The following is a 138217-nucleotide window of genomic DNA, read 5'->3' on the forward strand; positions in this document are numbered from 1 at the left end:
GAAGCGTTCTAGAATTATGCAACGCCAGCTGGACACGCAGTGTTTTAGTCGCGGCAGAGCAGTTGAGCCTAAATTCTCAGCTCCCAAGGCGGTCGGAAGCGTCCTAGAATTATGCAACGCCAGCCGGACACGAAGTGTTTTAGTCGCGGCAGAGCAGTTGAGCCGAAATTCTCAGCTCCCTAGGCGGTGGGAAGTGTCCTAGAATTATGCAACGCCAGCCGGACACGCAGTGTTTCAGTCGCGGCAGAGTAGTTGAGCCGAAATTCTCAGATCCCAAGGCGGTCGGAAGTGTTCTAGAATTATGCAACGCTAGCCGGACACGCAGTGTTTCAGTCGCGGCAGGGCAGTTGAGCCGAAATTCTGAGCTCCCAAGGCGGTCGGAAGTGTTCTAGAATTATGGAACGCCAGCCAGACACGCAGTGTCTCAGTCTCGGCAGAGCAGTTGAGCCGAAATTCTCAGCTCCCAAGGCGGTCGGAAGCGTTCTAGAATTATGCAACGCCAGCAGGACACGCAGTGTTTCAGTCGCGGCAGAGCAGTTGAGCCTAAATTCTCAGCTCCCAAGGCGGTCGGAAGCGTCCTAGAATTATGCAACGCCAGCCGGACACGCAGTGTTTCAGTCGCGGCAGAGTAGTTGAGCCGAAATTCTCAGATCCCAAGGCGGTCGGAAGTGTTCTAGAATTATGCAACGCTAGCCGGACACGCAGTGTTTCAGTCGCGGCAGAGCAGTTGAGCCGAAATTCTTGCCTCCCAAGGCGGTCGGAAGCGTTCTAGAATTATGCAACGCCAGCCGGACACGCAGTGTTTCAGTCGCGGCAGAGCAGTTGAGCCGAAATTCTCAGCTCCCAAGGCGGTCGGAAGCGTTCTAGAATTATGCAACGCCAGCCGGACACGCAGTGTTTCAGTCGCTGCAGAGCAGTTGAGCCGAAATTCTCAGCTCCCAAGGCGGTTGGAAGTGTTCTAGAATTATGCAACGCCAGCCGGACACGCAGTGTTTCAGTCGCGCCAGAGCAGTTGAGCCGAAATTCTCAGCTCCCAAGGCGGTCGGAAGTGTTCTAGAATTATGCAACGCCAGCCGGACACGCAGTGTTTCTGTCGCGGCAGAGCAGTTTAGCCGAAATTCTCAGCTTCCAAGGCGGTCGGAACCGTTCTAGAATTATGCAACGCCAGCCAGACACGCAGTGTTTCAGTCGCGGCAGAGCAGTTGAGCCGAAATTCTCAGCTCCCAAGGCGTTCGGAAGTGTCCTAGAATTATGCAACGACAGCCGGATACGCAGTGTTTCAGTCGCGGCAGAGCAGTTGAGCCGAAATTCTCAGCTCCCAAGGCGGTCGGAAGTCTCCTATAATTATGCAACGCCAGCCGGACACGCTGTGTTTCAGTCGCGTCAGAGTAGTTGAGCCGAAATTATCAGCTCCCAAGGCGGTCGGAAGTGTTCTAGAATTATGCAACGCCAGCCGGACACGCAGTGTTTCAGTCGCGGCAGAGCAGTTGAGCCGAAATTCTCAGCTCCCAAGGCGGTCGGAAGTGTTCTAGAATTATGCAACGCCAGCCGGACACGCAGTATTTCAGTCGCGGCAGAGCTGTTGAGCAAAAATTCTCAGCTCCCAAGGCGGTCGGAAGCGTTCTAGAATTATGCAACGCCAGCCGGACACGCAGTGTTTCAGTCGCGGCAGAGCAGTTGAGCCGAAATTCTCAGCTCCCAAGGCGGTCGGAAGCGTTCTAGAATTATGCAACGCCAGCCGGACACGAAGTATTTCAGTCGCGGCAGAGCAGTTGAGCCGAAATTCTCAGCTCCCAAGGCGGTCGGAAGCGTTCTAGAATTATGCAACGCCAGCCGGACACGTAGTGTTTCAGTCGCGGCAGAGCAGTTTAGCCCAAATTCTCAGCTCACAAGGCGGTCGGAAGTGTTCTAGAATTATGCAACGCCAGCCGGACACGCAGTGTTTCAGTCGCGGCAGAGCAGTTGAGCCGAAATTCTCAGCTCCGAAGGCGGTCGGAAGTGTTCTAGAATTATGCAACGCCAGCCGGACACGCAGTATTTGAGTCGCGGCAGAGCAGTTGAGCCGAAATTCTCAGCTCTAAGGCGGTCGGAAGCGTTCTAGAATTGTGCAACACCAGCCGGGCACGCAGTGTTTCAGTCGCGGCAGAGCAGTTGAGCCGAAATTCTCAGCTCCCAAAGCGGTCGGAAGTGTTCTAGAATTATGCAACGCCAGCCGGACACGCAGTGTCTCAGTCTCGGCAGAGCAGTTGAGCCGAAATTCTCAGCTCCCAAGGCGGTCGGAAGCGTTCTAGAATTATGCAACGCCAGCTGGACACGCAGTGTTTTAGTCGCGGCAGAGCAGTTGAGCCTAAATTCTCAGCTCCCAAGGCGGTCGGAAGCGTCCTAGAATTATGCAACGCCAGCCGGACACGAAGTGTTTTAGTCGCGGCAGAGCAGTTGAGCCGAAATTCTCAGCTCCCTAGGCGGTGGGAAGTGTCCTAGAATTATGCAACGCCAGCCGGACACGCAGTGTTTCAGTCGCGGCAGAGTAGTTGAGCCGAAATTCTCAGATCCCAAGGCGGTCGGAAGTGTTCTAGAATTATGCAACGCCAGCCAGACACGCAGTGTTTCAGTCGCGGCAGAGCAGTTGAGCCGAAATTCTCAGCTCCCAAGGCGGTCGGAAGTGTCCTAGACTTATGCAACGCCAGCCGGACACGCAGTGTTTCAGTCGCGGCAGAGTAGTTGAGCCGAAATTATCAGCTCCCAAGGCGGTCGGAAGTGTACTAGAATTATGCAACGCCAGCCGGACACGCAGTGTTTTAGTCGCGGCAGAGCAGTTGAGCCGAAATTCTCAGCTCCCAAGGCGGTCGGAAGTGTTCTAGAAATATGCAACGCCAGCCGGACACGCAGTATTTCAGTCGCGGCAGAGCAGTTGAGCCGAAATTCTCAGCTCTAAGGCGGTCGGAAGCGTTCTAGAATTGTGCAACACCAGCCGGGCACGCAGTGTTTCAGTCGCGGCAGAGCAGTTGAGCCGAAATTCTCAGCTCCCAAGGCGGTCGGAAGTGTTCTAGAATTATGCAACGCCAGCCGGACACGCAGTGTCTCAGTCTCGGCAGAGCAGTTGAGCCGAAATTCTCAGCTCCCAAGGCGGTCGGAAGCGTTCTAGAATTATGCAACGCCAGCTGGACACGCAGTGTTTTAGTCGCGGCAGAGCAGTTGAGCCTAAATTCTCAGCTCCCAAGGCGGTCGGAAGCGTCCTAGAATTATGCAACGCCAGCCGGACACGAAGTGTTTTAGTCGCGGCAGAGCAGTTGAGCCGAAATTCTCAGCTCCCTAGGCGGTGGGAAGTGTCCTAGAATTATGCAACGCCAGCCGGACACGCAGTGTTTCAGTCGCGGCAGAGTAGTTGAGCCGAAATTCTCAGATCCCAAGGCGGTCGGAAGTGTTCTAGAATTATGCAACGCTAGCCGGACACGCAGTGTTTCAGTCGCGGCAGGGCAGTTGAGCCGAAATTCTGAGCTCCCAAGGCGGTCGGAAGTGTTCTAGAATTATGAAACGCCAGCCAGACACGCAGTGTCTCAGTCTCGGCAGAGCAGTTGAGCCGAAATTCTCAGCTCCCAAGGCGGTCGGAAGTGTTCTAGAATTATGCAACGCCAGCAGGACACGCAGTGTTTCAGTCGCGGCAGAGCAGTTGAGCCTAAATTCTCAGCTCCCAAGGCGGTCGGAAGCGTCCTAGAATTATGCAACGCCAGCCGGACACGCAGTGTTTCAGTCGCGGCAGAGTAGTTGAGCCGAAATTCTCAGATCCCAAGGCGGTCGGAAGTTTTCTAGAATTATGCAACGCTAGCCGGACACGCAGTGTTTCAGTCGCGGCAGAGCAGTTGAGCCGAAATTCTTGCCTCCCAAGGCGGTCGGAAGCGTTCTAGAATTATGCAACGCCAGCCGGACACGCAGTGTTTCAGTCGCGGCAGAGCAGTTGAGCCGAAATTCTCAGCTCCCAAGGCGGTCGGAAGCGTTCTAGAATTATGCAACGCCAGCCGGACACGCAGTGTTTCAGTCGCTGGAGAGCAGTTGAGCCGAAATTCTCAGCTCCCAAGGCGGTTGGAAGTGTTCTAGAATTATGCAACGCCAGCCGGACACGCAGTGTTTCAGTCGCGCCAGAGCAGTTGAGCCGAAATTCTCAGCTCCCAAGGCGGTCGGAAGTGTTCTAGAATTATGCAACGCCAGCCGGACACGCAGTGTTTCTGTCGCGGCAGAGCAGTTTAGCCGAAATTCTCAGCTTCCAAGGCGGTCGGAAGCGTTCTAGAATTATGCAACGCCAGCCAGACACGCAGTGTTTCAGTCGCGGCAGAGCAGTTGAGCAGAAATTCTCAGCTCCCAAGGCGTTCGGAAGTGTCCTAGAATTATGCAACGACAGCCGGATACGCAGTGTTTCAGTCGCGGCAGAGCAGTTGAGCCGAAATTCTCAGCTCCCAAGGCGGTCGGAAGTCTCCTATAATTATGCAACGCCAGCCGGACACGCTTTGTTTCAGTCGCGGCAGAGTAGTTGAGCCGAAATTATCAGCTCCCAAGGCGGTCGGAAGTGTTCTAGAATTATGCAACGCCAGCCGGACACGCAGTGTTTCAGTCGCGGCAGAGCAGTTGAGCCGAAATTCTCAGCTCCCAAGGCGGTCGGAAGTGTTCTAGAATTATGCAACGCCAGCCGGACACGCAGTATTTCAGTCGCGGCAGAGCTGTTGAGCCAAAATTCTCAGCTCCCAAGGCGGTCGGAAGCGTTCTAGAATTATGCAACGCCAGCCGGACACGCAGTGTTTCAGTCGCGGCAGAGCAGTTGAGCCGAAATTCTCAGCTCCCAAGGCGGTCGGAAGCGTTCTAGAATTATGCAACGCCAGCCGGACACGAAGTATTTCAGTCGCGGCAGAGCAGTTGAGCCGAAATTCTCAGCTCCCAAGGCGGTCGGAAGCGTTCTAGAATTATGCAACGCCAGCCGGACACGTAGTGTTTCAGTCGCGGCAGAGCAGTTTAGCCCAAATTCTCAGCTCACAAGGCGGTCGGAAGTGTTCTAGAATTATGCAACGCCAGCCGGACACGCAGTGTTTCAGTCGCGGCAGAGCAGTTGAGCCGAAATTCTCAGCTCCGAAGGCGGTCGGAAGTGTTCTAGAATTATGCAACGCCAGCCGGACACGCAGTATTTCAGTCGCGGCAGAGCAGTTGAGCCGAAATTCTCAGCTCTAAGGCGGTCGGAAGCGTTCTAGAATTGTGCAACACCAGCCGGGCACGCAGTGTTTCAGTCGCGGCAGAGCAGTTGAGCCGAAATTCTCAGCTCCCAAGGCGGTCGGAAGTGTTCTAGAATTATGCAACGCCAGCCGGACACGCAGTGTCTCAGTCTCGGCAGAGCAGTTGAGCCGAAATTCTCAGCTCCCAAGGCGGTCGGAAGCGTTCTAGAATTATGCAACGCCAGCTGGACACGCAGTGTTTTAGTCGCGGCAGAGCAGTTGAGCCTAAATTCTCAGCTCCCAAGGCGGTCGGAAGCGTCCTAGAATTATGCAACGCCAGCCGGACACGAAGTGTTTTAGTCGCGGCAGAGCAGTTGAGCCGAAATTCTCAGCTCCCTAGGCGGTGGGAAGTGTCCTAGAATTATGCAACGCCAGCCGGACACGCAGTGTTTCAGTCGCGGCAGAGTAGTTGAGCCGAAATTCTCAGATCCCAAGGCGGTCGGAAGTGTTCTAGAATTATGCAACGCTAGCCGGACACGAAGTGTTTTAGTCGCGGCAGAGCAGTTGAGCCGAAATTCTCAGCTCCCTAGGCGGTGGGAAGTGTCCTAGAATTATGCAACGCCAGCCGGACACGCAGTGTTTCAGTCGCGGCAGAGTAGTTGAGCCGAAATTCTCAGATCCCAAGGCGGTCGGAAGTGTTCTAGAATTATGCAACGCCAGCCGGACACGCAGTGTTTCTGTCGCGGCAGAGCAGTTTAGCCGGTATTCTCAGCTCCCAAGGCGGTCGAAGCGTTATAGAATTATGCAACGCCAGCCAGACACGCAGTGTTTCAGTCGCGGCAGAGCAGTTGAGCCGAAATTCTCAGCTCCCAAGGCGGTCGGAAGTGTCCTAGACTTATGCAACGCCAGCCGGACACGCAGTGTTTCAGTCGCGGCAGAGTAGTTGAGCCGAAATTATCAGCTCCCAAGGCGGTCGGAAGTGTACTAGAATTATGCAATGCCAGCCGGACACGCAGTGTTTCAGTCGCGGCAGAGTAGTTGAGCCGAAATTCTGAGCTCCCAAGGCGGTCGGAAGTGTTCTAGAATTATGGAACGCCAGCCAGACACGCAGTGTCTCAGTCTCGGCAGAGCAGTTGAGCCGAAATTCTCAGTTCCCAAGGCGGTCGGAAGCGCTCTAGAATTATGCAACGCCAGCTGGACACGCAGTGTTTCAGTCGCGGCAGAGCAGTTGAGCCTCAATTCTCAGCTCCCAAGGCGGTCGGAAGCGTCCTAGAATTATGCAACGCCAGCCGGACACGCAGTGTTTTAGTCGCGGCAGAGCAGTTGAGCCAAAATTCTCAGCTCCCAACGCGGTCGGAAGTGTTCTAGAATTATGGAACGCCAGCCGGACATGCAGTGTTTCAGTCGCGACAGAGCAGTTGAGCCGAAATTCTCAGCTCCCAAGGCGGTCGGAAGCGTTCTAGAATTATGCAACGCCAGCCGGACTCGCTGTGTTTTAGTCGCGGCAGAGCAGTTGAGCCGAAATTCTCAGCAACCAAGGCGGTCGGAAGCGTTCTAGAATTATGCAACGCCAGCCGGACACGCAGTGTTTCAGTCGCGGCAGAGCAGTTGAGCCGAAATTCTCAGCTCACAAGGCGGTCGGAAGCGTTCTAGAATTATGCAACGCCAGCCGGTCACGTTGTTTTTCAGTCGCTCAGAGCAGTTGAGCCGAAATTCTCAGCTCCCAAGGCGGTCGGAAGTGTTCTAGAATTATGCAACGCCAGCCGGACACGCAGTGTCTCAGTCTCGGCAGAGCAGTTGAGCCGAAATTCTCAGCTCCCAAGGCGGTCGGAAGCGTTCTAGAATTATGCAACGCCAGCTGGACACGCAGTGTTTCAGTCGCGGCAGAGCAGTTGAGCCTAAATTCTCAGCTCCCGAGGTGGTCGGAAGCGTCGTAGAATTATGCAACGCCAGCCGGACACGAAGTGTTTTAGTCGCGGAAGAGCAGTTGAGCCGAAATTCTCAGCTCCCTAGGCGGTGGGAAGTGTCCTAGAATTATGCAACGCCAGCCGGACACGCAGTGTTTCAGTCGCGGCAGAGTAGTTGAGCCGAAATTCTCAGATCCCAAGGCGGCCGGAAGTGTTCTAGAATTATGCAACGCTAGCCGGACACGCAGTGTTTCAGTCGCGGCAGAGCAGTTGAGCCGAAATTCTTGCCTCCCAAGGCGGTCGGAAGCGTTCTAGAATTATGCAACGCCAGCCGGACACGCAGTGTTTCAGTCGCGGCAGAGCAGTTGAGCCGAAATTCTCAGCTCCCAAGGCGGTCGGAAGCGTTCTAGAATTATGCAACGCCAGCCGGACACGCAGTGTTTCAGTCGCTGCAGAGCAGTTGAGCCGAAATTCTCAGCTCCCAAGGCGGTTGGAAGTGTTCTAGAATTATGCAACGTCAGCCGGACACGCAGTGTTTCAGTCGCGCCAGAGCAGTTGAGCCGAAATTCTCAGCTCCCAAGGCGGTCGGAAGGGTTCTAGAATTATGCAACGCCAGCCGGACACGCAGTGTTTCTGTCGCGGCAGAGCAGTTTAGCCGAAATTCTCAGCTTCCAAGGCGGTCGGAAGCGTTCTAGAATTATGCAACGCCAGCCAGACACGCAGTGTTTCAGTCGCGGCAGAGCAGTTGGGCCGAAATTCTCAGCTCCCAAGGCGTTCGGAAGTGTCCTAGAATTATGCAACGACAGCCGGATACGCAGTGTTTCAGTCGCGGCAGAGCAGTTGAGCCTAAATTCTCAGCTCCCAAGGCGGTCGGAAGCGTCCTAGAATTATGCAACGCCAGCCGGACACGAAGTGTTTTAGTCGCGGCAGAGCAGTTGAGCCGAAATTCTCAGCTCCCTAGGCGGTGGGAAGTGTCCTAGAATTATGCAACGCCAGCCGGACACGCAGTGTTTCAGTCGCGGCAGAGTAGTTGAGCCGAAATTCTCAGATCCCAAGGCGGTCGGAAGTGTTCTAGAATTATGCAACGCTAGCCGGACACGCAGTGTTTCAGTCGCGGCAGGGCAGTTGAGCCGAAATTCTGAGCTCCCAAGGCGGTCGGAAGTGTTCTAGAATTATGAAACGCCAGCCAGACACGCAGTGTCTCAGTCTCGGCAGAGCAGTTGAGCCGAAATTCTCAGCTCCCAAGGCGGTCGGAAGTGTTCTAGAATTATGCAACGCCAGCAGGACACGCAGTGTTTCAGTCGCGGCAGAGCAGTTGAGCCTAAATTCTCAGCTCCCAAGGCGGTCGGAAGCGTCCTAGAATTATGCAACGCCAGCCGGACACGCAGTGTTTCAGTCGCGGCAGAGTAGTTGAGCCGAAATTCTCAGATCCCAAGGCGGTCGGAAGTGTTCTAGAATTATGCAACGCTAGCCGGACACGCAGTGTTTCAGTCGCGGCAGAGCAGTTGAGCCGAAATTCTTGCCTCCCAAGGCGGTCGGAAGCGTTCTAGAATTATGCAACGCCAGCCGGACACGCAGTGTTTCAGTCGCGGCAGAGCAGTTGAGCCGAAATTCTCAGCTCCCAAGGCGGTCGGAAGCGTTCTAGAATTATGCAACGCCAGCCGGACACGCAGTGTTTCAGTCGCTGGAGAGCAGTTGAGCCGAAATTCTCAGCTCCCAAGGCGGTTGGAAGTGTTCTAGAATTATGCAACGCCAGCCGGACACGCAGTGTTTCAGTCGCGCCAGAGCAGTTGAGCCGAAATTCTCAGCTCCCAAGGCGGTCGGAAGTGTTCTAGAATTATGCAACGCCAGCCGGACACGCAGTGTTTCTGTCGCGGCAGAGCAGTTTAGCCGAAATTCTCAGCTTCCAAGGCGGTCGGAAGCGTTCTAGAATTATGCAACGCCAGCCAGACACGCAGTGTTTCAGTCGCGGCAGAGCAGTTGAGCCGAAATTCTCAGCTCCCAAGGCGTTCGGAAGTGTCCTAGAATTATGCAACGACAGCCGGATACGCAGTGTTTCAGTCGCGGCAGAGCAGTTGAGCCGAAATTCTCAGCTCCCAAGGCGGTCGGAAGTCTCCTATAATTATGCAACGCCAGCCGGACACGCTGTGTTTCAGTCGCGGCAGAGTAGTTGAGCCGAAATTATCAGCTCCCAAGGCGGTCGGAAGTGTTCTAGAATTATGCAACGCCAGCCGGACACGCAGTGTTTCAGTCGCGGCAGAGCAGTTGAGCCGAAATTCTCAGCTCCCAAGGCGGTCGGAAGTGTTCTAGAATTATGCAACGCCAGCCGGACACGCAGTATTTCAGTCGCGGCAGAGCTGTTGAGCCAAAATTCTCAGCTCCCAAGGCGGTCGGAAGCGTTCTAGAATTATGCAACGCCAGCCGGACACGCAGTGTTTCAGTCGCGGCAGAGCAGTTGAGCCGAAATTCTCAGCTCCCAAGGCGGTCGGAAGCGTTCTAGAATTATGCAACGCCAGCCGGACACGAAGTATTTCAGTCGCGGCAGAGCAGTTGAGCCGAAATTCTCAGCTCCCAAGGCGGTCGGAAGCGTTCTAGAATTATGCAACGCCAGCCGGACACGTAGTGTTTCAGTCGCGGCAGAGCAGTTTAGCCCAAATTCTCAGCTCACAAGGCGGTCGGAAGTGTTCTAGAATTATGCAACGCCAGCCGGACACGCAGTGTTTCAGTCGCGGCAGAGCAGTTGAGCCGAAATTCTCAGCTCCGAAGGCGGTCGGAAGTGTTCTAGAATTATGCAACGCCAGCCGGACACGCAGTATTTCAGTCGCGGCAGAGCAGTTGAGCCGAAATTCTCAGCTCTAAGGCGGTCGGAAGCGTTCTAGAATTGTGCAACACCAGCCGGGCACGCAGTGTTTCAGTCGCGGCAGAGCAGTTGAGCCGAAATTCTCAGCTCCCAAGGCGGTCGGAAGTGTTCTAGAATTATGCAACGCCAGCCGGACACGCAGTGTCTCAGTCTCGGCAGAGCAGTTGAGCCGAAATTCTCAGCTCCCAAGGCGGTCGGAAGCGTTCTAGAATTATGCAACGCCAGCTGGACACGCAGTGTTTTAGTCGCGGCAGAGCAGTTGAGCCTAAATTCTCAGCTCCCAAGGCGGTCGGAAGCGTCCTAGAATTATGCAACGCCAGCCGGACACGAAGTGTTTTAGTCGCGGCAGAGCAGTTGAGCCGAAATTCTCAGCTCCCTAGGCGGTGGGAAGTGTCCTAGAATTATGCAACGCCAGCCGGACACGCAGTGTTTCAGTCGCGGCAGAGTAGTTGAGCCGAAATTCTCAGATCCCAAGGCGGTCGGAAGTGTTCTAGAATTATGCAACGCTAGCCGGACACGAAGTGTTTTAGTCGCGGCAGAGCAGTTGAGCCGAAATTCTCAGCTCCCTAGGCGGTGGGAAGTGTCCTAGAATTATGCAACGCCAGCCGGACACGCAGTGTTTCAGTCGCGGCAGAGTAGTTGAGCCGAAATTCTCAGATCCCAAGGCGGTCGGAAGTGTTCTAGAATTATGCAACGCCAGCCGGACACGCAGTGTTTCTGTCGCGGCAGAGCAGTTTAGCCGGTATTCTCAGCTCCCAAGGCGGTCGAAGCGTTATAGAATTATGCAACGCCAGCCAGACACGCAGTGTTTCAGTCGCGGCAGAGCAGTTGAGCCGAAATTCTCAGCTCCCAAGGCGGTCGGAAGTGTCCTAGACTTATGCAACGCCAGCCGGACACGCAGTGTTTCAGTCGCGGCAGAGTAGTTGAGCCGAAATTATCAGCTCCCAAGGCGGTCGGAAGTGTACTAGAATTATGCAATGCCAGCCGGACACGCAGTGTTTCAGTCGCGGCAGAGTAGTTGAGCCGAAATTCTGAGCTCCCAAGGCGGTCGGAAGTGTTCTAGAATTATGGAACGCCAGCCAGACACGCAGTGTCTCAGTCTCGGCAGAGCAGTTGAGCCGAAATTCTCAGTTCCCAAGGCGGTCGGAAGCGCTCTAGAATTATGCAACGCCAGCTGGACACGCAGTGTTTCAGTCGCGGCAGAGCAGTTGAGCCTCAATTCTCAGCTCCCAAGGCGGTCGGAAGCGTCCTAGAATTATGCAACGCCAGCCGGACACGCAGTGTTTTAGTCGCGGCAGAGCAGTTGAGCCAAAATTCTCAGCTCCCAACGCGGTCGGAAGTGTTCTAGAATTATGGAACGCCAGCCGGACATGCAGTGTTTCAGTCGCGACAGAGCAGTTGAGCCGAAATTCTCAGCTCCCAAGGCGGTCGGAAGCGTTCTAGAATTATGCAACGCCAGCCGGACTCGCTGTGTTTTAGTCGCGGCAGAGCAGTTGAGCCGAAATTCTCAGCAACCAAGGCGGTCGGAAGCGTTCTAGAATTATGCAACGCCAGCCGGACACGCAGTGTTTCAGTCGCGGCAGAGCAGTTGAGCCGAAATTCTCAGCTCACAAGGCGGTCGGAAGCGTTCTAGAATTATGCAACGCCAGCCGGTCACGTTGTTTTTCAGTCGCTCAGAGCAGTTGAGCCGAAATTCTCAGCTCCCAAGGCGGTCGGAAGTGTTCTAGAATTATGCAACGCCAGCCGGACACGCAGTGTCTCAGTCTCGGCAGAGCAGTTGAGCCGAAATTCTCAGCTCCCAAGGCGGTCGGAAGCGTTCTAGAATTATGCAACGCCAGCTGGACACGCAGTGTTTCAGTCGCGGCAGAGCAGTTGAGCCTAAATTCTCAGCTCCCGAGGTGGTCGGAAGCGTCGTAGAATTATGCAACGCCAGCCGGACACGAAGTGTTTTAGTCGCGGAAGAGCAGTTGAGCCGAAATTCTCAGCTCCCTAGGCGGTGGGAAGTGTCCTAGAATTATGCAACGCCAGCCGGACACGCAGTGTTTCAGTCGCGGCAGAGTAGTTGAGCCGAAATTCTCAGATCCCAAGGCGGCCGGAAGTGTTCTAGAATTATGCAACGCTAGCCGGACACGCAGTGTTTCAGTCGCGGCAGAGCAGTTGAGCCGAAATTCTTGCCTCCCAAGGCGGTCGGAAGCGTTCTAGAATTATGCAACGCCAGCCGGACACGCAGTGTTTCAGTCGCGGCAGAGCAGTTGAGCCGAAATTCTCAGCTCCCAAGGCGGTCGGAAGCGTTCTAGAATTATGCAACGCCAGCCGGACACGCAGTGTTTCAGTCGCTGCAGAGCAGTTGAGCCGAAATTCTCAGCTCCCAAGGCGGTTGGAAGTGTTCTAGAATTATGCAACGTCAGCCGGACACGCAGTGTTTCAGTCGCGCCAGAGCAGTTGAGCCGAAACTCTCAGCTCCCAAGGCGGTCGGAAGGGTTCTAGAATTATGCAACGCCAGCCGGACACGCAGTGTTTCTGTCGCGGCAGAGCAGTTTAGCCGAAATTCTCAGCTTCCAAGGCGGTCGGAAGCGTTCTAGAATTATGCAACGCCAGCCAGACACGCAGTGTTTCAGTCGCGGCAGAGCAGTTGGGCCGAAATTCTCAGCTCCCAAGGCGTTCGGAAGTGTCCTAGAATTATGCAACGACAGCCGGATACGCAGTGTTTCAGTCGCGGCAGAGCAGTTGAGCCGAAATTCTCAGCTCCCAAGGCGGTCGGAAGTCTCCTATAATTATGCAACGCCAGCCGGACACGCAGTATTTCAGTCGCGGCAGAGTAGTTGAGCCGAAATTATCAGCTCCCAAGGCGGTCGGAAGTGTTCTAGAATTATGCAACGCCAGCCCGACACGCAGTATTTCAGTCGCGGCAGAGCAGTTGAGCCAAAATTCTCAGCTCCCAAGGCGGTCGGAAGCGTTCTAGAATTATGCAACGCCAGCCGGACACGCAGTGTTTCAGTCGCGGCAGAGCAGTTGAGCCGAAATTCTCAGCTCCCAAAGCGGTCGGAAGCGTTCTAGAATTATGCAACGCCAGCCGGACACGCAGTATTTCAGTCGCGGCAGAGCAGTTGAGCCGAAATTCTCAGCTCCCAAGGCGGTCGGAAGCGTTCTAGAATTATGCAACGCCAGCCGGACACGTAGTGTTTCAGTCGCGGCAGAGCAGTTTAGCCCAAATTCTCAGCTCACAAGGCGGTCGGAAGTGTTCTAGAATTATGCAACGCCAGCCGGACACGCAGTGTTTCAGTAGCGGCAGAGCAGTTGAGCCGAAATTCTCAGCTCCCAAGGCGGTCGGAAGTGTTCTAGAATTATGCAACGCCAGCCGGACACGCAGTGTTTCTGTCGCGGCAGAGCAGTTTAGCCGGTATTCTCAGCTCCCAAGGCGGTCGAAGCGTTCTAGAATTATGCAACGCCAGCCAGACACGCAGTGTTTCAGTCGCGGCAGAGCAGTTGAGCCGAAATTCTCAGCTCCCAAGGCGGTCGGAAGTGTCCTAGACTTATGCAACGCCAGCCGGACACGCAGTGTTTCAGTCGCGGCAGAGTAGTTGAGCCGAAATTATCAGCTCCCAAGGCGGTCGGAAGTGTACTAGAATTATGCAACGCCAGCCGGACACGCAGTGTTTTAGTCGCGGCAGAGCAGTTTAGCCGGTATTCTCAGCTCCCAAGGCGGTCGAAGCGTTATAGAATTATGCAACGCCAGCCAGACACGCAGTGTTTCAGTCGCGGCAGAGCAGTTGAGCCGAAATTCTCAGCTCCCAAGGCGGTCGGAAGTGTCCTAGACTTATGCAACGCCAGCCGGACACGCAGTGTTTCAGTCGCGGCAGAGTAGTTGAGCCGAAATTATCAGCTCCCAAGGCGGTCGGAAGTGTACTAGAATTATGCAACGCCAGCCGGACACGCAGTGTTTTAGTCGCGGCAGAGCAGTTGAGCCGAAATTCTCAGCTCCCAAGGCGGTCGGAAGTGTTCTAGAAATATGCAACGCCAGCCGGACACGCAGTATTTCAGTCGCGGCAGAGCAGTTGAGCCGAAATTCTCAGCTCTAAGGCGGTCGGAAGCGTTCTAGAATTGTGCAACACCAGCCGGGCACGCAGTGTTTCAGTCGCGGCAGAGCAGTTGAGCCGAAATTCTCAGCTCCCAAGGCGGTCGGAAGTGTTCTAGAATTATGCAACGCCAGCCGGACACGCAGTGTCTCAGTCTCGGCAGAGCAGTTGAGCCGAAATTCTCAGCTCCCAAGGCGGTCGGAAGCGTTCTAGAATTATGCAACGCCAGCTGGACACGCAGTGTTTTAGTCGCGGCAGAGCAGTTGAGCCTAAATTCTCAGCTCCCAAGGCGGTCGGAAGCGTCCTAGAATTATGCAACGCCAGCCGGACACGAAGTGTTTTAGTCGCGGCAGAGCAGTTGAGCCGAAATTCTCAGCTCCCTAGGCGGTGGGAAGTGTCCTAGAATTATGCAACGCCAGCCGGACACGCAGTGTTTCAGTCGGGGCAGAGTAGTTGAGCCGAAATTCTCAGATCCCAAGGCGGTCGGAAGTGTTCTAGAATTATGCAACGCTAGCCGGACACGCAGTGTTTCAGTCGCGGCAGGGCAGTTGAGCCGAAATTCTGAGCTCCCAAGGCGGTCGGAAGTGTTCTAGAATTATGGAACGCCAGCCAGACACGCAGTGTCTCAGTCTCGGCAGAGCAGTTGAGCCGAAATTCTCAGCTCCCAAGGCGGTCGGAAGCGTTCTAGAATTATGCAACGCCAGCAGGACACGCAGTGTTTCAGTCGCGGCAGAGCAGTTGAGCCTAAATTCTCAGCTCCCAAGGCGGTCGGAAGCGTCCTAGAATTATGCAACGCCAGCCGGACACGCAGTGTTTCAGTCGCGGCAGAGTAGTTGAGCCGAAATTCTCAGATCCCAAGGCGGTCGGAAGTGTTCTAGAATTATGCAACGCTAGCCGGACACGCAGTGTTTCAGTCGCGGCAGAGCAGTTGAGCCGAAATTCTTGCCTCCCAAGGCGGTCGGAAGCGTTCTAGAATTATGCAACGCCAGCCGGACACGCAGTGTTTCAGTCGCGGCAGAGCAGTTGAGAAGGCGGTCGGAAGCGTTCTAGAATTATGCAACGCCAGCCGGACACGCAGTGTTTCAGTCGCTGCAGAGCAGTTGAGCCGAAATTCTCAGCTCCCAAGGCGGTTGGAAGTGTTCTAGAATTATGCAACGCCAGCCGGACACGCAGTGTTTCAGTCGCGCCAGAGCAGTTGAGCCGAAATTCTCAGCTCCCAAGGCGGTCGGGAGTGTTCTAGAATTATGCAACGCCAGCCGGACACGCAGTGTTTCTGTCGCGGCAGAGCAGTTTAGCCGAAATTCTCAGCTTCCAAGGCGGTCGGAAGCGTTCTAGAATTATGCAACGCCAGCCAGACACGCAGTGTTTCAGTCGCGGCAGAGCAGTTGAGCCGAAATTCTCAGCTCCCAAGGGGTTCGGAAGTGTCCTAGAATTATGCAACGACAGCCGGATACGCAGTGTTTCAGTCGCGGCAGAGCAGTTGAGCCGAAATTCTCAGCTCCCAAGGCGGTCGGAAGTCTCCTATAATTATGCAACGCCAGCCGGACACGCTGTGTTTCAGTCGCGGCAGAGTAGTTGAGCCGAAATTATCAGCTCCCAAGGCGGTCGGAAGTGTTCTAGAATTATGCAACGCCAGCCGGACACGCAGTGTTTCAGTCGCGGCAGAGCAGTTGAGCCGAAATTCTCAGCTCCCAAGGCGGTCGGAAGTGTTCTAGAATTATGCAACGCCAGCCGGACACGCAGTATTTCAGTCGCGGCAGAGCTGTTGAGCCAAAATTCTCAGCTCCCAAGGCGGTCGGAAGCGTTCTAGAATTATGCAACGCCAGCCGGACACGCAGTGTTTCAGTCGCGCAGAGCAGTTGAGCCGAAATTCTCAGCTCCCAAGGCGGTCGGAAGCGTTCTAGAATTATGCAACGCCAGCCGGACACGAAGTATTTCAGTCGCGGCAGAGCAGTTGAGCCGAAATTCTCAGCTCCCAAGGCGGTCGGAAGCGTTCTAGAATTATGCAACGCCAGCCGGACACGTAGTGTTTCAGTCGCGGCAGAGCAGTTTAGCCCAAATTCTCAGCTCACAAGGCGGTCGGAAGTGTTCTAGAATTATGCAACGCCAGCCGGACACGCAGTGTTTCAGTCGCGGCAGAGCAGTTGAGCCGAAATTCTCAGCTCCGAAGGCGGTCGGAAGTGTTCTAGAATTATGCAACGCCAGCCGGACACGCAGTATTTCAGTCGCGGCAGAGCAGTTGAGCCGAAATTCTCAGCTCTAAGGCGGTCGGAAGCGTTCTAGAATTGTGCAACACCAGCCGGGCACGCAGTGTTTCAGTCGCGGCAGAGCAGTTGAGCCGAAATTCTCAGCTCCCAAGGCGGTCGGAAGTGTTCTAGAATTATGCAACGCCAGCCGGACACGCAGTGTCTCAGTCTCGGCAGAGCAGTTGAGCCGAAATTCTCAGCTCCCAAGGCGGTCGGAAGCGTTCTAGAATTATGCAACGCCAGCTGGACACGCAGTGTTTTAGTCGCGGCAGAGCAGTTGAGCCTAAATTCTCAGCTCCCAAGGCGGACGGAAGCGTCCTAGAATTATGCAACGCCAGCCGGACACGAAGTGTTTTAGTCGCGGCAGAGCAGTTGAGCCGAAATTCTCAGCTCCCTAGGCGGTGGGAAGTGTCCTAGAATTATGCAACGCCAGCCGGACACGCAGTGTTTCAGTCGCGGCAGAGTAGTTGAGCCGAAATTCTCAGATCCCAAGGCGGTCGGAAGTGTTCTAGAATTATGCAACGCTAGCCGGACACGAAGTGTTTTAGTCGCGGCAGAGCAGTTGAGCCGAAATTCTCAGCTCCCTAGGCGATGGGAAGTGTCCTAGAATTATGCAACGCCAGCCGGACACGCAGTGTTTCAGTCGCGGCAGAGTAGTTGAGCCGAAATTCTCAGATCCCAAGGCGGTCGGAAGTGTTCTAGAATTATGCAACGCCAGCCGGACACGCAGTGTTTCTGTCGCGGCAGAGCAGTTTAGCCGGTATTCTCAGCTCCCAAGGCGGTCGAAGCGTTATAGAATTATGCAACGCCAGCCAGACACGCAGTGTTTCAGTCGCGGCAGAGCAGTTGAGCCGAAATTCTCAGCTCCCAAGGCGGTCGGAAGTGTCCTAGACTTATGCAACGCCAGCCGGACACGCAGTGTTTCAGTCGCGGCAGAGTAGTTGAGCCGAAATTATCAGCTCCCAAGGCGGTCGGAAGTGTACTAGAATTATGCAATGCCAGCCGGACACGCAGTGTTTTAGTCGCGGCAGAGCAGTTGAGCCGAAATTCTCAGCTCCCAAGGCGGTCGGAAGTGTTCTAGAAATATGCAACGCCAGCCGGACACGCAGTATTTCAGTCGCGGCAGAGCAGTTGAGCCGAAATTCTCAGCTCTAAGGCGGTCGGAAGCGTTCTAGAATTGTGCAACACCAGCCGGGCACGCAGTGTTTCAGTCGCGGCAGAGCAGTTGAGCCGAAATTCTCAGCTCCCAAGGCGGTCGGAAGTGTTCTAGAATTATGCAACGCCAGCCGGACACGCAGTGTCTCAGTCTCGGCAGAGCAGTTGAGCCGAAATTCTCAGCTCCCAAGGCGGTCGGAAGCGTTCTAGAATTATGCAACGCCAGCTGGACACGCAGTGTTTTAGTCGCGGCAGAGCAGTTGAGCCTAAATTCTCAGCTCCCAAGGCGGTCGGAAGCGTCCTAGAATTATGCAACGCCAGCCGGACACGAAGTGTTTTAGTCGCGGCAGAGCAGTTGAGCCGAAATTCTCAGCTCCCTAGGCGGTGGGAAGTGTCCTAGAATTATGCAACGCCAGCCGGACACGCAGTGTTTCAGTCGCGGCAGAGTAGTTGAGCCGAAATTCTCAGATCCCAAGGCGGTCGGAAGTGTTCTAGAATTATGCAACGCTAGCCGGACACGCAGTGTTTCAGTCGCGGCAGGGCAGTTGAGCCGAAATTCTGAGCTCCCAAGGCGGTCGGAAGTGTTCTAGAATTATGGAACGCCAGCCAGACACGCAGTGTCTCAGTCTCGGCAGAGCAGTTGAGCCGAAATTCTCAGCTCCCAAGGCGGTCGGAAGCGTTCTAGAATTATGCAACGCCAGCAGGACACGCAGTGTTTCAGTCGCGGCAGAGCAGTTGAGCCTAAATTCTCAGCTCCCAAGGCGGTCGGAAGTGTACTAGAATTATGCAATGCCAGCCGGACACGCAGTGTTTTAGTCGCGGCAGAGCAGTTGAGCCGAAATTCTCACCTCCCAAGGCGGTCGGAAGTGTTCTAGAAATATGCAACGCCAGCCGGACACGCAGTATTTCAGTCGCGGCAGAGCAGTTGAGCCGAAATTCTCAGCTCTAAGGCGGTCGGAAGCGTTCTAGAATTGTGCAACACCAGCCGGGCACGCAGTGTTTCAGTCGCGGCAGAGCAGTTGAGCCGAAATTCTCAGCTCCCAAGGCGGTCGGAAGTGTTCTAGAATTATGCAACGCCAGCCGGACACGCAGTGTCTCAGTCTCGGCAGAGCAGTTGAGCCGAAATTCTCAGCTCCCAAGGCGGTCGGAAGCGTTCTAGAATTATGCAACGCCAGCTGGACACGCAGTGTTTTAGTCGCGGCAGAGCAGTTGAGCCTAAATTCTCAGCTCCCAAGGCGGTCGGAAGCGTCCTAGAATTATGCAACGCCAGCCGGACACGAAGTGTTTTAGTCGCGGCAGAGCAGTTGAGCCGAAATTCTCAGCTCCCTAGGCGGTGGGAAGTGTCCTAGAATTATGCAACGCCAGCCGGACACGCAGTGTTTCAGTCGCGGCAGAGTAGTTGAGCCGAAATTCTCAGATCCCAAGGCGGTCGGAAGTGTTCTAGAATTATGCAACGCTAGCCGGACACGCAGTGTTTCAGTCGCGGCAGGGCAGTTGAGCCGAAATTCTGAGCTCCCAAGGCGGTCGGAAGTGTTCTAGAATTATGGAACGCCAGCCAGACACGCAGTGTCTCAGTCTCGGCAGAGCAGTTGAGCCGAAATTCTCAGCTCCCAAGGCGGTCGGAAGCGTTCTAGAATTATGCAACGCCAGCAGGACACGCAGTGTTTCAGTCGCGGCAGAGCAGTTGAGCCTAAATTCTCAGCTCCCAAGGCGGTCGGAAGCGTCCTAGAATTATGCAACGCCAGCCGGACACGCAGTGTTTCAGTCGCGGCAGAGTAGTTGAGCCGAAATTCTCAGATCCCAAGGCGGTCGGAAGTGTTCTAGAATTATGCAACGCTAGCCGGACACGCAGTGTTTCAGTCGCGGCAGAGCAGTTGAGCCGAAATTCTTGCCTCCCAAGGCGGTCGGAAGCGTTCTAGAATTATGCAACGCCAGCCGGACACGCAGTGTTTCAGTCGCGGCAGAGCAGTTGAGCCGAAATTCTCAGCTCCCAAGGCGGTCGGAAGCGTTGTAGAATTATGCAACGCCAGCCGGACACGCAGTGTTTCAGTCGCTGCAGAGCAGTTGAGCCGAAATTCTCAGCTCCCAAGGCGGTTGGAAGTGTTCTAGAATTATGCAACGCCAGCCGGACACGCAGTGTTTCAGTCGCGCCAGAGCAGTTGAGCCGAAATTCTCAGCTCCCAAGGCGGTCGGAAGTGTTCTAGAATTATGCAACGCCAGCCGGACACGCAGTGTTTCTGTCGCGGCAGAGCAGTTTAGCCGAAATTCTCAGCTTCCAAGGCGGTCGGAAGCGTTCTAGAATTATGCAACGCCAGCCAGACACGCAGTGTTTCAGTCGCGGCAGAGCAGTTGAGCCGAAATTCTCAGCTCCCAAGGCGTTCGGAAGTGTCCTAGAATTATGCAACGACAGCCGGATACGCAGTGTTTCAGTCGCGGCAGAGCAGTTGAGCCGAAATTCTCAGCTCCCAAGGCGGTCGGAAGTCTCCTATAATTATGCAACGCCAGCCGGACACGCTGTGTTTCAGTCGCGGCAGAGTAGTTGAGCCGAAATTATCAGCTCCCAAGGCGGTCGGAAGTGTTCTAGAATTATGCAACGCCAGCCGGACACGCAGTGTTTCAGTCGCGGCAGAGCAGTTGAGCCGAAATTCTCAGCTCCCAAGGCGCTCGGAAGTGTTCTAGAATTATGCAACGCCAGCCGGACACGCAGTATTTCAGTCGCGGCAGAGCTGTTGAGCCAAAATTCTCAGCTCCCAAGGCGGTCGGAAGCGTTCTAGAATTATGCAACGCCAGCCGGACACGCAGTGTTTCAGTCGCGGCAGAGCAGTTGAGCCGAAATTCTCAGCTCCCAAGGCGGTCGGAAGCGTTCTAGAATTATGCAACGCCAGCCGGACACGAAGTATTTCAGTCGCGGCAGAGCAGTTGAGCCGAAATTCTCAGCTCCCAAGGCGGTCGGAAGCGTTCTAGAATTATGCAACGCCAGCCGGACACGTAGTGTTTCAGTCGCGGCAGAGCAGTTTAGCCCAAATTCTCAGCTCACAAGGCGGTCGGAAGTGTTCTAGAATTATGCAACGCCAGCCGGACACGCAGTGTTTCAGTCGCGGCAGAGCAGTTGAGCCGAAATTCTCAGCTCCGAAGGCGGTCGGAAGTGTTCTAGAATTATGCAACGCCAGCCGGACACGCAGTGTTTCAGTCGCGGCAGAGCAGCTGAGCCGAAATTCTCAGCTCCCAAGGCGGTCGGAAGTCTCCTATAATTATGCAACGCCAGCCGGACACGAAGTGTTTTAGTCGCGGAAGAGCAGTTGAGCCGAAATTCTCAGCTCCCTAGGCGGTGGGAAGTGTCCTAGAATTATGCAACGCCAGCCGGACACGCAGTGTTAGAGTCGCGGCAGAGTAGTTGAGCCGAAATTCTCAGATCCCAAGGCGGTCGGAAGTGTTCTAGAATTATGCAACGCTAGCCGGACACGCAGTGTTTCAGTCGCGGCAGAGCAGTTGAGCCGAAATTCTGAGCTCCCAAGGCGGTCGGAAGTGTTCTAGAATTATGGAACGCTAGCCAGACACGCAGTGTCTCAGTCTCGGCAGAGCAGTTGAGCCGAAATTCTCAGTACCCAAGGCGGTCGGAAGCGCTCTAGAATTATGCAACGCCAGCTGGACACGCAGTGTTTCAGTCGCGGCAGACCAGTTGAGCCTAAATTCTCAGCTCCCAAGGCGGTCGGAAGCGTCCTAGAATTATGCAACGCCAGCCGGACACGCAGTGTTTTAGTCGCGGCAGAGCAGTTGAGCCGAAATTCTCAGCTCCCAACGCGGTCGGAAGTGTTCTAGAATTATGGAACGCCAGCCGGACATGCAGTGTTTCAGTCGCGACAGAGCAGTTGAGCCGAAATTCTCAGCTCCCAAGGCGGTCGGAAGCGTTCTAGAATTATGCAACGCCAGCCGGACTCGCTGTGTTTTAGTCGCGGCAGAGCAGTTGAGCCGAAATTCTCAGCTCCCAAGGCGGTCGGAAGCGTTCTAGAATTATGCAACGCCAGCCGGACACGCAGTGTTTCAGTCGCGGCAGAGCAGTTGAGCCGAAATTCTCAGCTCCCAAGGCGGTCGGAAGCGTTCTAGAATTATGCAACGCCAGCCGGTCACGTTGTTTTTCAGTCGCTCAGAGCAGTTGAGCCGAAATTCTCAGCTCCCAAGGCGGTCGGAAGTGCTCTAGAATTATGCAACGCCAGCCGGACACGCAGTGTCTCAGTCTCGGCAGAGCAGTTGAGCCGAAATTCTCAGCTCCCAAGGCGGTCGGAAGCGTTCTAGAATTATGCAACGCCAGCAGGACACGCAGTGTTTCAGTCGCGGCAGAGCAGTTGAGACTAAATTCTCAGCTCCCAAGGCGGTCGGAAGCGTCCTAGAATTATGCAACGCCAGCCGGACACGAAGTGTTTTAGTCGCGGCAGAGCAGTTGAGCCGAAATTCTCAGCACCCTAGGCGGTGGGAAGTGTCCTAGAATTATGCAACGCCAGCCGGACACGCAGTGTTTCAGTCGCGGCAGAGTAGTTGAGCCGAAATTCTCAGATCCCAAGGCGGTCGGAAGTGTTCTAGAATTATGCAACGCTAGCCGGACACGCAGTGTTTCAGTCGCGGCAGAGCAGTTGAGCCGAAATTCTTGCCTCCCAAGGCGGTCGGAAGCGTTCTAGAATTATGCAACGCCAGCCGAACACGCAGTGTTTCAGTCGCGGCAGAGCAGTTGAGCCGAAATTCTCAGCTCCCAAGGCGGTCGGAAGCGTTCTAGAATTATGCAACGCCAGCCGGACACGCAGTGTTTCAGTCGCTGCAGAGCAGTTGAGCCGAAATTCTCAGCTCCCAAGGCGGTTGGAAGTGTTCTAGAATTATGCAACGCCAGCCGGACACGCAGTGTTTCAGTCGCGCCAGAGCAGTTGAGCCGAGATTCCCAGCTCCCAAGGCGGTCGGAAGTGTTCTAGAATTATGCAACGCCAGCCGGACACGCAGTGTTTCTGTCGCGGCAGAGCAGTTTAGCCGAAATTCTCAGCTTCCAAGGCGGTCGGAAGCGTTCTAGAATTATGCAACGCCAGCCAGACACGCAGTGTTTCAGTCGCGGCAGAGCAGTTGAGCCGAAATTCTCAGCTCCCAAGGCGTTCGGAAGTGTCCTAGAATTATGCAACGCCAGACGGACACGCAGTGTTTCAGTCGCGGCAGAGCAGTTGAGCCGAAATTCTCAGCTCCCAAGGCGGTCGGAAGTGTCCTAGACTTATGCAACGCCAGCCGGACACGCAGTGTTTCAGTCGCGCCAGAGCAGTTGAGCCGAAATTCTCAGCTCCCAAGGCGGTCGGAAGTGTTCTAGAATTATGCAACGCTAGCCGGACACGCAGTGTTTCAGTCGCGGCAGAGCAGTTGAGCCGAAATTCTTGCCTCCCAAGGCGGTCGGAAGCGTTCTAGAATTATGCAACGCCAGCCGGACACGCAGTGTTTCAGTCGCGGCAGAGCAGTTGAGCCGAAATTCTCAGCTCCCAAGGCGGTCGGAAGCGTTCTAGAATTATGCAACGCCAGCCGGACACGCAGTGTTTCAGTCGCTGCAGAGCAGTTGAGCCGAAATTCTCAGCTCCCAAGGCGGTTGGAAGTGTTCTAGAATTATGCAACGCCAGCCGGACACGCAGTGTTTCAGTCGCGCCAGAGCAGTTGAGCCGAAATTCTCAGCTCCCAAGGCGGTCGGAAGTGTTCTAGAATTATGCAACGCCAGCCGGACACGCAGTGTTTCTGTCGCGGCAGAGCAGTTTAGCCGAAATTCTCAGCTTCCAAGGCGGTCGGAAGCGTTCTAGAATTATGCAACGCCAGCCGGACACGCAGTGTTTCAGTCGCGGCAGAGCAGTTGAGCCGAAATTCTCAGCTCCCAAGGCGGTCGGAAGCGTTCTAGAATTATGCAACGCCAGCCGGACACGAAGTATTTCAGTCGCGGCAGAGCAGTTGAGCCGAAATTCTCAGCTCCCAAGGCGGTCGGAAGCGTTCTAGAATTATGCAACGCCAGCCGGACACGTAGTGTTTCAGTCGCGGCAGAGCAGTTTAGCCCAAATTCTCAGCTCACAAGGCGGTCGGAAGTGTTCTAGAATTATGCAACGCCAGCCGGACACGCAGTGTTTCAGTCGCGGCAGAGCAGTTGAGCCGAAATTCTCAGCTCCGAAGGCGGTCGGAAGTGTTCTAGAATTATGCAACGCCAGCCGGACACGCAGTATTTCAGTCGCGGCAGAGCAGTTGAGCCGAAATTCTCAGCTCTAAGGCGGTCGGAAGCGTTCTAGAATTGTGCAACACCAGCCGGGCACGCAGTGTTTCAGTCGCGGCAGAGCAGTTGAGCCGAAATTCTCAGCTCCCAAGGCGGTCGGAAGTGTTCTAGAATTATGCAACGCCAGCCGGACACGCAGTGTCTCAGTCTCGGCAGAGCAGTTGAGCCGAAATTCTCAGCTCCCAAGGCGGTCGGAAGCGTTCTAGAATTATGCAACGCCAGCTGGACACGCAGTGTTTTAGTCGCGGCAGAGCAGTTGAGCCTAAATTCTCAGCTCCCAAGGCGGTCGGAAGCGTCCTAGAATTATGCAACGCCAGCCGGACACGAAGTGTTTTAGTCGCGGCAGAGCAGTTGAGCCGAAATTCTCAGCTCCCTAGGCGGTGGGAAGTGTCCTAGAATTATGCAACGCCAGCCGGACACGCAGTGTTTCAGTCGCGGCAGAGTAGTTGAGCCGAAATTCTCAGATCCCAAGGCGGTCGGAAGTGTTCTAGAATTATGCAACGCTAGCCGGACACGAAGTGTTTTAGTCGCGGCAGAGCAGTTGAGCCGAAATTCTCAGCTCCCTAGGCGGTGGGAAGTGTCCTAGAATTATGCAACGCCAGCCGGACACGCAGTGTTTCAGTCGCGGCAGAGTAGTTGAGCCGAAATTCTCAGATCCCAAGGCGGTCGGAAGTGTTCTAGAATTATGCAACGCCAGCCGGACACGCAGTGTTTCTGTCGCGGCAGAGCAGTTTAGCCGGTATTCTCAGCTCCCAAGGCGGTCGAAGCGTTATAGAATTATGCAACGCCAGCCAGACACGCAGTGTTTCAGTCGCGGCAGAGCAGTTGAGCCGAAATTCTCAGCTCCCAAGGCGGTCGGAAGTGTCCTAGACTTATGCAACGCCAGCCGGACACGCAGTGTTTCAGTCGCGGCAGAGTAGTTGAGCCGAAATTATCAGCTCCCAAGGCGGTCGGAAGTGTACTAGAATTATGCAATGCCAGCCGGACACGCAGTGTTTTAGTCGCGGCAGAGCAGTTGAGCCGAAATTCTCAGCTCCCAAGGCGGTCGGAAGTGTTCTAGAAATATGCAACGCCAGCCGGACACGCAGTATTTCAGTCGCGGCAGAGCAGTTGAGCCGAAATTCTCAGCTCTAAGGCGGTCGGAAGCGTTCTAGAATTGTGCAACACCAGCCGGGCACGCAGTGTTTCATTCGCGGCAGAGCAGTTGAGCCGAAATTCTCAGCTCCCAAGGCGGTCGGAAGTGTTCTAGAATTATGCAACGCCAGCCGGACACGCAGTGTCTCAGTCTCGGCAGAGCAGTTGAGCCGAAATTCTCAGCTCCCAAGGCGGTCGGAAGCGTTCTAGAATTATGCAACGCCAGCTGGACACGCAGTGTTTTAGTCGCGGCAGAGCAGTTGAGCCTAAATTCTCAGCTCCCAAGGCGGTCGGAAGCGTCCTAGAATTATGCAACGCCAGCCGGACACGAAGTGTTTTAGTCGCGGCAGAGCAGTTGAGCCGAAATTCTCAGCTCCCTAGGCGGTGGGAAGTGTCCTAGAATTATGCAACGCCAGCCGGACACGCAGTGTTTCAGTCGCGGCAGAGTAGTTGAGCCGAAATTCTCAGATCCCAAGGCGGTCGGAAGTGTTCTAGAATTATGCAACGCTAGCCGGACACGCAGTGTTTCAGTCGCGGCAGGGCAGTTGAGCCGAAATTCTGAGCTCCCAAGGCGGTCGGAAGTGTTCTAGAATTATGGAACGCCAGCCAGACACGCAGTGTCTCAGTCTCGGCAGAGCAGTTGAGCCGAAATTCTCAGCTCCCAAGGCGGTCGGAAGCGTTCTAGAATTATGCAACGCCAGCAGGACACGCAGTGTTTCAGTCGCGGCAGAGCAGTTGAGCCGAAATTCTCAGATCCCAAGGCGGTCGGAAGTGTTCTAGAATTATGCAACGCTAGCCGGACACGCAGTGTTTCAGTCGCGGCAGAGCAGTTGAGCCGAAATTCTTGCCTCCCAAGGCGGTCGGAAGCGTTCTAGAATTATGCAACGCCAGCCGGACACGCAGTGTTTCAGTCGCGGCAGAGCAGTTGAGCCGAAATTCTCAGCTCCCAAGGCGGTCGGAAGCGTTCTAGAATTATGCAACGCCAGCCGGACACGCAGTGTTTCAGTCGCTGCAGAGCAGTTGAGCCGAAATTCTCAGCTCCCAAGGCGGTTGGAAGTGTTCTAGAATTATGCAACGCCAGCCGGACACGCAGTGTTTCAGTCGCGCCAGAGCAGTTGAGCCGAAATTCTCAGCTCCCAAGGCGGTCGGAAGTGTTCTAGAATTATGCAACGCCAGCCGGACACGCAGTGTTTCTGTCGCGGCAGAGCAGTTTAGCCGAAATTCTCAGCTTCCAAGGCGGTCGGAAGCGTTCTAGATTTATGCAACGCCAGCCAGACACGCAGTGTTTCAGTCGCGGCAGAGCAGTTGAGCCGAAATTCTCAGCTCCCAAGGCGTTCGGAAGTGTCCTAGAATTATGCGACGACAGCCGGATACGCAGTGTTTCAGTCGCGGCAGAGCAGTTGAGCCGAAATTCTCAGCTCCCAAGGCGGTCGGAAGTCTCCTATAATTATGCAACGCCAGCCGGACACGCTGTGTTTCAGTCGCGGCAGAGTAGTTGAGCCGAAATTATCAGCTCCCAAGGCGGTCGGAAGTGTTCTAGAATTATGCAACGCCAGCCGGACACGCAGTGTTTCAGTCGCGGCAGAGCAGTTGAGCCGAAATTCTCAGCTCCCAAGGCGCTCGGAAGTGTTCTAGAATTATGCAACGCCAGCCGGACACGCAGTATTTCAGTCGCGGCAGAGCTGTTGAGCCAAAATTCTCAGCTCCCAAGGCGGTCGGAAGCGTTCTAGAATTATGCAACGCCAGCCGGACACGCAGTGTTTCAGTCGCGGCAGAGCAGTTGAGCCGAAATTCTCAGCTCCCAAGGCGGTCGGAAGCGTTCTAGAATTATGCAACGCCAGCCGGACACGAAGTATTTCAGTCGCGGCAGAGCAGTTGAGCCGAAATTCTCAGCTCCCAAGGCGGTCGGAAGCGTTCTAGAATTATGCAACGCCAGCCGGACACGTAGTGTTTCAGTCGCGGCAGAGCAGTTTAGCCCAAATTCTCAGCTCACAAGGCGGTCGGAAGTGTTCTAGAATTATGCAACGCCAGCCGGACACGCAGTGTTTCAGTCGCGGCAGAGCAGTTGAGCCGAAATTCTCAGCTCCGAAGGCGGTCGGAAGTGTTCTAGAATTATGCAACGCCAGCCGGACACGCAGTGTTTCAGTCGCGGCAGAGCAGTTGAGCCGAAATTCTCAGCTCCCAAGGCGGTCGGAAGTCTCCTATAATTATGCAACGCCAGCCGGACACGAAGTGTTTTAGTCGCGGAAGAGCAGTTGAGCCGAAATTCTCAGCTCCCTAGGCGGTGGGAAGTGTCCTAGAATTATGCAACGCCAGCCGGACACGCAGTGTTAGAGTCGCGGCAGAGTAGTTGAGCCGAAATTCTCAGATCCCAAGGCGGTCGGAAGTGTTCTAGAATTATGCAACGCTAGCCGGACACACAGTGTTTCAGTCGCGGCAGAGCAGTTGAGCCGAAATTCTGAGCTCCCAAGGCGGTCGGAAGTGTTCTGGAATTATGGAACGCCAGCCAGACACGCAGTGTCTCAGTCTCGGCAGAGCAGTTGAGCCGAAATTCTCAGCTCCCAAGGCGGTCGGAAGCGTTCTAGAATTATGCAACGCCAGCCGGACACGCAGTGTTTCAGTCGCTGCAGAGCAGTTGAGCCGAAATTCTCAGCTCCCAAGGCGGTTGGAAGTGTTCTAGAATTATGCAACGCCAGCCGGACACGCAGTGTTTCAGTCGCGCCAGAGCAGTTGAGCCGAGATTCCCAGCTCCCAAGGCGGTCGGAAGTGTTCTAGAATTATGCAACGCCAGCCGGACACGCAGTGTTTCTGTCGCGGCAGAGCAGTTTAGCCGAAATTCTCAGCTTCCAAGGCGGTCGGAAGCGCTCTAGAATTATGCAACGCCAGCCAGACACGCAGTGTTTCAGTCGCGGCAGAGCAGTTGAGCCGAAATTCTCAGCTCCCAAGGCGTTCGGAAGTGTCCTAGAATTATGCAACGCCAGACGGACACGCAGTGTTTCAGTCGCGGCAGAGCAGTTGAGCCGAAATTCTCAGCTCCCAAGGCGGTCGGAAGTGTCCTAGACTTATGCAACGCCAGCCGGACACGCAGTGTTTCAGTCGCGCCAGAGCAGTTGAGCCGAAATTCTCAGCTCCCAAGGCTTTCGGAAGTGTTCTAGAATTATGCAACGCTAGCCGGACACGCAGTGTTTCAGTCGCGGCAGAGCAGTTGAGCCGAAATTCTTGCCTCCCAAGGCGGTCGGAAGCGTTCTAGAATTATGCAACGCCAGCCGGACACGCAGTGTTTCAGTCGCGGCAGAGCAGTTGAGCCGAAATTCTCAGCTCCCAAGGCGGTCGGAAGCGTTCTAGAATTATGCAACGCCAGCCGGACACGCAGTGTTTCAGTCGCTGCAGAGCAGTTGAGCCGAAATTCTCAGCTCCCAAGGCGGTTGGAAGTGTTCTAGAATTATGCAACGCCAGCCGGACACGCAGTGTTTCAGTCGCGCCAGAGCAGTTGAGCCGAAATTCTCAGCTCCCAAGGCGGTCGGAAGTGTTCTAGAATTATCCAACGCCAGCCGGACACGCAGTGTTTCTGTCGCGGCAGAGCAGTTTAGCCGAAATTCTCAGCTTCCAAGGCGGTCGGAAGCGTTCTAGAATTATGCAACGCCAGCCGGACACGCAGTGTTTCAGTCGCGGCAGAGCAGTTGAGCCGAAATTCTCAGCTCCCAAGGCGGTCGGAAGCGTTCTAGAATTATGCAACGCCAGCCGGACACGAAGTATTTCAGTCGCGGCAGAGCAGTTGAGCCGAAATTCTCAGCTCCCAAGGCGGTCGGAAGCGTTCTAGAATTATGCAACGCCAGCCGGACACGTAGTGTTTCAGTCGCGGCAGAGCAGTTTAGCCCAAATTCTCAGCTCACAAGGCGGTCGGAAGTGTTCTAGAATTATGCAACGCCAGCCGGACACGCAGTGTTTCAGTCGCGGCAGAGCAGTTGAGCCGAAATTCTCAGCTCCGAAGGCGGTCGGAAGTGTTCTAGAATTATGCAACGCCAGCCGGACACGCAGTATTTCAGTCGCGGCAGAGCAGTTGAGCCGAAATTCTCAGCTCTAAGGCGGTCGGAAGCGTTCTAGAATTGTGCAACACCAGCCGGGCACGCAGTGTTTCAGTCGCGGCAGAGCAGTTGAGCCGAAATTCTCAGCTCCCAAGGCGGTCGGAAGTGTTCTAGAATTATGCAACGCCAGCCGGACACGCAGTGTCTCAGTCTCGGCAGAGCAGTTGAGCCGAAATTCTCAGCTCCCAAGGCGGTCGGAAGCGTTCTAGAATTATGCAACGCCAGCTGGACACGCAGTGTTTTAGTCGCGGCAGAGCAGTTGAGCCTAAATTCTCAGCTCCCAAGGCGGTCGGAAGCGTCCTAGAATTATGCAACGCCAGCCGGACACGAAGTGTTTTAGTCGCGGCAGAGCAGTTGAGCCGAAATTCTCAGCTCCCTAGGCGGTGGGAAGTGTCCTAGAATTATGCAACGCCAGCCGGACACGCAGTGTTTCAGTCGCGGCAGAGTAGTTGAGCCGAAATTCTCAGATCCCAAGGCGGTCGGAAGTGTTCTAGAATTATGCAACGCTAGCCGGACACGAAGTGTTTTAGTCGCGGCAGAGCAGTTGAGCCGAAATTCTCAGCTCCCTAGGCGGTGGGAAGTGTCCTAGAATTATGCAACGCCAGCCGGACACGCAGTGTTTCAGTCGCGGCAGAGTAGTTGAGCCGAAATTCTCAGATCCCAAGGCGGTCGGAAGTGTTCTAGAATTATGCAACGCCAGCCGGACACGCAGTGTTTCTGTCGCGGCAGAGCAGTTTAGCCGGTATTCTCAGCTCCCAAGGCGGTCGAAGCGTTATAGAATTATGCAACGCCAGCCAGACACGCAGTGTTTCAGTCGCGGCAGAGCAGTTGAGCCGAAATTCTCAGCTCCCAAGGCGGTCGGAAGTGTCCTAGACTTATGCAACGCCAGCCGGACACGCAGTGTTTCAGTCGCGGCAGAGTAGTTGAGCCGAAATTATCAGCTCCCAAGGCGGTCGGAAGTGTAGTAGAATTATGCAATGCCAGCCGGACACGCAGTGTTTTAGTCGCGGCAGAGCAGTTGAGCCGAAATTCTCAGCTCCCAAGGCGGTCGGAAGTGTTCTAGAAATATGCAACGCCAGCCGGACACGCAGTATTTCAGTCGCGGCAGAGCAGTTGAGCCGAAATTCTCAGCTCTAAGGCGGTCGGAAGCGTTCTAGAATTGTGCAACACCAGCCGGGCACGCAGTGTTTCAGTCGCGGCAGAGCAGTTGAGCCGAAATTCTCAGCTCCCAAGGCGGTCGGAAGTGTTCTAGAATTATGCAACGCCAGCCGGACACGCAGTGTCTCAGTCTCGGCAGAGCAGTTGAGCCGAAATTCTCAGCTCCCAAGGCGGTCGGAAGCGTTCTAGAATTATGCAACGCCAGCTGGACACGCAGTGTTTTAGTCGCGGCAGAGCAGTTGAGCCTAAATTCTCAGCTCCCAAGGCGGTCGGAAGCGTCCTAGAATTATGCAACGCCAGCCGGACACGAAGTGTTTTAGTCGCGGCAGAGCAGTTGAGCCGAAATTCTCAGCTCCCTAGGCGGTGGGAAGTGTCCTAGAATTATGCAACGCCAGCCGGACACGCAGTGTTTCAGTCGCGGCAGAGTAGTTGAGCCGAAATTCTCAGATCCCAAGGCGGTCGGAAGTGTTCTAGAATTATGCAACGCTAGCCGGACACGCAGTGTTTCAGTCGCGGCAGGGCAGTTGAGCCGAAATTCTGAGCTCCCAAGGCGGTCGGAAGTGTTCTAGAATTATGGAACGCCAGCCAGACACGCAGTGTCTCAGTCTCGGCAGAGCAGTTGAGCCGAAATTCTCAGCTCCCAAGGCGGTCGGAAGCGTTCTAGAATTATGCAACGCCAGCAGGACACGCAGTGTTTCAGTCGCGGCAGAGCATTTGAGCCTAAATTCTCAGCTCCCAAGGCGGTCGGAAGCGTCCTAGAATTATGCAACGCCAGCCGGACACGCAGTGTTTCAGTCGCGGCAGAGTAGTTGAGCCGAAATTCTCAGATCCCAAGGCGGTCGGAAGTGTTCTAGAATTATGCAACGCTAGCCGGACACGCAGTGTTTCAGTCGCGGCAGAGCAGTTGAGCCGAAATTCTTGCCTCCCAAGGCGGTCGGAAGCGTTCTAGAATTATGCAACGCCAGCCGGACACGCAGTGTTTCAGTCGCGGCAGAGCAGTTGAGCCGAAATTCTCAGCTCCCAAGGCGGTCGGAAGCGTTCTAGAATTATGCAACGCCAGCCGGACACGCAGTGTTTCAGTCGCTGCAGAGCAGTTGAGCCGAAATTCTCAGCTCCCAAGGCGGTTGGAAGTGTTCTAGAATTATGCAACGCCAGCCGGACACGCAGTGTTTCAGTGGCGCCAGAGCAGTTGAGCCGAAATTCTCAGCTCCCAAGGCGGTCGGAAGTGTTCTAGAATTATGCAACGCCAGCCGGACACGCAGTGTTTCTGTCGCGGCAGAGCAGTTTAGCCGAAATTCTCAGCTTCCAAGGCGGTCGGAAGCGTTCTAGAATTATGCAACGCCAGCCAGACACGCAGTGTTTCAGTCGCGGCAGAGCAGTTGAGCCGAAATTCTCAGCTCCCAAGGCGTTCGGAAGTGTCCTAGAATTATGCAACGACAGCCGGATACGCAGTGTTTCAGTCGCGGCAGAGCAGTTGAGCCGAAATTCTCAGCTCCCAAGGCGGTCGGAAGTCTCCTATAATTATGCAACGCCAGCCGGACACGCTGTGTTTCAGTCGCGGCAGAGTAGTTGAGCCGAAATTATCAGCTCCCAAGGCGGTCGGAAGCGTTCTAGAATTATGCAACGCCAGCCGGACACGCAGTGTTTCAGTCGCGGCAGAGCAGTTGAGCCGAAATTCTCAGCTCCCAAGGCGGTCGGAAGCGTTCTAGAATTATGCAACGCCAGCCGGACACGAAGTATTTCAGTCGCGGCAGAGCAGTTGAGCCGAAATTCTCAGCTCCCAAGGCGGTCGGAAGCGTTCTAGAATTATGCAACGCCAGCCGGACACGTAGTGTTTCAGTCGCGGCAGAGCAGTTTAGCCCAAATTCTCAGCTCACAAGGCGGTCGGAAGTGTTCTAGAATTATGCAACGCCAGCCGGACACGCAGTGTTTCAGTCGCGGCAGAGCAGTTGAGCCGAAATTCTCAGCTCCGAAGGCGGTCGGAAGTGTTCTAGAATTATGCAACGCCAGCCGGACACGCAGTGTTTCAGTCGCGGCAGAGCAGTTGAGCCGAAATTCTCAGCTCCCAAGGCGGTCGGAAGTCTCCTATAATTATGCAACGCCAGCCGGACACGAAGTGTTTTAGTCGCGGAAGAGCAGTTGAGCCGAAATTCTCAGCTCCCTAGGCGGTGGGAAGTGTCCTAGAATTATGCAACGCCAGCCGGACACGCAGTGTTAGAGTCGCGGCAGTGTAGTTGAGCCGAAATTCTCAGATCCCAAGGCGGTCGGAAGTGTTCTAGAATTATGCAACGCTAGCCGGACACGCAGTGTTTCAGTCGCGGCAGAGCAGTTGAGCCGAAATTCTGAGCTCCCAAGGCGGTCGGAAGTGTTCTAGAATTATGGAACGCCAGCCAGACACGCAGTGTCTCAGTCTCGGCAGAGCAGTTGAGCCGAAATTCTCAGTACCCAAGGCGGTCGGAAGCGCTCTAGAATTATGCAACGCCAGCTGGACACGCAGTGTTTCAGTCGCGGCAGACCAGTTGAGCCTAAATTCTCAGCTCCCAAGGCGGTCGGAAGCGTCCTAGAATTATGCAACGCCAGCCGGACACGCAGTGTTTTAGTCGCGGCAGAGCAGTTGAGCCGAAATTCTCAGCTCCCAACGCGGTCGGAAGTGTTCTAGAATTATGGAACGCCAGCCGGACATCCAGTGTTTCAGTCGCGACAGAGCAGTTGAGCCGAAATTCTCAGCTCCCAAGGCGGTCGGAAGCGTTCTAGAATTATGCAACGCCAGCCGGACTCGCTGTGTTTTAGTCGCGGCAGAGCAGTTGAGCCGAAATTCTCAGCTCCCAAGGCGGTCGGAAGCGTTCTAGAATTATGCAACGCCAGCCGGACACGCAGTGTTTCAGTCGCGGCAGAGCAGTTGAGCCGAAATTCTCAGCTCCCAAGGCGGTCGGAAGCGTTCTAGAATTATGCAACGCCAGCCGGTCACGTTGTTTTTCAGTCGCTCAGAGCAGTTGAGCCGAAATTCTCAGCTCCCAAGGCGGTCGGAAGTGCTCTAGAATTATGCAACGCCAGCCGGACACGCAGTGTCTCAGTCTCGGCAGAGCAGTTGAGCCGAAATTCTCAGCTCCCAAGGCGGTCGGAAGCGTTCTAGAATTATGCAACGCCAGCAGGACACGCAGTGTTTCAGTCGCGGCAGAGCAGTTGAGACTAAATTCTCAGCTCCCAAGGCGGTCGGAAGCGTCCTAGAATTATGCAACGCCAGCCGGACACGAAGTGTTTTAGTCGCGGCAGAGCAGTTGAGCCGAAATTCTCAGCACCCTAGGCGGTGGGAAGTGTCCTAGAATTATGCAACGCCAGCCGGACACGCAGTGTTTCAGTCGCGGCAGAGTAGTTGAGCCGAAATTCTCAGATCCCAAGGCGGTCGGAAGTGTTCTAGAATTATGCAACGCTAGCCGGACACGCAGTGTTTCAGTCGCGGCAGAGCAGTTGAGCCGAAATTCTTGCCTCCCAAGGCGGTCGGAAGCGTTCTAGAATTATGCAACGCCAGCCGAACACGCAGTGTTTCAGTCGCGGCAGAGCAGTTGAGCCGAAATTCTCAGCTCCCAAGGCGGTCGGAAGCGTTCTAGAATTATGCAACGCCAGCCGGACACGCAGTGTTTCAGTCGCTGCAGAGCAGTTGAGCCGAAATTCTCAGCTCCCAAGGCGGTTGGAAGTGTTCTAGAATTATGCAACGCCAGCCGGACACGCAGTGTTTCAGTCGCGCCAGAGCAGTTGAGCCGAGATTCCCAGCTCCCAAGGCGGTCGGAAGTGTTCTAGAATTATGCAACGCCAGCCGGACACGCAGTGTTTCTGTCGCGGCAGAGCAGTTTAGCCGAAATTCTCAGCTTCCAAGGCGGTCGGAAGCGTTCTAGAATTATGCAACGCCAGCCAGACACGCAGTGTTTCAGTCGCGGCAGAGCAGTTGAGCCGAAATTCTCAGCTCCCAAGGCGTTCGGAAGTGTCCTAGAATTATGCAACGCCAGACGGACACGCAGTGTTTCAGTCGCGGCAGAGCAGTTGAGCCGAAATTCTCAGCTCCCAAGGCTGTCGGAAGTGTCCTAGACTTATGCAACGCCAGCCGGACACGCAGTGTTTCAGTCGCGCCAGAGCAGTTGAGCCGAAATTCTCAGCTCCCAAGGCGGTCGGAAGTGTTCTAGAATTATGCAACGCTAGCCGGACACGCAGTGTTTCAGTCGCGGCAGAGCAGTTGAGCCGAAATTCTTGCCTCCCAAGGCGGTCGGAAGCGTTCTAGAATTATGCAACGCCAGCCGGACACGCAGTGTTTCAGTCGCGGCAGAGCAGTTGAGCCGAAATTCTCAGCTCCCAAGGCGGTCGGAAGCGTTCTAGAATTATGCAACGCCAGCCGGACACGCAGTGTTTCAGTCGCTGCAGAGCAGTTGAGCCGAAATTCTCAGCTCCCAAGGCGGTTGGAAGTGTTCTAGAATTATGCAACGCCAGCCGGACACGCAGTGTTTCAGTCGCGCCAGAGCAGTTGAGCCGAAATTCTCAGCTCCCAAGGCGGTCGGAAGTGTTCTAGAATTATGCAACGCCAGCCGGACACGCAGTGTTTCTGTCGCGGCAGAGCAGTTTAGCCGAAATTCTCAGCTTCCAAGGCGGTCGGAAGCTTTCTAGAATTATGCAACGCCAGCCAGACACGCAGTGTTTCAGTCGCGGCAGAGCAGTTGAGCCGAAATTCTCAGCTCCCAAGGCGTTCGGAAGTGTCCTAGAATTATGCAACGCCAGACGGACACGCAGTGTTTCAGTCGCGGCAGAGCAGTTGAGCCGAAATTCTCAGCTCCCAAGGCGGTCGGAAGTGTCCTAGACTTATGCAACGCCAGCCGGACACGCAGTGTTTCAGTCGCGGCAGAGTAGTTGAGCCGAAATTATCAGCTCCCAAGGCGGTCGGAAGTGTACTAGAATTACGCAACGCCAGCAGGACACGCAGTGTTTTAGTCGCGGCAGAGCAGTTGAACCGAAATTCTCAGCTCCCAAGGCGGTCGGAAGTGTTCTAGAATTATGCAACGCCAGCCGGACACGCAGTATTTCAGTCGCGGCAGAGCAGTTGAGCCGAAATTCTCAGCTCTAAGGCGGTCGGAAGCGTTCTAGAACTGTGCAACACCAGCCGGACACGCAGTGTTTCAGTCGCGGCAGAGCAGTTGAGCCGAAATTCTCAGCTCCCAAGGCGGTCGGAAGCGTTCTAGAATTATGCAACGCCAGCCAGACACGCAGTGTTTCAGTCGCGGCAGAGCAGTTGAGCCGAAATTCTCAGCTCCCAAGGCGTTCGGAAGTGTCCTAGAATTATGCAACGCCAGACGGACACGCAGTGTTTCAGTCGCGGCAGAGCAGTTGAGCCGAAATTCTCAGCTCCCAAGGCGGTCGGAAGTGTCCTAGACTTATGCAACGCCAGCCGGACACGCAGTGTTTCAGTCGCGCCAGAGCAGTTGAGCCGAAATTCTCAGCTCCCAAGGCGGTCGGAAGTGTTCTAGAATTATGCAACGCTAGCCGGACACGCAGTGTTTCAGTCGCGGCAGAGCAGTTGAGCCGAAATTCTTGCCTCCCAAGGCGGTCGGAAGCGTTCTAGAATTATGCAACGCCAGCCGGACACGCAGTGTTTCAGTCGCGGCAGAGCAGTTGAGCCGAAATTCTCAGCTCCCAAGGCGGTCGGAAGCGTTCTAGAATTATGCAACGCCAGCCGGACACGCAGTGTTTCAGTCGCTGCAGAGCAGTTGAGCCGAAATTCTCAGCTCCCAAGGCGGTTGGAAGTGTTCTAGAATTATGCAACGCCAGCCGGACACGCAGTGTTTCAGTCGCGCCAGAGCAGTTGAGCCGAAATTCTCAGCTCCCAAGGCGGTCGGAAGTGTTCTAGAATTATGCAACGCCAGCCGGACACGCAGTGTTTCTGTCGCGGCAGAGCAGTTTAGCCGAAATTCTCAGCTTCCAAGGCGGTCGGAAGCGTTCTAGAATTATGCAACGCCAGCCAGACACGCAGTGTTTCAGTCGCGGCAGAGCAGTTGAGCCGTAATTCTCAGCTCCCAAGGCGTTCGGAAGTGTCCTAGAATTATGCAACGCCAGACGGACACGCAGTGTTTCAGTCGCGGCAGAGCAGTTGAGCCGAAATTCTCAGCTCCCAAGGCGGTCGGAAGTGTCCTAGACTTATGCAACGCCAGCCGGACACGCAGTGTTTCAGTCGCGGCAGAGTAGTTGAGCCGAAATTATCAGCTCCCAAGGCGGTCGGAAGTGTACTAGAATTATGCAACGCCAGCCGGACACGCAGTGTTTTAGTCGCGGCAGAGCAGTTGAGCCGAAATTCTCAGCTCCCAAGGCGGTCGGAAGTGTTCTAGAATTATGCAACGCCAGCCGGACACGCAGTATTTCAGTCGCGGCAGAGCAGTTGAGCCGAAATTCTCAGCTCTAAGGCGGTCGGAAGCGTTCTAGAATTGTGCAACACCAGCCGGACACGCAGTGTTTCAGTCGCGGCAGAGCAGTTGAGCCGAAATTCTCAGCTCCCAAGGCGGTCAGAAGTGTTCTAGAATTATGCAACGCCAGCCGGACACGCAGTGTCTCAGTCTCGGCAGAGCAGTTGAGCCGAAATTCTCAGCTCCCAAGGCGGTCGGAAGCGTTCTAGAATTATGCAACGCCAGCTGGACACGCAGTCTTTCAGTCGCGGCAGAGCAGTTGAGCCTAAATTCTCAGCTCCCAAGGCGGTCGGAAGCGTCCTAGAATTATGCAACGCCAGCCGGACACGAAGTGTTTTAGTCGCGGCAGAGCAGTTGAGCCGAAATTCTCAGCTCCCTAGGCGGTGGGAAGTGTCCTAGAATTATGCAACGCCAGCCGGACACGCAGTGTTTCAGTCGCGGCAGAGTAGTTGAGCCGAAATTCTCAGATCCCAAGGCGGTCGGAAGTGTTCTAGAATTATGCAACGCTAGCCGGACACGCAGTGTTTCAGTCGCGGCAGAGCAGTTGAGCCGAAATTCTGAGCTCCCAAGGCGGTCGGAAGTGTACTAGAATTATGCAACGCCAGCCGGACACGCAGTATTTTAGTCGCGGCAGAGCAGTTGAGGCGAAATTCTCAGCTCCCAAGGCGGTCGGAAGTGTTCTAGAATTATGCAACGACAGCCGGACACGCAGTATTTCAGTCGCGGCAGAGCAGTTGAGCCGAAATTCTCAGCTCCCAAGGCGGTCGGAAGTGTCCTAGAATTATGCAACGCCAGCCGGACACGCAGTGTTTCAGTCGCGGCAGAGTAGTTGAGCCGAAATTATCAGCTCCCAAGGCGGTCGGAAGTGTACTAGATTTATGCAACGCCAGCCGGACACGCAGTGTTTTAGTCGTGGCAGAACAGTTGAGCCGAAATTCTCAGCTCCCAAGGCGGTCGGAAGTGTTCTAGAATTATGCAACGCCAGCCGGAAACGCAGTATTTCAGTCGCGGCAGAGCAGTTGAGCCGAAATTCTCAGCTCCCAAGGCGGTTGGAAGCGTTCTAGAATTATGCAACGCCAGCCGGACACGCAGTGTTTCAGTCGCGGAAGAGCAGTTGAGCCGAAATTCTCAGCTCCCAAGGCGGTCGGAAGCGTTCTAGAATTGTGCAACGCCAGCCGGACACGCAGTATTTCAGTCGCGGCAGAGCAGTTGAGCCGAAATTCTCAGCTCTAAGGCGGTCGGAAGCGTTCTAGAATTGTGCAACACCAGCCGGACACGCAGTGTTTCAGTCGCGGCAGAGCAGTTGAGCCGAAATTCTCAGCTCCCAAGGCGGTCGGAAGCGTTCTAGAATTATGCAACGCCAGCCGGACACGCAGTGTTTCAGTCGCGGCAGAGCAGTTGAGCCGAAATTCTCAGCTCCCAAGGCGGTCGGAAGCGTTCTAGAATTATGCAACGCCAGCCGGACACGCAGTGTTTCAGTCGCGGCAGAGCAGTTCAGCCGAAATTCTCAGCACCCAAGGCGGTCGGAAGCGTTCTAGAATTATGCAACGCCAGCCGGACACGCAGTGTTTCAGTCGCGGCAGTGCAGTTGAGCCGAAATTCTCGCCTCCCAAGGCGGTCGGAAGTGTTCTAGAATTATGCAACGCCAGCCGGACACGCAGTGTTTCAGTCGCGGCAGAGCAGTTGAGCCGAAATTCTCAGCTCCCAAGGCGGTCGGAAGCGTTCTAGAATTATGCAACTCCAGCCGGACACGCAGTGTTTCAGTCGCGGCAGAGCAGTTGAGCCGAAATTCTCAGCTCCCAAGGCGGTCGGAAGCGTCCTAGAATTATGCAACGCCAGCCGGACACGCAGTGTTTTAGTCGCGGCAGAGCAGTTGAGCCGAAATTCTCAGCTCCCAACGCGGTCGGAAGTGTTCTAGAATTATGGAACGCCAGCCGGACATGCAGTGTTTCAGTCGCGACAGAGCAGTTGAGCCGAAATTCTCAGCTCCCAAGGCGGTCGGAAGCGTTCTAGAATTATGCAACGCCAGCCGGACTCGCTGTGTTTTAGTCGCGGCAGAGCAGTTGAGCCGAAATTCTCAGCAACCAAGGCGGTCGGAAGCGTTCTAGAATTATGCAACGCCAGCCGGACACGCAGTGTTTCAGTCGCGGCAGAGCAGTTGAGCCGAAATTCTCAGCTCACAAGGCGGTCGGAAGCGTTCTAGAATTATGCAACGCCAGCCGGTCACGTTGTTTTTCAGTCGCTCAGAGCAGTTGAGCCGAAATTCTCAGCTCCCAAGGCGGTCGGAAGTGCTCTAGAATTATGCAACGCCAGCCGGACACGCAGTGTCTCAGTCTCGGCAGAGCAGTTGAGCCGAAATTCTCAGCTCCCAAGGCGGTCGGAAGCGTTCTAGAATTATGCAACGCCAGCTGGACACGCAGTGTTTCAGTCGCGGCAGAGCAGTTGAGCCTAAATTCTCAGCTCCCGAGGCGGTCGGAAGCGTCGTAGAATTATGCAACGCCAGCCGGACACGAAGTGTTTTAGTCGCGGCAGAGCAGATGAGCCGAAATTCTCAGCTCCCTAGGCGGTGGGAAGTGTCCTAGAATTATGCAACGCCAGCCGGACACGCAGTGTTTCAGTCGCGGCAGAGCAGTTGAGCCGAAATTCTCAGCTCCCAAGGCGGTCGGAAGTGTCCTAGAATTATGCAACGCCAGCCGGACACGCAGTGTTTCAGTCGCGGCAGAGTAGTTGAGCCGAAATTATCAGCTCCCAAGGCGGTCGGAAGCGTTCTAGAATTATGCAACGCCAGCCGGACACGCAATGTTTCAGTCGCGGCAGAGCAGTTGAGCCGAAATTCTCAGCTCCCAAGGCGGTCGGAAGCGTTCTAGAATTATGCAACGCCAGCCGGACACGCAGTGTTTCAGTCGCTGCAGAGCAGTTGAGCCGAAATTCTCAGCTCCCAAGGCGGTTGGAAGTGTTCTAGAATTATGCAACGTCAGCCGGACACGCAGTGTTTCAGTCGCGCCAGAGCAGTTGAGCCGAAATTCTCAGCTCCCAAGGCGGTCGGAAGGGTTCTAGAATTATGCAACGCCAGCCGGACACGCAGTGTTTCTGTCGCGGCAGAGCAGTTTAGCCGAAATTCTCAGCTTCCAAGGCGGTCGGAAGCGTTCTAGAATTATGCAACGCCATCCAGACACGCAGTGTTTCAGTCGCGGCAGAGCAGTTGGGCCGAAATTCTCAGCTCCCAAGGCGTTCGGAAGTGTCCTAGAATTATGCAACGACAGCCGGATACGCAGTGTTTCAGTCGCGGCAGAGCAGTTGAGCCGAAATTCTCAGCTCCCAAGGCGGTCGGAAGTCTCCTATAATTATGCAACGCCAGCCGGACACGCAGTATTTCAGTCGCGGCAGAGTAGTTGAGCCGAAATTATCAGCTCCCAAGGCGGTCGGAAGTGTTCTAGAATTATGCAACGCCAGCCGGACACGCAGTGTTTCAGTCGCGGCAGAGCAGTTGAGCCGAAATTCTCAGCTCCCAAGGCGGTCGTAAGTGTTCTAGAATTATGCAACGCCAGCCGGACACGCAGTATTTCAGTCGCGGCAGAGCAGTTGAGCCAAAATTCTCAGCTCCCAAGGCGGTCGGAAGCGTTCTAGAATTATGCAACGCCAGCCGGACACGCAGTGTTTCAGTCGCGGCAGAGCAGTTGAGCCGAAATTCTCAGCTCCCAAGGCGGTCGGAAGCGTTCTAGAATTATGCAACGCCAGCCGGACACGTAGTGTTTCAGTCGCGGCAGAGCAGTTTAGCCCAAATTCTCAGCTCACAAGGCGGTCGGAAGTGTTCTAGAATTATGCAACGCCAGCCGGACACGCAGTGTTTCAGTAGCGGCAGAGCAGTTGAGCCGAAATTCTCAGCTCCCAAGGCGGTCGGAAGTGTTCTAGAATTATGCAACGCCAGCCGGACACGCAGTGTTTCTGTCGCGGCAGAGCAGTTTAGCCGGTATTCTCAGCTCCCAAGGCGGTCGAAGCGTTCTAGAATTATGCAACGCCAGTGTTGTGTATCAGACGGACGCCAGGCTGGAACTGAACAAACGTTTATTGATACAGTGCCTTTTTATAGGCCGATGAACATGTGATCTGCCGACGACTGCTTGTGTGGCTGATAAGCGATACATGAAAATGCAGTGTTTAAAACATGCGCATGCGCTATCAGTACACCACAATCCTTTCTCCTAAGATTATTTGCACAATCCAAAACTGACTAGCTAGACATCAATGCCATAACGCAGGACAGGTCGTCGAACACGCGTTGATCTTCGCGGCTCGACCGGTAATTGGGTGGCTTGGCCTGGACTCGCCCCAGGGGTTGCTTCTGGGCTAGCAGACAGCGGCTGTGGCTGCCTAGCTGTAGGAGGAAGCCTGACGTGGTAGTCCTCACTTGTGACTGGGTCAACTTCGAGCCGCGTCCAGGCGCTCCTCAACTGGTTGCGGTGCCTGTGATGACGCTCACCGTTGTTTAGCTGTACCACGTACGACACCGGACCTGTGACTGCCACAACCCTGGCAGCCTTCCACCTTGGACCTGGACAAAAGCTTTTAGCGTAGACCGCGTCACCGACACGAAACCTCTTAGTCTCCGGTCGTTGTAGCTCAGGCGCGTGTTGCCGGTCCGGATGGAGTCTGTCTAACGCTGACCTCAGTCTTCGTCCGAACATTAACTCTGCTGGCGATTTTCCCGTGACCGAATGTGGCGTCGTGTGCTGCTTAAACAGAAACCGGGAAATCTTGCACTGCGTCGAACCTTCCTGCTGCTTCTTTAATGCTTCTTTAACTTCTCTTACCATCCTCTCCGCCCTACCATTGCTGGCTGGATGATAAGGTGCAGTGAAAATAGCACGCACGCTATTACACTTCAAAAACATTTGCAACTCTGTGCTAGTGAAAGCTGTGCCGTTATCTGAAACGATAACGTCTGGTACACCATGTGTCGCAAACATCTTCCTTAAGCTGTTGACGACAGCCGTAGCTTTCATGGATTGCATGATTTCGACTTCAGCCCAATTGCTGTACGCGTCTACCACGACTAAGAAAACTTCTCCTTTCACTGGGCCAGCGAAATCAATGTGCAGTCGACTCCAAGGCTGATCTGGCTTGATCCAAAAATGAACTGGAGCCTTGGGATCGCTTTGCCGGTTACTCTGGCATGGATGACAGTGCCGAACGAACTCCTCAATTTCGTGGTCCATCTTCGGCCACCACATCAGCCCTCTAGCTGATGCTTTCATGGCACTCATCCCTGGATGATTTGCATGCAGGAGTTGCAGCACATTCTCTCTTGCTGCGGTTGGAATTATGACGCGATTCCCCCACAGTATGCAATCACGATGCAATGACAACTCCGACCGTCTCACCTCATAAGGCGCAAACTTGCTGTCCACTTGTGTTGACGGCCAGCCACTGAGTAGCCATTCCTTTACCCGGGATAGAACCGAGTCCTTTTTTATCAGCGCAGCAATGTCCGCCGCTTGCAGCGGTGCGCAGTCGACCGCTTCCAACAAGAGCACGTCCCCAGGCGGTCTTGGCTCGTCCTCGTCTCCCGGGGCTGGTAGACGACTGAGTGCATCGGCGTTGGAGTTGTCTTGGCCTCGTCTGTACTCAAGGTGGTAGTTATACGCAGACAACAGTAAAATCCAACGAAGCATTCTGGGCGACACAACTTCGGGCACTCGCTTGTTCGTGTTAAACAGGCCGAGTAACGGCTTGTGGTCTGTTATCACTGTAAATTCTCGCCCAGCTAGGTACTGGTGGAACTTTTTTACGCCAAAGACCACAGCCAAACCCTCTCTATCAATCTGAGCATAGTTGCGTTCACTGACGCCAAGAGTGCGAGAAGCATAAGCTATGGGCTGCTCCTTCCCGTCATCCGCACGATGGGCTAGCACTGCTCCCACCCCCACAGGCGATGCGTCGCAGCACAAAATTAAAGGACGCTTGCAATCGTAGGGCACAAGTACGGAGTCTGAGCTGAGTAAATTTTTCAGTCTCTCAAACGCCCGCTGATGCTCACCTGTCCACTTCCATTCGTGGTCACGGTCGAGCAGTCGATAAAGCGGTTCGGCCGCTTCAGTCCTGCCCTTGAGGAAACTGCTGTAGAAATTCAGCAATCCCAAAAAGGCTTGCAGCTCCTTTTTGCTTGCGGGCGCAGGCGCTTGCCGGATGGCGTCCGTCTTGCTTCGGCTGGGATGTACTCCTGAGTCATCAATCCTGTGTCCCAAGAATTCGATGCTCGTTTGGTTAAATTCGCACTTGTCCTTGTTTACTCGTAGCTGTGCGTTCTGCAGACGCGATAGCACAGTCTCTAATCTCTCGGCGTGCTCTTCGGCGTTATATCCGGAAATTAATATGCCATCCAGATAAGCTTTCACTCCGGGAATGCCCGCTAACAGCGTGTCGATGACTCGTTGAAACACCCAAGGTGCGACCGAAATTCCAAACGGCAGCCGCTTAACCTTGTACAGTCCCTTTATCGTGTTGACTGTGAGCACCTCAGCTGTCTCGTCGTCTAGCGTAAGCTGCTGATAAGCTTGGGCTAGATCCAACTTGGTAAAAAACTTGCTTGAACTTAGAGCTGTCAGCATTTCAGCTGTAGTGGGCAAGGGGTATCCACTGCTCTTAATAGCTTTGTTTACGGTACTGCGATAGTCGCCGCAAAGACGTAAAGTTCCATCTTTTTTTCTTACCACTACCAGTGGTGTTGCCCAGTTGGAGTAGCTGACGGGCTCCCATACACCTTGTTGCACCAAGCGGTCTATTCCGTTGGCCACGTCATCCTTGAGGGCCAGTGGAACTGGTCGACTTTTCAGGAACACCGGTTGGGCGTCATCTTTCAGTTCGATGTGAACTGGCGGTCCGTTGAAGCCAGGAAGGTCCCTGCGAAACACTTCGGGAAATCGCGAAGGCACGTCCTCCACGTTTACTTGCTGTATTCCCCGCAAGCCAATACCTAACGGGTTAAACCAGTTTCGCCCAATCAGGCTGTTACCTTGCTTCTGTACTACGAGCAAAGGTAGCTTCGCCTTCCTGCCTTTGAATTCCACCAAGACACTTGCTTGACCCAGCACGGGTAACGCCTCCTTTGACCAGGTTACGATAGTTGTTCCAGAATCTTGCAGTGGTATTTTACCGTGATTCCTTTCAATAACCCTGAACGTATCTTCACTCACAATTGAGCACGATGCGCCAGAATCAACCTCCATCGGAACTTTTTGCCCTTCAATCATTACTTGAACCATGAACTTCTGTTCTTGCTCATTCACTTCGCACAGGGAAAACAACGCACTCATTTCGTACACGCCCTTGCGCTTATCTCCTTTCTTCTTTTGCTCATACGCTGTCTTCCGAGAAGTTCTACTATCGTCTTTAGACCGACAAGCCTTAGCTATGTGTCCAACCTTTTTGCAGTTGAAGCATGTCGCCTTTCTAAAACGGCACAAATGTGGAGCGTGCTTACCGTTGCACCGGTAACAGCTGGACCCCTCCGCTGGGGTGTCTTGCTTGGCACGGGTTGCTTGTACCATTTCCTGGCCGTCCATCTCGTATCGACCGTGCTTGCGTATGTCTCGCTGTTGCTTAGCGGTTGCTTCTGCAGTTGTGGCCAAGTCATACGCAACCTTAAACGTAAGGCTGTGTTCTGCGAGAAGTCGCTGCTGAACCCCTTCGTTCCGGAGTCCGCATACGAAACGATCCCGCATCATGACGTCCAACGGGAGTTGGGCGCTGCCAAAACCGCAGTCTTCGGCTAGCTTCCGTAGCGCCGTGACGTAGTCCGCAACCGATTCCTCGGCAGCCTGGTTTCGCCTGTAGAACAAAAACCTTGCATACAGCTCCGAAGGCTTTGGATGCAGGTGCTTGCGAACGGCAGTCTTGATTTCTTCGTAGGTTGCTGCTGTCGGTCTTTCTGGCTTCACCAAAGTTACGATGAGCCCGTACACTTCTTCGCCGCAGCTGCTCAACAGGACTGCTCTTTTCTGCTCTTCTTTCGTTATCTGGTTCGCTTCGCAGAACATTTCCAGGCGCTCGACGTATTCGTCCCATGACGCGTTCGTGCCGAGACGATACTCGCCGATCCTTCCGACGGCCATCGCCGTCGCTGCCTCGTCGCCAACTGTTGTGTATCAGACGGACGCCAGGCTGGAACTGAACAAACGTTTATTGATACAGTGCCTTTTTATAGGCCGATGAACATGTGATCTGCCGACGACTGCTTGTGTGGCTGATAAGCGATACATGAAAATGCAGTGTTTAAAACATGCGCATGCGCTATCAGTACACCACAGACAGCCAGACACGCAGTGTTTCAGGCTCGGCAGAGCAGTTGAGCCGAAATTCTCAGCTCCCAAGGCGGTCGGAAATGTCCTAGAATTATGCAACGCCAGACGGACACGCAGTGTTTCAGTCGCGGCAGAGCAGTTGAGCCGAAATTCTCAGCTCCCAAGGCGGTCGGAAGTGTCCTAGACTTATGCAACGCCAGCCGGACACGCAGTGTTTCAGTCGCGGCAGAGTAGTTGAGCCGAAATTATCAGCTCCCAAGGCGGTCGGAAGTGTACTAGAATTATGCAACGCCAGCCGGACACGCAGTGTTTTAGTCGCGGCAGAGCAGTTGAGCCGAAATTCTCAGCTCCCAAGGCGGTCGGAAGTGTTCTAGAAATACGCAACGCCAGCCGGACACGCAGTATTTCAGTCGCGGCAGAGCAGTTGAGCCGAAATTCTCAGCTCTAAGGCGGTCGGAAGCGTTCTAGAATTGTGCAACACCAGCCGGGCACGCAGTGTTTCAGTCGCGGCAGAGCAGTTGAGCCGAAATTCTCAGCTCCCAAGGCGGTCGGAAGTGTTCTAGAATTATGCAACGCCAGCCGGACACGCAGTGTTTCAGTCGCGGCAGAGTAGTTGAGCCGAAATTCTCAGATCCCAAGGCGGTCGGAAGTGTTCTAGAATTATGCAACGCCAGCCGGACACGCAGTGTTTCTGTCGCGGCAGAGCAGTTTAGCCGGTATTCTCAGCTCCCAAGGCGGTCGAAGCGTTATAGAATTATGCAACGCCAGCCAGACACGCAGTGTTTCAGTCGCGGCAGAGCAGTTGAGCCGAAATTCTCAGCTCCCTAGGCGGTGGGAAGTGTCCTAGAATTATGCAACGCCAGCCGGACACGCAGTGTTTCAGTCGCGGCAGAGTAGTTGAGCCGAAATTCTCAGATCCCAAGGCGGTCGGAAGTGTTCTAGAATTATGCAACGCTAGCCGGACACGAAGTGTTTCAGTCGCGGCAGAGCAGTTGAGCCGAAATTCTCAGCTCTAAGGCGGTCGGAAGCGTTCTAGAATTGTGCAACACCAGCCGGACACGCAGTGTTTCAGTCGCGGCAGAGCAGTTGAGCCGAAATTCTCAGCTCCCAAGGCGGTCGGAAGCGTTCTAGAATTATGCAACGCCAGCCGGACACGCAGTGTTTCAGTCGCGGCAGAGCAGTTGAGCCGAAATTCTCAGCTCCCAAGGCGGTCGGAAGCGTTCTAGAATTATGCAACGCCAGCCGGACACGCAGTGTTTCAGTCGCGGCAGAGCAGTTCAGCCGAAATTCTCAGCACCCAAGGCGGTCGGAAGCGTTCTAGAATTATGCAACGCCAGCCGGACACGCAGTGTTTCAGTCGCGGCAGTGCAGTTGAGCCGAAATTCTCGCCTCCCAAGGCGGTCGGAAGTGTTCTAGAATTATGCAACGCCAGCCGGACACGCAGTGTTTCAGTCGCGGCAGAGCAGTTGAGCCGAAATTCTCAGCTCCCAAGGCGGTCGGAAGCGTTCTAGAATTATGCAACTCCAGCCGGACACGCAGTGTTTCAGTCGCGGCAGAGCAGTTGAGCCGAAATTCTCAGCTCCCAAGGCGGTCGGAAGCGTCCTAGAATTATGCAACGCCAGCCGGACACGCAGTGTTTTAGTCGCGGCAGAGCAGTTGAGCCGAAATTCTCAGCTCCCAACGCGGTCGGAAGTGTTCTAGAATTATGGAACGCCAGCCGGACATGCAGTGTTTCAGTCGCGACAGAGCAGTTGAGCCGAAATTCTCAGCTCCCAAGGCGGTCGGAAGCGTTCTAGAATTATGCAACGCCAGCCGGACTCGCTGTGTTTTAGTCGCGGCAGAGCAGTTGAGCCGAAATTCTCAGCAACCAAGGCGGTCGGAAGCGTTCTAGAATTATGCAACGCCAGCCGGACACGCAGTGTTTCAGTCGCGGCAGAGCAGTTGAGCCGAAATTCTCAGCTCACAAGGCGGTCGGAAGCGTTCTAGAATTATGCAACGCCAGCCGGTCACGTTGTTTTTCAGTCGCTCAGAGCAGTTGAGCCGAAATTCTCAGCTCCCAAGGCGGTCGGAAGTGCTCTAGAATTATGCAACGCCAGCCGGACACGCAGTGTCTCAGTCTCGGCAGAGCAGTTGAGCCGAAATTCTCAGCTCCCAAGGCGGTCGGAAGCGTTCTAGAATTATGCAACGCCAGCTGGACACGCAGTGTTTCAGTCGCGGCAGAGCAGTTGAGCCTAAATTCTCAGCTCCCGAGGCGGTCGGAAGCGTCGTAGAATTATGCAACGCCAGCCGGACACGAAGTGTTTTAGTCGCGGCAGAGCAGATGAGCCGAAATTCTCAGCTCCCTAGGCGGTGGGAAGTGTCCTAGAATTATGCAACGCCAGCCGGACACGCAGTGTTTCAGTCGCGGCAGAGCAGTTGAGCCGAAATTCTCAGCTCCCAAGGCGGTCGGAAGTGTCCTAGAATTATGCAACGCCAGCCGGACACGCAGTGTTTCAGTCGCGGCAGAGTAGTTGAGCCGAAATTATCAGCTCCCAAGGCGGTCGGAAGCGTTCTAGAATTATGCAACGCCAGCCGGACACGCAATGTTTCAGTCGCGGCAGAGCAGTTGAGCCGAAATTCTCAGCTCCCAAGGCGGTCGGAAGCGTTCTAGAATTATGCAACGCCAGCCGGACACGCAGTGTTTCAGTCGCTGCAGAGCAGTTGAGCCGAAATTCTCAGCTCCCAAGGCGGTTGGAAGTGTTCTAGAATTATGCAACGTCAGCCGGACACGCAGTGTTTCAGTCGCGCCAGAGCAGTTGAGCCGAAATTCTCAGCTCCCAAGGCGGTCGGAAGGGTTCTAGAATTATGCAACGCCAGCCGGACACGCAGTGTTTCTGTCGCGGCAGAGCAGTTTAGCCGAAATTCTCAGCTTCCAAGGCGGTCGGAAGCGTTCTAGAATTATGCAACGCCATCCAGACACGCAGTGTTTCAGTCGCGGCAGAGCAGTTGGGCCGAAATTCTCAGCTCCCAAGGCGTTCGGAAGTGTCCTAGAATTATGCAACGACAGCCGGATACGCAGTGTTTCAGTCGCGGCAGAGCAGTTGAGCCGAAATTCTCAGCTCCCAAGGCGGTCGGAAGTCTCCTATAATTATGCAACGCCAGCCGGACACGCAGTATTTCAGTCGCGGCAGAGTAGTTGAACCGAAATTATCAGCTCCCAAGGCGGTCGGAAGTGTTCTAGAATTATGCAACGCCAGCCGGACACGCAGTGTTTCAGTCGCGGCAGAGCAGTTGAGCCGAAATTCTCAGCTCCCAAGGCGGTCGTAAGTGTTCTAGAATTATGCAACGCCAGCCGGACACGCAGTATTTCAGTCGCGGCAGAGCAGTTGAGCCAAAATTCTCAGCTCCCAAGGCGGTCGGAAGCGTTCTAGAATTATGCAACGCCAGCCGGACACGCAGTGTTTCAGTCGCGGCAGAGCAGTTGAGCCGAAATTCTCAGCTCCCAAGGCGGTCGGAAGCGTTCTAGAATTATGCAACGCCAGCCGGACACGTAGTGTTTCAGTCGCGGCAGAGCAGTTTAGCCCAAATTCTCAGATCCCAAGGCGGTCGGAAGTGTTCTAGAATTATGCAACGCTAGCCGGACACGAAGTGTTTCAGTCGCGGCAGAGCAGTTGAGCCGAAATTCTCAGCTCTAAGGCGGTCGGAAGCGTTCTAGAATTGTGCAACACCAGCCGGACACGCAGTGTTTCAGTCGCGGCAGAGCAGTTGAGCCGAAATTCTCAGCTCCCAAGGCGGTCGGAAGCGTTCTAGAATTATGCAACGCCAGCCGGACACGCAGTGTTTCAGTCGCGGCAGAGCAGTTGAGCCGAAATTCTCAGCTCCCAAGGCGGTCGGAAGCGTTCTAGAATTATGCAACGCCAGCCGGACACGCAGTGTTTCAGTCGCGGCAGAGCAGTTCAGCCGAAATTCTCAGCACCCAAGGCGGTCGGAAGCGTTCTAGAATTATGCAACGCCAGCCGGACACGCAGTGTTTCAGTCGCGGCAGTGCAGTTGAGCCGAAATTCTCGCCTCCCAAGGCGGTCGGAAGTGTTCTAGAATTATGCAACGCCAGCCGGACACGCAGTGTTTCAGTCGCGGCAGAGCAGTTGAGCCGAAATTCTCAGCTCCCAAGGCGGTCGGAAGCGTTCTAGAATTATGCAACTCCAGCCGGACACGCAGTGTTTCAGTCGCGGCAGAGCAGTTGAGCCGAAATTCTCAGCTCCCAAGGCGGTCGGAAGCGTCCTAGAATTATGCAACGCCAGCCGGACACGCAGTGTTTTAGTCGCGGCAGAGCAGTTGAGCCGAAATTCTCAGCTCCCAACGCGGTCGGAAGTGTTCTAGAATTATGGAACGCCAGCCGGACATGCAGTGTTTCAGTCGCGACAGAGCAGTTGAGCCGAAATTCTCAGCTCCCAAGGCGGTCGGAAGCGTTCTAGAATTATGCAACGCCAGCCGGACTCGCTGTGTTTTAGTCGCGGCAGAGCAGTTGAGCCGAAATTCTCAGCAACCAAGGCGGTCGGAAGCGTTCTAGAATTATGCAACGCCAGCCGGACACGCAGTGTTTCAGTCGCGGCAGAGCAGTTGAGCCGAAATTCTCAGCTCACAAGGCGGTCGGAAGCGTTCTAGAATTATGCAACGCCAGCCGGTCACGTTGTTTTTCAGTCGCTCAGAGCAGTTGAGCCGAAATTCTCAGCTCCCAAGGCGGTCGGAAGTGCTCTAGAATTATGCAACGCCAGCCGGACACGCAGTGTCTCAGTCTCGGCAGAGCAGTTGAGCCGAAATTCTCAGCTCCCAAGGCGGTCGGAAGCGTTCTAGAATTATGCAACGCCAGCTGGACACGCAGTGTTTCAGTCGCGGCAGAGCAGTTGAGCCTAAATTCTCAGCTCCCGAGGCGGTCGGAAGCGTCGTAGAATTATGCAACGCCAGCCGGACACGAAGTGTTTTAGTCGCGGCAGAGCAGATGAGCCGAAATTCTCAGCTCCCTAGGCGGTGGGAAGTGTCCTAGAATTATGCAACGCCAGCCGGACACGCAGTGTTTCAGTCGCGGCAGAGCAGTTGAGCCGAAATTCTCAGCTCCCAAGGCGGTCGGAAGTGTCCTAGAATTATGCAACGCCAGCCGGACACGCAGTGTTTCAGTCGCGGCAGAGTAGTTGAGCCGAAATTATCAGCTCCCAAGGCGGTCGGAAGCGTTCTAGAATTATGCAACGCCAGCCGGACACGCAATGTTTCAGTCGCGGCAGAGCAGTTGAGCCGAAATTCTCAGCTCCCAAGGCGGTCGGAAGCGTTCTAGAATTATGCAACGCCAGCCGGACACGCAGTGTTTCAGTCGCTGCAGAGCAGTTGAGCCGAAATTCTCAGCTCCCAAGGCGGTTGGAAGTGTTCTAGAATTATGCAACGTCAGCCGGACACGCAGTGTTTCAGTCGCGCCAGAGCAGTTGAGCCGAAATTCTCAGCTCCCAAGGCGGTCGGAAGGGTTCTAGAATTATGCAACGCCAGCCGGACACGCAGTGTTTCTGTCGCGGCAGAGCAGTTTAGCCGAAATTCTCAGCTTCCAAGGCGGTCGGAAGCGTTCTAGAATTATGCAACGCCATCCAGACACGCAGTGTTTCAGTCGCGGCAGAGCAGTTGGGCCGAAATTCTCAGCTCCCAAGGCGTTCGGAAGTGTCCTAGAATTATGCAACGACAGCCGGATACGCAGTGTTTCAGTCGCGGCAGAGCAGTTGAGCCGAAATTCTCAGCTCCCAAGGCGGTCGGAAGTCTCCTATAATTATGCAACGCCAGCCGGACACGCAGTATTTCAGTCGCGGCAGAGTAGTTGAGCCGAAATTATCAGCTCCCAAGGCGGTCGGAAGTGTTCTAGAATTATGCAACGCCAGCCGGACACGCAGTGTTTCAGTCGCGGCAGAGCAGTTGAGCCGAAATTCTCAGCTCCCAAGGCGGTCGTAAGTGTTCTAGAATTATGCAACGCCAGCCGGACACGCAGTATTTCAGTCGCGGCAGAGCAGTTGAGCCAAAATTCTCAGCTCCCAAGGCGGTCGGAAGCGTTCTAGAATTATGCAACGCCAGCCGGACACGCAGTGTTTCAGTCGCGGCAGAGCAGTTGAGCCGAAATTCTCAGCTCCCAAGGCGGTCGGAAGCGTTCTAGAATTATGCAACGCCAGCCGGACACGTAGTGTTTCAGTCGCGGCAGAGCAGTTTAGCCCAAATTCTCAGCTCACAAGGCGGTCGGAAGTGTTCTAGAATTATGCAACGCCAGCCGGACACGCAGTGTTTCAGTAGCGGCAGAGCAGTTGAGCCGAAATTCTCAGCTCCCAAGGCGGTCGGAAGTGTTCTAGAATTATGCAACGCCAGCCGGACACGCAGTGTTTCTGTCGCGGCAGAGCAGTTTAGCCGGTATTCTCAGCTCCCAAGGCGGTCGAAGCGTTCTAGAATTATGCAACGCCAGTGTTGTGTATCAGACGGACGCCAGGCTGGAACTGAACAAACGTTTATTGATACAGTGCCTTTTTATAGGCCGATGAACATGTGATCTGCCGACGACTGCTTGTGTGGCTGATAAGCGATACATGAAAATGCAGTGTTTAAAACATGCGCATGCGCTATCAGTACACCACAATCCTTTCTCCTAAGATTATTTGCACAATCCAAAACTGACCAGCTAGACATCAATGCCATAACGCAGGACAGGTCGTCGAACACGCGTTGATCTTCGCGGCTCGACCGGTAATTGGGTGGCTTGGCCTGGACTCGCCCCAGGGGTTGCTTCTGGGCTAGCAGACAGCGGCTGTGGCTGCCTAGCTGTAGGAGGAAGCCTGACGTGGTAGTCCTCACTTGTGACTGGGTCAACTTCGAGCCGCGTCCAGGCGCTCCTCAACTGGTTGCGGTGCCTGTGATGACGCTCACCGTTGTTTAGCTGTACCACGTACGACACCGGACCTGTGACTGCCACAACCCTGGCAGCCTTCCACCTTGGACCTGGACAAAAGCTTTTAGCGTAGACCGCGTCACCGACACGAAACCTCTTAGTCTCCGGTCGTTGTAGCTCAGGCGCGTGTTGCCGGTCCGGATGGAGTCTGTCTAACGCTGACCTCAGTCTTCGTCCGAACATTAACTCTGCTGGCGATTTTCCCGTGACCGAATGTGGCGTCGTGTGCTGCTTAAACAGAAACCGGGAAATCTTGCACTGCGTCGAACCTTCCTGCTGCTTCTTTAATGCTTCTTTAACTTCTCTTACCATCCTCTCCGCCCTACCATTGCTGGCTGGATGATAAGGTGCAGTGAAAATAGCACGCACGCTATTACACTTCAAAAACATTTGCAACTCTGTGCTAGTGAAAGCTGTGCCGTTATCTGAAACGATAACGTCTGGTACACCATGTGTCGCAAACATCTTCCTTAAGCTGTTGACGACAGCCGTAGCTTTCATGGATTGCATGATTTCGACTTCAGCCCAATTGCTGTACGCGTCTACCACGACTAAGAAAACTTCTCCTTTCACTGGGCCAGCGAAATCAATGTGCAGTCGACTCCAAGGCTGATCTGGCTTGATCCAAAAATGAACTGGAGCCTTGGGATCGCTTTGCCGGTTACTCTGGCATGGATGACAGTGCCGAACGAACTCCTCAATTTCGTGGTCCATCTTCGGCCACCACATCAGCCCTCTAGCTGATGCTTTCATGGCACTCATCCCTGGATGATTTGCATGCAGGAGTTGCAGCACATTCTCTCTTGCTGCGGTTGGAATTATGACGCGATTCCCCCACAGTATGCAATCACGATGCAATGACAACTCCGACCGTCTCACCTCATAAGGCGCAAACTTGCTGTCCACTTGTGTTGACGGCCAGCCACTGAGTAGCCATTCCTTTACCCGGGATAGAACCGAGTCCTTTTTTATCAGCGCAGCAATGTCCGCCGCTTGCAGCGGTGCGCAGTCGACCGCTTCCAACAAGAGCACGTCCCCAGGCGGTCTTGGCTCGTCCTCGTCTCCCGGGGCTGGTAGACGACTGAGTGCATCGGCGTTGGAGTTGTCTTGGCCTCGTCTGTACTCAAGGTGGTAGTTATACGCAGACAACAGTAAAATCCAACGAAGCATTCTGGGCGACACAACTTCGGGCACTCGCTTGTTCGTGTTAAACAGGCCGAGTAACGGCTTGTGGTCTGTTATCACTGTAAATTCTCGCCCAGCTAGGTACTGGTGGAACTTTTTTACGCCAAAGACCACAGCCAAACCCTCTCTATCAATCTGAGCATAGTTGCGTTCACTGACGCCAAGAGTGCGAGAAGCATAAGCTATGGGCTGCTCCTTCCCGTCATCCGCACGATGGGCTAGCACTGCTCCCACCCCCACAGGCGATGCGTCGCAGCACAAAATTAAAGGACGCTTGCAATCGTAGGGCACAAGTACGGAGTCTGAGCTGAGTAAATTTTTCAGTCTCTCAAACGCCCGCTGATGCTCACCTGTCCACTTCCATTCGTGGTCACGGTCGAGCAGTCGATAAAGCGGTTCGGCCGCTTCAGTCCTGCCCTTGAGGAAACTGCTGTAGAAATTCAGCAATCCCAAAAAGGCTTGCAGCTCCTTTTTGCTTGCGGGCGCAGGCGCTTGCCGGATGGCGTCCGTCTTGCTTCGGCTGGGATGTACTCCTGAGTCATCAATCCTGTGTCCCAAGAATTCGATGCTCGTTTGGTTAAATTCGCACTTGTCCTTGTTTACTCGTAGCTGTGCGTTCTGCAGACGCGATAGCACAGTCTCTAATCTCTCGGCGTGCTCTTCGGCGTTACATCCGGAAATTAATATGCCATCCAGATAAGCTTTCACTCCGGGAATGCCCGCTAACAGCGTGTCGATGACTCGTTGAAACACCCAAGGTGCGACCGAAATTCCAAACGGCAGCCGCTTAACCTTGTACAGTCCCTTTATCGTGTTGACTGTGAGCACCTCAGCTGTCTCGTCGTCTAGCGTAAGCTGCTGATAAGCTTGGGCTAGATCCAACTTGGTAAAAAACTTGCTTGAACTTAGAGCTGTCAGCATTTCAGCTGTAGTGGGCAAGGGGTATCCACTGCTCTTAATAGCTTTGTTTACGGTACTGCGATAGTCGCCGCAAAGACGTAAAGTTCCATCTTTTTTTCTTACCACTACCAGTGGTGTTGCCCAGTTGGAGTAGCTGACGGGCTCCCATACACCTTGTTGCACCAAGCGGTCTATTCCGTTGGCCACGTCATCCTTGAGGGCCAGTGGAACTGGTCGACTTTTGAGGAACACCGGTTGGGCGTCATCTTTCAGTTCGATGTGAACTGGCGGTCCGTTGAAGCCAGGAAGGTCCCTGCGAAACACTTCGGGAAATCGCGAAGGCACGTCCTCCACGTTTACTTGCTGTATTCCCCGCAAGCCAATACCTAACGGGTTAAACCAGTTTCGCCCAATCAGGCTGTTACCTTGCTTCTGTACTACGAGCAAAGGTAGCTTCGCCTTCCTGCCTTTGAATTCCACCAAGACACTTGCTTGACCCAGCACGGGTAACGCCTCCTTTGACCAGGTTACGATAGTTGTTCCAGAATCTTGCAGTGGTATTTTACCGTGATTCCTTTCAATAACCCTGAACGTATCTTCACTCACAATTGAGCACGATGCGCCAGAATCAACCTCCATCGGAACTTTTTGCCCTTCAATCATTACTTGAACCATGAACTTCTGTTCTTGCTCATTCACTTCGCACAGGGAAAACAACGCACTCATTTCGTACACGCCCTTGCGCTTATCTCCTTTCTTCTTTTGCTCATACGCTGTCTTCCGAGAAGTTCTACTATCGTCTTTAGACCGACAAGCCTTAGCTATGTGTCCAACCTTTTTGCAGTTGAAGCATGTCGCCTTTCTAAAACGGCACAAATGTGGAGCGTGCTTACCGTTGCACCGGTAACAGCTGGACCCCTCCGCTGGGGTGTCTTGCTTGGCACGGGTTGCTTGTACCATTTCCTGGCCGTCCATCTCGTATCGACCGTGCTTGCGTATGTCTCGCTGTTGCTTAGCGGTTGCTTCTGCAGTTGTGGCCAAGTCATACGCAACCTTAAACGTAAGGCTGTGTTCTGCGAGAAGTCGCTGCTGAACCCCTTCGTTCCGGAGTCCGCATACGAAACGATCCCGCATCATGACGTCCAACGGGAGTTGGGCGCTGCCAAAACCGCAGTCTTCGGCTAGCTTCCGTAGCGCCGTGACGTAGTCCGCAACCGATTCCTCGGCAGCCTGGTTTCGCCTGTAGAACAAAAACCTTGCATACAGCTCCGAAGGCTTTGGATGCAGGTGCTTGCGAACGGCAGTCTTGATTTCTTCGTAGGTTGCTGCTGTCGGTCTTTCTGGCTTCACCAAAGTTACGATGAGCCCGTACACTTCTTCGCCGCAGCTGCTCAACAGGACTGCTCTTTTCTGCTCTTCTTTCGTTATCTGGTTCGCTTCGCAGAACATTTCCAGGCGCTCGACGTATTCGTCCCATGACGCGTTCGTGCCGAGACGATACTCGCCGATCCTTCCGACGGCCATCGCCGTCGCTGCCTCGTCGCCAACTGTTGTGTATCAGACGGACGCCAGGCTGGAACTGAACAAACGTTTATTGATACAGTGCCTTTTTATAGGCCGATGAACATGTGATCTGCCGACGACTGCTTGTGTGGCTGATAAGCGATACATGAAAATGCAGTGTTTAAAACATGCGCATGCGCTATCAGTACACCACAGACAGCCAGACACGCAGTGTTTCAGGCTCGGCAGAGCAGTTGAGCCGAAATTCTCAGCTCCCAAGGCGGTCGGAAATGTCCTAGAATTATGCAACGCCAGACGGACACGCAGTGTTTCAGTCGCGGCAGAGCAGTTGAGCCGAAATTCTCAGCTCCCAAGGCGGTCGGAAGTGTCCTAGACTTATGCAACGCCAGCCGGACACGCAGTGTTTCAGTCGCGGCAGAGTAGTTGAGCCGAAATTATCAGCTCCCAAGGCGGTCGGAAGTGTACTAGAATTATGCAACGCCAGCCGGACACGCAGTGTTTTAGTCGCGGCAGAGCAGTTGAGCCGAAATTCTCAGCTCCCAAGGCGGTCGGAAGTGTTCTAGAAATACGCAACGCCAGCCGGACACGCAGTATTTCAGTCGCGGCAGAGCAGTTGAGCCGAAATTCTCAGCTCTAAGGCGGTCGGAAGCGTTCTAGAATTGTGCAACACCAGCCGGGCACGCAGTGTTTCAGTCGCGGCAGAGCAGTTGAGCCGAAATTCTCAGCTCCCAAGGCGGTCGGAAGTGTTCTAGAATTATGCAACGCCAGCCGGACACGCAGTGTCTCAGTCTCGGCAGAGCAGTTGAGCCGAAATTCTCAGCTCCCAAGGCGGTCGGAAGCGTTCTAGAATTATGCAACGCCAGCTGGACACGCAGTGTTTTAGTCGCGGCAGAGCAGTTGAGCCTAAATTCTCAGCTCCCAAGGCGGTCGGAAGCGTCCTAGAATTATGCAACGCCAGCCGGACACGAAGTGTTTTAGTCGCGGCAGAGCAGTTGAGCCGAAATTCTCAGCTCCCTAGGCGGTGGGAAGTGTCCTAGAATTATGCAACGCCAGCCGGACACGCAGTGTTTCAGTCGCGGCAGAGTAGTTGAGCCGAAATTCTCAGATCCCAAGGCGGTCGGAAGTGTTCTAGAATTATGCAACGCTAGCCGGACACGAAGTGTTTTAGTCGCGGCAGAGCAGTTGAGCCGAAATTCTCAGCTCCCTAGGCGGTGGGAAGTGTCCTAGAATTATGCAACGCCAGCCGGACACGCAGTGTTTCAGTCGCGGCAGAGTAGTTGAGCCGAAATTCTCAGATCCCAAGGCGGTCGGAAGTGTTCTAGAATTATGCAACGCCAGCCGGACACGCAGTGTTTCTGTCGCGGCAGAGCAGTTTAGCCGGTATTCTCAGCTCCCAAGGCGGTCGAAGCGTTATAGAATTATGCAACGCCAGCCAGACACGCAGTGTTTCAGTCGCGGCAGAGCAGTTGAGCCGAAATTCTCAGCTCCCAAGGCGGTCGGAAGTGTCCTAGACTTATGCAACGCCAGCCGGACACGCAGTGTTTCAGTCGCGGCAGAGTAGTTGAGCCGAAATTATCAGCTCCCAAGGCGGTCGGAAGTGTACTAGAATTATGCAACGCCAGCCGGACACGCAGTGTTTTAGTCGCGGCAGAGCAGTTGAGCCGAAATTCTCAGCTCCCAAGGCGGTCGGAAGTGTTCTAGAAATATGCAACGCCAGCCGGACACGCAGTATTTCAGTCGCGGCAGAGCAGTTGAGCCGAAATTCTCAGCTCTAAGGCGGTCGGAAGCGTTCTAGAATTGTGCAACACCAGCCGGGCACGCAGTGTTTCAGTCGCGGCAGAGCAGTTGAGCCGAAATTCTCAGCTCCCAAGGCGGTCGGAAGTGTTCTAGAATTATGCAACGCCAGCCGGACACGCAGTGTCTCAGTCTCGGCAGAGCAGTTGAGCCGAAATTCTCAGCTCCCAAGGCGGTCGGAAGCGTTCTAGAATTATGCAACGCCAGCTGGACACGCAGTGTTTTAGTCGCGGCAGAGCAGTTGAGCCTAAATTCTCAGCTCCCAAGGCGGTCGGAAGCGTCCTAGAATTATGCAACGCCAGCCGGACACGAAGTGTTTTAGTCGCGGCAGAGCAGTTGAGCCGAAATTCTCAGCTCCCTAGGCGGTGGGAAGTGTCCTAGAATTATGCAACGCCAGCCGGACACGCAGTGTTTCAGTCGCGGCAGAGTAGTTGAGCCGAAATTCTCAGATCCCAAGGCGGTCGCAAGTGTTCTAGAATTATGCAACGCTAGCCGGACACGCAGTGTTTCAGTCGCGGCAGGGCAGTTGAGCCGAAATTCTGAGCTCCCAAGGCGGTCGGAAGTGTTCTAGAATTATGGAACGCCAGCCAGACACGCAGTGTCTCAGTCTCGGCAGAGCAGTTGAGCCGAAATTCTCAGCTCCCAAGGCGGTCGGAAGCGTTCTAGAATTATGCAACGCCAGCAGGACACGCAGTGTTTCAGTCGCGGCAGAGCAGTTGAGCCTAAATTCTCAGCTCCCAAGGCGGTCGGAAGCGTCCTAGAATTATGCAACGCCAGCCGGACACGCAGTGTTTCAGTCGCGGCAGAGTAGTTGAGCCGAAATTCTCAGATCCCAAGGCGGTCGGAAGTGTTCTAGAATTATGCAACGCTAGCCGGACACGCAGTGTTTCAGTCGAGGCAGAGCAGTTGAGCCGAAATTCTTGCCTCCCAAGGCGGTCGGAAGCGTTCTAGAATTATGCAACGCCAGCCGGACACGCAGTGTTTCAGTCGCGGCAGAGCAGTTCAGCCGAAATTCTCAGCTCCCAAGGCGGTCGGAAGCGTTCTAGAATTATGCAACGCCAGCCGGACACGCAGTGTTTCAGTCGCTGCAGAGCAGTTGAGCCGAAATTCTCAGCTCCCAAGGCGGTTGGAAGTGTTCTAGAATTATGCAACGCCAGCCGGACACGCAGTGTTTCAGTCGCGCCAGAGCAGTTGAGCCGAAATTCTCAGCTCCCAAGGCGGTCGGAAGTGTTCTAGAATTATGCAACGCCAGCCGGACACGCAGTGTTTCTGTCGCGGCAGAGCAGTTTAGCCGAAATTCTCAGCTTCCAAGGCGGTCGGAAGCGTTCTAGAATTATGCAACGCCAGCCAGACACGCAGTGTTTCAGTCGCGGCAGAGCAGTTGAGTTGAAATTCTCAGCTCCCAAGGCGTTCGGAAGTGTCCTAGAATTATGCAACGACAGCCGGATACGCAGTGTTTCAGTCGCGGCAGAGCAGTTGAGCCGAAATTCTCAGCTCCCAAGGCGGTCGGAAGTCTCCTATAATTATGCAACGCCAGCCGGACACGCTGTGTTTCAGTCGCGGCAGAGTAGTTGAGCCGAAATTCTCAGCTCTAAGGCGGTCGGAAGCGTTCTAGAATTGTGCAACACCAGCCGGGCACGCAGTGTTTCAGTCGCGGCAGAGCAGTTGAGCCGAAATTCTCAGCTCCCAAGGCGGTCGGAAGTGTTCTAGAATTATGCAACGCAAGCCGGACACGCAGTGTCTCAGTCTCGGCAGAGCAGTTGAGCCGAAATTCTCAGCTCCCAAGGCGGTCGGAAGCGTTCTAGAATTATGCAACGCCAGCTGGACACGCAGTGTTTTAGTCGCGGCAGAGCAGTTGAGCCTAAATTCTCAGCTCCCAAGGCGGTCGGAAGCGTCCTAGAATTATGCAACGCCAGCCGGACACGAAGTGTTTTAGTCGCGGCAGAGCAGTTGAGCCGAAATTCTCAGCTCCCTAGGCGGTGGGAAGTGTCCTAGAATTATGCAACGCCAGCCGGACACGCAGTGTTTCAGTCGCGGCAGAGTAGTTGAGCCGAAATTCTCAGATCCCAAGGCGGTCGGAAGTGTTTTAGAATTATGCAACGCTAGCCGGACACGAAGTGTTTTAGTCGCGGCAGAGCAGTTGAGCCGAAATTCTCAGCTCCCTAGGCGGTGGGAAGTGTCCTAGAATTATGCAACGCCAGCCGGACACGCAGTGTTTCAGTCGCGGCAGAGTAGTTGAGCCGAAATTCTCAGATCCCAAGGCGGTCGGAAGTGTTCTAGAATTATGCAACGCCAGCCGGACACGCAGTGTTTCTGTCGCGGCAGAGCAGTTTAGCCGGTATTCTCAGCTCCCAAGGCGGTCGAAGCGTTATAGAATTATGCAACGCCAGCCAGACACGCAGTGTTTCAGTCGCGGCAGAGCAGTTGAGCCGAAATTCTCAGCTCCCAAGGCGGTCGGAAGTGTCCTAGACTTATGCAACGCCAGCCGGACACGCAGTGTTTCAGTCGCGGCAGAGTAGTTGAGCCGAAATTATCAGCTCCCAAGGCGGTCGGAAGTGTACTAGAATTATGGAACGCCAGCCAGACACGCAGTGTCTCAGTCTCGGCAGAGCAGTTGAGCCGAAATTCTCAGCTCCCAAGGCGGTCGGAAGCGTTCTAGAATTATGCAACGCCAGCAGGACACGCAGTGTTTCAGTCGCGGCAGAGCAGTTGAGCCTAAATTCTCAGCTCCCAAGGCGGTCGGAAGCGTCCTAGAATTATGCAACGCCAGCCGGACACGCAGTGTTTCAGTCGCGGCAGAGTAGTTGAGCCGAAATTCTCAGATCCCAAGGCGGTCGGAAGTGTTCTAGAATTATGCAACGCTAGCCGGACACGCAGTGTTTCAGTCGCGGCAGAGCAGTTGAGCCGAAATTCTTGCCTCCCAAGGCGGCCGGAAGCGTTCTAGAATTATGCAACGCCAGCCGGACACGCAGTGTTTCAGTCGCGGCAGAGCAGTTGAGCCGAAATTCTCAGCTCCCAAGGCGGTCGGAAGCGTTCTAGAATTATGCAACGCCAGCCGGACACGCAGTGTTTCAGTCGCTGCAGAGCAGTTGAGCCGAAATTCTCAGCTCCCAAGGCGGTTGGAAGTGTTCTAGAATTATGCAACGCCAGCCGGACACGCAGTGTTTCAGTCGCGCCAGAGCAGTTGAGCCGAAATTCTCAGCTCCCAAGGCGGTCGGAAGTGTTCTAGAATTATGCAACGCCAGCCGGACACGCAGTGTTTCTGTCGCGGCAGAGCAGTTTAGCCGAAATTCTCAGCTTCCAAGGCGGTCGGAAGCGTTCTAGAATTATGCAACGCCAGCCAGACACGCAGTGTTTCAGTCGCGGCAGAGCAGTTGAGCCGAAATTCTCAGCTCCCAAGGCGTTCGGAAGTGTCCTAGAATTATGCAACGACAGCCGGATACGCAGTGTTTCAGTCGCGGCAGAGCAGTTGAGCCGAAATTCTCAGCTCCCAAGGCGGTCGGAAGTCTCCTATAATTATGCAACGCCAGCCGGACACGCTGTGTTTCAGTCGCGGCAGAGTAGTTGAGCCGAAATTATCAGCTCCCAAGGCGGTCGGAAGTGTTCTAGAATTATGCAACGCCAGCCGGACACGCAGTGTTTCAGTCGCGGCAGAGCAGTTGAGCCGAAATTCTCAGCTCCCAAGGCGGTCGGAAGTGTTCTAGAATTATGCAACGCCAGCCGGACACGCAGTATTTCAGTCGCGGCAGAGCTGTTGAGCCAAAATTCTCAGCTCCCAAGGCGGTCGGAAGCGTTCTAGAATTATGCAACGCCAGCCGGACACGCAGTGTTTCAGTCGCGGCAGAGCAGTTGAGCCGAAATTCTCAGCTCCCAAGGCGGTCGGAAGCGTTCTAGAATTATGCAACGCCAGCCGGACACGAAGTATTTCAGTCGCGGCAGAGCAGTTGAGCCGAAATTCTCAGCTCCCAAGGCGGTCGGAAGCGTTCTAGAATTATGCAACGCCAGCCGGACACGTAGTGTTTCAGTCGCGGCAGAGCAGTTTAGCCCAAATTCTCAGCTCACAAGGCGGTCGGAAGTGTTCTAGAATTATGCAACGCCAGCCGGACACGCAGTGTTTCAGTCGCGGCAGAGCAGTTGAGCCGAAATTCTCAGCTCCGAAGGCGGTCGGAAGTGTTCTAGAATTATGCAACGCCAGCCGGACACGCAGTATTTCAGTCGCGGCAGAGCAGTTGAGCCGAAATTCTCAGCTCTAAGGCGGTCGGAAGCGTTCTAGAATTGTGCAACACCAGCCGGGCACGCAGTGTTTCAGTCGCGGCAGAGCAGTTGAGCCGAAATTCTCAGCTCCCAAGGCGGTCGGAAGTGTTCTAGAATTATGCAACGCCAGCCGGACACGCAGTGTCTCAGTCTCGGCAGAGCAGTTGAGCCGAAATTCTCAGCTCCCAAGGCGGTCGGAAGCGTTCTAGAATTATGCAACGCCAGCTGGACACGCAGTGTTTTAGTCGCGGCAGAGCAGTTGAGCCTAAATTCTCAGCTCCCAAGGCGGTCGGAAGCGTCCTAGAATTATGCAACGCCAGCCGGACACGAAGTGTTTTAGTCGCGGCAGAGCAGTTGAGCCGAAATTCTCAGCTCCCTAGGCGGTGGGAAGTGTCCTAGAATTATGCAACGCCAGCCGGACACGCAGTGTTTCAGTCGCGGCAGAGTAGTTGAGCCGAAATTCTCAGATCCCAAGGCGGTCGGAAGTGTTTTAGAATTATGCAACGCTAGCCGGACACGAAGTGTTTTAGTCGCGGCAGAGCAGTTGAGCCGAAATTCTCAGCTCCCTAGGCGGTGGGAAGTGTCCTAGAATTATGCAACGCCAGCCGGACACGCAGTGTTTCAGTCGCGGCAGAGTAGTTGAGCCGAAATTCTCAGATCCCAAGGCGGTCGGAAGTGTTCTAGAATTATGCAACGCCAGCCGGACACGCAGTGTTTCTGTCGCGGCAGAGCAGTTTAGCCGGTATTCTCAGCTCCCAAGGCGGTCGAAGCGTTATAGAATTATGCAACGCCAGCCAGACACGCAGTGTTTCAGTCGCGGCAGAGCAGTTGAGCCGAAATTCTCAGCTCCCAAGGCGGTCGGAAGTGTCCTAGACTTATGCAACGCCAGCCGGACACGCAGTGTTTCAGTCGCGGCAGAGTAGTTGAGCCGAAATTATCAGCTCCCAAGGCGGTCGGAAGTGTACTAGAATTATGGAACGCCAGCCAGACACGCAGTGTCTCAGTCTCGGCAGAGCAGTTGAGCCGAAATTCTCAGCTCCCAAGGCGGTCGGAAGCGTTCTAGAATTATGCAACGCCAGCAGGACACGCAGTGTTTCAGTCGCGGCAGAGCAGTTGAGCCTAAATTCTCAGCTCCCAAGGCGGTCGGAAGCGTCCTAGAATTATGCAACGCCAGCCGGACACGCAGTGTTTCAGTCGCGGCAGAGTAGTTGAGCCGAAATTCTCAGATCCCAAGGCGGTCGGAAGTGTTCTAGAATTATGCAACGCTAGCCGGACACGCAGTGTTTCAGTCGCGGCAGAGCAGTTGAGCCGAAATTCTTGCCTCCCAAGGCGGCCGGAAGCGTTCTAGAATTATGCAACGCCAGCCGGACACGCAGTGTTTCAGTCGTGGCAGAGCAGTTGAGCCGAAATTCTCAGCTCCCAAGGCGGTCGGAAGCGTTCTAGAATTATGCAACGCCAGCCGGACACGCAGTGTTTCAGTCGCTGCAGAGCAGTTGAGCCGAAATTCTCAGCTCCCAAGGCGGTTGGAAGTGTTCTAGAATTATGCAACGCCAGCCGGACACGCAGTGTTTCAGTCGCGCCAGAGCAGTTGAGCCGAAATTCTCAGCTCCCAAGGCGGTCGGAAGTGTTCTAGAATTATGCAACGCCAGCCGGACACGCAGTGTTTCTGTCGCGGCAGAGCAGTTTAGCCGAAATTCTCAGCTTCCAAGGCGGTCGGAAGCGTTCTAGAATTATGCAACGCCAGCCAGACACGCAGTGTTTCAGTCGCGGCAGAGCAGTTGAGCCGAAATTCTCAGCTCCCAAGGCGTTCGGAAGTGTCCTAGAATTATGCAACGACAGCCGGATACGCAGTGTTTCAGTCGCGGCAGAGCAGTTGAGCCGAAATTCTCAGCTCCCAAGGCGGTCGGAAGTCTCCTATAATTATGCAACGCCAGCCGGACACGCTGTGTTTCAGTCGCGGCAGAGTAGTTGAGCCGAAATTATCAGCTCCCAAGGCGGTCGGAAGTGTTCTAGAATTATGCAACGCCAGCCGGACACGCAGTGTTTCAGTCGCGGCAGAGCAGTTGAGCCGAAATTCTCAGCTCCCAAGGCGGTCGGAAGTGTTCTAGAATTATGCAACGCCAGCCGGACACGCAGTATTTCAGTCGCGGCAGAGCTGTTGAGCCAAAATTCTCAGCTCCCAAGGCGGTCGGAAGCGTTCTAGAATTATGCAACGCCAGCCGGACACGCAGTGTTTCAGTCGCGGCAGAGCAGTTGAGCCGAAATTCTCAGCTCCCAAGGCGGTCGGAAGCGTTCTAGAATTATGCAACGCCAGCCGGACACGAAGTATTTCAGTCGCGGCAGAGCAGTTGAGCCGAAATTCTCAGCTCCCAAGGCGGTCGGAAGCGTTCTAGAATTATGCAACGCCAGCCGGACACGTAGTGTTTCAGTCGCGGCAGAGCAGTTTAGCCCAAATTCTCAGCTCACAAGGCGGTCGGAAGTGTTCTAGAATTATGCAACGCCAGCCGGACACGCAGTGTTTCAGTCGCGGCAGAGCAGTTGAGCCGAAATTCTCAGCTCCGAAGGCGGTCGGAAGTGTTCTAGAATTATGCAACGCCAGCCGGACACGCAGTATTTCAGTCGCGGCAGAGCAGTTGAGCCGAAATTCTCAGCTCTAAGGCGGTCGGAAGCGTTCTAGAATTGTGCAACACCAGCCGGGCACGCAGTGTTTCAGTCGCGGCAGAGCAGTTGAGCCGAAATTCTCAGCTCCCAAGGCGGTCGGAAGTGTTCTAGAATTATGCAACGCCAGCCGGACACGCAGTGTCTCAGTCTCGGCAGAGCAGTTGAGCCGAAATTCACAGCTCCCAAGGCGGTCGGAAGCGTTCTAGAATTATGCAACGCCAGCTGGACACGCAGTGTTTTAGTCGCGGCAGAGCAGTTGAGCCTAAATTCTCAGCTCCCAAGGCGGTCGGAAGCGTCCTAGAATTATGCAACGCCAGCCGGACACGAAGTGTTTTAGTCGCGGCAGAGCAGTTGAGCCGAAATTCTCAGCTCCCTAGGCGGTGGGAAGTGTCCTAGAATTATGCAACGCCAGCCGGACACGCAGTGTTTCAGTCGCGGCAGAGTAGTTGAGCCGAAATTCTCAGATCCCAAGGCGGTCGGAAGTGTTCTAGAATTATGCAACGCTAGCCGGACACGAAGTGTTTTAGTCGCGGCAGAGCAGTTGAGCCGAAATTCTCAGCTCCCTAGGCGGTGGGAAGTGTCCTAGAATTATGCAACGCCAGCCGGACACGCAGTGTTTCAGTCGCGGCAGAGTAGTTGAGCCGAAATTCTCAGCTCCCAAGGCGGTCGGAAGTGTTCTAGAATTATGCAACGCCAGCCGGACACGCAGTGTTTCAGTCGCGGCAGAGCAGTTGAGCCGAAATTCTCAGATCCCAAGGCGGTCGGAAGTGTTCTAGAATTATGCAACGCCAGCCGGACACGCAGTGTTTCTGTCGCGGCAGAGCAGTTTAGCCGGTATTCTCAGCTCCCAAGGCGGTCGAAGCGTTATAGAATTATGCAACGCCAGCCAGACACGCAGTGTTTCAGTCGCGGCAGAGCAGTTGAGCCGAAATTCTCAGCTCCCAAGGCGGTCGGAAGTGTCCTAGACTTATGCAACGCCAGCCGGACACGCAGTGTTTCAGTCGCGGCAGAGTAGTTGAGCCGAAATTATCAGCTCCCAAGGCGGTCGGAAGTGTACTAGAATTATGCAATGCCAGCCGGACACGCAGTGTTTTAGTCGCGGCAGAGCAGTTGAGCCGAAATTCTCAGCTCCCAAGGCGGTCGGAAGTGTTCTAGAAATATGCAACGCCAGCCGGACACGCAGTATTTCAGTCGCGGCAGAGCAGTTGAGCCGAAATTCTCAGCTCTAAGGCGGTCGGAAGCGTTCTAGAATTGTGCAACACCAGCCGGGCACGCAGTGTTTCAGTCGCGGCAGAGCAGTTGAGCCGAAATTCTCAGCTCCCAAGGCGGTCGGAAGTGTTCTAGAATTATGCAACGCCAGCCGGACACGCAGTGTCTCAGTCTCGGCAGAGCAGTTGAGCCGAAATTCTCAGCTCCCAAGGCGGTCGGAAGCGTTCTAGAATTATGCAACGCCAGCTGGACACGCAGTGTTTTAGTCGCGGCAGAGCAGTTGAGCCTAAATTCTCAGCTCCCAAGGCGGTCGGAAGCGTCCTAGAATTATGCAACGCCAGCCGGACACGAAGTGTTTTAGTCGCGGCAGAGCAGTTGAGCCGAAATTCTCAGCTCCCTAGGCGGTGGGAAGTGTCCTAGAATTATGCAACGCCAGCCGGACACGCAGTGTTTCAGTCGCGGCAGAGTAGTTGGGCCGAAATTCTCAGATCCCAAGGCGGTCGGAAGTGTTCTAGAATTATGCAACGCTAGCCGGACACGCAGTGTTTCAGTCGCGGCAGGGCAGTTGAGCCGAAATTCTGAGCTCCCAAGGCGGTCGGAAGTGTTCTAGAATTATGGAACGCCAGCCAGACACGCAGTGTCTCAGTCTCGGCAGAGCAGTTGAGCCGAAATTCTCAGCTCCCAAGGCGGTCGGAAGCGTTCTAGAATTATGCAACGCCAGCAGGACACGCAGTGTTTCAGTCGCGGCAGAGCAGTTGAGCCTAAATTCTCAGCTCCCAAGGCGGTCGGAAGCGTCCTAGAATTATGCAACGCCAGCCGGACACGCAGTGTTTCAGTCGCGGCAGAGTAGTTGAGCCGAAATTCTCAGATCCCAAGGCGGTCGGAAGTGTTCTAGAATTATGCAACGCTAGCCGGACACGCAGTGTTTCAGTCGCGGCAGAGCAGTTGAGCCGAAATTCTTGCCTCCCAAGGCGGTCGGAAGCGTTCTAGAATTATGCAACGCCAGCCGGACACGCAGTGTTTCAGTCGCGGCAGAGCAGTTGAGCCGAAATTCTCAGCTCCCAAGGCGGTCGGAAGCGTTCTAGAATTATGCAACGCCAGCCGGACACGCAGTGTTTCAGTCGCTGCAGAGCAGTTGAGCCGAAATTCTCAGCTCCCAAGGCGGTTGGAAGTGTTCTAGAATTATGCAACGCCAGCCGGACACGCAGTGTTTCAGTCGCGCCAGAGCAGTTGAGCCGAAATTCTCAGCTCCCAAGGCGGTCGGAAGTGTTCTAGAATTATGCAACGCCAGCCGGACACGCAGTGTTTCTGTCGCGGCAGAGCAGTTTAGCCGAAATTCTCAGCTTCCAAGGCGGTCGGAAGCGTTCTAGAATTATGCAACGCCAGCCAGACACGCAGTGTTTCAGTCGCGGCAGAGCAGTTGAGCCGAAATTCTCAGCTCCCAAGGCGTTCGGAAGTGTCCTAGAATTATGCAACGACAGCCGGATACGCAGTGTTTCAGTCGCGGCAGAGCAGTTGAGCCGAAATTCTCAGCTCCCAAGGCGGTCGGAAGTCTCCTATAATTATGCAACGCCAGCCGGACACGCTGTGTTTCAGTCGCGGCAGAGTAGTTGAGCCGAAATTATCAGCTCCCAAGGCGGTCGGAAGTGTTCTAGAATTATGCAACGCCAGCCGGACACGCAGTGTTTCAGTCGCGGCAGAGCAGTTGAGCCGAAATTCTCAGCTCCCAAGGCGCTCGGAAGTGTTCTTGAATTATGCAACGCCAGCCGGACACGCAGTATTTCAGTCGCGGCAGAGCTGTTGAGCCAAAATTCTCAGCTCCCAAGGCGGTCGGAAGCGTTCTAGAATTATGCAACGCCAGCCGGACACGCAGTGTTTCAGTCGCGGCAGAGCAGTTGAGCCGAAATTCTCAGCTCCCAAGGCGGTCGGAAGCGTTCTAGAATTATGCAACGCCAGCCGGACACGAAGTATTTCAGTCGCGGCAGAGCAGTTGAGCCGAAATTCTCAGCTCCCAAGGCGGTCGGAAGCGTTCTAGAATTATGCAACGCCAGCCGGACACGTAGTGTTTCAGTCGCGGCAGAGCAGTTTAGCCCAAATTCTCAGCTCACAAGGCGGTCGGAAGTGTTCTAGAATTATGCAACGCCAGCCGGACACGCAGTGTTTCAGTCGCGGCAGAGCAGTTGAGCCGAAATTCTCAGCTCCGAAGGCGGTCGGAAGTGTTCTAGAATTATGCAACGCCAGCCGGACACGCAGTGTTTCAGTCGCGGCAGAGCAGTTGAGCCGAAATTCTCAGCTCCCAAGGCGGTCGGAAGTCTCCTATAATTATTCAACGCCAGCCGGACACGAAGTGTTTTAGTCGCGGAAGAGCAGTTGAGCCGAAATTCTCAGCTCCCTAGGCGGTGGGAAGTGTCCTAGAATTATGCAACGCCAGCCGGACACGCAGTGTTAGAGTCGCGGCAGAGTAGTTGAGCCGAAATTCTCAGATCCCAAGGCGGTCGGAAGTGTTCTAGAATTATGCAACGCTAGCCGGACACGCAGTGTTTCAGTCGCGGCAGAGCAGTTGAGCCGAAATTCTGAGCTCCCAAGGCGGTCGGAAGTGTTCTAGAATTATGGAACGCCAGCCAGACACGCAGTGTCTCAGTCTCGGCAGAGCAGTTGAGCCGAAATTCTCAGTACCCAAGGCGGTCGGAAGCGCTCTAGAATTATGCAACGCCAGCTGGACACGCAGTGTTTCAGTCGCGGCAGACCAGTTGAGCCTAAATTCTCAGCTCCCAAGGCGGTCGGAAGCGTCCTAGAATTATGCAACGCCAGCCGGACACGCAGTGTTTTAGTCGCGGCAGAGCAGTTGAGCCGAAATTCTCAGCTCCCAACGCGGTCGGAAGTGTTCTAGAATTATGGAACGCCAGCCGGACATGCAGTGTTTCAGTCGCGACAGAGCAGTTGAGCCGAAATTCTCAGCTCCCAAGGCGGTCGGAAGCGTTCTAGAATTATGCAACGCCAGCCGGACTCGCTGTGTTTTAGTCGCGGCAGAGCAGTTGAGCCGAAATTCTCAGCTCCCAAGGCGGTCGGAAGCGTTCTAGAATTATGCAACGCCAGCCGGACACGCAGTGTTTCAGTCGCGGCAGAGCAGTTGAGCCGAAATTCTCAGCTCCCAAGGCGGTCGGAAGCGTTCTAGAATTATGCAACGCCAGCCGGTCACGTTGTTTTTCAGTCGCTCAGAGCAGTTGAGCCGAAATTCTCAGCTCCCAAGGCGGTCGGAAGTGCTCTAGAATTATGCAACGCCAGCCGGACACGCAGTGTCTCAGTCTCGGCAGAGCAGTTGAGCCGAAATTCTCAGCTCCCAAGGCGGTCGGAAGCGTTCTAGAATATGCAACGCCAGCAGGACACGCAGTGTTTCAGTCGCGGCAGAGCAGTTGAGACTAAATTCTCAGCTCCCAAGGCGGTCGGAAGCGTCCTAGAATTATGCAACGCCAGCCGGACACGAAGTGTTTTAGTCGCGGCAGAGCAGTTGAGCCGAAATTCTCAGCACCCTAGGCGGTGGGAAGTGTCCTAGAATTATGCAACGCCAGCCGGACACGCAGTGTTTCAGTCGCGGCAGAGTAGTTGAGCCGAAATTCTCAGATCCCAAGGCGGTCGGAAGTGTTCTAGAATTATGCAACGCTAGCCGGACACGCAGTGTTTCAGTCGCGGCAGAGCAGTTGAGCCGAAATTCTTGCCTCCCAAGGCGGTCGGAAGCGTTCTAGAATTATGCAACGCCAGCCGAACACGCAGTGTTTCAGTCGCGGCAGAGCAGTTGAGCCGAAATTCTCAGCTCCCAAGGCGGTCGGAAGCGTTCTAGAATTATGCAACGCCAGCCGGACACGCAGTGTTTCAGTCGCTGCAGAGCAGTTGAGCCGAAATTCTCAGCTCCCAAGGCGGTCGGAAGTGTTCTAGAATTATGCAACGCCAGCCGGACACGCAGTGTCTCAGTCTCGGCAGAGCAGTTGAGCCGAAATTCTCAGCTCCCAAGGCGGTCGGAAGCGTTCTAGAATTATGCAACGCCAGCTGGACACGCAGTGTTTTAGTCGCGGCAGAGCAGTTGAGCCTAAATTCTCAGCTCCCAAGGCGGTCGGAAGCGTCCTAGAATTATGCAACGCCAGCCGGACACGAAGTGTTTTAGTCGCGGCAGAGCAGTTGAGCCGAAATTCTCAGCTCCCTAGGCGGTGGGAAGTGTCCTAGAATTATGCAACGCCAGCCGGACACGCAGTGTTTCAGTCGCGGCAGAGTAGTTGAGCCGAAATTCTCAGATCCCAAGGCGGTCGGAAGTGTTTTAGAATTATGCAACGCTAGCCGGACACGAAGTGTTTTAGTCGCGGCAGAGCAGTTGAGCCGAAATTCTCAGCTCCCTAGGCGGTGGGAAGTGTCCTAGAATTATGCAACGCCAGCCGGACACGCAGTGTTTCAGTCGCGGCAGAGTAGTTGAGCCGAAATTCTCAGATCCCAAGGCGGTCGGAAGTGTTCTAGAATTATGCAACGCCAGCCGGACACGCAGTGTTTCTGTCGCGGCAGAGCAGTTTAGCCGGTATTCTCAGCTCCCAAGGCGGTCGAAGCGTTATAGAATTATGCAACGCCAGCCAGACACGCAGTGTTTCAGTCGCGGCAGAGCAGTTGAGCCGAAATTCTCAGCTCCCAAGGCGGTCGGAAGTGTCCTAGACTTATGCAACGCCAGCCGGACACGCAGTGTTTCAGTCGCGGCAGAGTAGTTGAGCCGAAATTATCAGCTCCCAAGGCGGTCGGAAGTGTACTAGAATTATGGAACGCCAGCCAGACACGCAGTGTCTCAGTCTCGGCAGAGCAGTTGAGCCGAAATTCTCAGCTCCCAAGGCGGTCGGAAGCGTTCTAGAATTATGCAACGCCAGCAGGACACGCAGTGTTTCAGTCGCGGCAGAGCAGTTGAGCCTAAATTCTCAGCTCCCAAGGCGGTCGGAAGCGTCCTAGAATTATGCAACGCCAGCCGGACACGCAGTGTTTCAGTCGCGGCAGAGTAGTTGAGCCGAAATTCTCAGATCCCAAGGCGGTCGGAAGTGTTCTAGAATTATGCAACGCTAGCCGGACACGCAGTGTTTCAGTCGCGGCAGAGCAGTTGAGCCGAAATTCTTGCCTCCCAAGGCGGCCGGAAGCGTTCTAGAATTATGCAACGCCAGCCGGACACGCAGTGTTTCAGTCGCGGCAGAGCAGTTGAGCCGAAATTCTCAGCTCCCAAGGCGGTCGGAAGCGTTCTAGAATTATGCAACGCCAGCCGGACACGCAGTGTTTCAGTCGCTGCAGAGCAGTTGAGCCGAAATTCTCAGCTCCCAAGGCGGTTGGAAGTGTTCTAGAATTATGCAACGCCAGCCGGACACGCAGTGTTTCAGTCGCGCCAGAGCAGTTGAGCCGAAATTCTCAGCTCCCAAGGCGGTCGGAAGTGTTCTAGAATTATGCAACGCCAGCCGGACACGCAGTGTTTCTGTCGCGGCAGAGCAGTTTAGCCGAAATTCTCAGCTTCCAAGGCGGTCGGAAGCGTTCTAGAATTATGCAACGCCAGCCAGACACGCAGTGTTTCAGTCGCGGCAGAGCAGTTGAGCCGAAATTCTCAGCTCCCAAGGCGTTCGGAAGTGTCCTAGAATTATGCAACGACAGCCGGATACGCAGTGTTTCAGTCGCGGCAGAGCAGTTGAGCCGAAATTCTCAGCTCCCAAGGCGGTCGGAAGTCTCCTATAATTATGCAACGCCAGCCGGACACGCTGTGTTTCAGTCGCGGCAGAGTAGTTGAGCCGAAATTATCAGCTCCCAAGGCGGTCGGAAGTGTTCTAGAATTATGCAACGCCAGCCGGACACGCAGTGTTTCAGTCGCGGCAGAGCAGTTGAGCCGAAATTCTCAGCTCCCAAGGCGGTCGGAAGTGTTCTAGAATTATGCAACGCCAGCCGGACACGCAGTATTTCAGTCGCGGCAGAGCTGTTGAGCCAAAATTCTCAGCTCCCAAGGCGGTCGGAAGCGTTCTAGAATTATGCAACGCCAGCCGGACACGCAGTGTTTCAGTCGCGGCAGAGCAGTTGAGCCGAAATTCTCAGCTCCCAAGGCGGTCGGAAGCGTTCTAGAATTATGCAACGCCAGCCGGACACGAAGTATTTCAGTCGCGGCAGAGCAGTTGAGCCGAAATTCTCAGCTCCCAAGGCGGTCGGAAGCGTTCTAGAATTATGCAACGCCAGCCGGACACGTAGTGTTTCAGTCGCGGCAGAGCAGTTTAGCCCAAATTCTCAGCTCACAAGGCGGTCGGAAGTGTTCTAGAATTATGCAACGCCAGCCGGACACGCAGTGTTTCAGTCGCGGCAGAGCAGTTGAGCCGAAATTCTCAGCTCCGAAGGCGGTCGGAAGTGTTCTAGAATTATGCAACGCCAGCCGGACACGCAGTATTTCAGTCGCGGCAGAGCAGTTGAGCCGAAATTCTCAGCTCTAAGGCGGTCGGAAGCGTTCTAGAATTGTGCAACACCAGCCGGGCACGCAGTGTTTCAGTCGCGGCAGAGCAGTTGAGCCGAAATTCTCAGCTCCCAAGGCGGTCGGAAGTGTTCTAGAATTATGCAACGCCAGCCGGACACGCAGTGTCTCAGTCTCGGCAGAGCAGTTGAGCCGAAATTCTCAGCTCCCAAGGCGGTCGGAAGCGTTCTAGAATTATGCAACGCCAGCTGGACACGCAGTGTTTTAGTCGCGGCAGAGCAGTTGAGCCTAAATTCTCAGCTCCCAAGGCGGTCGGAAGCGTCCTAGAATTATGCAACGCCAGCCGGACACGAAGTGTTTTAGTCGCGGCAGAGCAGTTGAGCCGAAATTCTCAGCTCCCTAGGCGGTGGGAAGTGTCCTAGAATTATGCAACGCCAGCCGGACACGCAGTGTTTCAGTCGCGGCAGAGTAGTTGAGCCGAAATTCTCAGATCCCAAGGCGGTCGGAAGTGTTTTAGAATTATGCAACGCTAGCCGGACACGAAGTGTTTTAGTCGCGGCAGAGCAGTTGAGCCGAAATTCTCAGCTCCCTAGGCGGTGGGAAGTGTCCTAGAATTATGCAACGCCAGCCGGACACGCAGTGTTTCAGTCGCGGCAGAGTAGTTGAGCCGAAATTCTCAGATCCCAAGGCGGTCGGAAGTGTTCTAGAATTATGCAACGCCAGCCGGACACGCAGTGTTTCTGTCGCGGCAGAGCAGTTTAGCCGGTATTCTCAGCTCCCAAGGCGGTCGAAGCGTTATAGAATTATGCAACGCCAGCCAGACACGCAGTGTTTCAGTCGCGGCAGAGCAGTTGAGCCGAAATTCTCAGCTCCCAAGGCGGTCGGAAGTGTCCTAGACTTATGCAACGCCAGCCGGACACGCAGTGTTTCAGTCGCGGCAGAGTAGTTGAGCCGAAATTATCAGCTCCCAAGGCGGTCGGAAGTGTACTAGAATTATGGAACGCCAGCCAGACACGCAGTGTCTCAGTCTCGGCAGAGCAGTTGAGCCGAAATTCTCAGCTCCCAAGGCGGTCGGAAGCGTTCTAGAATTATGCAACGCCAGCAGGACACGCAGTGTTTCAGTCGCGGCAGAGCAGTTGAGCCTAAATTCTCAGCTCCCAAGGCGGTCGGAAGCGTCCTAGAATTATGCAACGCCAGCCGGACACGCAGTGTTTCAGTCGCGGCAGAGTAGTTGAGCCGAAATTCTCAGATCCCAAGGCGGTCGGAAGTGTTCTAGAATTATGCAACGCTAGCCGGACACGCAGTGTTTCAGTCGCGGCAGAGCAGTTGAGCCGAAATTCTTGCCTCCCAAGGCGGCCGGAAGCGTTCTAGAATTATGCAACGCCAGCCGGACACGCAGTGTTTCAGTCGCGGCAGAGCAGTTGAGCCGAAATTCTCAGCTCCCAAGGCGGTCGGAAGCGTTCTAGAATTATGCAACGCCAGCCGGACACGCAGTGTTTCAGTCGCTGCAGAGCAGTTGAGCCGAAATTCTCAGCTCCCAAGGCGGTTGGAAGTGTTCTAGAATTATGCAACGCCAGCCGGACACGCAGTGTTTCAGTCGCGCCAGAGCAGTTGAGCCGAAATTCTCAGCTCCCAAGGCGGTCGGAAGTGTTCTAGAATTATGCAACGCCAGCCGGACACGCAGTGTTTCTGTCGCGGCAGAGCAGTTTAGCCGAAATTCTCAGCTTCCAAGGCGGTCGGAAGCGTTCTAGAATTATGCAACGCCAGCCAGACACGCAGTGTTTCAGTCGCGGCAGAGCAGTTGAGCCGAAATTCTCAGCTCCCAAGGCGTTCGGAAGTGTCCTAGAATTATGCAACGACAGCCGGATACGCAGTGTTTCAGTCGCGGCAGAGCAGTTGAGCCGAAATTCTCAGCTCCCAAGGCGGTCGGAAGTCTCCTATAATTATGCAACGCCAGCCGGACACGCTGTGTTTCAGTCGCGGCAGAGTAGTTGAGCCGAAATTATCAGCTCCCAAGGCGGTCGGAAGTGTTCTAGAATTATGCAACGCCAGCCGGACACGCAGTGTTTCAGTCGCGGCAGAGCAGTTGAGCCGAAATTCTCAGCTCCCAAGGCGGTCGGAAGTGTTCTAGAATTATGCAACGCCAGCCGGACACGCAGTATTTCAGTCGCGGCAGAGCTGTTGAGCCAAAATTCTCAGCTCCCAAGGCGGTCGGAAGCGTTCTAGAATTATGCAACGCCAGCCGGACACGCAGTGTTTCAGTCGCGGCAGAGCAGTTGAGCCGAAATTCTCAGCTCCCAAGGCGGTCGGAAGCGTTCTAGAATTATGCAACGCCAGCCGGACACGAAGTATTTCAGTCGCGGCAGAGCAGTTGAGCCGAAATTCTCAGCTCCCAAGGCGGTCGGAAGCGTTCTAGAATTATGCAACGCCAGCCGGACACGTAGTGTTTCAGTCGCGGCAGAGCAGTTTAGCCCAAATTCTCAGCTCACAAGGCGGTCGGAAGTGTTCTAGAATTATGCAACGCCAGCCGGACACGCAGTGTTTCAGTCGCGGCAGAGCAGTTGAGCCGAAATTCTCAGCTCCGAAGGCGGTCGGAAGTGTTCTAGAATTATGCAACGCCAGCCGGACACGCAGTATTTCAGTCGCGGCAGAGCAGTTGAGCCGAAATTCTCAGCTCTAAGGCGGTCGGAAGCGTTCTAGAATTGTGCAACACCAGCCGGGCACGCAGTGTTTCAGTCGCGGCAGAGCAGTTGAGCCGAAATTCTCAGCTCCCAAGGCGGTCGGAAGTGTTCTAGAATTATGCAACGCCAGCCGGACACGCAGTGTCTCAGTCTCGGCAGAGCAGTTGAGCCGAAATTCTCAGCTCCCAAGGCGGTCGGAAGCGTTCTAGAATTATGCAACGCCAGCTGGACACGCAGTGTTTTAGTCGCGGCAGAGCAGTTGAGCCTAAATTCTCAGCTCCCAAGGCGGTCGGAAGCGTCCTAGAATTATGCAACGCCAGCCGGACACGAAGTGTTTTAGTCGCGGCAGAGCAGTTGAGCCGAAATTCTCAGCTCCCTAGGCGGTGGGAAGTGTCCTAGAATTATGCAACGCCAGCCGGACACGCAGTGTTTCAGTCGCGGCAGAGTAGTTGAGCCGAAATTCTCAGATCCCAAGGCGGTCGGAAGTGTTCTAGAATTATGCAACGCTAGCCGGACACGAAGTGTTTTAGTCGCGGCAGAGCAGTTGAGCCGAAATTCTCAGCTCCCTAGGCGGTGGGAAGTGTCCTAGAATTATGCAACGCCAGCCGGACACGCAGTGTTTCAGTCGCGGCAGAGTAGTTGAGCCGAAATTCTCAGATCCCAAGGCGGTCGGAAGTGTTCTAGAATTATGCAACGCCAGCCGGACACGCAGTGTTTCTGTCGCGGCAGAGCAGTTTAGCCGGTATTCTCAGCTCCCAAGGCGGTCGAAGCGTTATAGAATTATGCAACGCCAGCCAGACACGCAGTGTTTCAGTCGCGGCAGAGCAGTTGAGCCGAAATTCTCAGCTCCCAAGGCGGTCGGAAGTGTCCTAGACTTATGCAACGCCAGCCGGACACGCAGTGTTTCAGTCGCGGCAGAGTAGTTGAGCCGAAATTATCAGCTCCCAAGGCGGTCGGAAGTGTACTAGAATTATGCAATGCCAGCCGGACACGCAGTGTTTTAGTCGCGGCAGAGCAGTTGAGCCGAAATTCTCAGCTCCCAAGGCGGTCGGAAGTGTTCTAGAAATATGCAACGCCAGCCGGACACGCAGTATTTCAGTCGCGGCAGAGCAGTTGAGCCGAAATTCTCAGCTCTAAGGCGGTCGGAAGCGTTCTAGAATTGTGCAACACCAGCCGGGCACGCAGTGTTTCAGTCGCGGCAGAGCAGTTGAGCCGAAATTCTCAGCTCCCAAGGCGGTCGGAAGTGTTCTAGAATTATGCAACGCCAGCCGGACACGCAGTGTCTCAGTCTCGGCAGAGCAGTTGAGCCGAAATTCTCAGCTCCCAAGGCGGTCGGAAGCGTTCTAGAATTATGCAACGCCAGCTGGACACGCAGTGTTTTAGTCGCGGCAGAGCAGTTGAGCCTAAATTCTCAGCTCCCAAGGCGGTCGGAAGCGTCCTAGAATTATGCAACGCCAGCCGGACACGAAGTGTTTTAGTCGCGGCAGAGCAGTTGAGCCGAAATTCTCAGCTCCCTAGGCGGTGGGAAGTGTCCTAGAATTATGCAACGCCAGCCGGACACGCAGTGTTTCAGTCGCGGCAGAGTAGTTGGGCCGAAATTCTCAGATCCCAAGGCGGTCGGAAGTGTTCTAGAATTATGCAACGCTAGCCGGACACGCAGTGTTTCAGTCGCGGCAGGGCAGTTGAGCCGAAATTCTGAGCTCCCAAGGCGGTCGGAAGTGTTCTAGAATTATGGAACGCCAGCCAGACACGCAGTGTCTCAGTCTCGGCAGAGCAGTTGAGCCGAAATTCTCAGCTCCCAAGGCGGTCGGAAGCGTTCTAGAATTATGCAACGCCAGCAGGACACGCAGTGTTTCAGTCGCGGCAGAGCAGTTGAGCCTAAATTCTCAGCTCCCAAGGCGGTCGGAAGCGTCCTAGAATTATGCAACGCCAGCCGGACACGCAGTGTTTCAGTCGCGGCAGAGTAGTTGAGCCGAAATTCTCAGATCCCAAGGCGGTCGGAAGTGTTCTAGAATTATGCAACGCTAGCCGGACACGCAGTGTTTCAGTCGCGGCAGAGCAGTTGAGCCGAAATTCTTGCCTCCCAAGGCGGTCGGAAGCGTTCTAGAATTATGCAACGCCAGCCGGACACGCAGTGTTTCAGTCGCGGCAGAGCAGTTGAGCCGAAATTCTCAGCTCCCAAGGCGGTCGGAAGCGTTCTAGAATTATGCAACGCCAGCCGGACACGCAGTGTTTCAGTCGCTGCAGAGCAGTTGAGCCGAAATTCTCAGCTCCCAAGGCGGTTGGAAGTGTTCTAGAATTATGCAACGCCAGCCGGACACGCAGTGTTTCAGTCGCGCCAGAGCAGTTGAGCCGAAATTCTCAGCTCCCAAGGCGGTCGGAAGTGTTCTAGAATTATGCAACGCCAGCCGGACACGCAGTGTTTCTGTCGCGGCAGAGCAGTTTAGCCGAAATTCTCAGCTTCCAAGGCGGTCGGAAGCGTTCTAGAATTATGCAACGCCAGCCAGACACGCAGTGTTTCAGTCGCGGCAGAGCAGTTGAGCCGAAATTCTCAGCTCCCAAGGCGTTCGGAAGTGTCCTAGAATTATGCAACGACAGCCGGATACGCAGTGTTTCAGTCGCGGCAGAGCAGTTGAGCCGAAATTCTCAGCTCCCAAGGCGGTCGGAAGTCTCCTATAATTATGCAACGCCAGCCGGACACGCTGTGTTTCAGTCGCGGCAGAGTAGTTGAGCCGAAATTATCAGCTCCCAAGGCGGTCGGAAGTGTTCTAGAATTATGCAACGCCAGCCGGACACGCAGTGTTTCAGTCGCGGCAGAGCAGTTGAGCCGAAATTCTCAGCTCCCAAGGCGCTCGGAAGTGTTCTTGAATTATGCAACGCCAGCCGGACACGCAGTATTTCAGTCGCGGCAGAGCTGTTGAGCCAAAATTCTCAGCTCCCAAGGCGGTCGGAAGCGTTCTAGAATTATGCAACGCCAGCCGGACACGCAGTGTTTCAGTCGCGGCAGAGCAGTTGAGCCGAAATTCTCAGCTCCCAAGGCGGTCGGAAGCGTTCTAGAATTATGCAACGCCAGCCGGACACGAAGTATTTCAGTCGCGGCAGAGCAGTTGAGCCGAAATTCTCAGCTCCCAAGGCGGTCGGAAGCGTTCTAGAATTATGCAACGCCAGCCGGACACGTAGTGTTTCAGTCGCGGCAGAGCAGTTTAGCCCAAATTCTCAGCTCACAAGGCGGTCGGAAGTGTTCTAGAATTATGCAACGCCAGCCGGACACGCAGTGTTTCAGTCGCGGCAGAGCAGTTGAGCCGAAATTCTCAGCTCCGAAGGCGGTCGGAAGTGTTCTAGAATTATGCAACGCCAGCCGGACACGCAGTGTTTCAGTCGCGGCAGAGCAGTTGAGCCGAAATTCTCAGCTCCCAAGGCGGTCGGAAGTCTCCTATAATTATGCAACGCCAGCCGGACACGAAGTGTTTTAGTCGCGGAAGAGCAGTTGAGCCGAAATTCTCAGCTCCCTAGGCGGTGGGAAGTGTCCTAGAATTATGCAACGCCAGCCGGACACGCAGTGTTAGAGTCGCGGCAGAGTAGTTGAGCCGAAATTCTCAGATCCCAAGGCGGTCGGAAGTGTTCTAGAATTATGCAACGCTAGCCGGACACGCAGTGTTTCAGTCGCGGCAGAGCAGTTGAGCCGAAATTCTGAGCTCCCAAGGCGGTCGGAAGTGTTCTAGAATTATGGAACGCCAGCCAGACACGCAGTGTCTCAGTCTCGGCAGAGCAGTTGAGCCGAAATTCTCAGTACCCAAGGCGGTCGGAAGCGCTCTAGAATTATGCAACGCCAGCTGGACACGCAGTGTTTCAGTCGCGGCAGACCAGTTGAGCCTAAATTCTCAGCTCCCAAGGCGGTCGGAAGCGTCCTAGAATTATGCAACGCCAGCCGGACACGCAGTGTTTTAGTCGCGGCAGAGCAGTTGAGCCGAAATTCTCAGCTCCCAACGCGGTCGGAAGTGTTCTAGAATTATGGAACGCCAGCCGGACATGCAGTGTTTCAGTCGCGACAGAGCAGTTGAGCCGAAATTCTCAGCTCCCAAGGCGGTCGGAAGCGTTCTAGAATTATGCAACGCCAGCCGGACTCGCTGTGTTTTAGTCGCGGCAGAGCAGTTGAGCCGAAATTCTCAGCTCCCAAGGCGGTCGGAAGCGTTCTAGAATTATGCAACGCCAGCCGGACACGCAGTGTTTCAGTCGCGGCAGAGCAGTTGAGCCGAAATTCTCAGCTCCCAAGGCGGTCGGAAGCGTTCTAGAATTATGCAACGCCAGCCGGTCACGTTGTTTTTCAGTCGCTCAGAGCAGTTGAGCCGAAATTCTCAGCTCCCAAGGCGGTCGGAAGTGCTCTAGAATTATGCAACGCCAGCCGGACACGCAGTGTCTCAGTCTCGGCAGAGCAGTTGAGCCGAAATTCTCAGCTCCCAAGGCGGTCGGAAGCGTTCTAGAATATGCAACGCCAGCAGGACACGCAGTGTTTCAGTCGCGGCAGAGCAGTTGAGACTAAATTCTCAGCTCCCAAGGCGGTCGGAAGCGTCCTAGAATTATGCAACGCCAGCCGGACACGAAGTGTTTTAGTCGCGGCAGAGCAGTTGAGCCGAAATTCTCAGCACCCTAGGCGGTGGGAAGTGTCCTAGAATTATGCAACGCCAGCCGGACACGCAGTGTTTCAGTCGCGGCAGAGTAGTTGAGCCGAAATTCTCAGATCCCAAGGCGGTCGGAAGTGTTCTAGAATTATGCAACGCTAGCCGGACACGCAGTGTTTCAGTCGCGGCAGAGCAGTTGAGCCGAAATTCTTGCCTCCCAAGGCGGTCGGAAGCGTTCTAGAATTATGCAACGCCAGCCGAACACGCAGTGTTTCAGTCGCGGCAGAGCAGTTGAGCCGAAATTCTCAGCTCCCAAGGCGGTCGGAAGCGTTCTAGAATTATGCAACGCCAGCCGGACACGCAGTGTTTCAGTCGCTGCAGAGCAGTTGAGCCGAAATTCTCAGCTCCCAAGGCGGTTGGAAGTGTTCTAGAATTATGCAACGCCAGCCGGACACGCAGTGTTTCAGTCGCGCCAGAGCAGTTGAGCCGAGATTCCCAGCTCCTAAGGCGGTCGGAAGTGTTCTAGAATTATGCAACGCCAGCCGGACACGCAGTGTTTCTGTCGCGGCAGAGCAGTTTAGCCGAAATTCTCAGCTTCCAAGGCGGTCGGAAGCGTTCTAGAATTATGCAACGCCAGCCAGACACGCAGTGTTTCAGTCGCGGCAGAGCAGTTGAGCCGAAATTCTCAGCTCCCAAGGCGTTCGGAAGTGTCCTAGAATTATGCAACGCCAGACGGACACGCAGTGTTTCAGTCGCGGCAGAGCAGTTGAGCCGAAATTCTCAGCTCCCAAGGCGGTCGGAAGTGTCCTAGACTTATGCAACGCCAGCCGGACACGCAGTGTTTCAGTCGCGCCAGAGCAGTTGAGCCGAAATTCTCAGCTCCCAAGGCGGTCGGAAGTGTTCTAGAATTATGCAACGCTAGCCGGACACGCAGTGTTTCAGTCGCGGCAGAGCAGTTGAGCCGAAATTCTTGCCTCCCAAGGCGGTCGGAAGCGTTCTAGAATTATGCAACGCCAGCCGGACACGCAGTGTTTCAGTCGCGGCAGAGCAGTTGAGCCGAAATTCTCAGCTCCCAAGGCGGTCGGAAGCGTTCTAGAATTATGCAACGCCAGCCGGACACGCAGTGTTTCAGTCGCTGCAGAGCAGTTGAGCCGAAATTCTCAGCTCCCAAGGCGGTTGGAAGTGTTCTAGAATTATGCAACGCCAGCCGGACACGCAGTGTTTCAGTCGCGCCAGAGCAGTTGAGCCGAAATTCTCAGCTCCCAAGGCGGTCGGAAGTGTTCTAGAATTATGCAACGCCAGCCGGACACGCAGTGTTTCTGTCGCGGCAGAGCAGTTTAGCCGAAATTCTCAGCTTCCAAGGCGGTCGGAAGCGTTCTAGAATTATGCAACGCCAGCCAGACACGCAGTGTTTCAGTCGCGGCAGAGCAGTTGAGCCGAAATTCTCAGCTCCCAAGGCGTTCGGAAGTGTCCTAGAATTATGCAACGCCAGACGGACACGCAGTGTTTCAGTCGCGGCAGAGCAGTTGAGCCGAAATTCTCAGCTCCCAAGGCGGTCGGAAGTGTCCTAGACTTATGCAACGCCAGCCGGACACGCAGTGTTTCAGTCGCGGCAGAGTAGTTGAGCCGAAATTATCAGCTCCCAAGGCGGTCGGAAGTGTACTAGAATTACGCAACGCCAGCCGGACACGCAGTGTTTTAGTCGCGGCAGAGCAGTTGAGCCGAAATTCTCAGCTCCCAAGGCGGTCGGAAGTGTTCTAGAATTATGCAACGCCAGCCGGACACGCAGTATTTCAGTCGCGGCAGAGCAGTTGAGCCGAAATTCTCAGCTCTAAGGCGGTCGGAAGCGTTCTAGAATTGTGCAACACCAGCCGGACACGCAGTGTTTCAGTCGCGCCAGAGCAGTTGAGCCGAAATTCTCAGCTCCCAAGGCGGTCGGAAGTGTCCTAGACTTATGCAACGCCAGCCGGACACGCAGTGTTTCAGTCGCGCCAGAGCAGTTGAGCCGAAATTCTCAGCTCCCAAGGCGGTCGGAAGTGTTCTAGAATTACGCAACGCTAGCCGGACACGCAGTGTTTCAGTCGCGGCAGAGCAGTTGAGCCGAAATTCTTGCCTCCCAAGGCGGTCGGAAGCGTTCTAGAATTATGCAACGCCAGCCGGACACGCAGTGTTTCAGTCGCGGCAGAGCAGTTGAGCCGAAATTCTCAGCTCCCAAGGCGGTCGGAAGCGTTCTAGAATTATGCAACGCCAGCCGGACACGCAGTGCTTCAGTCGCTGCAGAGCAGTTGAGCCGAAATTCTCAGCTCCCAAGGCGGTCGGAAGTGTTCTAGAATTATGCAACGCCAGCCGGACACGCAGTGTTTCTGTCGCGGCAGAGCAGTTTAGCCGAAATTCTCAGCTCCCAAGGCGGTCGGAAGTGTTCTAGAATTATGCAACGCCAGCCGGACACGCAGTGTTTCTGTCGCGGCAGAGCAGTTTAGCCGAAATTCTCAGCTTCCAAGGCGGTCGGAAGCGTTCTAGAATTATGCAACGCCAGCCAGACACGCAGTGTTTCAGTCGCGGCAGAGCAGTTGAGCCGTAATTCTCAGCTCCCAAGGCGTTCGGAAGTGTCCTAGAATTATGCAACGCCAGACGGACACGCAGTGTTTCAGTCGCGGCAGAGCAGTTGAGCCGAAATTCTCAGCTCCCAAGGCGGTTGGAAGTGTTCTAGAATTATGCAACGCCAGCCGGACACGCAGTGTTTCAGTCGCGCCAGAGCAGTTGAGCCGAGATTCCCAGCTCCCAAGGCGGTCGGAAGTGTTCTAGAATTATGCAACGCCAGCCGGACACGCAGTGTTTCTGTCGCGGCAGAGCAGTTTAGCCGAAATTCTCAGCTTCCAAGGCGGTCGGAAGCGTTCTAGAATTATGCAACGCCAGCCAGACACGCAGTGTTTCAGTCGCGGCAGAGCAGTTGAGCCGAAATTCTCAGCTCCCAAGGCGTTCGGAAGTGTCCTAGAATTATGCAACGCCAGACGGACACGCAGTGTTTCAGTCGCGGCAGAGCAGTTGAGCCGAAATTCTCAGCTCCCAAGGCGGTCGGAAGTGTCCTAGACTTATGCAACGCCAGCCGGACACGCAGTGTTTCAGTCGCGCCAGAGCAGTTGAGCCGAAATTCTCAGCTCCCAAGGCGGTCGGAAGTGTTCTAGAATTATGCAACGCTAGCCGGACACGCAGTGTTTCAGTCGCGGCAGAGCAGTTGAGCCGAAATTCTTGCCTCCCAAGGCGGTCGGAAGCGTTCTAGAATTATGCAACGCCAGCCAGACACGCAGTGTTTCTGTCGCGGCAGAGCAGTTTAGCCGAAATTCTCAGCTTCCAAGGCGGTCGGAAGCGTTCTAGAATTATGCAACGCCAGCCAGACACGCAGTGTTTCAGTCGCGGCAGAGCAGTTGAGCCGAAATTCTCAGCTCCCAAGGCGTTCGGAAGTGTCCTAGAATTATGCAACGCCAGACGGACACGCAGTGTTTCAGTCGCGGCAGAGCAGTTGAGCCGAAATTCTCAGCTCCCAAGGCGGTCGGAAGTGTCCTAGACTTATGCAACGCCAGCCGGACACGCAGTGTTTCGGTCGCGGCAGAGTAGTTGAGCCGAAATTATCAGCTCCCAAGGCGGTCGGAAGTGTACTAGAATTACGCAACGCCAGCCGGACACGCAGTGTTTTAGTCGCGGCAGAGCAGTTGAGCCGAAATTCTCAGCTCCCAAGGCGGTCGGAAGTGTTCTAGAATTATGCAACGCCAGCCGGACACGCAGTATTTCAGTCGCGGCAGAGCAGTTGAGCCGAAATTCTCAGCTCTAAGGCGGTCGGAAGCGTTCTAGAATTGTGCAACACCAGCCGGACACGCAGTGTTTCAGTCGCGCCAGAGCAGTTGAGCCGAAATTCTCAGCTCCCAAGGCGGTCGGAAGTGTCCTAGACTTATGCAACGCCAGCCGGACACGCAGTGTTTCAGTCGCGCCAGAGCAGTTGAGCCGAAATTCTCAGCTCCCAAGGCGGTCGGAAGTGTTCTAGAATTATGCAACGCTAGCCGGACACGCAGTGTTTCAGTCGCGGCAGAGCAGTTGAGCCGAAATTCTTGCCTCCCAAGGCGGTCGGAAGCGTTCTAGAATTATGCAACGCCAGCCGGACACGCAGTGTTTCAGTCGCGGCAGAGCAGTTGAGCCGAAATTCTCAGCTCCCAAGGCGGTCGGAAGCGTTCTAGAATTATGCAACGCCAGCCGGACACGCAGTGTTTCAGTCGCTGCAGAGCAGTTGAGCCGAAATTCTCAGCTCCCAAGGCGGTTGGAAGTGTTCTAGAATTATGCAACGCCAGCCGGACACGCAGTGTTTCAGTCGCGCCAGAGCAGTTGAGCCGAAATTCTCAGCTCCCAAGGCGGTCGGAAGTGTTCTAGAATTATGCAACGCCAGCCGGACACGCAGTGTTTCTGTCGCGGCAGAGCAGTTTAGCCGAAATTCTCAGCTTCCAAGGCGGTCGGAAGCGTTCTAGAATTATGCAACGCCAGCCAGACACGCAGTGTTTCAGTCGCGGCAGAGCAGTTGAGCCGTAATTCTCAGCTCCCAAGGCGTTCGGAAGTGTCCTAGAATTATGCAACGCCAGACGGACACGCAGTGTTTCAGTCGCGGCAGAGCAGTTGAGCCGAAATTCTCAGCTCCCAAGGCGGTCGGAAGTGTCCTAGACTTATGCAACGCCAGCCGGACACGCAGTGTTTCAGTCGCGCCAGAGCAGTTGAGCCGAAATTCTCAGCTCCCAAGGCGGTCGGAAGTGTTCTAGAATTATGCAACGCTAGCCGGACACGCAGTGTTTCAGTCGCGGCAGAGCAGTTGAGCCGAAATTCTCAGCTCCCAAGGCGGTTGGAAGTGTTCTAGAATTATGCAACGCCAGCCGGACACGCAGTGTTTCAGTCGCGCCAGAGCAGTTGAGCCGAAATTCTCAGCTCCCAAGGCGGTCGGAAGCGTTCTAGAATTATGCAACGCCAGCCGGACACGCAGTGTTTCAGTCGCTGCAGAGCAGTTGAGCCGAAATTCTCAGCTCCCAAGGCGGTTGGAAGTGTTCTAGAATTATGCAACGCCAGCCGGACACGCAGTGTTTCAGTCGCGCCAGAGCAGTTGAGCCGAAATTCTCAGCTCCCAAGGCGGTCGGAAGTGTTCTAGAATTATGCAACGCCAGCCGGACACGCAGTGTTTCTGTCGCGGCAGAGCAGTTTAGCCGAAATTCTCAGCTTCCAAGGCGGTCGGAAGCGTTCTAGAATTATGCAACGCCAGCCAGACACGCAGTGTTTCAGTCGCGGCAGAGCAGTTGAGCCGTAATTCTCAGCTCCCAAGGCGTTCGGAAGTGTCCTAGAATTATGCAACGCCAGACGGACACGCAGTGTTTCAGTCGCGGCAGAGCAGTTGAGCCGAAATTCTCAGCTCCCAAGGCGGTCGGAAGTGTCCTAGACTTATGCAACGCCAGCCGGACACGCAGTGTTTCAGTCGCGGCAGAGTAGTTGAGCCGAAATTATCAGCTCCCAAGGCGGTCGGAAGTGTACTAGAATTATGCAACGCCAGCCGGACACGCAGTGTTTTAGTCGCGGCAGAGCAGTTGAGCCGAAATTCTCAGCTCCCAAGGCGGTCGGAAGTGTTCTAGAATTATGCAACGCCAGCCGGACACGCAGTATTTCAGTCGCGGCAGAGCAGTTGAGCCGAAATTCTCAGCTCTAAGGCGGTCGGAAGCGTTCTAGAATTGTGCAACACCAGCCGGACACGCAGTGTTTCAGTCGCGGCAGAGCAGTTGAGCCGAAATTCTCAGCTCCCAAGGCGGTCGGAAGTGTTCTAGAATTATGCAACGCCAGCCGGACACGCAGTGTCTCAGTCTCGGCAGAGCAGTTGAGCCGAAATTCTCAGCTCCCAAGGCGGTCGGAAGCGTTCTAGAATTATGCAACACCAGCAGGACACGCAGTGTTTCAGTCGCGGCAGAGCAGTTGAGCCTAAATTCTCAGCTCCCAAGGCGGTCGGAAGCGTCCTAGAATTATGCAACGCCAGCCGGACACGAAGTGTTTTAGTCGCGGCAGAGCAGTTGAGCCGAAATTCTCAGCTCCCTAGGCGGTGGGAAGTGTCCTAGAATTATGCAACGCCAGCCGGACACGCAGTGTTTCAGTCGCGGCAGAGTAGTTGAGCCGAAATTCTCAGATCCCAAGGCGGTCGGAAGTGTTCTAGAATTATGCAACGCCAGCCGGACACGCAGTGTTTCTGTCGCGGCAGAGCAGTTAAGCCGAAATTCTCAGCTCCCAAGGCGGTCGGAAGTGTCCTAGAATTATGCAACGCCAGCCGGACACGCAGTGTTTCAGTCGCGGCAGAGCAGTTGAGCCGAAATTCTCAGCTCCCAAGGCGGTCGGAATCTTTCTAGAATTATGCAACGCCAGCCGGACACGCAGTGTTTCAGTCGCGGCAGAGCAGTTGAGCCGAAATTCTCGCCTCCCAAGGCGGTCGGAAGTGTTCTAGGATTAGGCAACGCCAGCCGGACACGCAGTGTTTAAGTCGCGGCAGAGCAATTGAGCCGAAATTCTCAGCTCCCAAGGCGGTCGGAAGCGTTCTAGAATTATGCAACTGCAGCCGGACACGCAGTGTTTCAGTCGCGGTAGAGCAGTTGAGCCGAAATTCTCAGCTCCCAAGGCGGTCGGAAGCGTTCTAGAATTATGCAACGCCAGCCGGACAAGCAGTGTTTCAGTCGCGGTAGAGCAGTTGAGCCGAAATTCTCAGCTCCCAAGGCGGTCGGAAGCGTTCTAGAATTATGCAACGCCAGCCGGACACGCACTGTTTCAGTCGCGGCAGGGCAGTTGAGCCGAAATTCTCAGCTCCCAAGGCGATCGGAAGCGTTCTAGAATTATGCAACGCCAGCCGGACACGGCCGTGAGTCGGTCGCGGCAGAGCAGTTGAGCCGAAATTCTCAGCTCCCAAGGCGGTCGGAAGCGTTCTAGAATTATGCAACGCCAGCCGGACACGCAGTGTTTCAGTCGCGGCAGAGCAGTTGAGCCGAAATTCTCGCCTCCCAAGGCGGTCGGAAGTGTTCAGGATTAGGCAACGCCAGCCGGACACGCAGTGTTTCAGTCGCGGCAGAGCAGTTCAGCCGAAATTCTCAGCTCCCAAGGCGGTCGGAAGCGTTCTAGAATTATGCAACTGCAGCCGGACACGCAGTGTTTCAGTCGCGGTAGAGCAGTTGAGCCGAAATTCTCAGCTCCCAAGGCGGTCGGAAGCGTTCTAGAATTATGCAACGCCAGCCGGACACGGCCGTGAGTCGGTCGCGGCAGAGCAGTTGAGCCGAAATTCTCAGCTCCCAAGGCGGTCGGAAGCGTTTTAGAATTACGCAACGCCAGCCGGACACGCAGTGTTTCAGTCGCGGCAGAGCAGTTGAGCCGAAATTCTCAGCTCCCAAGGCGGTCGGAAGTGTTCTAGAATTATGCAACGCTAGCCGGACACGCAGTGTTTCAGTCGCGGCAGAGCAGTTGAGCCGAAATTCTTGCCTCCCAAGGCGGTCGGAAGCGTTCTAGAATTATGCAACGCCAGCCGGACACACAGTGTTTCAGTCGCGGCAGAGCAGTTGAGCCGAAATTCTCAGCTCCCAAGGCGGTCGGAAGCGTTCTAGAATTATGCAACGCCAGCCGGACACGCAGTGTTTCAGTCGCTGCAGAGCAGTTGAGCCGAAATTCTCAGCTCCCAAGGCGGTTGGAAGTGTTCTAGAATTATGCAACGCCAGCCGGACACGCAGTGTTTCAGTCGCGCCAGAGCAGTTGAGCCGAAATTCTCAGCTCCCAAGGCGGTCGGAAGTGTTCTAGAATTATGCAACGCCAGCCGGACACGCAGTGTTTCTGTCGCGGCAGAGCAGTTTAGCCGAAATTCTCAGCTTCCAAGGCGGTCGGAAGCGTTCTAGAATTATGCAACGCCAGCCAGACACGCAGTGTTTCAGTCGCGGCAGAGCAGTTGAGCCGTAATTCTCAGCTCCCAAGGCGTTCGGAAGTGTCCTAGAATTATGCAACGCCAGACGGACACGCAGTGTTTCAGTCGCGGCAGAGCAGTTGAGCCGAAATTCTCAGCTCCCAAGGCGGTCGGAAGTGTCCTAGACTTATGCAACGCCAGCCGGACACGCAGTGTTTCAGTCGCGCCAGAGCAGTTGAGCCGAAATTCTCAGCTCCCAAGGCGGTCGGAAGTGTTCTAGAATTATGCAACGCTAGCCGGACACGCAGTGTTTCAGTCGCGGCAGAGCAGTTGAGCCGAAATTCTCAGCTCCCAAGGCGGTTGGAAGTGTTCTAGAATTATGCAACGCCAGCCGGACACGCAGTGTTTCAGTCGCGCCAGAGCAGTTGAGCCGAAATTCTCAGCTCCCAAGGCGGTCGGAAGCGTTCTAGAATTATGCAACGCCAGCCGGACACGCAGTGTTTCTGTCGCGGCAGAGCAGTTTAGCCGAAATTCTCAGCTTCCAAGGCGGTCGGAAGCGTTCTAGAATTATGCAACGCCAGCCAGACACGCAGTGTTTCAGTCGCGGCAGAGCAGTTGAGCCGTAATTCTCAGCTCCCAAGGCGTTCGGAAGTGTCCTAGAATTATGCAACGCCAGACGGACACGCAGTGTTTCAGTCGCGGCAGAGCAGTTGAGCCGAAATTCTCAGCTCCCAAGGCGGTCGGAAGTGTCCTAGACTTATGCAACGCCAGCCGGACACGCAGTGTTTCAGTCGCGGCAGAGTAGTTGAGCCGAAATTATCAGCTCCCAAGGCGGTCGGAAGTGTACTAGAATTATGCAACGCCAGCCGGACACGCAGTGTTTTAGTCGCGGCAGAGCAGTTGAGCCGAAATTCTCAGCTCCCAAGGCGGTCGGAAGTGTTCTAGAATTATGCAACGCCAGCCGGACACGCAGTATTTCAGTCGCGGCAGAGCAGTTGAGCCGAAATTCTCAGCTCTAAGGCGGTCGGAAGCGTTCTAGAATTGTGCAACACCAGCCGGACACGCAGTGTTTCAGTCGCGGCAGAGCAGTTGAGCCGAAATTCTCAGCTCCCAAGGCGGTCGGAAGTGTTCTAGAATTATGCAACGCCAGCCGGACACGCAGTGTCTCAGTCTCGGCAGAGCAGTTGAGCCGAAATTCTCAGCTCCCAAGGCGGTCGGAAGCGTTCTAGAATTATGCAACGCCAGCTGGACACGCAGTCTTTCAGTCGCGGCAGAGCAGTTGAGCCTAAATTCTCAGCTCCCAAGGCGGTCGGAAGCGTCCTAGAATTATGCAACGCCAGCCGGACACGAAGTGTTTTAGTCGCGGCAGAGCAGTTGAGCCGAAATTCTCAGCTCCCTAGGCGGTGGGAAGTGTCCTAGAATTATGCAACGCCAGCCGGACACGCAGTGTTTCAGTCGCGGCAGAGTAGTTGAGCCGAATTTCTCAGATCCCAAGGCGGTCGGAAGTGTTCTAGAATTATGCAACGCTAGCCGGACACGCAGTGTTTCAGTCGCGGCAGAGCAGTTGAGCCGAAATTCTGAGCTCCCAAGGCGGTCGGAAGTGTTCTAGAATTATGGAACGCCAGCCAGACACGCAGTGTCTCAGTCTCGGCAGAGCAGTTGAGCCGAAATTCTCAGTTCCCAAGGCGGTCGGAAGCGCTCTAGAATTATGCAACGCCAGCTGGACACGCAGTGTTTCAGTCGCGGCAGAGCAGTTGAGCCTAAATTCTCAGCTCCCAAGGCGGTCGGAAGCGTCCTAGAATTATGCAACGCCAGCCGGACACGCAGTGTTTTAGTCGCGGCAGAGCAGTTGAGCCGAAATTCTCAGCTCCCAACGCGGTCGGAAGTGTTCTAGAATTATGGAACGCCAGCCGGACATGCAGTGTTTCAGTCGCGACAGAGCAGTTGAGCCGAAATTCTCAGCTCCCAAGGCGGTCGGAAGCGTTCTAGAATTATGCAACGCCAGCCGGACTCGCTGTGTTTTAGTCGCGGCAGAGCAGTTGAGCCGAAATTCTCAGCTCCCAAGGCGGTCGGAAGCGTTCTAGAATTATGCAACGCCAGCCGGACACGCAGTGTTTCAGTCGCGGCAGAGCAGTTGAGCCGAAATTCTCAGCTCCCAAGGTGGTCGGAAGCGTTCTAGAATTATGCAACGCCAGCCGGTCACGTTGTTTTTCAGTCGCTCAGAGCAGTTGAGCCGAAATTCTCAGCTCCCAAGGCGGTCGGAAGTGTTCTAGAATTATGCAACGCCAGCCGGACACGCAGTGTCTCAGTCTCGGCAGAGCAGTTGAGCCGAAATTCTCAGCTCCCAAGGCGGTCGGAAGCGTTCTAGAATTATGCAACACCAGCAGGACACGCAGTGTTTCAGTCGCGGCAGAGCAGTTGAGCCTAAATTCTCAGCTCCCAAGGCGGTCGGAAGCGTCCTAGAATTATGCAACGCCAGCCGGACACGAAGTGTTTTAGTCGCGGCAGAGCAGTTGAGCCGAAATTCTCAGCTCCCTAGGCGGTGGGAAGTGTCCTAGAATTATGCAACGCCAGCCGGACACGCAGTGTTTCAGTCGCGGCAGAGTAGTTGAGCCGAAATTCTCAGATCCCAAGGCGGTCGGAAGTGTTCTAGAATTATGCAACGCCAGCCGGACACGCAGTGTTTCTGTCGCGGCAGAGCAGTTAAGCCGAAATTCTCAGCTCCCAAGGCGGTCGGAAGTGTCCTAGAATTATGCAACGCCAGCCGGACACGCAGTGTTTCAGTCGCGGCAGAGCAGTTGAGCCGAAATTCTCAGCTCCCAAGGCGGTCGGAATCTTTCTAGAATTATGCAACGCCAGCCGGACACGCAGTGTTTCAGTCGCGGCAGAGCAGTTGAGCCGAAATTCTCGCCTCCCAAGGCGGTCGGAAGTGTTCTAGGATTAGGCAACGCCAGCCGGACACGCAGTGTTTAAGTCGCGGCAGAGCAATTGAGCCGAAATTCTCAGCTCCCAAGGCGGTCGGAAGCGTTCTAGAATTATGCAACTGCAGCCGGACACGCAGTGTTTCAGTCGCGGTAGAGCAGTTGAGCCGAAATTCTCAGCTCCCAAGGCGGTCGGAAGCGTTCTAGAATTATGCAACGCCAGCCGGACAAGCAGTGTTTCAGTCGCGGTAGAGCAGTTGAGCCGAAATTCTCAGCTCCCAAGGCGGTCGGAAGCGTTCTAGAATTATGCAACGCCAGCCGGACACGCACTGTTTCAGTCGCGGCAGGGCAGTTGAGCCGAAATTCTCAGCTCCCAAGGCGATCGGAAGCGTTCTAGAATTATGCAACGCCAGCCGGACACGGCCGTGAGTCGGTCGCGGCAGAGCAGTTGAGCCGAAATTCTCAGCTCCCAAGGCGGTCGGAAGCGTTCTAGAATTATGCAACGCCAGCCGGACACGCAGTGTTTCAGTCGCGGCAGAGCAGTTGAGCCGAAATTCTCGCCTCCCAAGGCGGTCGGAAGTGTTCAGGATTAGGCAACGCCAGCCGGACACGCAGTGTTTCAGTCGCGGCAGCGCAGTTCAGCCGAAATTCTCAGCTCCCAAGGCGGTCGGAAGCGTTCTAGAATTATGCAACTGCAGCCGGACACGCAGTGTTTCAGTCGCGGTAGAGCAGTTGAGCCGAAATTCTCAGCTCCCAAGGCGGTCGGAAGCGTTCTAGAATTATGCAACGCCAGCCGGACACGGCCGTGAGTCGGTCGCGGCAGAGCAGTTGAGCCGAAATTCTCAGCTCCCAAGGCGGTCGGAAGCGTTTTAGAATTACGCAACGCCAGCCGGACACGCAGTGTTTCAGTCGCGGCAGAGCAGTTGAGCCGAAATTCTCAGCTCCCAAGGCGGTCGGAAGCGTTCTAGAATTATGCAACGCCAGCCAGACACGCAGTGTTTCAGTCGCGGCAGAGCAGTTTAGCCCAAATTCTCAGCTCCCAAGGCGGTCGGAAGTGTTCTAGAATTATGCAACGCCAGCCGGACACGCAGTGTTTCAGTCGCGGCAGAGCAGTTGAGCCGGAATTCTCAGCTCCCAAGGCGGTCGGAAGTGTTCTAGAATTATGCAACGCCAGCCGGACACGCAGTGTTTCTGTCGCGGCAGAGCAGTTTAGCCGAAATTCTCAGCTCCCAAGGGGGTCGGAAGCGTTCTAAAATTATGCAACACCAGCCAGACACGCAGTGTTTCAGTCGCGGCAGAGCAGTTGAGCCGAAATTCTCAGCTCCCAAGGCGGTCGGAAGTGTCCTAGAATTATGCAACGCCAGCCGGACACGCAGTGTTTCAGTCGCGGCAGAGCAGTTGAGCCGAAATTCTCAGCTCCCAAGGCGGTCGGAATCTTTCTAGAATTATGCAACGCCAGCCGGACACGCAGTGTTTCAGTCGCGGCAGAGCAGTTGAGCCGAAATTCTCGCCTCCCAAGGCGGTCGGAAGTGTTCTAGGATTAGGCAACGCCAGCCAGACACGCAGTGTTTCAGTCGCGGCAGAGCAGTTCAGCCGAAATTCTCAGCTCCCAAGGCGGTCGGAAGCGTTCTAGAATTATGCAACTGCCGCCAGACACGCAGTGTTTCAGTCGCGGTAGAGCAGTTGAGCCGAAATTCTCAGCTCCCAAGGCGGTCGGAAGCGTTCTAGAATTATGCAACGCCAGCCGGACAAGCAGTGTTTCAGTCGCGGTAGAGCAGTTGAGCCGAAATTCTCAGCTCCCAAGGCGGTCGGAAGCGTTCTAGAATTATGGAACGCCAGCCAGACACGCAGTGTCTCAGTCTCGGCAGAGCAGTTGAGCGGAAATTCTCAGTTCCCAAGGCGGTCGGAAGCGCTCTAGAATTATGCAACGCCAGCTGGACACGCAGTGTTTCAGTCGCGGCAGAGCAGTTGAGCCTAAATTCTCAGCTCCCAAGGCGGTCGGAAGCGTCCTAGAATTATGCAACGCCAGCCGGACACGCAGTGTTTTAGTCGCGGCAGAGCAGTTGAGCCGAAATTCTCAGCTCCCAACGCGGTCGGAAGTGTTCTAGAATTATGGAACGCCAGCCGGACATGCAGTGTTTCAGTCGCGACAGAGCAGTTGAGCCGAAATTCTCAGCTCCCAAGGCGGTCGGAAGCGTTCTAGAATTATGCAACGCCAGCCGGACTCGCTGTGTTTTAGTCGCGGCAGAGCAGTTGAGCCGAAATTCTCAGCTCCCAAGGCGGTCGGAAGCGTTCTAGAATTATGCAACGCCAGCCGGACACGCAGTGTTTCAGTCGCGGCAGAGCAGTTGAGCCGAAATTCTCAGCTCCCAAGGTGGTCGGAAGCGTTCTAGAATTATGCAACGCCAGCCGGTCACGTTGTTTTTCAGTCGCTCAGAGCAGTTGAGCCGAAATTCTCAGCTCCCAAGGCGGTCGGAAGTGTTCTAGAATTATGCAACGCCAGCCGGACACGCAGTGTCTCAGTCTCGGCAGAGCAGTTGAGCCGAAATTCTCAGCTCCCAAGGCGGTCGGAAGCGTTCTAGAATTATGCAACACCAGCAGGACACGCAGTGTTTCAGTCGCGGCAGAGCAGTTGAGCCTAAATTCTCAGCTCCCAAGGCGGTCGGAAGCGTCCTAGAATTATGCAACGCCAGCCGGACACGAAGTGTTTTAGTCGCGGCAGAGCAGTTGAGCCGAAATTCTCAGCTCCCTAGGCGGTGGGAAGTGTCCTAGAATTATGCAACGCCAGCCGGACACGCAGTGTTTCAGTCGCGGCAGAGTAGTTGAGCCGAAATTCTCAGATCCCAAGGCGGTCGGAAGTGTTCTAGAATTATGCAACGCCAGCCGGACACGCAGTGTTTCTGTCGCGGCAGAGCACATGAGCCGAAATTCTCAGCTCCCAAGGCGGTCGGAAGTGTCCTAGAATTATGCAACGCCAGCCGGACACGCAGTGTTTCAGTCGCGGCAGAGCAGTTGAGCCGAAATTCTCAGCTCCCAAGGCGGTCGGAATCTTTCTAGAATTATGCAACGCCAGCCGGACACGCAGTGTTTCAGTCGCGGCAGAGCAGTTGAGCCGAAATTCTCGCCTCCCAAGGCGGTCGGAAGTGTTCTAGGATTAGGCAACGCCAGCCGGACACGCAGTGTTTCAGTCGCGGCAGAGCAATTGAGCCGAAATTCTCAGCTCCCAAGGCGGTCGGAAGCGTTCTAGAATTATGCAACTGCAGCCGGACACGCAGTGTTTCAGTCGCGGTAGAGCAGTTGAGCCGAAATTCTCAGCTCCCAAGGCGGTCGGAAGCGTTCTAGAATTATGCAACGCCAGCCGGACAAGCAGTGTTTCAGTCGCGGTAGAGCAGTTGAGCCGAAATTCTCAGCTCCCAAGGCGGTCGGAAGCGTTCTAGAATTATGCAACGCCAGCCGGACACGCACTGTTTCAGTCGCGGCAGGAGAGTTGAGCCGAAATTCTCAGCTCCCAAGGCGATCGGAAGCGTTCTAGAATTATGCAACGCCAGCCGGACACGGCCGTGAGTCGGTCGCGGCAGAGCAGTTGAGCCGAAATTCTCAGCTCCCAAGGCGGTCGGAAGCGTTCTAGAAGTATGCAACGCCAGCCGGACACGCAGTGTTTCAGTCGCGGCAGAGCAGTTGAGCCGAAATTCTCGCCTCCCAAGGCGGTCGGAAGTGTTCAGGATTAGGCAACGCCAGCCGGACACGCAGTGTTTCAGTCGCGGCAGAGCAGTTCAGCCGAAATTCTCAGCTCCCAAGGCGGTCGGAAGCGTTCTAGAATTATGCAACTGCAGCCGGACACGCAGTGTTTCAGTCGCGGTAGAGCAGTTGAGCCGAAATTCTCAGCTCCCAAGGCGGTCGGAAGCGTTCTAGAATTATGCAACGCCAGCCGGACACGGCCGTGAGTCGGTCGCGGCAGAGCAGTTGAGCCGAAATTCTCAGCTCCCAAGGCGGTCGGAAGCGTTTTAGAATTACGCAACGCCAGCCGGACACGCAGTGTTTCAGTCGCGGCAGAGCAGTTGAGCCGAAATTCTCAGCTCCCAAGGCGGTCGGAAGCGTTCTAGAATTATGCAACGCCAGCCAGACACGCAGTGTTTCAGTCGCGGCAGAGCAGTTTAGCCCAAATTCTCAGCTCCCAAGGCGGTCGGAAGTGTTCTAGAATTATGTAACGCCAGCCGGACACGCAGTGTTTCAGTCGCGGCAGAGCAGTTGAGCCGGAATTCTCAGCTCCCAAGGCGGTCGGAAGTGTTCTAGAATTATGCAACGCCAGCCGGACACGCAGTGTTTCTGTCGCGGCAGAGCAGTTTAGCCGAAATTCTCAGCTCCCAAGGGGGTCGGAAGCGTTCTAGAATTATGCAACACCAGCCAGACACGCAGTGTTTCAGTCGCGGCAGAGCAGTTGAGCCGAAATTCTCAGCTCCCAAGGCGGTCGGAAGTGTCCTAGAATTATGCAACGCCAGCCGGACACGCAGTGTTTCAGTCGCGGCAGAGCAGTTGAGCCGAAATTCTCAGCTCCCAAGGCGGTCGGAATCTTTCTAGAATTATGCAACGCCAGCCGGACACGCAGTGTTTCAGTCGCGGCAGAGCAGTTGAGCCGAAATTCTCGCCTCCCAAGGAGGTCGGAAGTGTTCTAGGATTAGGCAACGCCAGCCAGACACGCAGTGTTTCAGTCGCGGCAGAGCAGTTCAGCCGAAATTCTCAGCTCCCAAGGCGGTCGGAAGCGTTCTAGAGTTATGCAACTGCAGCCAGACACGCAGTGTTTCAGTCGCGGTAGAGCAGTTGAGCCGAAATTCTCAGCTCCCAAGGCGGTCGGAAGCGTTCTAGAATTATGCAACGCCAGCCGGACAAGCAGTGTTTCAGTCGCGGTAGAGCAGTTGAGCCGAAATTCTCAGCTCCCAAGGCGGTCGGAAGCGTTCTAGAATTATGCAACGCCAGCCGGACACGCACTGTTTCAGTCGCGGCAGGGCAGTTGAGCCGAAATTCTCAGCTCCCAAGGCGATCGGAAGCGTTCTAGAATTATGCAACGCCAGCCGGACACGCAGTGTTTCAGTCGCGGCAGAGCAGTTCAGCCGAAATTCTCAGCTCCCAAGGCGGTCGGAAGCGTTCTAGAATTATGCAACGCCAGCCGGACACGCAGTGTTTCAGTCGCGGCAGAGCAGTTGAGCCGAAATTCTCGCCTCCCAAGGCGGTCGGAAGTGTTCTAGAATTATGCAACGCCAGCCGGACACGCAGTGTTTCAGTCGCGGCAGAGCAGTTGAGCCGAAATTCTAAGCTCCCAAGGCGGTCGGAAGCGTTCTAGAATTATGCAACTCCAGCCGGACACGCAGTGTTTCAGTCGCGGCAGAGCAGTTGAGCCGAAATTCTCAGCTCCCAAGGCGGTCGGAAGCGTTCTAGAATTATGCAACGCCAGCCGGACACGTTGTTTTTCAGTCGCTCAGAGCAGTTGAGCCTAAATTCTCACCTCCCAAGGCGGTCGGAAGCGTCCTAGAATTATGCAACGCCAGCCGGACACGAGGTGTTTTAGTCGCGGCAGAGCAGTTGAGCCGAAATTCTCAGCTCCCTAGGCGGTGGGAAGTGTCCTAGAATTATGCAACGCCTGCCGGACACGCAGTGTTTCAGTCGCGGCAGAGTAGTTGAGCCGAAATTCTGAGCTCCCAAGGCGGTCGTAAGTGTTCTAGAATTAAGGATCGCCAGCCAGACACGCAGTGTCTCAGTCGCGGCAGAGCAGTTGAGCCGAAATTCTCAGCTCCCAAGGCGGTCGGAAGCGTTCTAGAATTATGGAACGCCAGCCGGACATGCAGTGTCAGTCGCGACAGAGCAGTTGAGCCGAAATTCTCAGCTCCCAAGGCGGTCGGAAGCGTTCTAGAATTATGCAACGCCAGCCGGACACGCAGTGTTTCAGTCGCGGCAAAGCAGTTGAGCCGAAATTCTCGCCTCCCAAGGCGGTCGGAAGTGTTCTAGGATTAGGCAACGCCAGCCGGACACGCAGTGTTTCAGTCACGGCAGAGCAGTTGAGCCCAAATTCTCAGCTCCCAAGGCGGTCGGAAGCGTTCTAGAATTATGCAACGCCAGCCGGACACGCACTGTTTCAGTCGCGGCAGGGCAGTTGAGCCGAAATTCTCAGCTCCCAAGGCGATCGGAAGCGTTCTAGAATTATGCAACGCCAGCCGGACACGCAGTATTTCAGTCGCGGCAGAGCAGTTGAGCCGAAATTCTCAGCTCCCAAGGCGGTCGGAAGCGTTCTATAATTATGCAACGCCAGCCGGACACGCAGTGTTTCAGTCGCGGCAGAGCAGTTGAGCCGAAATTCTCAGCTCCCAAGGCGGTCGGAAGCGTTCTAGAATTGTGCAACGCCAGCCGGACACGCAGTATTTCAATCGCGGCAGAGAAGTTGAGCCGAAATTCTCAGCTCCCAAGGCGGTCGGAAGCCTTCTAGAATTGTGCAACGCCAGCCGGACACGCAGTGTTTCAGTCGCGGCAGAGCAGTTCAGCCGAAATTCTCAGCTCCCAAGGCGGTCGGAGGCGTTCTAGAATTATGCAACGCCAGCCGGACACGCAGTGTTTCAGTCGCGGCAGAGCAGTTGAGCCGAAATTCTCGCCTCCCAAGGCGGTCGGAAGTGTTCTAGAATTATGCAACGCCAGCCGGACACGCAGTGTTTCAGTCGCGGCAGAGGAGTTGAGCCGAAATTCTCAGCTCCCAAGGCGGTCGGAAGCGTTCTAGAATTATGCAACTCCAGCCGGACACGCAGTGTTTCAGTCGCGGCAGAGCAGTTGAGCCGAAATTCTCAGCTCCCAAGGCGGTCGGAAGTGTTCTAGAATTATGCAACGCCAGCCGGACACGCAGTGTCTCAGTCTCGGCAGAGCAGTTGAGCCTAAATTCTCACCTCCCAAGGCGGTCGGAAGCGTCCTAGAATTATGCAACGCCAGCCGGACACGCAGTGTTTCAGTCGCGGCAGAGCAGTTGAGCCGAAATTCTCAGCTCCCAAGGCGGTCGGAAGCGTTCTAGAATTATGCAACGCCAGCCGGACACGCAGTGTTTCAGTCGCGGCAGAGTAGTTGAGCCGAAATTCTGAGCTCCCAAGGCGGTCGTAAGTGTTCTAGAATTATGGATCGCCAGCCAGACACGCAGTGTTTCAGTCGCGGTAGAGCAGTTGAGCCGAAATTCTCAGCTCCCAAGGCGGTCGGAAGCGTTCTAGAATTATGCAACGCCAGCCGGACACGCACTGTTTCAGTCGCGGCAGGGCAGTTGAGCCGAAATTCTCAGCTCCCAAGGCGATCGGAAGCGTTCTAGAATTATGCAACGCCAGCCGGACACGGCCGTGAGTCGGTCGCGGCAGAGCAGTTGAGCCGAAATTCTCAGCTCCCAAGGCGGTCGGAAGCGTTCTAGAATTATGCAACGCCAGCCGGACACGTTGTTTTTCAGTCGCTCAGAGCAGTTGAGCCGAAATTCTCAGCTCCCAAGGCGGTCGGAAGTGTACTAGAATTATGCAACGCCAGCCGGACACGCAGTGTTTTTAGTCGCGGCAGAGCAGTTGAGCCGAAATTCTCAGCTCCCAAGGCGGTCGGAAGTGTTCTAGAATTATGCAACGCCAGCCGGACACGCAGTATATCAGTCGCGGCAGAGCAGTTGAGCCGAAATTCTCAGCTTCCATGGCGGTCGGAAGCGTTCTAGAATTATGCAACGCCAGCCGGACACGCAGTGTTTCAGTCGCGGCAGACAAGTTGAGCCGAAATTCTCAGCTCCCAAGGCGGTCGGAAGCGTTCTAGAATTGTGCAACGCCAGCCGGACACGCAGTATTTCAATCGCGGCAGAGAAGTTGAGCCGAAATTCTCAGCTCCCCAGGCGGTCGGAAGCGTTCTAGAATTATGCAACGCCAGCCGGACACGCAGTGTTTCAGTCGCGGCAGAGCAGTTGAGCCGAAATTCTCGCCTCCCAAGGCGGTCGGAAGTGTTCTAGAATTATGCAACGCCAGCCGGACACGCAGTGTCTCAGTCTCGGCAGAGCAGTTGAGCCTAAATTCTCACCTCCCAAGGCGGTCGGAAGCGTCCTAGAATTATGCAACGCCAGCCGGACACGAGGTGTTTTAGTCGCGGCAGAGCAGTTGAGCCGAAACTCTCAGCTCCCTAGGCGGTGGGAAGTGTCCTAGAATTATGCAACGCCTGCCGGACACGCAGTGTTTCAGTCGCGGCAGAGTAGTTGAGCCGAAATTCTGAGCTCCCAAGGCGGTCGTAAGTGTTCTAGAATTATGGATCGCCAGCCAGACACGCAGCGTTTCAGTCGCGGTAGAGCAGTTGAGCCGAAATTCTCAGCTCCCAAGGCGGTCGGAAGCGTTCTAGAATTATGCAACGCCAGCCGGACACGCACTGTTTCAGTCGCGGCAGGGCAGTTGAGCCGAAATTCTCAGCTCCCAAGGCGATCGGAAGCGTTCTAGAATTATGCAACGCCAGCCGGACACGGCCGTGAGTCGGTCGCGGCAGAGCAGTTGAGCCGAAATTCTCAGCTCCCAAGGCGGTCGGAAGCGTTCTAGAATTATGCAACGCCAGCCGGACACGTTGTTTTTCAGTCGCTCAGAGCAGTTGAGCCGAAATTCTCAGCTCCCAAGGCGGTCGGAAGTGTACTAGAATTATGCAAGGCCAGCCGGACACGCAGTGTTTTTAGTCGCGGCAGAGCAGTTGAGCCGAAATTCTCAGCTCCCAAGGCGGTCGAAAGTGTTCTAGAATTATGCAACGCCAGCCGGACACGCAGTATATCAGTCGCGGCAGAGCAGTTGAGCCGAAATTCTCAGCTTCCATGGCGGTCGGAAGCGTTCTAGAATTATGCAACGCCAGCCGGACACGCAGTGTTTCAGTCGCGGCAGACAAGTTGAGCCGAAATTCTCAGCTCCCAAGGCGGTCGGAAGCGTTCTAGAATTGTGCAACGCCAGCCGGACACGCAGTATTTCAATCGCGGCAGAGAAGTTGAGCCGAAATTCTCAGCTCCCCAGGCGGTCGGAAGCGTTCTAGAATTATGCAACGCCAGCCGGACACGCAGTGTTTCAGTCGCGGCAGAGCAGTTGAGCCGAAATTCTCGCCTCCCAAGGCGGTCGGAAGTGTTCAGGATTAGGCAACGCCAGCCGGACACGCAGTGTTTCAGTCGCGGCTGAGCAGTTCAGCCGAAATTCTCAGCTCCCAAGGCGGTCGGAAGCGTTCTAGAATTATGCAACTGCAGCCGGACACGCAGTGTTTCAGTCGCGGTAGAGCAGTTGAGCCGAAATTCTCAGCTCCCAAGGCGGTCGGAACCGTTCTAGAATTATGCAACGCCAGCCGGACACGCAGTGTTTCAGTCGCGGTAGAGCAGTTGAGCCGAAATTCTCAGCTCCCAAGGCGGTCGGAAGCGTTCTAGAATTATGCAACGCCAGCCGGACACGCACTGTTTCAGTCGCGGCAGGGCAGTTGAGCCGAAATTCTCAGCTCCCAAGGCGGTCGGAAGCGTTCTAGAATTATGCAACGCCAGCCGGACACGCACTGTTTCAGTCGCGGCAGGGCAGTTGAGCCGAAATTCTCAGCTCCCAAGGCGGTCGGAAGCGTTCTAGAATTATGCAACGCCAGCCGGACACGTTGTTTTTCAGTCGCTCAGAGCAGTTGAGCCGAAATTCTCAGCTCCCAAGGCGGTCGGAAGTGTACTAGAATTATGCAACGCCAGCCGGACACGCAGTGTTTTAGTCGCGGCAGAGCAGTTGAGCCGAAATTCTCAGCTCCCAAGGCGGTCGGAAGTGTTCTAGAATTATGCAACGCCAGCCGGACACGCAGTATATCAGTCGCGGCAGAGCAGTTGAGCCGAAATTCTCAGCTCCCATGGCGGTCGGAAGCGTTCTAGAATTATGCAACGCCAGCCGGACACGCAGTGTTTCAGTCGCGGCAGAGCAGTTGAGCCGAAATTCTCAGCTCCCAAGGCGGTCGGAAGCGTTCTAGAATTGTGCAACGCCAGCCGGACACGCAGTATTTCAATCGCGGCAGAGAAGTTGAGCCGAAATTCTCAGCTCCCAAGGCGGTCGGAAGCCTTCTAGAATTGTGCAACGCCAGCCGGACACGCAGTATTTCAATCGCGGCAGAGAAGTTGAGCCGAAATTCTCAGCTCCCCAGGCGGTCGGAAGCGTTCTAGAATTATGCAACGCCAGCCGGACACGCAGTGTTTCAGTCGCGGCAGAGCAGTTGAGCCGAAATTCTCGCCTCCCAAGGCGGTCGGAAGTGTTCAGGATTAGGCAACGCCAGCCGGACACGCAGTGTTTCAGTCGCGGCAGAGCAGTTCAGCCGAAATTCTCAGCTCCCAAGGCGGTCGGAAGCGTTCTAGAATTATGCAACTGCAGCCGGACACGCAGTGTTTCAGTCGCGGTAGAGCAGTTGAGCCGAAATTCTCAGCTCCCAAGGCGGTCGGGACCGTTCTAGAATTATGCAACGCCAGCCGGACACGCAGTGTTTCAGTCGCGGTAGAGCAGTTGAGCCGAAATTCTCAGCTCCCAAGGCGGTCGGAAGCGTTCTAGAATTATGCAACGCCAGCCGGACACGCACTGTTTCAGTCGCGGCAGGGCAGTTGAGCCGAAATTCTCAGCTCCCAAGGCGGTCGGAAGCGTTCTAGAATTATGCAACGCCAGCCGGACACGCACTGTTTCAGTCGCGGCAGGGCAGTTGAGCCGAAATTCTCAGCTGCCAAGGCGGTCGGAAGCGTTCTAGAATTATGCAACGCCAGCCGGACACGTTGTTTTTCAGTCGCTCAGAGCAGTTGAGCCGAAATTCTCAGCTCCCAAGGCGGTCGGAAGTGTACTGGAATTATGCAACGCCAGCCGGACACGCAGTGTTTTAGTCGCGGCAGAGCAGTTGAGCCGAAATTCTCAGCTCCCAAGGCGGTCGGAAGTGTTCTAGAATTATGCAACGCCAGCCGGACACGCAGTATATCAGTCGCGGCAGAGCAGTTGAGCCGAAATTCTCAGCTCCCATGGCGGTCGGAAGCGTTCTAGAATTATGCAACGCCAGCCGGACACGCAGTGTTTCAGTCGCGGCAGAGCAGTTGAGCCGAAATTCTCAGCTCCCAAGGCGGTCGGAAGCGTTCTAGAATTGTGCAACGCCAGCCGGACACGCAGTATTTCAATCGCGGCAGAGAAGTTGAGCCGAAATTCTCAGCTCCCAAGGCGGTCGGAAGCCTTCTAGAATTTTGCAACGCCAGCCGGACACGCAGTGTTTCAGTCGCGGCAGAGCAGTTGAGCCCAAATTCTCAGCTCCCAAGGCGGTCGGAAGCGTTCTAGAATTATGCAACGCCAGCCGGACACGCAGTGTTTCAGTCGCGGCAGAGCAGTTCAGCCGAAATTCTCAGCTCCCAAGGCGGTCGGAAGCGTTCTAGAATTATGCAACGCCAGCCGGACAAGCAGTGTTTCAGTCGCGCCAGAGCAGTTGAGCGGAAATTCTCGCCTCCCAAGGCGGTCGGAAGTGTTCTAGAATTATTCAACGCCAGCCGGACACGCAGTGTTTCAGTCGCGGCAGAGCAGTTGAGCCGAAATTCTCAGCTCCCAAGGCGGTCGGAAGCGTTCTAGAATTATGCAACTCCAGCCGGACACGCAGTGTTTCAGTCGCCGCAGAGCAGTTGAGCCGAAATTCTCAGCTCATAAGGCGGTCGGAAGCGTTCTAGAATTATGCAACGCCAGCCGGACACGCAGTGTTTCAGTCGCGGCAGAGCAGTTGAGCCGAAATTCTCAGCTCCCATGGCGGTCGGAAGCGTTCTAGAATTATGCAACGCCAGCCGGACACGCAGTGTTTCAGTCGCGGCAGAGCAGTTGAGCCGAAATTCTCAGCTCCCAAGGCGGTCGGAAGCGTTCTAGAATTGTGCAACGCCAGCCGGACACGCAGTATTTCAATCGCGGCAGAGAAGTTGAGCCGAAATTCTCAGCTCCCAAGGCGGTCGGAAGCCTTCTAGAATTGTGCAACGCCAGCCGGACACGCAGTGTTTCAGTCGCGGCAGAGCAGTTGAGCCCAAATTCTCAGCTCCCAAGGCGGTCGGAAGCGTTCTAGAATTATGCAACGCCAGCCGGACACGCAGTGTTTCAGTCGCGGCAGAGCAGTTCAGCCGAAATTCTCAGCTCCCAAGGCGGTCGGAAGCGTTCTAGAATTATGCAACGCCAGCCGGACACGCAGTGTTTCAGTCGCGGCAGAGCAGTTGAGCGGAAATTCTCGCCTCCCAAGGCGGTCGGAAGTGTTCTAGAATTATGCAACGCCAGCCGGACACGCAGTGTTTCAGTCGCGGCAGAGCAGTTGAGCCGAAATTCTCAGCTCCCAAGGCGGTCGGAAGCGTTCTAGAATTATGCAACTCCAGCCGGACACGCAGTGTTTCAGTCGCGGCAGAGCAGTTGAGCCGAAATTCTCAGCTCATAAGGCGGTCGGAAGCGTTCTAGAATTATGCAACGCCAGCCGGACACGTTGTTTTTCAGTCGCTCAGAGCAGTTGAGCCGAAATTCTCAGCTCCCAAGGCGGTCGGAAGTGTTCTAGAATTATGCAACGCCAGCCGGACACGCAGTGTCTCAGTCTCGGCAGAGCAATTGAGCCTAAATTCTCAGCTCCCAAGGCGGTCGGAAGCGTTCTAGAATTATGCAACGCCAGCCGGACACGCAGTGTTTCAGTCGCGGCAGAGCAGTTGAGCCGAAATTCTCAGCTCCCAAGGCGGTCGGAAGCGTTCTAGAATTATGCAACGCCAGCCGGACACGTTGTTTTTCAGTCGCTCAGAGCAGTTGAGCCGAAATTCTCAGCTCCCAAGGCGGGCGGAAGTGTTCTAGAATTATGCAACGCCAGCCGGACACGAGGTGTTTTAGTCGCGGCAGAGCAGTTGAGCCGAAATTCTCAGCTCCCTAGGCGGTGGGAAGTGTCCTAGAATTATGCAACGCCTGCCGGACACGCAGTGTTTCAGTCGCGGCAGAGTAGTTGAGCCGAAATTCTGAGCTCCCAAGGCGGTCCTAAGTGTTCTAGAATTAAGGATCGCCAGCCAGACACGCAGTGTCTCAGTCTCGGCAGAGCAGTTTAGCCGAAATTCTCAGCTCCCAAGGCGGTCGGAAGTGTTCTAGAATTATGGAACGCCAGCCGGACATGCAGTGTGTCAGTCGCGACAGAGCAGTTGAGCCGAAATTCTCAGCTCCCAAGGCGGTCGGAAGCGTTCTAGAATTATGCAACGCCAGCCGGACTCGCTGTGTTTTAGTCGCGGCAGAGCAGTTGAGCCGAAATTCTCAGCTCCCAAGGCGGTCGTAAGCGTTCTAGAATTATGCAACGCCAGCCGAACACGCAGTGTTTCAGTCGCGGCAGAGCAGTTGAGCCGAAATTCTCAGCTCCCAAGGCGGTCGGAAGTGTTCTAGAGTTATGCAACGCCAGCCGGACACGCAGTGTTTCAGTCGCGGCAGAACAGTTGAGCCGAAATTCTCAGCTCCCAAGGCGGTCGGAAGCCTTCAAGAATTGTGCAACGCCAGCCGGACACGCAGTGTTTCAGTCGCGGCAGAGCAGTTGAGCCCAAATTCTCAGCTCCCAAGGCGGTCGGAAGCGTTCTAGAATTATGCAACGCCAGCCGGACACGCAGTGTTTCAGTCGCGGCAGAGCAGTTCAGCCGAAATTCTCAGCTCCCAAGGCGGTCGGAAGCGTTCTAGAATTATGCAACGCCAGCCGGACACGCAGTGTTTCAGTCGCGGCAGAGCAGTTGAGCCGAAATTCTCGCCTCCCAAGGCGGTCGGAAGTGTTCTAGAATTATGCAACGCCAGCCGGACACGCAGTGTTTCAGTCGCGGCAGAGCAGTTGAGCCGAAATTCTCAGCTCCCAAGGCGGTCGGAAGCGTTCTAGAATTATGCAACTCCAGCCGGACACGCAGTGTTTCAGTCGCGGCAGAGCAGTTGAGCCGAAATTCTCAGCTCCCAAGGCGGTCGGAAGCGTTCTAGAATTATGCAACGCCAGCCGGACACGCAGTGTTTCAGTCGCGGCAGAGCAGTTGAGCGGAAATTCTCGCCTCCCAAGGCGGTCGGAAGTGTTCTAGAATTATGCAACGCCAGCCGGACACGCAGTGTTTCAGTCGCGGCAGAGCAGTTGAGCCGAAATTCTCAGCTCCCAAGGCGGTCGGAAGCGTTCTAGAATTATGCAACTCCAGCCGGACACGCAGTGTTTCAGTCGCGGCAGAGCAGTTGAGCCGAAATTCTCAGCTCATAAGGCGGTCGGAAGCGTTCTAGAATTATGCAACGCCAGCCGGACACGTTGTTTTTCAGTCGCTCAGAGCAGTTGAGCCGAAATTCTCAGCTCCCAAGGCGGTCGGAAGTGTTCTAGAATTATGCAACGCCAGCCGGACACGCAGTGTCTCAGTCTCGGCAGAGCAATTGAGCCTAAATTCTCAGCTCCCAAGGCGGTCGGAAGCGTTCTAGAATTATGCAACGCCAGCCGGACACGCAGTGTTTCAGTCGCGGCAGAGCAGTTGAGCCGAAATTCTCAGCTCCCAAGGCGGTCGGAAGCGTTCTAGAATTATGCAACGCCAGCCGGACACGTTGTTTTTCAGTCGCTCAGAGCAGTTGAGCCGAAATTCTCAGCTCCCAAGGCGGGCGGAAGTGTTCTAGAATTATGCAACGCCAGCCGGACACGAGGTGTTTTAGTCGCGGCAGAGCAGTTGAGCCGAAATTCTCAGCTCCCTAGGCGGTGGGAAGTGTCCTAGAATTATGCAACGCCTGCCGGACACGCAGTGTTTCAGTCGCGGCAGAGTAGTTGAGCCGAAATTCTGAGCTCCCAAGGCGGTCGTAAGTGTTCTAGAATTAAGGATCGCCAGCCAGACACGCAGTGTCTCAGTCTCGGCAGAGCAGTTTAGCCGAAATTCTCAGCTCCCAAGGCGGTGGGAAGTGTTCTAGAATTATGGAACGCCAGCCGGACATGCAGTGTGTCAGTCGCGACAGAGCAGTTGAGCCGAAATTCTCAGCTCCCAAGGCGGTCGGAAGCGTTCTAGAATTATGCAACGCCAGCCGGACTCGCTGTGTTTTAGTCGCGGCAGAGCAGTTGAGCCGAAATTCTCAGCTCCCAAGGCGGTCGGAAGCGTTCTAGAATTATGCAACGCCAGCCGAACACGCAGTGTTTCAGTCGCGGCAGAGCAGTTGAGCCGAAATTCTCAGCTCCCAAGGCGGTCGGAAGTGTTCTAGAGTTATGCAACGCCAGCCGGACACGCAGTGTTTCAGTCGCGGCAGAACAGTTGAGCCGAAATTCTCAGCTCCCAAGGCGGTCGGAAGCCTTCAAGAATTGTGCAACGCCAGCCGGACACGCAGTGTTTCAGTCGCGGCAGAGCAGTTGAGCCCAAATTCTCAGCTCCCAAGGCGGTCGGAAGCGTTCTAGAATTATGCAACGCCAGCCGGACACGCAGTGTTTCAGTCGCGGCAGAGCAGTTCAGCCGAAATTCTCAGCTCCCAAGGCGGTCGGAAGCGTTCTAGAATTATGCAACGCCAGCCGGACACGCAGTGTTTCAGTCGCGGCAGAGCAGTTGAGCCGAAATTCTCGCCTCCCAAGGCGGTCGGAAGTGTTCTAGAATTATGCAACGCCAGCCGGACACGCAGTGTTTCAGTCGCGGCAGAGCAGTTGAGCCGAAATTCTCAGCTCCCAAGGCGGTCGGAAGCGTTCTAGAATTATGCAACTCCAGCCGGACACGCAGTGTTTCAGTCGCGGCAGAGCAGTTGAGCCGAAATTCTCAGCTCCCAAGGCGGTCGGAAGCGTTCTAGAATTATGCAACGCCAGCCGGACACGCAGTGTTTCAGTCGCGGCAGAGCAGTTGAGCCGAAATTCTCAGCTCCCAAGGCGGTCGGAAGCGTTCTAGAATTATGCAACGCCAGCCGGACACGTTGTTTTTCAGTCGCTCAGAGCAGTTGAGCCGAAATTCTCAGCTCCCAAGGCGGTCGGAAGTGTTCTAGAATTATGCAACGCCAGCCGGACACGCAGTGTCTCAGTCTCGGCAGAGCAGTTGAGCCGAAATTCTCAGCTCATAAGGCGGTCGGAAGCGTTCTAGAATTATGCAACGCCAGCCGGACACGCAGTGTTTCAGTCGCGGCAGAGCAGTTGAGCCGAAATTCTCAGCTCCCAAGGCGGTCGGAAGCGTTCTAGAATTATGCAACGCCAGCCGGACACGTTGTTTTTCAGTCGCTCAGAGCAATTGAGCCGAAATTCTCAGCTCCCAAGGCGGTCGGAAGTGTTCTAGAATTATGCAACGCCAGCCGGACACGCAGTGTCTCAGTCTCGGCAGAGCGGTTGAGCCTAAATTCTCAGCTCCCAAGGCGGTCGGAAGCGTTCTAGAATTATGCAACGCCAGCCGGACACGCAGTGTTTCAGTCGCGGCAGAGCAGTTGAGCCGAAATTCTCAGCTCCCAAGGCGGTCGGAAGCGTTCTAGAATTATGCAACGCCAGCCAGACACGTTGTTTTTCAGTCGCTCAGAGCAGTTGAGCCGAAATTCTCAGCTCCCAAGGCGGTCGGAAGTGTTCTAGAATTATGCAACGCCAGCCGGACACGAGGTGTTTTAGTCGCGGCAGAGCAGTTGAGCCGAAATTCTCAGCTCCCTAGGCGGTGGGAAGTGTCCTAGAATTATGCAACGCCTGCCGGACACGCAGTGTTTCAGTCGCGGCAGAGTAGTTGAGCCGAAATTCTGAGCTCCCAAGGCGGTCGTAAGTGTTCTAGAATTAAGGATCGCCAGCCAGACACGCAGTGTCTCAGTCTCGGCAGAGCAGTTGAGCCGAAATTCTCAGCTCCCAAGGCGGTCGGAAGTCTCCTATAATTATGCAACGCCAGCCGGACACGCAGTGTTTCACTCGCGGCAGAGTAGTTGAGCCGAAATTATCAGCTCCCAAGGCGGTCGGAAGTGTTCTAGAATTATGCAACGCCAGCCGGACACGGCCGTGAGTCGGTCGCGGCGGAGCAGTTGAGCCGAAATTCTCAGCTCCCAAGGCGGTCGGAAGCGTTCTAGAATTATGCAACGCCAGCCGGACACGTTGTTTTTCAGTCGCTCAGAGCAGTTGAGCCGAAATTCTCAGCTCCCAAGGCGGTCGGAAGTGTACTAGAATTATGCAACGCCAGCCGGACACGCAGTGTTTTAGTCGCGGCAGAGCAGTTGAGCCGAAATTCTCAGCTCCCAAGGCGGTCGGAAGTGTTCTAGAATTATGCAACGCCAGCCCGACACGCAGTATTTCAGTCGCGGCAGAGCAGTTGAGCCGAAATTCTCAGCTCCCAAGGCGGTCGGAAGCGTTCTAGAATTATGCAACGCCAGCCGGACACGCAGTGTTTCAGTCGCGGCAGAGCAGTTGAGCCGAAATTCTCAGCTCCCAAGGCGGTCGGAAGCGTTCTAGAATTATGCAACGCCAGCCGGACACGTTGTTTTTCAGTCGCTCAGAGCAGTTGAGCCGAAATTCTCAGCTCCCAAGGCGGTCGGAAGTGTTCTAGAATTATGCAGCGCCAGCCGGACACGCAGTGTCTCAGTCTCGGCAGAGCAGTTGAGCCGAAATTCTCAGCTCATAAGGCGGTCGGAAGCGTTCTAGAATTATGCAACGCCAGCCGGACACGCAGTGTTTCAGTCGCGGCAGAGCAGTTGAGCCGAAATTCTCAGCTCCCAAGGCGGTCGGAAGCGTTCTAGAATTATGCAACGCCAGCCGGACACGTTGTTTTTCAGTCGCTCAGAGCAGTTGAGCCGAAATTCTCAGCTCCCAAGGCGGTCGGAAGTGTTCTAGAATTATGCAACGCCAGCCGGACACGCAGTGTCTCAGTCTCGGCAGAGCAGTTGAGCCTAAATTCTCAGCTCCCAAGGCGGTCGGAAGCGTTCTAGAATTATGCAACGCCAGCCGGACACGCAGTGTTTCAGTCGCGGCAGAGCAGTTGAGCCGAAATTCTCAGCTCCCAAGGCGGTCGGAAGCGTTCTAGAATTATGCAACGCCAGCCAGACACGTTGTTTTTCAGTCGCTCAGAGCAGTTGAGCCGAAATTCTCAGCTCCCAAGGCGGTCGGAAGTGTTCTAGAATTATGCAACGCCAGCCGGACACGAGGTGTTTTAGTCGCGGCAGAGCAGTTGAGCCGAAATTCTCAGCTCCCTAGGCGGTGGGAAGTGTCCTAGAATTATGCAACGCCTGCCGGACACGCAGTGTTTCAGTCGCGGCAGAGTAGTTGAGCCGAAATTCTGAGCTCCCAAGGCGGTCGTAAGTGTTCTAGAATTAAGGATCGCCAGCCAGACACGCAGTGTCTCAGTCTCGGCAGAGCAGTTGAGCCGAAATTCTCAGCTCCCAAGGCGGTCGGAAGTCTCCTATAATTATGCAACGCCAGCCGGACACGCAGTGTTTCACTCGCGGCAGAGTAGTTGAGCCGAAATTATCAGCTCCCAAGGCGGTCGGAAGTGTTCTAGAATTATGCAACGCCAGCCGGACACGGCCGTGAGTCGGTCGCGGCGGAGCAGTTGAGCCGAAATTCTCAGCTCCCAAGGCGGTCGGAATCGTTCTAGAATTATGCAACGCCAGCCGGACACGTTGTTTTTCAGTCGCTCAGAGCAGTTGAGCCGAAATTCTCAGCTCCCAAGGCGGTCGGAAGTGTACTAGAATTATGCAACGCCAGCCGGACACGCAGTGTTTTAGTCGCGGCAGAGCAGTTGAGCCGAAATTCTCAGCTCCCAAGGCGGTCGGAAGTGTTCTAGAATTATGCAACGCCAGCCCGACACGCAGTATTTCACTCGCGGCAGAGCAGTTGAGCCGAAATTCTCAGCTCCCAAGGCGGTCGGAAGCGTTCTAGAATTATGCAACGCCAGCCGGACACGCAGTGTTTCAGTCGCGGCAGAGCAGTTAAGCCGAAATTCTCAGCTCCCAAGGCGGTCGGAAGCGTTCTAGAATTGTGCAACGCCAGCCGGACACGCAGTATTTCAATCGCGGCAGAGAAGTTGAGCCGAAATTCTCAGCTCCCAAGGCGGTCGGAAGCCTTCAAGAATTGTGCAACGCCAGCCGGACACGCAGTGTTTCAGTCGCGGCAGAGCAGTTGAGCTCAAATTCTCAGCTCCCAAGGCGGTCGGAAGCGTTCTAGAATTATGCAACGCCAGCCGGACACGCAGTGTTTCAGTCGCGGCAGAGCAGTTCAGCCGAAATTCTCAGCTCCCAAGGCGGTCGGAAGCGTTCTAGAATTATGCAACGCCAGCCGGACACGCAGTGTTTCAGTCGCGGCAGAGCAGTTGAGCCGAAATTCTCGCCTCCCAAGGCGGTCGGAAGTGTTCTAGAATTATGCAACGCCAGCCGGACACGCAGTGTTTCAGTCGCGGCAGAGCAGTTGAGCCGAAATTCTCAGCTCCCAAGGCGGTCGGAAGCGTTCTAGAATTATGCAACTCCAGCCGGACACGCAGTGTTTCAGTCGCGGCAGAGCAGTTGAGCCGAAATTCTCGCCTCCCAAGCCGGTCGGAAGCGTTCTAGAATTATGCAACGCCAGCCGGACACGCAGTGTTTCAGTCGCGGCAGAGCAGTTGAGCCGAAAGTCTCAGCTCCCAAGGCGGTCGGAAGCGTTCTAGAATTATGCAACGCCAGCCAGACACGCAGTGTTTCAGTCGCGGCAGAGCAGTTGAGCCGAAATTCTCAGCTCCCAAGGCGGTCGGAAGTGTCCTAGAATTATGCAAAGACAGCCGGATACGCAGTGTTTCAGTCGCGGCAGAGCAGTTGAGCCGAAATTCTCAGCTCCCAAGGCGGTCGGAAGTCTCCTATAATTATGCAACGCCAGCCGGACACGCAGTGTTTCAGTCGCGGCAGAGTAGTTGAGCCGAAATTATCAGCTCCCAAGGCGGTCGGAAGTGTTCTAGAATTATGCAACGCCAGCCGGACACGCAGTGTTTCAGTCGCGGCAGAGCAATTGAGCCGAAATTCTCAGCTCCCAAGGCGGTCGGAAGTGTTCTAGAATTATGCAACGCCAGCCGGACACGCAGTATTTCAGTCGCGGCAGAGCAGTTGAGCCAAAATTCTCAGCTCCCAAGGCGGTCGGAAGCGTTCTAGAATTATGCAACGCCAGCCGGACACGCAGTGTTTCAGTCGCGGCAGAGCAGTTGAGCCGAAATTCTCAGCTCCCAAGGCGGTCGGAAGCGTTCTAGAATTATGCAACGCCAGCCGGACACGTTGTTTTTCAGTCGCTCAGAGCAGTTGAGCCGAAATTCTCAGCTCCCAAGGCGGTCGGAAGTGTTCTAGAATTATGCAACGCCAGCCGGACACGCAGTGTCTCAGTCTCGGCAGAGCAGTTGAGCCTAAATTCTCACCTCCCAAGGCGGTCGGAAGCGTCCTAGAATTATGCAACGCCAGCCGGACACGAGGTGTTTTAGTCGCGGCAGAGCAGTTGAGCCGAAATTCTCAGCTCCCTAGGCGGTGGGAAGTGTCCTAGAATTATGCAACGCCTGCCGGACACGCAGTGTTTCAGTCGCGGCAGAGTAGTTGAGCCGAAATTCTGAGCTCCCAAGGCGGTCGTAAGTGTTCTAGAATTAAGGATCGCCAGCCAGACACGCAGTGTCTCAGTCTCGGCAGAGCAGTTTAGCCGAAATTCTCAGCTCCTAAGGCGGTCGGAAGTGTTCTACAATTATGGAACACCAGCCGGACATGCAGTGTGTCAGTCGCGACAGAGCAGTTGAGCCGAAATTCTCAGCTCCCAAGGCGGTCGGAAGCGTTCTAGAATTATGCAACGCCAGCCGGACTCGCTGTGTTTTAGTCGCGGCAGAGCAGTTGAGCCGAAATTCTCAGCTCCCAAGGCGGTCGGAAGCGTTCTAGAATTATGCAACGCCAGCCGAACACGCAGTGTTTTAGTCGCGGCAGAGCAGTTGAGCCGAAATTCTCAGCTCCCAAGGCGATCGGAAGTGTTCTAGAGTTATGCAACGCCAGCCGGACACGCAGTGTTTCAGTCGCGGCAGAACAGTTGAGCCGAAATTCTCAGCTCCCAAGGCGGTCGGAAGCGTTCTAGAATTGTGCAACTCCAGCCGGACACGCAGTGTTTCAGTCGCGGCAGAGCAGTTGAGCCGAAATTCTCGCCTCCCAAGCCGGTCGGAAGCGTTCTAGAATTATGCAACGCCAGCCGGACACGCAGTGTTTCAGTCGCGGCAGAGCAGTTGAGCCGAAAGTCTCAGCTCCCAAGGCGGTCGGAAGCGTTCTAGAATTATGCAACGCCAGCCAGACACGCAGTGTTTCAGTCGCGGCAGAGCAGTTGAGCCGAAATTCTCAGCTCCCAAGGCGGTCGGAAGTGTCCTAGAATTATGCAAAGACAGCCGGATACGCAGTGTTTCAGTCGCGGCAGAGCAGTTGAGCCGAAATTCTCAGCTCCCAAGGCGGTCGGAAGTCTCCTATAATTATGCAACGCCAGCCGGACACGCAGTGTTTCAGTCGCGGCAGAGTAGTTGAGCCGAAATTATCAGCTCCCAAGGCGGTCGGAAGTGTTCTAGAATTATGCAACGCCAGCCGGACACGCAGTGTTTCAGTCGCGGCAGAGCAATTGAGCCGAAATTCTCAGCTCCCAAGGCGGTCGGAAGTGTTCTAGAATTATGCAACGCCAGCCGGACACGCAGTATTTCAGTCGCGGCAGAGCAGTTGAGCCAAAATTCTCAGCTCCCAAGGCGGTCGGAAGCGTTCTAGAATTATGCAACGCCAGCCGGACACGCAGTGTTTCAGTCGCGGCAGAGCAGTTGAGCCGAAATTCTCAGCTCCCAAGGCGGTCGGAAGCGTTTTAGAATTATGCAACGCCAGCCGGACACGTTGTTTTTCAGTCGCTCAGAGCAGTTGAGCCGAAATTCTCAGCTCCCAAGGCGGTCGGAAGTGTTCTAGAATTATGCAACGCCAGCCGGACACGAGGTGTTTTAGTCGCGGCAGAGCAGTTGAGCCGAAATTCTCAGCTCCCTAGGCGGTGGGAAGTGTCCTAGAATTATGCAACGCCTGCCGGACACGCAGTGTTTCAGTCGCGGCAGAGTAGTTGAGCCGAAATTCTGAGCTCCCAAGGCGGTCGTAAGTGTTCTAGAATTAAGGATCGCCAGCCAGACACGCAGTGTCTCAGTCTCGGCAGAGCAGTTTAGCCGAAATTCTCAGCTCCCAAGGCGGTCGGAAGTGTTCTAGAATTATGGAACGCCAGCCGGACATGCAGTGTGTCAGTCGCGACAGAGCAGTTGAGCCGAAATTCTCAGCTCCCAAGGCGGTCGGAAGCGTTCTAGAATTATGCAACGCCAGCCGGACTCGCTGTGTTTTAGTCGCGGCAGAGCAGTTGAGCCGAAATTCTCAGCTCCCAAGGCGGTCGGAAGCGTTCTAGAATTATGCAACTCCAGCCGGACGCGCAGTGTTTCAGTCGCGGCAGAGCAGTTGAGCCGAAATTCTCGCCTCCCAAGCCGGTCGGAAGCGTTCTAGAATTATGCAACGCCAGCCGGACACGCAGTGTTTCAGTCGCGGCAGAGCAGTTCAGCCGAAAGTCTCAGCTCCCAAGGCGGTGGGAAGTGTCCTAGAATTATGCAACGCCTGCCGGACACGCAGTGTTTCAGTCGCGGCAGAGTAGTGGAGCCGAAATTCTGAGCTCCCAAGGCGGTCGTAAGTGTTCTAGAATTAAGGATCGCCAGCCAGACACGCAGTGTCTCAGTCTCGGCAGAGCAGTTTAGCCGAAATTCTCAGCTCCCAAGGCGGTCGGAAGTGTTCTAGAATTATGGAACGCCAGCCGGACATGCAATGTGTCAGTCGCGGCAGAGCAGTTGAGCCGAAATTCTCAGCTCCCAAGGCGGTCGGAAGTGTCCTATAATTATGCAACGCCAGCCGGACACGCAGTGTTTCACTCGCGGCAGAGTAGTTGAGCCGAAATTATCAGCTCCCAAGGCGGTCGGAAGTGTTCTAGAATTATGCAACGCCAGCCGGACACGGCCGTGAGTCGGTCGCGGCAGAGCAGTTGAGCCGAAATTGTCAGCTCCCAAGGCGGTCGGAAGCGTTCTAGAATTATGCAACGCCAGCCGGACACGTTGTTTTTCAGTCGCTCAGAGCAGTTGAGCCGAAATTCTCAGCTCCCAAGGCGGTCGGAAGTGTACTAGAATTATGCAACGCCAGCCGGACACGCAGTGTTTTAGTCGCGGCAGAGCAGTTGAGCCGAAATTCTCAGCTCCCAAGGCGGTCGGAAGTGTTCTAGAATTATGCAACGCCAGCCCGACACGCAGTATTTCACTCGCGGCAGAGCAGTTGAGCCGAAATTCTCAGCTCCCAAGGCGGTCGGAAGTGTTCTAGAATTATGCAACGCCAGCCGGACACGCAGTATTTCAGTCGCGGCAGAGCAGTTGAGCCAAAATTCTCAGCTCCCAAGGCGGTCGGAAGCGTTCTAGAATTATGCAACGCCAGCCGGACACGCAGTGTTTCAGTCGCGGCAGAGCAGTTGAGCCGAAATTCTCAGCTCCCAAGGCGGTCGGAAGCGTTCTAGAATTATGCAACGCCAGCCGGACACGTTGTTTTTCAGTCGCTCAGAGCAGTTGAGCCGAAATTCTCAGCTCCCAAGGCGGTCGGAAGTGTTCTAGAATTATGCAACGCCAGCCGGACACGAGGTGTTTTAGTCGCGGCAGAGCAGTTGAGCCGAAATTCTCAGCTCCCTAGGCGGTGGGAAGTGTCCTAGAATTATGCAACGCCTGCCGGACACGCAGTGTTTCAGTCGCGGCAGAGTAGTTGAGCCGAAATTCTGAGCTCCCAAGGCGGTCGTAAGTGTTCTAGAATTAAGGATCGCCAGCCAGACACGCAGTGTCTCAGTCTCGGCAGAGCAGTTTAGCCGAAATTCTCAGCTCCCAAGACGGTCGGAAGTGTTCTAGAATTATGGAACGCCAGCCGGACATGCAGTGTGTCAGTCGCGACAGAGCAGTTGAGCCGAAATTCTCAGCTCCCAAGGCGGTCGGAAGCGTTCTAGAATTATGCAACGCCAGCCGGACTCGCTGTGTTTTAGTCGCGGCAGAGCAGTTGAGCCGAAATTCTCAGCTCCCAAGGCGGTCGGAAGCGTTCTAGAATTATGCAACTCCAGCCGGACGCGCAGTGTTTCAGTCGCGGCAGAGCAGTTGAGCCGAAATTCTCGCCTCCCAAGCCGGTCGGAAGCGTTCTAGAATTATGCAACGCCAGCCGGACACGCAGTGTTTCAGTCGCGGCAGAGCAGTTCAGCCGAAAGTCTCAGCTCCCAAGGCGGTGGGAAGTGTCCTAGAATTATGCAACGCCTGCCGGACACGCAGTGTTTCAGTCGCGGCAGAGTAGTGGAGCCGAAATTCTGAGCTCCCAAGGCGGTCGTAAGTGTTCTAGAATTAAGGATCGCCAGCCAGACACGCAGTGTCTCAGTCTCGGCAGAGCAGTTTAGCCGAAATTCTCAGCTCCCAAGGCGGTCGGAAGTGTTCTAGAATTATGGAACGCCAGCCGGACATGCAATGTGTCAGTCGCGGCAGAGCAGTTGAGCCGAAATTCTCAGCTCCCAAGGCGGTCGGAAGTGTCCTATAATTATGCAACGCCAGCCGGACACGCAGTGTTTCACTCGCGGCAGAGTAGTTGAGCCGAAATTATCAGCTCCCAAGGCGGTCGGAAGTGTTCTAGAATTATGCAACGCCAGCCGGACACGGCCGTGAGTCGGTCGCGGCAGAGCAGTTGAGCCGAAATTGTCAGCTCCCAAGGCGGTCGGAAGCGTTCTAGAATTATGCAACGCCAGCCGAACACGTTGTTTTTCAGTCGCTCAGAGCAGTTGAGCCGAAATTCTCAGCTCCCAAGGCGGTCGGAAGTGTACTAGAATTATGCAACGCCAGCCGGACACGCAGTGTTTTAGTCGCGGCAGAGCAGTTGAGCCGAAATTCTCAGCTCCCAAGGCGGTCGGAAGTGTTCTAGAATTATGCAACGCCAGCCCGACACGCAGTATTTCACTCGCGGCAGAGCAGTTGAGCCGAAATTCTCAGCTCCCAAGGCGGTCGGAAGCGTTCTAGAATTATGCAACGCCAGCCGGACACGCAGTGTTTCAGTCGCGGCAGAGCAGTTAAGCCCAAAATTCTCAGCTCCCAAGGCGGTCGGAAGCGTTCTAGAATTGTGCAACGCCAGCCGGACACGCAGTATTTCAATCGCGGCAGAGAAGTTGAGCCGAAATTCTCAGCTCCCAAGGCGGTCGGAAGCCTTCAAGAATTGTGCAACGCCAGCCGGACACGCAGAGTTTCAGTCGCGGCAGAGCAGTTGAGCCCAAATTCTCAGCTCCCAAGGCGGTCGGAAGCGTTCTAGAATTATGCAACGCCAGCCGGACACGCAGTGTTTCAGTCGCGGCAGAGCAGTTCAGCCGAAATTCTCAGCTCCCAAGGCGGTCGGAAGCGTTCTAGAATTATGCAACGCCAGCCGGACACGCAGTGTTTCAGTCGCGGCAGAGCAGTTGAGCCGAAATTCTCGCCTCCCAAGGCGGTCGGAAGTGTTCTAGAATTATGCAACGCCAGCCGGACACGCAGTGTTTCAGTCGCGGCAGAGCAGTTGAGCCGAAATTCTCAGCTCCCAAGGCGGTCGGAAGCGTTCTAGAATTATGCAACTCCAGCCGGACACGCAGTGTTTCAGTCGTGGCAGAGCAGTTGAGCCGAAATTCTCAGCTCCCAAGGCGGTCGGAAGCGTTCTAGAATTATGCAACGCCAGCCGGACACGCAGTGTTTCAGTCGCGGCAGAGCAGTTGAGCCGAAATTCTCAGCTCCCAAGGCGGTCGGAAGCGTTCTAGAATTATGCAACGCCAGCCGGACACGTTGTTTTTCAGTCGCTCAGAGCAGTTGAGCCGAAATTCTCAGCTCCCAAGGCGGTCGGAAGTGTTCTAGAATTATGCAACGCCAGCCGGACACGCAGTGTCTCAGTCTCGGCAGAGCAGTTGAGCCTAAATTCTCACCTCCCAAGGCGGTCGGAAGCGTCCTAGAATTATGCAACGCCAGCCGGACACGAGGTGTTTTAGTCGCGGCAGAGCAGTTGAGCCGAAATTCTCAGCTCCCTAGGCGGTGGGAAGTGTCCTAGAATTATGCAACGCCTGCCGGACACGCAGTGTTTCAGTCGCGGCAGAGTAGTTGAGCCGAAATTCTGAGCTCCCAAGGCGGTCGTAAGTGTTCTAGAATTAAGGATCGCCAGCCAGACACGCAGTGTCTCAGTCTCGGCAGAGCAGTTTAGCCGAAATTCTCAGCTCCTAAGGCGGTCGGAAGTGTTCTACAATTATGGAACGCCAGCCGGACATGCAGTGTGTCAGTCGCGACAGAGCAGTTGAGCCGAAATTCTCAGCTCCCAAGGCGGTCGGAAGCGTTCTAGAATTATGCAACGCCAGCCGGACTCGCTGTGTTTTAGTCGCGGCAGAGCAGTTGAGCCGAAATTCTCAGCTCCCAAGGCGGTCGGAAGCGTTCTAGAATTATGCAACGCCAGCCGAACACGCAGTGTTTTAGTCGCGGCAGAGCAGTTGAGCCGAAATTCTCAGCTCCCAAGGCGATCGGAAGTGTTCTCGAGTTATGCGGCGCCAGCCGGACACGCAGTGTTTCAGTCGCGGCAGAACAGTTGAGCCGAAATTCTCAGCTCCCAAGGCGGTCGGAAGCGTTCTAGAATTATGCAACTCCAGCCGGACACGCAGTGTTTCAGTCGCGGCAGAGCAGTTGAGCCGAAATTCTCGCCTCCCAAGCCGGTCGGAAGCGTTCTAGAATTATGCAACGCCAGCCGGACACGCAGTGTTTCAGTCGCGGCAGAGCAGTTGAGCCGAAAGTCTCAGCTCCCAAGGCGGTCGGAAGCGTTCTAGAATTATGCAACGCCAGCCAGACACGCAGTGTTTCAGTCGCGGCAGAGAAGTTGAGCCGAAATTCTCAGCTCCCAAGGCGGTCGGAAGTGTCCTAGAATTATGCAAAGACAGCCGGATACGCAGTGTTTCAGTCGCGGCAGAGCAGTTGAGCCGAAATTCTCAGCTCCCAAGGCGGTCGGAAGACTCCTATAATTATGCAACGCCAGCCGGACACGCAGTGTTTCAGTCGCGGCAGAGTAGTTGAGCCGAAATTATCAGCTCCCAAGGCGGTCGGAAGTGTTCTAGAATTATGCAACGCCAGCCGGACACGCAGTGTTTCAGTCGCGGCAGAGCAATTGAGCCGAAATTCTCAGCTCCCAAGGCGGTCGGAAGTGTTCTAGAATTATGCAACGCCAGCCGGACACGCAGTATTTCAGTCGCGGCTGAGCAGTTGAGCCAAAATTCTCAGCTCCCAAGGCGGTCGGAAGCGTTCTAGAATTATGCAACGCCAGCCGGACACGCAGTGTTTCAGTCGCGGCAGACCAGTTGAGCCAAAATTCTCAGCTCCCAAGGCGGTCGGAAGCGTTCTAGAATTATGCAACGCCAGCCGGACACGCAGTGTTTCAGTCGCGGCAGAGCAGTTGAGCCGAAATTCTCAGCTCCCAAGGCGGTCGGAAGCGTTCTAGAATTATGCAACGCCAGCCGGACACATTGTTTTTCAGTCGCTCAGAGCAGTTGAGCCGAAATTCTCAGCTCCCAAGGCGGTCGGAAGTGTTCTAGAATTATGCAACGCCAGCCGGACACGAGGTGTTTTAGTCGCGGCAGAGCAGTTGAGCCGAAATTCTCAGCTCCCTAGGCGGTGGGAAGTGTCCTAGAATTATGCAACGCCTGCCGGACACGCAGTGTTTCAGTCGCGGCAGAGTAGTTGAGCCGAAATTCTGAGCTCCCAAGGCGGTCGTAAGTGTTCTAGAATTAAGGATCGCCAGCCAGACACGCAGTGTCTCAGTCTCGGCAGAGCAGTTTAGCCGAAATTCTCAGCTCCCAAGGCGGTCGGAAGTGTTCTAGAATTATGGAACGCCAGCCGGACATGCAGTGTGTCAGTCGCGACAGAGCAGTTGAGCCGAAATTCTCAGCTCCCAAGGCGGTCGGAAGCGTTCTAGAATTATGCAACGCCAGCCGGACTCGCTGTGTTTTAGTCGCGGCAGAGCAGTTGAGCCGAAATTCTCAGCTCCCAAGGCGGTCGGAAGCGTTCTAGAATTATGCAACTCCAGCCGGACGCGCAGTGTTTCAGTCGCGGCAGAGCAGTTGAGCCGAAATTCTCGCCTCCCAAGCCGGTCGGAAGCGTTCTAGAATTATGCAACGCCAGCCGGACACGCAGTGTTTCAGTCGCGGCAGAGCAGTTCAGCCGAAAGTCTCAGCTCCCAAGGCGGTGGGAAGTGTCCTAGAATTATGCAACGCCTGCCGGACACGCAGTGTTTCAGTCGCGGCAGAGTAGTGGAGCCGAAATTCTGAGCTCCCAAGGCGGTCGTAAGTGTTCTAGAATTAAGGATCGCCAGCCAGACACGCAGTGTCTCAGTCTCGGCAGAGCAGTTTAGCCGAAATTCTCAGCTCCCAAGGCGGTCGGAAGTGTTCTAGAATTATGGAACGCCAGCCGGACATGCAATGTGTCAGTCGCGGCAGAGCAGTTGAGCCGAAATTCTCAGCTCCCAAGGCGGTCGGAAGTGTCCTATAATTATGCAACGCCAGCCGGACACGCAGTGTTTCACTCGCGGCAGAGTAGTTGAGCCGAAATTATCAGCTCCCAAGGCGGTCGGAAGTGTTCTAGAATTATGCAACGCCAGCCGGACACGGCCGTGAGTCGGTCGCGGCAGAGCAGTTGAGCCGAAATTGTCAGCTCCCAAGGCGGTCGGAAGCGTTCTAGAATTATGCAACGCCAGCCGGACACGTTGTTTTTCAGTCGCTCAGAGCAGTTGAGCCGAAATTCTCAGCTCCCAAGGCGGTCGGAAGTGTACTAGAATTATGCAACGCCAGCCGGACACGCAGTGTTTTAGTCGCGGCAGAGCAGTTGAGCCGAAATTCTCAGCTCCCAAGGCGGTCGGAAGTGTTCTAGAATTATGCAACGCCAGCCCGACACGCAGTATTTCACTCGCGGCAGAGCAGTTGAGCCGAAATTCTCAGCTCCCAAGGCGGTCGGAAGCGTTCTAGAATTATGCAACGCCAGCCGGACACGCAGTGTTTCAGTCGCGGCAGAGCAGTTAAGCCGAAATTCTCAGCTCCCAAGGCGGTCGGAAGCGTTCTAGAATTGTGCAACGCCAGCCGGACACGCAGTATTTCAATCGCGGCAGAGAAGTTGAGCCGAAATTCTCAGCTCCCAAGGCGGTCGGAAGCCTTCAAGAATTGTGCAACGCCAGCCGGACACGCAGAGTTTCAGTCGCGGCAGAGCAGTTGAGCCCAAATTCTCAGCTCCCAAGGCGGTCGGAAGCGTTCTAGAATTATGCAACGCCAGCCGGACACGCAGTGTTTCAGTCGCGGCAGAGCAGTTCAGCCGAAATTCTCAGCTCCCAAGGCGGTCGGAAGCGTTCTAGAATTATGCAACGCCAGCCGGACACGCAGTGTTTCAGTCGCGGCAGAGCAGTTGAGCCGAAATTCTCGCCTCCCAAGGCGGTCGGAAGTGTTCTAGAATTATGCAACGCCAGCCGGACACGCAGTGTTTCAGTCGCGGCAGAGCAGTTGAGCCGAAATTCTCAGCTCCCAAGGCGGTCGGAAGCGTTCTAGAATTATGCAACTCCAGCCGGACACGCAGTGTTTCAGTCGCGGCAGAGCAGTTGAGCCGAAATTCTCAGCTCCCAAGGCGGTCGGAAGCGTTCTAGAATTATGCAACGCCAGCCGGACACGCAGTGTTTCAGTCGCGGCAGAGCAGTTGAGCCGAAATTCTCAGCTCCCAAGGCGGTCGGAAGCGTTCTAGAATTATGCAACGCCAGCCGGACACGTTGTTTTTCAGTCGCTCAGAGCAGTTGAGCCGAAATTCTCAGCTCCCAAGGCGGTCGGAAGTGTTCTAGAATTATGCAACGCCAGCCGGACACGCAGTGTCTCAGTCTCGGCAGAGCAGTTGAGCCTAAATTCTCACCTCCCAAGGCGGTCGGAAGCGTCCTAGAATTATGCAACGCCAGCCGGACACGAGGTGTTTTAGTCGCGGCAGAGCAGTTGAGCCGAAATTCTCAGCTCCCTAGGCGGTGGGAAGTGTCCTAGAATTATGCAACGCCTGCCGGACACGCAGTGTTTCAGTCGCGGCAGAGTAGTTGAGCCGAAATTCTGAGCTCCCAAGGCGGTCGTAAGTGTTCTAGAATTAAGGATCGCCAGCCAGACACGCAGTGTCTCAGTCTCGGCAGAGCAGTTTAGCCGAAATTCTCAGCTCCTAAGGCGGTCGGAAGTGTTCTACAATTATGGAACGCCAGCCGGACATGCAGTGTGTCAGTCGCGACAGAGCAGTTGAGCCGAAATTCTCAGCTCCCAAGGCGGTCGGAAGCGTTCTAGAATTATGCAACGCCAGCCGGACTCGCTGTGTTTTAGTCGCGGCAGAGCAGTTGAGCCGAAATTCTCAGCTCCCAAGGCGGTCGGAAGCGTTCTAGAATTATGCAACGCCAGCCGAACACGCAGTGTTTTAGTCGCGGCAGAGCAGTTGAGCCGAAATTCTCAGCTCCCAAGGCGATCGGAAGTGTTCTCGAGTTATGCGGCGCCAGCCGGACACGCAGTGTTTCAGTCGCGGCAGAACAGTTGAGCCGAAATTCTCAGCTCCCAAGGCGGTCGGAAGCGTTCTAGAATTATGCAACTCCAGCCGGACACGCAGTGTTTCAGTCGCGGCAGAGCAGTTGAGCCGAAATTCTCGCCTCCCAAGCCGGTCGGAAGCGTTCTAGAATTATGCAACGCCAGCCGGACACGCAGTGTTTCAGTCGCGGCAGAGCAGTTGAGCCGAAAGTCTCAGCTCCCAAGGCGGTCGGAAGCGTTCTAGAATTATGCAACGCCAGCCAGACACGCAGTGTTTCAGTCGCGGCAGAGCAGTTGAGCCGAAATTCTCAGCTCCCAAGGCGGTCGGAAGTGTCCTAGAATTATGCAAAGACAGCCGGATACGCAGTGTTTCAGTCGCGGCAGAGCAGTTGAGCCGAAATTCTCAGCTCCCAAGGCGGTCGGAAGTCTCCTATAATTATGCAACGCCAGCCGGACACGCAGTGTTTCAGTCGCGGCAGAGCAATTGAGCCGAAATTCTCAGCTCCCAAGGCGGTCGGAAGTGTTCTAGAATTATGCAACGCCAGCCGGACACGCAGTATTTCAGTCGCGGCTGAGCAGTTGAGCCAAAATTCTCAGCTCCCAAGGCGGTCGGAAGCGTTCTAGAATTATGTAACGCCAGCCGGACACGCACTGTTTCAGTCGCGGCAGAGCAGTTGAGCCGAAATTCTCAGCTCCCAAGGCGGTCGGAAGCGTTCTAGAATTATGCAACGCCAGCCGGACACGCAGTGTTTCAGTCGCGGCAGAGCAGTTGAGCCGGAATTCTCAGCTCCCAAGGCGGTCGGAAGTGTTCTAGAATTATGCAACGCCAGCCGGACACGCAGTGTTTCTGTCGCGGCAGAGCAGTTTAGCCGAAATTCTCAGCTCCCAAGGCGGTCGGAAGCGTTCTAGAATTATGCAACGCCAGCCAGACACGCAGTGTTTCAGTCGCGGCAGAGCAGTTGAGCCGAAATTCTCAGCTCCCAAGGCGGTCGGAAGTGTCCTAGAATTATGCAACGCCAGCCGGACACGCAGTGTTTCAGTCGCGGCAGAGCAGTTGAGCCGAAATTCTCAGCTCCCAAGGCGGTCGGAATCTTTCTAGAATTATGCAACGCCAGCCGGACACGCAGTGTTTCAGTCGCGGCAGAGCAGTTGAGCCGAAATTCTCGCCTCCCAAGGCGGTCGGAAGTGTTCTAGGATTAGGCAACGCCAGCCGGACACGCAGTGTTTCAGTCGCGGCAGAGCAGTTGAGCCGAAATTCTCAGCTCCCAAGGCGGTCGGAAGCGTTCTAGAATTATGCAACTGCAGCCGGACACGCAGTGTTTCAGTCGCGGTAGAGCAGTTGAGCCGAAATTCTCAGCTCCCAATGCGATCGGAAGCGTTCAAGAATTATGCAACGCCAGCCGGACACGGCCGTGAGTCGGTCGCGGCAGAGCAGTTGAGCCGAAATTCTCAGCTCCCAAGGCGGTCGGAAGCGTTCTAGAATTATGCAACGCCAGCCGGACACGCAGTGTTTCAGTCGCGGCAGAGCAGTTGAGCCGAAATTCTCGCCTCCCAAGGCGGTCGGACGTGTTCAGGATTAGGCAACGCCAGCCGGACACGCAGTGTTTCAGTCGCGGCAGAGCAGTTCAGCCGAAATTCTCAGCTCCCAAGGCGGTCGGAAGCGTTCTAGAATTATGCAACGCCAGCCGGACACGTTGTTTTTCAGTCGCTCAGAGCAGTTGAGCCGAAATTCTCAGCTCCCAAGGCGGTCGGAAGTGTACTAGAATTATGCAACGCCAGCCAGACACGCAGTGTTTTAGTCGCGGCAGAGTAGTTGAGCCGAAATTCTCAGCTCCCAAGGCGGTCGGAAGTGTTCTAGAATTATGCAACGCCAGCCGGACACGCAGTATTTCAGTCGCGGCAGAGCAGTTGAGCCGAAATTCTCAGCTCCCAAGGCGGTCGGAAGCGTTCTAGAATTATGCAACGCCAGCCGGACACGCAGTGTTTCAGTCGCGGCAGAGCATTTGAGCCGAAATTCTCAGCTCCCAAGGCGGTCGGAAGCGTTCTAGAATTGTGCAACGCCAGCCGGACACGCAGTATTTCAATCGCGGCAGAGAAGTTGAGCCGAAATTCTCAGCTCCCAAGGCGGTCGGAAGCCTTCTAGAATTGTGCAACGCCAGCCGGACACGCAGTGTTTCTGTCGCAGCAGACCAGTTGAGCCCAAATTCTCAGCTCCCAAGGCGGTCGGAAGCGTTCTAGAATTATGCAACGCCAGCCGGACACGCAGTGTTTCAGTCGCGGCAGAGCAGTTCAGCCGAAATTCTCAGATCCCAAGGCGGTCGGAAGCGTTCTAGAATTATGCAACGCCAGCCGGACACGCAGTGTTTCAGTCGCGGCAGAGCAGTTGAGCCGAAATTCTCGCCTCCCAAGGCGGTCGGAAGTGTTCTAGAATTATGCAATGCCAGCCGGACACGCAGTGTTTCAGTCGCGGCAGAGCAGTTGAGCAGAAATTCTCAGCTCCCAAGGCGGTCGGAAGCGTTCTAGAATTATGCAACTCCAGCCGGACACGCAGTGTTTCAGTCGCGGCAGAGCAGTTGAGCCGAAATTCTCAGCTCCCAAGGCGGTCGGAAGCGTTCTAGAATTATGCAACGCCAGCCGGACACGTTGTTTTTCAGTCGCTCAGAGCAGGTGAGCCGAAATTCTCAGCTCCCAAGGCGGTCGGAAGTGTTCTAGAATTATGCAACGCCAGCCGGACACGCAGTGTCTCAGTCTCGGCAGAGCAGTTGAGCCTAAATTCTCACCTCCCAAGGCGGTCGGAAGCGTCCTAGAATTATGCAACACCAGCCGGACACGAGGTGTTTTAGTCGCGGCAGAGCAGTTGAGCCGAAATTCTCAGCTCCCTAGGCGGTGGGAAGTGTCCTATAATTATGCAACGCCTGCCGGACACGCAGTGTCTCAGTCTCGGCAGAGCAGTTTAGCCGAAATTCTCAGCTCCCAAGGCGGTCGGAAGTGTTCTAGAATTATGGAACGCCAGCCGGACATGCAGTGTGTCAGTCGCGACAGAGCAGTTGAGCCGAAATTCTCAGCTCCCAAGGCGGTCGGAAGCGTTCTAGAATTATGCAACGCCAGCCGGACACGTTGTTTTTCAGTCGCTCAGAGCAGTTGAGCCGAAATTCTCAGCTCCCAAGGCGGTCGGAAGTGTTCTAGAATTATGCAACGCCAGCCGGACACGCAGTGTCTCAGTCTCGGCAGAGCAGTTGAGCCTAAATTCTCACCTCCCAAGGCGGTCGGAAGCGTCCTAGAATTATGCAACGCCAGCCGGACACGAGGTGTTTTAGTCGCGGCAGAGCAGTTGAGCCGAAATTCTCAGCTCCCTAGGCGGTGGGAAGTGTCCTAGAATTATGCAACGCCTGCCGGACACGCAGTGTTTCAGTCGCGGCAGAGTAGTTGAGCCGAAATTCTGAGCTCCCAAGGCGGTCGTAAGTGTTCTAGAATTAAGGATCGCCAGCCAGACACGCAGTGTCTCAGTCTCGGCAGAGCAGTTTAGCCGAAATTCTCAGCTCCTAAGGCGGTCGGAAGTGTTCTACAATTATGGAACGCCAGCCGGACATGCAGTGTGTCAGTCGCGACCGAGCAGTTGAGCCGAAATTCTCAGCTCCCAAGGCGGTCGGAAGCGTTCTAGAATTATGCAACGCCAGCCGGACTCGCTGTGTTTTAGTCGCGGCAGAGCAGTTGAGCCGAAATTCTCAGCTCCCAAGGCGGTCGGAAGCGTTCTAGAATTATGCAACGCCAGCCGAACACGCAGTGTTTTAGTCGCGGCAGAGCAGTTGAGCCGAAATTCTCAGCTCCCAAGGCGATCGGAAGTGTTCTAGAGTTATGCAACGCCAGCCGGACACGCAGTGTTTCAGTCGCGGCAGAACAGTTGAGCCGAAATTCTCAGCTCCCAAGGCGGTCGGAAGCGTTCTAGAATTATGCAACTCCAGCCGGACACGCAGTGTTTCAGTCGCGGCAGAGCAGTTGAGCCGAAATTCTCGCCTCCCAAGCCGGTCGGAAGCGTTCTAGAATTATGCAACGCCAGCCGGACACGCAGTGTTTCAGTCGCGGCAGAGCAGTTGAGCCGAAAGTCTCAGCTCCCAAGGCGGTCGGAAGCGTTCTAGAATTATGCAACGCCAGCCAGACACGCAGTGTTTCAGTCGCGGCAGAGCAGTTGAGCCGAAATTCTCAGCTCCCAAGGCGGTCGGAAGTGTCCTAGAATTATGCAAAGACAGCCGGATACGCAGTGTTTCAGTCGCGGCAGAGCAGTTGAGCCGAAATTCTCAGCTCCCAAGGCGGTCGGAAGTCTCCTATAATTATGCAACGCCAGCCGGACACGCAGTGTTTCAGTCGCGGCAGAGTAGTTGAGCCGAAATTATCAGCTCCCAAGGCGGTCGGAAGTGTTCTAGAATTATGCAACGCCAGCCGGACACGCAGTGTTTCAGTCGCGGCAGAGCAATTGAGCCGAAATTCTCAGCTCCCAAGGCGGTCGGAAGTGTTCTAGAATTATGCAACGCCAGCCGGACACGCAGTATTTCAGTCGCGGCAGAGCAGTTGAGCCGAAATTCTCAGCTCCCAAGGCGGTCGGAAGTGTTCTAGAATTATGCAACGCCAGCCGGACACGCAGTATTTCAGTCGCGGCTGAGCAGTTGAGCCAAAATTCTCAGCTCCCAAGGCGGTCGGAAGCGTTCTAGAATTATGCTACGCCAGCCGGACACGCAGTGTTTCAGTCGCGGCAGAGCAGTTGAGCCGAAATTCTCAGCTCCCAAGGCAGTCGGAAGCGTTCTAGAATTATGCAACGCCAGCCGGACACGCAGTGTTTCAGTCGCGGCAGAGCAGTTGAGCCGGAATTCTCAGCTCCCAAGGCGGTCGGATGTGTTCTAGAATTATGCAACGCCAGCCGGACACGCAGTGTTTCTGTCGCGGCAGAGCAGTTTAGCCGAAATTCTCAGCTCCCAAGGCGGTCGGAAGCGTTCTAGAATTATGCAACGCCAGCCAGACACGCAGTGTTTCAGTCGCGGCAGAGCAGTTGAGCCGAAATTCTCAGCTCCCAAGGCGGTCGGAAGTGTCCTAGAATTATGCAACGCCAGCCGGACACGCAGTGTTTCAGTCGCGGCAGAGCAGTTGAGCCGAAATTCTCAGCTCCCAAGGCGGTCGGAATCTTTCTAGAATTATGCAACGCCAGCTGGACACGCAGTGTTTCAGTCGCGGCAGAGCAGTTGAGCCGAAATTCTCGCCTCCCAAGGCGGTCGGAAGTGTTCTAGGATTAGGCAACGCCAGCCGGACACGCAGTGTTTCAGTCGCGGCAGAGCAGTTGAGCCGAAATTCTCAGCTCCCAAGGCGGTCGGAAGCGTTCTAGAATTATGCAACTGCAGCCGGACACGCAGTGTTTCAGTCGCGGTAGAGCAGTTGAGCCGAAATTCTCAGCTCCCAATGCGATCGGAAGCGTTCAAGAATTATGCAACGCCAGCCGGACACGGCCGTGAGTCGGTCGCGGCAGAGCAGTTGAGCCGAAATTCTCAGCTCCCAAGGCGGTCGGAAGCGTTCTAGAATTATGCAACTGCAGCCGGACACGCAGTGTTTCAGTCGCGGTAGAGCAGTTGAGCCGAAATTCTCAGCTCCCAATGCGATCGGAAGCGTTCTAGAATTATGCAACGCCAGCCGGACACGCAGTGTTTCAGTCGCGGCAGAGCAGTTGAGCCGAAATTCTCGCCTCCCAAGGCGGTCGGACGTGTTCAGGATTAGGCAACGCCAGCCGGACACGCAGTGTTTCAGTCGCGGCAGAGCAGTTCAGCCGAAATTCTCAGCTCCCAAGGCGGTCGGAAGCGTTCTAGAATTATGCAACGCCAGCCGGACACGTTGTTTTTCAGTCGCTCAGAGCAGTTGAGCCGAAATTCTCAGCTCCCAAGGCGGTCGGAAGTGTACTAGAATTATGCAACGCCAGCCAGACACGCAGTGTTTTAGTCGCGGCAGAGTAGTTGAGCCGAAATTCTCAGCTCCCAAGGCGGTCGGAAGTGTTCTAGAATTATGCAACGCCAGCCGGACACGCAGTATTTCAGTCGCGGCAGAGCAGTTGAGCCGAAATTCTCAGCTCCCAAGGCGGTCGGAAGCGTTCTAGAATTATGCAACGCCAGCCGGACACGCAGTGTTTCAGTCGCGGCAGAACAGTTGAGCCGAAATTCTCAGCTCCCAAGGCGGTCGGAAGCGTTCTAGAATTATGCAACTCCAGCCGGACACGCAGTGTTTCAGTCGCGGCAGAGCAGTTGAGCCGAAATTCTCGCCTCCCAAGCCGGTCGGAAGCGTTCTAGAATTATGCAACGCCAGCCGGACACGCAGTGTTTCAGTCGCGGCAGAGCAGTTGAGCCGAAAGTCTCAGCTCCCAAGGCGGTCGGAAGCGTTCTAGAATTATGCAACGCCAGCCAGACACGCAGTGTTTCAGTCGCGGCAGAGCAGTTGAGCCGAAATTCTCAGCTCCCAAGGCGGTCGGAAGTGTCCTAGAATTATGCAAAGACAGCCGGATACGCAGTGTTTCAGTCGCGGCAGAGCAGTTGAGCCGAAATTCTCAGCTCCCAAGGCGGTCGGAAGTCTCCTATAATTATGCAACGCCAGCCGGACACGCAGTGTTTCAGTCGCGGCAGAGTAGTTGAGCCGAAATTATCAGCTCCCAAGGCGGTCGGAAGTGTTCTAGAATTATGCAACGCCAGCCGGACACGCAGTGTTTCAGTCGCGGCAGAGCAATTGAGCCGAAATTCTCAGCTCCCAAGGCGGTCGGAAGTGTTCTAGAATTATGCAACGCCAGCCGGACACGCAGTATTTCAGTCGCGGCAGAGCAGTTGAGCCGAAATTCTCAGCTCCCAAGGCGGTCGGAAGTGTTCTAGAATTATGCAACGCCAGCCGGACACGCAGTATTTCAGTCGCGGCTGAGCAGTTGAGCCAAAATTCTCAGCTCCCAAGGCGGTCGGAAGCGTTCTAGAATTATGCTACGCCAGCCGGACACGCAGTGTTTCAGTCGCGGCAGAGCAGTTGAGCCGAAATTCTCAGCTCCCAAGGCGGTCGGAAGCGTTCTAGAATTATGCAACGCCAGCCGGACACGCAGTGTTTCAGTCGCGGCAGAGCAGTTGAGCCGGAATTCTCAGCTCCCAAGGCGGTCGGATGTGTTCTAGAATTATGCAACGCCAGCCGGACACGCAGTGTTTCTGTCGCGGCAGAGCAGTTTAGCCGAAATTCTCAGCTCCCAAGGCGGTCGGAAGCGTTCTAGAATTATGCAACGCCAGCCAGACACGCAGTGTTTCAGTCGCGGCAGAGCAGTTGAGCCGAAATTCTCAGCTCCCAAGGCAGTCGGAAGTGTCCTAGAATTATGCAACGCCAGCCGGACACGCAGTGTTTCAGTCGCGGCAGAGCAGTTGAGCCGAAATTCTCAGCTCCCAAGGCGGTCGGAATCTTTCTAGAATTATGCAACGCCAGCCGGACACGCAGTGTTTCAGTCGCGGCAGAGCAGTTGAGCCGAAATTCTCGCCTCCCAAGGCGGTCGGAAGTGTTCTAGGATTAGGCAACGCCAGCCGGACACGCAGTGTTTCAGTCGCGGCAGAGCAGTTGAGCCGAAATTCTCAGCTCCCAAGGCGGTCGGAAGCGTTCTAGAATTATGCAACTGCAGCCGGACACGCAGTGTTTCAGTCGCGGTAGAGCAGTTGAGCCGAAATTCTCAGCTCCCAATGCGATCGGAAGCGTTCAAGAATTATGCAACGCCAGCCGGACACGGCCGTGAGTCGGTCGCGGCAGAGCAGTTGAGCCGAAATTCTCAGCTCCCAAGGCGGTCGGAAGCGTTCTAGAATTATGCAACGCCAGCCGGACACGCAGTGTTTCAGTCGCGGCAGAGCAGTTCAGCCGAAATTCTCAGCTCCCAAGGCGGTCGGAAGCGTTCTAGAATTATGCAACGCCAGCCGGACACGTTGTTTTTCAGTCGCTCAGAGCAGTTGAGCCGAAATTCTCAGCTCCCAAGGCGGTCGGAAGTGTACTAGAATTATGCAACGCCAGCCAGACACGCAGTGTTTTAGTCGCGGCAGAGTAGTTGAGCCGAAATTCTCAGCTCCCAAGGCGGTCGGAAGTGTTCTAGAATTATGCAACGCCAGCCGGACACGCAGTATTTCAGTCGCGGCAGAGCAGTTGAGCCGAAATTCTCAGCTCCCAAGGCGGTCGGAAGCGTTCTAGAATTATGCAACGCCAGCCGGACACGCAGTGTTTCAGTCGCGGCAGAGCATTTGAGCCGAAATTCTCAGCTCCCAAGGCGGTCGGAAGCGTTCTAGAATTGTGCAACGCCAGCCGGACACGCAGTATTTCAATCGCGGCAGAGAAGTTGAGCCGAAATTCTCAGCTCCCAAGGCGGTCGGAAGCCTTCTAGAATTGTGCAACGCCAGCCGGACACGCAGTGTTTCTGTCGCGGCAGAGCAGTTGAGCCCAAATTCTCAGCTCCCAAGGCGGTCGGAAGCGTTCTAGAATTATGCAACGCCAGCCGGACACGCAGTGTTTCAGTCGCGGCAGAGCAGTTCAGCCGAAATTCTCAGCTCCCAAGGCGGTCGGAAGCGTTCTAGAATTATGCAACGCCAGCCGGACACGCAGTGTTTCAGTCGCGGCAGAGCAGTTGAGCCGAAATTCTCGCCTCCCAAGGCGGTCGGAAGTGTTCTAGAATTATGCAATGCCAGCCGGACACGCAGTGTTTCAGTCGCGGCAGAGCAGTTGAGCAGAAATTCTCAGCTCCCAAGGCGGTCGGAAGCGTTCTAGAATTATGCAACTCCAGCCGGACACGCAGTGTTTCAGTCGCGGCAGAGCAGTTGAGCCGAAATTCTCAGCTCCCAAGGCGGTCGGAAGCGTTCTAGAATTATGCAACGCCAGCCGGACACGTTGTTTTTCAGTCGCTCAGAGCAGGTGAGCCGAAATTCTCAGCTCCCAAGGCGGTCGGAAGTGTTCTAGAATTATGCAACGCCAGCCGGACACGCAGTGTCTCAGTCTCGGCAGAGCAGTTGAGCCTAAATTCTCACCTCCCAAGGCGGTCGGAAGCGTCCTAGAATTATGCAACACCAGCCGGACACGAGGTGTTTTAGTCGCGGCAGAGCAGTTGAGCCGAAATTCTCAGCTCCCTAGGCGGTGGGAAGTGTCCTATAATTATGCAACGCCTGCCGGACACGCAGTGTCTCAGTCTCGGCAGAGCAGTTTAGCCGAAATTCTCAGCTCCCAAGGCGGTCGGAAGTGTTCTAGAATTATGGAACGCCAGCCGGACATGCAGTGTGTCAGTCGCGACAGAGCAGTTGAGCCGAAATTCTCAGCTCCCAAGGCGGTCGGAAGCGTTCTAGAATTATGCAACGCCAGCCGGACACGTTGTTTTTCAGTCGCTCAGAGCAGTTGAGCCGAAATTCTCAGCTCCCAAGGCGGTCGGAAGTGTTCTAGAATTATGCAACGCCAGCCGGACACGCAGTGTCTCAGTCTCGGCAGAGCAGTTGAGCCTAAATTCTCACCTCCCAAGGCGGTCGGAAGCGTCCTAGAATTATGCAACGCCAGCCGGACACGAGGTGTTTTAGTCGCGGCAGAGCAGTTGAGCCGAAATTCTCAGCTCCCTAGGCGGTGGGAAGTGTCCTAGAATTATGCAACGCCTGCCGGACACGCAGTGTTTCAGTCGCGGCAGAGTAGTTGAGCCGAAATTCTGAGCTCCCAAGGCGGTCGTAAGTGTTCTAGAATTAAGGATCGCCAGCCAGACACGCAGTGTCTCAGTCTCGGCAGAGCAGTTTAGCCGAAATTCTCAGCTCCTAAGGCGGTCGGAAGTGTTCTACAATTATGGAACGCCAGCCGGACATGCAGTGTGTCAGTCGCGACCGAGCAGTTGAGCCGAAATTCTCAGCTCCCAAGGCGGTCGGAAGCGTTCTAGAATTATGCAACGCCAGCCGGACTCGCTGTGTTTTAGTCGCGGCAGAGCAGTGGAGCCGAAATTCTCAGCTCCCAAGGCGGTCGGAAGCGTTCTAGAATTATGCAACGCCAGCCGAACACGCAGTGTTTTAGTCGCGGCAGAGCAGTTGAGCCGAAATTCTCAGCTCCCAAGGCGATCGGAAGTGTTCTAGAGTTATGCAACGCCAGCCGGACACGCAGTGTTTCAGTCGCGGCAGAACAGTTGAGCCGAAATTCTCAGCTCCCAAGGCGGTCGGAAGCGTTCTAGAATTATGCAACTCCAGCCGGACACGCAGTGTTTCAGTCGCGGCAGAGCAGTTGAGCCGAAATTCTCAGCTCCCAAGGCGGTCGGAAGCGTTCTAGAATTATGCAACGCCAGCCGGACACGCAGTGTTTCAGTCGCGGCAGAGCATTTGAGCCGAAATTCTCAGCTCCCAAGGCGGTCGGAAGCGTTCTAGAATTGTGCAACGCCAGCCGGACACGCAGTATTTCAATCGCGGCAGAGAAGTTGAGCCGAAATTCTCAGCTCCCAAGGCGGTCGGAAGCCTTCTAGAATTGTGCAACGCCAGCCGGACACGCAGTGTTTCTGTCGCGGCAGAGCAGTTGAGCCCAAATTCTCAGCTCCCAAGGCGGTCGGAAGCGTTCTAGAATTATGCAACGCCAGCCGGACACGCAGTGTTTCAGACGCGGCAGAGCAGTTCAGCCGAAATTCTCAGCTCCCAAGGCGGTCGGAAGCGTTCTAGAATTATGCAACGCCAGCCGGACACGCAGTGTTTCAGTCGCGGCAGAGCAGTTGAGCCGAAATTCTCGCCTCCCAAGGCGGTCGGAAGTGTTCTAGAATTATGCAATGCCAGCCGGACACGCAGTGTTTCAGTCGCGGCAGAGCAGTTGAGCAGAAATTCTCAGCTCCCAAGGCGGTCGGAAGCGTTCTAGAATTATGCAACTCCAGCCGGACACGCAGTGTTTCAGTCGCGGCAGAGCAGTTGAGCCGAAATTCTCAGCTCCCAAGGCGGTCGGAAGCGTTCTAGAATTATGCAACGCCAGCCGGACACGTTGTTTTTCAGTCGCTCAGAGCAGGTGAGCCGAAATTCTCAGCTCCCAAGGCGGTCGGAAGTGTTCTAGAATTATGCAACGCCAGCCGGACACGCAGTGTCTCAGTCTAGGCAGAGCAGTTGAGCCTAAATTCTCACCTCCCAAGGCGGTCGGAAGCGTCCTAGAATTATGCAACACCAGCCGGACACGAGGTGTTTTAGTCGCGGCAGAGCAGTTGAGCCGAAATTCTCAGCTCCCTAGGCGGTGGGAAGTGTCCTATAATTATGCAACGCCTGCCGGACACGCAGTGTCTCAGTCTCGGCAGAGCAGTTTAGCCGAAATTCTCAGCTCCCAAGGCGGTCGGAAGTGTTCTAGAATTATGGAACGCCAGCCGGACATGCAGTGTGTCAGTCGCGACAGAGCAGTTGAGCCGAAATTCTCAGCTCCCAAGGCGGTCGGAAGCGTTCTAGAATTATGCAACGCCAGCCGGACACGTTGTTTTTCAGTCGCTCAGAGCAGTTGAGCCGAAATTCTCAGCTCCCAAGGCGGTCGGAAGTGTTCTAGAATTATGCAACGCCAGCCGGACACGCAGTGTCTCAGTCTCGGCAGAGCAGTTGAGCCTAAATTCTCACCTCCCAAGGCGGTCGGAAGCGTCCTAGAATTATGCAACGCCAGCCGGACACGAGGTGTTTTAGTCGCGGCAGAGCAGTTGAGCCGAAATTCTCAGCTCCCTAGGCGGTGGGAAGTGTCCTAGAATTATGCAACGCCTGCCGGACACGCAGTGTTTCAGTCGCGGCAGAGTAGTTGAGCCGAAATTCTGAGCTCCCAAGGCGGTCGTAAGTGTTCTAGAATTAAGGATCGCCAGCCAGACACGCAGTGTCTCAGTCTCGGCAGAGCAGTTTAGCCGAAATTCTCAGCTCCTAAGGCGGTCGGAAGTGTTCTACAATTATGGAACGCCAGCCGGACATGCAGTGTGTCAGTCGCGACCGAGCAGTTGAGCCGAAATTCTCAGCTCCCAAGGCGGTCGGAAGCGTTCTAGAATTATGCAACGCCAGCCGGACTCGCTGTGTTTTAGTCGCGGCAGAGCAGTTGAGCCGAAATTCTCAGCTCCCAAGGCGGTCGGAAGCGTTCTAGAATTATGCAACGCCAGCCGAACACGCAGTGTTTTAGTCGCGGCAGAGCAGTTGAGCCGAAATTCTCAGCTCCCAAGGCGATCGGAAGTGTTCTAGAGTTATGCAACGCCAGCCGGACACGCAGTGTTTCAGTCGCGGCAGAACAGTTGAGCCGAAATTCTCAGCTCCCAAGGCGGTCGGAAGCGTTCTAGAATTATGCAACTCCAGCCGGACACGCAGTGTTTCAGTCGCGGCAGAGCAGTTGAGCCGAAATTCTCGCCTCCCAAGCCGGTCGGAAGCGTTCTAGAATTATGCAACGCCAGCCGGACACGCAGTGTTTCAGTCGCGGCAGAGCAGTTGAGCCGAAAGTCTCAGCTCCCAAGGCGGTCGGAAGCGTTCTAGAATTATGCAACGCCAGCCAGACACGCAGTGTTTCAGTCGTGGCAGAGCAGTTGAGCCGAAATTCTCAGCTCCCAAGGCGGTCGGAAGTGTCCTAGAATTATGCAAAGACAGCCGGATACGCAGTGTTTCAGTCGCGGCAGAGCAGTTGAGCCGAAATTCTCAGCTCCCAAGGCGGTCGGAAGTCTCCTATAATTATGCAACGCCAGCCGGACACGCAGTGTTTCAGTCGCGGCAGAGTAGTTGAGCCGAAATTATCAGCTCCCAAGGCGGTCGGAAGTGTTCTAGAATTATGCAACGCCAGCCGGACACGCAGTGTTTCAGTCGCGGCAGAGCAATTGAGCCGAAATTCTCAGCTCCCAAGGCGGTCGGAAGTGTTCTAGAATTATGCAACGCCAGCCGGACACGCAGTATTTCAGTCGCGGCAGAGCAGTTGAGCCAAAATTCTCAGCTCCCAAGGCGGTCGGAAGCGTTCTAGAATTATGCAACGCCAGCCGGACACGCAGTGTTTCAGTCGCGGCAGAGCAGTTGAGCCGAAATTCTCAGCTCCCAAGGCGGTCGGAAGCGTTCTAGAATTATGCAACGCCAGCCGGACACGCAGTGTTTCAGTCGCCGCAGAGCAGTTGAGCCGGAATTCTCAGCTCCCAAGGCGGTCGGAAGTGTTCTAGAATTATGCAACACCAGCCGGACACGCAGTGTTTCTGTCGCGGCAGAGCAGTTTAGCCGAAATTCTCAGCTCCCAAGGCGGTCGGAAGCGTTGTAGAATTATGCAACGCCAGCCAGACACGCAGTGTTTCAGTCGCGGCAGAGCAGTTGAGCCGAAATTCTCGCCTCCCAAGGAGGTCGGAAGTGTTCTAGGATTAGGCAACGCCAGCCGGACACGCAGTGTTTCAGTCGCGGCAGAGCAGTTGAGCCGAAATTCTCAGCTCCCAAGGCGGTCGGAAGCGTTCTAGAATTATGCAACTGCAGCCGGACACGCACTGTTTCAGTCGCGGTAGAGCAGTTGAGCCGAAATTCTCAGCTCCCAAGGCGGTCGGAAGCGTTCTAGAATTATGCAACGCCAGCCGGACTCGCTGTGTTTTAGTCGCGGAAGAGCAGTTGAGCCGAAATTCTCAGCTCCCAAGGCGGTCGGAAGCGTTCTAGAATTATGCAACGCCAGCCGAACACGCACTGTTTCAGTCGCGGCAGGGCAGTTGAGCCGAAATTCTCAGCTCCCAAGGCGATCGGAAGCGTTCAAGAATTATGCAACGCCAGCCGGACACGGCCGTGAGTCGGTCGCGGCAGAGCAGTTGAGCCGAAATTCTCAGCTCCCAAGGCGGTCGGAAGCGTTCTAGAATTATGCAATGCCAGCCGGACACGCAGTGTTTCAGTCGCGGCAGAGCAGTTGAGCCGAAATTCTCGCCTCCCAAGGCGGTCGGACGTGTTCAGGATTAGGCAACGCCAGCCGGACACGCAGTGTTTCAGTCGCGGCAGAGCAGTTCAGCCGAAATTCTCAGCTCCCATGGCGGTCGGAAGCGTTCTAGAATTATGCAACGCCAGCCGGACACGTTGTTTTTCAGTCGCTCAGAGCAGTTGAGCCGAAATTCTCAGCTCCCAAGGCGGTCGGAAGTGTACTAGAATTATGCAACGCCAGCCAGACACGCAGTGTTTTAGTCGCGGCAGAGCAGTTGAGCCGAAATTCTCAGCTCCCAAGGCGGTCGGAAGTGTTCTAGAATTATGCAACGCCAGCCGGACACGCAGTATTTCAGTCGCGGCAGAGCAGTTGAGCCGAAATTCTCAGCTCCCAAGGCGGTCGGAAGCGTTCTAGAATTATGCAACGCCAGCCGGACACGCAGTGTTTCAGTCGCGGCAGAGCATTTGAGCCGAAATTCTCAGCTCCCAAGGCGGTCGGAAGCGCTCTAGAATTGTGCAACGCCAGCCGGACACGCAGTATTTCAATCGCGGCAGAGAAGTTGAGCCGAAATTCTCAGCTCCCAAGGCGGTCGGAAGCCTTCTAGAATTGTGCAACGCCAGCCGGACACGCAGTGTTTCTGTCGCGGCAGAGCAGTTGAGCCCAAATTCTCAGCTCCCAAGGCGGTCGGAAGCGTTCTAGAATTATGCAACGCCAGCCGGACACGCAGTGTTTCAGTCGCGGCAGAGCAGTTCAGCCGAAATTCTCAGCTCCCAAGGCGGTCGGAAGCGTTCTAGAATTATGCAACGCCAGCCGGACACGCAGTGTTTCAGTCGCGGCAGAGCAGTTGAGCCGAAATTCTCGCCTCCCAAGGCGGTCGGAAGTGTTCTAGAATTATGCAATGCCAGCCGGACACGCAGTGTTTCAGTCGCGGCAGAGCAGTTGAGCCGAAATTCTCAGCTCCCAAGGCGGTCGGAAGCGTTCTAGAATTATGCAACTCCAGCCGGACACGCAGTGTTTCAGTCGCGGCAGAGCAGTTGAGCCGAAATTCTCAGCTCCCAAGGCGGTCGGAAGCGTTCTAGAATTATGCAACGCCAGCCGGACACGTTGTTTTTCAGTCGCTCAGAGCAGGTGAGCCGAAATTCTCAGCTCCCAAGGCGGTCGGAAGTGTTCTAGAATTATGCAACGCCAGCCGGACGCGCAGTGTCTCAGTCTCGGCAGAGCAGTTGAGCCTAAATTCTCACCTCCCAAGGCGGTCGGAAGCGTCCTAGAATTATGCAACACCAGCCGGACACGAGGTGTTTTAGTCGCGGCAGAGCAGTTGAGCCGAAATTCTCAGCTCCCTAGGCGGTGGGAAGTGTCCTATAATTATGCAACGCCTGCCGGACACGCAGTGTCTCAGTCTCGGCAGAGCAGTTTAGCCGAAATTCTCAGCTCCCAAGGCGGTCGGAAGTGTTCTAGAATTATGGAACGCCAGCCGGACATGCAGTGTGTCAGTCGCGACAGAGCAGTTGAGCCGAAATTCTCAGCTCCCAAGGCGGTCGGAAGCGTTCTAGAATTATGCAACGCCAGCCGGACTCGCTGTGTTTTAGTCGCGGCAGAGCAGTTGAGCCGAAATTCTCAGCTCCCAAGGCGGTCGGAAGCGTTCTAGAATTATGCAACGCCAGCCGAACACGCAGTGTTTCAGTCGTGGCAGAGCAGTTGAGCCGAAATTCTCAGCTCCCAAGGCGGTCGGAAGTGTTCTAGAGTTATGCAACGCCAGCCGGACACGCAGTGTTTCAGTCGCGGCAGAACAGTTGAGCCGAAATTCTCAGCTCCCAAGGCGGTCGGAAGCGTTCTAGAATTATGTAACTCCAGCCGGACACGCAGTGTTTCAGTCGCGGCAGAGCAGTTGAGCCGAAATTCTCGCCTCCCAAGCCGGTCGGAAGCGTTCTAGAATTATTTATTTATTTATTTATCATCATACCCACAGCGCCATTGGCTGGCATTACAGTGGGGGGGTAGAAGAAAAAGTACACAAAAGCCACCGCGTGCAGGTTGTTACAAAAAAAAGATAACAATGAGATAGAAAGAACACGGAATTATTATACACAAAAAAATGTCACAGCATGGAAGAAAATGAATCATTTGATAATATGGACACTACTTCCTCAGGCAGCTTGTTCCATTCCGAAACCGTTTTGGGGAAAAAAGACATTTTAAAAAGGTCAGTCCTGCACCTGTATTCTTTAACTTTAAGTGAATGATCTCTACGTAAGGACATGCAACGCCAGCCGGACACGCAGTGTTTCAGTCGCGGCAGAGCAGTTGAGCCGAAAGTCTCAGCTCCCAAGGCGGTCGGAAGCGTTCTAGAATTATGCAACGCCAGCCAGACACGCAGTGTTTCAGTCGCGCCAGAGCAGTTGAGCCGAAATTCTCAGCTCCCAAGGCGGTCGGAAGTCTCCTATAATTATGCAACGCCAGCCGGACACGCAGTGTTTCAGTCGCGGTAGAGCAGTTGAGCCGAAATTCTCAGCTCCCAAGGCGGTCCGAAGCGTTCTAGAATTATGCAACGCCAGCCGGACACGCACTGTTTCAGTCGCGGCAGGGCAGTTGAGCCGAAATTCTCAGCTCCCAAGGCGATCGGAAGCGTTCTAGAATTATGCAACGCCAGCCGGACACGGCCGTGAGTCGGTCGCGGCAGAGCAGTTGAGCCGAAATTCTCAGCTCCCAAGGCGGTCGGAACCGTTCTAGAATTATGCAACGCCAGCCGGACACGTTGTTTTTCAGTCGCTCAGAGCAGTTGAGCCGAAATTCTCAGCTCCCAAGGCGGTCGGAAGCGTTCTAGAATTATGCAACGCCAGCCGGACTCGCTGTGTTTTAGTCGCGGCAGAGCAGTTGAGCCGAAATTCTCAGCTCCCAAGGCGGTCGGAAGCGTTCTAGAATTATGCAACGCCAGCCGAACACGCACTGTTTCAGTCGCGGCAGGGCAGTTGAGCCGAAATTCTCAGCTCCCAAGGCGATCGGAAGCGTTCTAGAATTATGCAACGCCAGCCGGACACGGCCGTGAGTCGGTCGCGGCAGAGCAGTTGAGCCGAAATTCTCAGTTCCCAAGGCGGTCGGAAGCGTTCTAGAATTATGCAACGCCAGCCGGACACGCAGTGCTTCCGTCGCGGCAGAGCAGTTGAGCCGAAATTCTCGCCTCCCAAGGCGGTCGGACGTGTTCAGGATTAGGCAACGCCAGCCGGACACGCAGTGTTTCAGTCGCGGCAGAGCAGTTCAGCCGAAATTCTCAGCTCCCAAGGCGGTCGGAAGCGTTCTAGAATTATGCAACTGCAGCCGGACACGCAGTGTTTCAGTCGCGGTAGAGCAGTTGAGCCGAAATTCTCAGCTCCCAAGGCGGTCGGAAGCGTTCTAGAATTATGCAACGCCAGCCGGACACGCACTGTTTCTGTCGCGGCACGGCAGTTGAGCCGAAATTCTCAGCTCCCAAGGCGATCGGAAGCGTTCTAGAATTATGCAACGCCAGCCGGACACGGCCGTGAGTCGGTCGCGGCAGAGCAGTTGAGCCGAAATTCTCAGCTCCCAAGGCGGTCGGAAGCGTTCTAGAATTATGCAACGCCAGCCGGACACGTTGTTTTTCAGTCGCTCAGAGCAGTTGAGCCGAAATTCTCAGCTCCCAAGGCGGTCGGAAGTGTACTAGAATTATGCAACGCCAGCCGGACACGCAGTGCTTTAGTCGCGGCAGAGCAGTTGAGCCGAAATTCTCAGCTCCCAAGGCGGTCGGAAGTGTTCTAGAATTATGCAACGCCAGCCGGACACGCAGTGTTTCAGTCGCGGCAGAGCAGTTGAGCCGAAATTCTCGCCTCCCAAGGCGGTCGGACGTGTTCAGGATTAGGCAACGCCAGCCGGACACGC

General features: G+C 55.0%; 1 protein-coding gene across 1 annotated transcript; it reads right to left on the reverse strand.

Annotated features, from left to right (window-relative positions):
- Positions 1–40755: 40755 nt before the first annotated feature.
- Positions 40756–44733, reverse strand: LOC149367525 (uncharacterized). The gene is made up of 2 exons (XM_089574624.1): positions 43235–44733; positions 40756–40899 (listed from the first exon to the last, which is right to left on the reverse strand). Exons 1-2 carry the CDS (start codon positions 44633–44635, stop codon positions 40756–40758), a joined length of 1545 nt encoding a protein of 514 aa, XP_089430750.1. The 5' UTR covers positions 44636–44733.
- Between the last annotated feature and the right edge of the window lie 93484 nt (positions 44734–138217).

This window comes from Amblyomma mixtum, chromosome 1 (assembly GCF_055824585.1).
Source record: "Amblyomma mixtum isolate Tamu chromosome 1, ASM5582458v1, whole genome shotgun sequence".
Lineage (NCBI taxonomy): Eukaryota > Metazoa > Arthropoda > Arachnida > Ixodida > Ixodidae > Amblyomma > Amblyomma mixtum.

Bases quoted from the DNA above. Each gene is read 5' to 3' on its own strand.
- LOC149367525 (XM_089574624.1), bottom strand. From the start codon at position 44,635: ATGGCCGTCGGAAGGATCGGCGAGTATCGTCTCGGCACGAACGCGTCA. The intron at 40,900-43,234 runs GTAAGAAAAAAA...TTCCTCCTACAG, and splicing joins GGGCAACACCACTGGTAGTG to CTAGGCAGCCACAGCCGCTG.